At 37.9% G+C, this 144,179-nt stretch overlaps 9 protein-coding genes and 1 long non-coding RNA gene across 17 annotated transcripts in view; 3 read left to right on the forward strand and 7 right to left on the reverse strand.

Annotated features, from left to right (window-relative positions):
• Positions 1-1,372: 1,372 nt before the first annotated feature.
• On the reverse strand, positions 1,373-5,722 carry LOC121729736. Its single transcript, XM_042118343.1, has 5 exons — positions 4,129-5,722; positions 3,973-4,033; positions 3,643-3,767; positions 2,223-2,437; positions 1,373-1,526 (listed from the first exon to the last, which is right to left on the reverse strand). The coding sequence occupies exons 1-5, from the start codon at positions 5,583-5,585 to the stop codon at positions 1,450-1,452; spliced, it is 1,935 nt and encodes a 644-aa protein (XP_041974277.1). The 5' UTR covers positions 5,586-5,722; the 3' UTR covers positions 1,373-1,449.
• Positions 5,723-6,119: 397 nt separating this feature from the next.
• On the reverse strand, positions 6,120-20,503 carry LOC121729464. The gene is made up of 3 exons (XR_006035974.1): positions 20,385-20,503; positions 19,348-19,355; positions 6,120-6,130 (listed from the first exon to the last, which is right to left on the reverse strand). It is a non-coding gene; the product is annotated as an uncharacterized LOC121729464 (long non-coding RNA).
• Positions 7,861-8,741, forward strand: LOC121729462 (39S ribosomal protein L30, mitochondrial). The gene is made up of 3 exons (XM_042117986.1): positions 7,861-8,084; positions 8,211-8,340; positions 8,415-8,741. Exons 1-3 carry the CDS (start codon positions 7,972-7,974, stop codon positions 8,709-8,711), a joined length of 540 nt encoding a protein of 179 aa, XP_041973920.1. The 5' UTR covers positions 7,861-7,971; the 3' UTR covers positions 8,712-8,741.
• On the reverse strand, positions 9,239-10,101 carry LOC121729460. The gene has a single exon (XM_042117983.1). The coding sequence runs from the start codon at positions 9,934-9,936 to the stop codon at positions 9,292-9,294; it is 645 nt and encodes a 214-aa protein (XP_041973917.1). The 5' UTR covers positions 9,937-10,101; the 3' UTR covers positions 9,239-9,291.
• LOC121729459 lies at positions 10,608-13,225 on the forward strand. 2 transcript variants are annotated; one of them, XM_042117981.1, is made up of 2 exons: positions 10,608-11,876; positions 12,358-13,225. In XM_042117981.1, the coding sequence occupies exons 1-2, from the start codon at positions 10,689-10,691 to the stop codon at positions 12,382-12,384; spliced, it is 1,215 nt and encodes a 404-aa protein (XP_041973915.1). In that variant the 5' UTR covers positions 10,608-10,688; the 3' UTR covers positions 12,385-13,225. The 2 variants fall into 2 exon arrangements, with proteins under 2 accessions (XP_041973915.1, XP_041973916.1); XM_042117982.1 differs by having other exon boundaries at positions 12,373-13,225.
• A 1,100-nt stretch (positions 20,504-21,603) lies between the features above and the next one.
• Positions 21,604-28,600, reverse strand: LOC121729458 (cyclic AMP-dependent transcription factor ATF-6 beta). Its single transcript, XM_042117979.1, has 13 exons — positions 28,471-28,600; positions 27,640-27,835; positions 26,998-27,116; positions 26,451-26,536; positions 26,256-26,313; positions 25,829-26,058; positions 25,450-25,625; positions 25,090-25,240; positions 24,783-24,880; positions 24,275-24,372; positions 23,855-24,058; positions 23,391-23,771; positions 21,604-22,348 (listed from the first exon to the last, which is right to left on the reverse strand). Exons 1-13 carry the CDS (start codon positions 28,511-28,513, stop codon positions 21,990-21,992), a joined length of 2,199 nt encoding a protein of 732 aa, XP_041973913.1. The 5' UTR covers positions 28,514-28,600; the 3' UTR covers positions 21,604-21,989.
• Positions 28,601-28,985: 385 nt separating this feature from the next.
• On the forward strand, positions 28,986-89,050 carry LOC121729456 (probable E3 ubiquitin-protein ligase HERC2). The gene is made up of 90 exons (XM_042117973.1): positions 28,986-29,431; positions 30,354-30,528; positions 30,841-30,985; positions 31,093-31,260; positions 31,926-32,195; positions 32,761-32,916; positions 34,359-34,487; positions 34,785-34,905; positions 35,818-35,986; positions 36,174-36,384; positions 37,125-37,273; positions 37,534-37,693; positions 37,920-38,017; positions 38,092-38,247; positions 38,423-38,528; positions 38,701-38,806; positions 38,955-39,162; positions 39,840-39,984; positions 40,571-40,653; positions 41,097-41,173; positions 41,345-41,487; positions 41,723-41,919; positions 42,121-42,337; positions 43,913-44,150; positions 44,239-44,409; positions 44,674-44,883; positions 45,540-45,702; positions 46,044-46,162; positions 46,850-47,022; positions 47,222-47,784; positions 48,108-48,232; positions 48,465-48,832; positions 49,161-49,327; positions 49,982-50,121; positions 50,616-50,799; positions 51,121-51,357; positions 51,527-51,645; positions 51,990-52,188; positions 52,422-52,573; positions 52,709-52,802; positions 53,071-53,222; positions 53,666-53,807; positions 54,597-54,722; positions 55,032-55,193; positions 55,593-55,694; positions 56,201-56,302; positions 57,334-57,463; positions 57,621-57,720; positions 61,464-61,532; positions 62,605-62,776; positions 62,996-63,091; positions 63,307-63,461; positions 63,778-64,002; positions 64,239-64,358; positions 64,440-64,541; positions 64,683-64,838; positions 65,118-65,279; positions 65,553-65,783; positions 66,080-66,203; positions 66,443-66,561; positions 66,848-67,003; positions 67,335-67,560; positions 67,820-67,959; positions 68,355-68,504; positions 68,867-68,986; positions 69,297-69,432; positions 70,556-70,708; positions 70,913-71,080; positions 71,248-71,345; positions 71,610-71,766; positions 72,124-72,332; positions 72,587-72,873; positions 73,104-73,324; positions 73,613-73,707; positions 73,902-74,008; positions 74,325-74,502; positions 75,162-75,285; positions 76,041-76,170; positions 76,351-76,457; positions 76,935-77,062; positions 77,466-77,615; positions 78,714-78,836; positions 80,049-80,259; positions 80,590-80,784; positions 81,187-81,359; positions 82,532-82,662; positions 83,590-83,753; positions 84,084-84,238; positions 86,529-86,641; positions 88,021-89,050. Exons 1-90 carry the CDS (start codon positions 29,108-29,110, stop codon positions 88,187-88,189), a joined length of 14,556 nt encoding a protein of 4,851 aa, XP_041973907.1. The 5' UTR covers positions 28,986-29,107; the 3' UTR covers positions 88,190-89,050.
• Positions 89,051-92,530: 3,480 nt separating this feature from the next.
• Positions 92,531-94,551, reverse strand: LOC121729463 (ATP synthase membrane subunit K, mitochondrial). The gene is made up of 4 exons (XM_042117987.1): positions 94,452-94,551; positions 93,624-93,633; positions 93,096-93,183; positions 92,531-92,696 (listed from the first exon to the last, which is right to left on the reverse strand). The coding sequence occupies exons 1-4, from the start codon at positions 94,534-94,536 to the stop codon at positions 92,625-92,627; spliced, it is 255 nt and encodes an 84-aa protein (XP_041973921.1). The 5' UTR covers positions 94,537-94,551; the 3' UTR covers positions 92,531-92,624.
• A 6,719-nt stretch (positions 94,552-101,270) lies between these two features.
• Positions 101,271-115,481, reverse strand: LOC121729461 (leucine-rich repeat-containing protein 57). 2 transcript variants are annotated; one of them, XM_042117984.1, is made up of 4 exons: positions 115,181-115,481; positions 102,216-102,359; positions 101,748-101,915; positions 101,271-101,488 (listed from the first exon to the last, which is right to left on the reverse strand). In XM_042117984.1, exons 1-4 carry the CDS (start codon positions 115,338-115,340, stop codon positions 101,325-101,327), a joined length of 636 nt encoding a protein of 211 aa, XP_041973918.1. In that variant the 5' UTR covers positions 115,341-115,481; the 3' UTR covers positions 101,271-101,324. The 2 variants fall into 2 exon arrangements, with proteins under 2 accessions (XP_041973918.1, XP_041973919.1); XM_042117985.1 differs by lacking the exon at positions 115,181-115,481 and adding an exon at positions 102,697-102,776.
• Positions 115,482-118,260: 2,779 nt separating this feature from the next.
• LOC121729457 (PDZ domain-containing protein 8) overlaps positions 118,261-144,179 on the reverse strand; it is a 42,593-nt gene continuing 16,674 nt past the window's right edge. For 2 of the 6 annotated variants that reach the window (XM_042117974.1, XM_042117975.1), the window contains 11 exons: positions 143,751-143,961; positions 140,356-140,521; positions 139,846-140,046; positions 139,222-139,419; positions 138,152-138,786; positions 137,571-137,790; positions 135,463-135,571; positions 126,685-126,810; positions 124,231-124,354; positions 120,932-121,121; positions 118,261-118,451 (listed from right to left, as the gene is read on the reverse strand). In XM_042117974.1, coding sequence (XP_041973908.1) covers positions 118,311-118,451; positions 120,932-121,121; positions 124,231-124,354; positions 126,685-126,810; positions 135,463-135,571; positions 137,571-137,790; positions 138,152-138,786; positions 139,222-139,419; positions 139,846-140,046; positions 140,356-140,521; positions 143,751-143,961 — 2,321 coding nt within the window. In that variant the 3' untranslated portion in view covers positions 118,261-118,310. Of the gene's footprint in view, positions 118,452-120,931; positions 121,138-124,230; positions 124,363-125,932; positions 126,057-126,684; positions 126,811-135,462; positions 135,572-137,570; positions 137,791-138,151; positions 138,787-139,221; positions 139,420-139,845; positions 140,047-140,355; positions 140,522-143,750; positions 143,962-144,179 lie in introns of those variants that run through there. The other 4 variants (XM_042117976.1, XM_042117977.1, XR_006035973.1 and 1 more) reach the window with 4 other exon arrangements.

Below are 144,179 nucleotides of genomic sequence, written 5' to 3' on the forward strand. Positions count from 1 at the left end.
CAAAGAGGAAGGGGCATTTCGTACCCACTAATGTAGCATGTTGAGACATATACTAAATGAAAGGGCTTGAAAAGTTGAACATTTTATTGTATAAGGAAAAATCTCTAAACCATGGGAGAAAAAAGTTAATGAGGGTAGAAGGTAAGAAAAGATCACAAAAAAACAGCCTGTATTATTGCATCAATTTAGTGTTGCTGGTAAGGAATAATTTCTAGAAAGTAATCGTATATGACAAACTTAAGAAAAGTGTTATATTTTAGTATATAATAATATATTGTTTCATATTTTGAAGAAATGTATGGGAAAACAATAAAACCTTAAAAATCTAACTCTTCCTGGATTTTACCGTACATTGTTACTTTGGAAAAAATATTTATAATAAGCAATACTAGCGAATGTTGCAATAAAACAGGGTGTTTTATTTTTTCCTAAGAAATAAAAAAACATCCTTTATTATTGCACCATGCGAAGGTATTGCTAATTATAAACAATTTATCCAGAGTGATAATTAACGAAAAAATCAGGCAAAGATTCGACATTCAGCATTTCATTGTTTTCTCATACACTTCTTTGAAATATGAAGCAATTTATTGAAATACAGTACTTTCCTTGAGATTACTTTTGAGAAATTATTCCTCACTAGCAACACTACAAATTAATTCAATAATACAGAATGCTATTTTTTCATTTTCGGAAAAAATAAAACATCCTGTATTATTGCGCCATTCGCTAGTATTGCTAATTATAAAACATTTCTCCAAAGTGATTATATACGATAAAATCCAGGAAAGGTTAGATTTTCAAGGTTTTATTCTTTCTCATACATTTCTTTAAATTATGAAAGAATATACTAAAATATAACACTTTTCTTAAGTTTGTCATATACGATTACTTTCTAGAAATGATTCCTTACCAGCAACACTATAAATTGATGCAATATTAATACAGGGTGTTTTTTTGTGATTTTTTCTTACATTCTACCCTCATTAACTTTTTTCTCCCATGGTTTAGAGATTTTTCGTCATACAATAAAATGTTCAACTTTTCAAGCCCTTTCCTTTGATATATGTCTCAACGTGCCACAGCTTGGGTATGGGTCCCATACAAAAATGCCCCTTCTTCTTTGGCACAATTGTGTCCGTAGTACAAATACAATAGGTCCCTGATATAATATTACTTTAAGGGCCTGTTTCGCCACTTTCTGATAAAGTGAAGAATAGGCTATTCATAGCTTTTTTGACAGATTCTCCATACTTCATCTGTCAAGTTAAGTGGTGGATAGCCTATTCGGCACTTATCAGTAATCATTAAGTGGTGAAACAGGCCCAGGCAGTACAAATAATGAGCATGGATTAATAAATAAAAAATTATGTACTTAATAGCAATATATTATCTAAATCTAAAACAAATTCATTTAAAAATGAAATACAAATAAATATCAGTCATTGATCATACCAACTTCGGTTGCTGCTTTAAAGCTGTGATGTCTAGGAATTTCGGTAGCTCTGGTTTATAAGCTTGAGGACCTGAAAAGATTAGGAAAAAATTAACTTGCATATCCTTAAGTAAATACTGATGAAAAAACTAAGTGCAACAAATAAATGTTTATTTAGCCTCCAAAACTGTTAATTGAGCTGATCGCACATTTGTCATTGCCGTACGCGTCGAACGCACCGCATAGTACACGAAATGCGGCGCGTACGTTGCGGACGAATGTGGTAGGTTTCACATAATTTCATATATTATAACGAATTCTTAAAGGGGTGACAGACGTGCGAGTAAGTACGCGGACTTATCGCTCGACGATCTTAATCGCCTGTGTGTCACCTAAAAACCGCGTACTTAAAGATTGCCGCGCAAGTTCGCTGTCTTGGATTTTTACTCGTAGCTCGTCTCAGCTCGTACGTCTGGCAAGAAGTCATGGTAATCCAGCGTGAGCCATTCTCGTGTGTCACCGACGTCGAGCCAAGTAAGTTCGCGAATTTAAGACCAGCGTGCTTAAATTTCGTACGTCTATCACCGACGCGAGCCGAGTAAGTTCGCGAACTTAAAACCCGCGTGCTTTAAATTCGTACGTCTATCAGGCCTTTAAAATGCGACGCGTGCTGTGAGTACGGCGCGTGCTGATAAATGTGCAATCACCTTTAGATTATTTTATTTTAGTGGTTTAGAATTAAAAAAAAACCTATCAGAATATTACAAATAATTAGTTAACTTATTACCTTGCAAAAGCTTATGTTTCTCCATATAATTTCTCGTGGCATATGACATTTCATTTGGACCATTCGTCAAAGGTTTTGGAGAAGGTGACTTCGTAAAAACTGGCCGGCTCTTCAAATATTTGGCAGCAAGTTGGTTCATTTTCATACTCGTATCTGTTAGAGCGGCATTCAGGTTCTGTTGTTGCATCCCAAGAGGATCATCACCAAATGTAACCCTGGAATTGGAATTGTAAATATAAAGGTACCCTATTCAGTAAGTAACTTGTGTAAAGTAATATTTTAGTCCATAATTGTTGTCACGGTGTGTCGGTGAACCGCCAAGTAAACTACAACCTACAACCGCCAAGTCGCTGATTACCTATCTCGATTCAGATTGCTGTGAATTGATCCTTAATCTTGTTATGCGAAATCAAACATCTACATTAGCGGTCCCCCGACACACCTTGACAACAATTATGGACTAAAATATTACTTAACTTACTTAACAAGTTAGGAATTATTTGAACTTAAAGATAGTAAATATTATTTCATTACTTTTTAAAGTTGTTTTGGCGGGGTTTTTTTAAATTTCTTAATTTAATTTTATTTTATACTTTTTAAACTTGTGTTGGTTACAGTGCCTTTCATGAACCAGATAAACCCTGATTGTCCAGCACTGAGCAGGCTCATGATGATGAATTATAGCTAAGGACACTCTCGATCATGTCAGCTTTCAAACAAAAAAAACTAGATCAAAATCGGTCCACCCGTTTGGATGCTACAATGCCACGGACAGATACACACACAGACAAACAGACAGACAGACAGACAGACACGTCAAACTTATGACACCCCTCTTTTTTGTCGGGGGTTAAAAACTAACAGATTCCTTGCCATAAACTAATTTCCACGTAGACGAAAATGTGGGTGGACAATAATATACTTATTAATAACAAGCAATAAAAAAATCTCCATTTTTTACTACCTATCAAATCATTCAGTATTTATGTAGTCACAGTATTTATGTGCTTTCATTATATTATTAACAAGCTTTTGCCCACAACTTCGCTCGCGTTAAGGAGTATGATTATATATACAAATTTTCATCCCCTATTTTAACCCTTTGGGGTTGGAATTTATCAAAATCCTTTCTTTGCGGTTGCCTATGTCATAATATCTACCTGCATGCAAAATTTCAGCCTGATCCGTCCAGTGGTTTGGGCACTTTGAGTTTTATATATATACTATAGATTATCCCCTTACTAATAAAAATACATAGTTACATAATGCATGCATGAGTTTTATCATTGCCTGTTGGAAAAGACTCTTGATAGAACAAAAACAAAACATTGTACAGGATATACTTTGTATTTACTATTTTTATTACTTAGGGGGGTTAATCTTTAATGCATGCACCATGCTAAAAGACAATTGCTCATACCTCTTAGCAACACTAACATTTGTCTTGTCAATCTGCATTTGCAGACACTTCTGTCTTGTGTTTCTGAACAATGCACTCGCCGAAGACGGCATGTCAGATTCATGTAGTAAGCCATTGACATGAGTCTAAAAATTTAAAAAAGAAAGATTAGAATATCTTGTTAAATCTTGTTTACAAGCAATTAAAATTTAAGATTGTGAAGTAGTAACATCTTGAATACCATTGTGTTAATTTAAATATTACTTTAACAACAGAAATGAGAAAAAATACTTCTCTTTTTTGTTGGGGGTTAAAAACTTATGTCGCTATTATGTATCTTGTATGCCTTACCATGACTTGGTTATAATATGTCCAACCAACATTTGAATGTTCGTCGCTGCCTGAATCTGAGCTGAAAAATAATTTTATAAGTACCATATAAAATTAATAATATAATTGGCAATGAAAATGATCTTAAGTGAAATCTTGAACATAAAAAAAACTTACTCGCTATAGTCCCTAACATCTAAATAGAGGCTTTGTTCTGGTGACATGTTGGGAGTAGTCGCATTGTCTACTTGTACATTGTACAAACTTAATTCATTATATGTTTTATTGTCATCACACACACCACATTCTGTATCCTTCGTCGCATTTTTACTACCCTCTTCAACATCTACACCTTTTGCCTTCATTTCGTTTCTAGTTGGTATACCATCCAAAAAATTCATATCCTTTGGTTGAGTTTTCGATACAACTTCTTTGATGCTTATTTGAGATCTGTTGCATTGGATTTGTGCTTCATTTTGTACTATTTCCTTGTTAATGATTGTAGATGTACGGACCATTTCGAAACTAGTCATTACACCAATTGACATCTTTTGTTCCTCCACAGCTTGTAGTGCCACATGAGATGTTATGTACTGAGTGACAGGTTTCGTTTCTTGTTTTTCAGTAATTAACTTATCAACTTTTTGCTGCAACATTTGTAGTTGCTCATTCTGCATTTTGATGATTTTAAACAAATCTGATACTGTCGGCTCTCTTTTGACGTTGTCATCAAGACTGTTGATTGAGGAGCACTCTTTGTTTGCTTGGTCTAATTTCTCTACAGCCCAATTTCGTTTGTCTACAAAGTTATCTTTTGATGGTGACTTTGGTGGAATTTGGCTACAGCAAGTTTGTTTCTGACAAAGACATGGTGGGCTGTGGTATTTAACCATGTTTGGTGGACAACATGGACTAACATTTTGAACACATTGATTTCTATACAACCTCGGTGGAGTTGAAGACTGCCTACAACTTTGATGTTGCAATTGGCAACAGTTCACTATTTGGTTTTGATTATATGAAAGAGCCTTTTTCTCGCGAGGAATCTGAGATTCATGCCTTAATTTATTAATTAACTCCATTTTCTTGGTCTGTGGTGAATTCTCCTTATTCAAACTGAGCTTATTAAGATGGCTATAAAAATTGTCTTGGGAATTAATTTTGTTTAAATTTTCTTTCCTCAAAAAGAAGTCATCAGTCTTATTTAAAACATTGGGAATAAATCCTTCATTAGTATTATCACTAAATTGTTTATTTACTTCACTAAGTGGCTTTCTAGAACTCATTTTTTGCTGCACTAGATGTGGTGTATGCGACATGTTATGATTCCTTGAGTTTGAAGCATCAAGGATGCTAAGTTCTAAGTCACTGGTGGGTGCTATACTACTTTTTAATTCGGTAACATTATCCACTTGCATTTTGCACACATTAGGAAACGGTGAGGAGTTTCCATACTCATACCTGTGAACTGGATCAGAGTTGTATGGCACAACTCGAAAGTTCTCACACGCAGGTAAACTCGGCGCAGAGCTTACTTGCCTTTCAATGAAGGGCCGAGGAAAATGACACTCGGTTTCATTCATTTCCAAAATTTTATACGACTTTAAAGGAGACTCGAAGCGTACTTTCTTCATGTGAAATACGAAAGTATTTTTGTAGGTGTAAATCACCAATCGCAAAACTCATGTGTTATGCACATTACAACATTAACAATCATCTAGTATAAAGACACAAAATAGTAAATACCAACGAATATGAAAAATACCACTAAAATTCGTTATAAAACTTTGTTTCAAATTTTTGAAATTAAAATGGTTTGACCTTTTGGTTTTGACAGATGTTTTGACAACTGACAGCTTTTTTTTCTTATAATGGCACTTCGGCTATATCATAACCATGGCCAGTGTCGAGTTTAATATATTATAGCGGGAAAACAATTATATTCTTTATTAATACAATTTTTTCTTTATCATCAGATCAGTCAGGTCTAAAGTCTAGTCAATGTCCTAACAGTCAAGAAATTAAGTCGGTCGTTTCGGTGGTGGTACGGTGGTGGCTTTACTGAAACTTTCGATGGAGTTTTGGAGGAAACACAAAAGAGCATGTTTCTGGATATTACATCACTTTCTTACACTTGTGCACGATAACGAATACCTATCTAATAGTTAATAATAATATCCTACCAATATTACACATTAAAAACCCATATACAATTTTAGGAAAATAATACAAAATCACAACATCACTCTTTCACATTCCCGGCAAAACTCCAAATAACAGCTTAAAAAAATATTGACATTTTCTTTTTTTTTAACATAAAAAAATATTTTTATAACGGCTCAGCCGCACCTGCGTCTATCATCCGAAGCTCGCAGATCGTCCAATAGTATCGGTTTTACCGCGAAGCACTACGCATATGCGGCCGCGGCATACGTTATTATTTATTAACCAAGTCCCTACATTGAAAAACATGTTCAACCTTTGTATAATATATTTTGTGCCTACATATTATTGTTTAATTTAAATTAAGTTATAAATTATAATATAGTTAACAAATTATTATTTGTCACTCATGGTTGCAACTTGCATCATCTAGGTCTCATCATCTAGGATTCTAGGCCGCGGCACCATTCCCAATTTGTACAGGAATGACTAAACATCAACTTTATATAAATAGTCACCTTTTTGTAATTAGGAATACACTTCGCTGACCCAATTTCACCAACCTCTGCTTGTTAAATCCTAACAAGGCATTACTTAACGGACCTTAGAAAATTAAACAGACTGTTAATACGACATGTTTGCTGCAATGTGTCACTTTCTTCCATAGTAGTATAATCATAGTATAATAGTAGATAATGCGACCAAATTAAAATATCACTGATCGCGTACATTTGTTACGCTATAATAGTTCTTCTTAATTTACCAGGTTAATAATTGTTATCTGTCAAAGCTGAAAACATGAATCATAATACAAACTTTTATTTACTTATTTCGGTTTGGTAATTTTGGTACAAGTTAGTATATTTGCAATGTCAAGGAAAATCCGAAGGCTGAATTTTTGACAAAGTGAAAATAAGTAATTATTCATAACTATGAAAATAATTAATAATAAGGACGTAGCGGAAACATGACGGAAAGACTCAAAAGTCAAAACAGATTCTTTTATTGATATTGCATATTATTGTCTTTGAAAGTTGTTATTTTGACTCATATAACAGCCTTTTAAATATTTAACGGACCTCCATAGCAGGAATTAAATTTAACACCGTGTTAGGTGATTTAACATGACATTAGGGCATGGTGGAACGCTCGATAGCTCTAACAGGTCGTTAACTGATTTAACAAACCATTATTTATTTAACATTGCTTGATGAAACTGGGTCTTAAAGCTCGCAAAATTGTAACTCACCTACAATAAACGGTCACGGTAAGTCAGTCTTTAAATAATTCCTATTACCTCCACACTGGTAGGTAAATATTATATTCTCAGACTGAATAGTTTGAGATCTGCATAGTATGCAGATCATCAGTAATCAGTCTATGCAATGCATCGTGAGTGCACGATCTGATATTATAAACCACTACGAATAATAAAACTAAGGAAGAGTAACTCCGTCAAAAAAAGTGCACCAAAAGGCTACAAAATGCATAAACTTATAATATACTGATGAAAATTAGGTACAGTCTGTCAAAAAAGTCATGAAAATAATAAGTGGCAACATCGTAGTGTCATCTCTTTCAAATCAATCTAAGAAAAAAGGGATGACACTACGATGTTGCCACTTTTTAATTTAATGACTTTTTTGACTACTTTGTATGTGGCAAACATAAAGTACACCCCCGGTGTCAATGCCAAATGCCAACAAAAAAATATGTCAAAGTCAAAATAGGATCAATTTGAAATTTCAGAATTCTCAGATTATTTTGATTTTAATATATAATTTACTTTTATCGATACAATTATATTATAAAACACATTTCAATAACAAGAGTTAATCCCCACATTCGTTTTATAAAATGAACAAGGAACTGCTTAAAACATTTAAAACTTTATCTATATCCTGTAGATTTAAAGGTTATAGACATCCAGGTGCAGTTATTTATCCCGGAGGCATCAAATACTACCCCAGGTAATAAATATTATTACAGTATTCTCTCCTTGACGGTCTCGTACGCAAACAAAGAAAGAGGTTTTATAATTATTATTAGTAGTATCTCCTGGAAATCTTGTTTCACTTGTAAAAAAAAAATTTCAGGTTTCCAAATGAGAAAGAACAAGAAATAACGAATCCCTCGAAACTTTTTAGAGTAGAACGAATAAAACCAGTAAAGGGCACACCTTGGTTTTACACCAAAATATTAAGACACCTTAAAATTGATGAAGATGTAAGTATTTTTCACTTTTACCATGTCATTGTGTGTTCCTTTTTAATTGAATTAAAATTTTATTACCATTTTAGGCTCGCGTAACTATTGTTAAAAATACACCAGACACCAATGCAAAATTATGGAAGATAAAACACTTGATAAAAATTACACCAATTACATTCCCTTATGGGGAACCAACTGCAGAAGACATCAATCATACAATTCTTAAAGAGAATGGGACATGTTTAGTGACTAAAACTTTACAACCACACCCAGAGCAAGTTAAAGCCTTGGAGGCATTTGAATCTGATCCCAAAAAAATGGATTCAACAACAATTAAAAAGGACTCCAGGCGGAAGTGGGATGTTCCATTTGGTGGAGGATTCTAATTTAACGATTGTTGTAGTTTTTAGTTTAATTAAATAAACAATGTAATATAAAGATTTATTCTTTTTAAAAGTAATTTTCCCATTTTGTTATTAACTTTATGATTCTATTAATCCTTCGATCGTGGTTTCTAGGAAATCTGTTATTCTATTGTGTCTCGCTCACTGGTGATGGGTTAATAAAACCCAACAAAATTTATGATAAACCCAAAAAATACCTTTGAGTGGAGAGGATTCATTGCTTGGAGTTTGTGTTTTGTAGGGTTCCATACCCAAAGGGTAAAAACGGGACCCTATTACTGAAACTTCAATGTCTGTCCGTCTGTCTCCAGGCTGTAACTCAAGAACCGCTATAGCCAAACTTCTAAAATTTTCATAGATTGTGTATTTCTATTGCCACTATAACAACAAATACTAAAAATAAAATAAATATTTAAGGGGGGCTCCCATACAACAAACTCGCACTTGGCCGATTTCTTTTTATAAACTTTGACTAGACTATTCAGATAATTTTTAATGAAACATAATAATGTAAAAGTAATTATTTTATTATATTATGTAAGTATCTATAAAATAAATAAGATTATTCATCTTCTGGATCAGTTTTCCTTTTGTACAGTAAGATGTTTAAATATTCAGGTGTTTTGAAATAGTTGTCTAACAATATTCCATGTTTTTTACCAAGGCCGTATCTTGCATCTCCCCAAGTTACAACATAAGTGGGGTTCAACTTTTCAAACTCGTTAAGATGAAATTTGTGTTTTTTAATTTGATTATGCCAATGACCATTGAATATGGCAACATAATTATCACCATCCTTGTACATTCTTACTACATATTTGGATAATAATACTTTGATGGCAGTATGAAATAAAAAGAAGGCTCCTAAATATATTCCTGCTTCTGTTATGTCACTGACTATCACAACGTTATCACCGACCACTACAGGATCGTTCATAGTCAGCGGGTCAAACATAAATGCGGCATAATAAAGCGAACCCAAAGCAACTGACACTGTTGAGAAGGTTAGATAAGATGATGTATATTTCAGTGTGCCTTCCATTGGCGCTTTATATATTAAATTCCAGCGACGTGACATCCCATCTCGTTGTCTATATCTTTCTTCGACTTCTGAAAATCTCTGTGTGTGGTGCGATATTAGTCTTATGTCGCGAAAATTTAGAAAATACTGATATTGAAGCGGTCTTAATATTCTAATCATGTACATATTGTAATGCTATTTTGTTTCACTTTAGAACTGATTGGATAAATTTTCAATCCTTGTAGTCTTAAATTTCATCCATTTATTAAGATTTTTCGCGGCTTATGCATTTATGTAATGCTAAAAAACCATTAACAATTTTTTTGAGGTTATAAATTTTGAAATAACCATCGAACATTTGACAATTGATAGAACTTGACAGAAGGAACAGCTGACTTGCTTTTTTTAATATTTTTTGTATGTACATACGTCAAAGATATTTTACTACTAGATAGTGAATGAGATAGTGTGATAGCGTGGCCCATAGACATAATATATACTGGCGTGGCCACTACAGTGCTTCTCGCTTCAACACTACTGTGTTGCTACTGTAAAGTATAGACAACTAGTGTCAAACTTAAAAAGTTAGATTGTCAAGTCTCTAGTCTGTAGTTGTCCTTCTATTGCAATGACATTTGGTATGTACAGAATATAGTTTTTCATCTTGCCTAACCGCTTACTTATTTTCCTATTAACTATTATACTACTTAACATGGTGTCAGAATAAGTATATAACGTGAAAAAAAAAAAAGGAATATATGTGAGAAAGTTGTAAAATGGCTACGAACGATACCGTATCCGGAATAAAGCCGCCTGCTAGCCTACAAATTGACTCGGACAAGTCGACGCCATGGAAAAAGTGGTTACAACAGTTCGAATGGTATGCAATTGCTATTCAACTCGATAAAAAACCAGCCGAAGTCCAGGCAGCTACATTTATGGCAGTAATAGGCCCAGACGCGATCGAAATCTACAACAGCTTCAATCTTAGCGACGCAAATAAAAATAACCTCAAAATTATAAAAGAAAGGTTTGGGGAATATTTCACACCTAAAACAAATATATCATTCGAGAGGTACATATTTTTCAAGATCGAACAAAACGAAGATGAACACTTTAACGAATTTTTAACCAGAATAAAAACTCAAGCAAGCAAATGTGAGTTTGACAATTTACTTGACGAAATGCTAAAAGACAAAATAGTATTTGGAATTAGATCAAATCAGATAAGAGAGAAATTGTTGACAGAAGACAAACTAAACTTGACAAAAGCTATAGCAATATGTAAAACTTGTGAAGAAGCCACAAAACAACTGGACGAGTTCGAAGGTAAAAATAAAGTCTTATCACTGAAAAACAAAAGTCTCAGAAATAAGCAAAATGAATATTTTGACTGCAAAAGATGCGGTACAAACCATAAAAGCAGAGAATGCCCAGCTTTTAATAAACCATGTGCAAAATGCAATAAAAATGGACATTTTGCCAAGATGTGCCATACACAAAAAAAATATCAGATTAAACAGAAAAATAGAGTGAATGCAGTAGAAGAAAGCTCAATTAGTTCTGAAGATGAGGTATACATATCAGCTATAAATGCTGGCGGAAATAAAGACTGGACAGAAAAGATACAAGTTGGTAATGTGCAATTTACAGCCAAACTAGATACAGGAGCACAATGCAATGTGTTACCGAGACACTTGATAGACAAAATAAAGGCAAAGCTAAAACCAAGCCGCACTAAAAATTTAATAAGCTACACTGAAGATAGACTGGCAGTTTTGGGTGAAGTGGAGCTATTGTGTACAATCAAAAATGAAGAAAGTAACATTACATTCAAAGTAGTACAAGAAAAAGTTATACCAATTCTAGGACTAGATACCTGTGAAAAATTGGAATTAATCGCTAGAGTCAAAACATTGAAGGAAAGTGAATGCGAAGATGATGTGTTCAACGGTTTAGGCTGTTATAAAGATTATGAGTATGATATTGATCTTATAGAGAACCCAAAACTCGAAATCATACCACCAAGACGTATTCCACATGCCATAAGAGATGAGGTGAAGCAAGAACTCGACAGAATGGTGAAGTTAGATGTCATAAAGCCACAGAAGGAGCCTACTCCTGCGGTGAGTCCTATTGTAATTGTCAGACAAAAAGGCAAATTAAGAATCTGTATAGACCCATCTGATATAAACAAAAACATTCTGAGACGTCACTTCCCACTTACTACTATAGAAGAAATTTCAGCTGATATTAAAGGTTCTAAGTTCTTTGCATTATTAGATTGTACAAAAGGATTCTGGCAAATAAAACTTTCCGAAAGAACACAAAAAATACTAACTTTTGCTACCCCATGGGGAAGATATTCTTACAAAAGACTCCCTTTTGGAGTGTCGTCAGCACCTGAAATATTTCAAGAAATATTAACTAATTTGCTCAGTAAATTCAAAAATGTCAGAGTGTCCATCGATGATATATTTATTCATTCAAAATCCAGAGAAGAACTCAACAAAACTGTTTGTGAAGTCATAAAAACATTGAAAGCAGCCGGTTTCAAACTGAATAAAGATAAGTGCATTTTTGAATCACAAAGAATTAAATTTTTAGGGCACATTGTTTCAGAAAATGGACTAGAAGCAGACCCTGAAAAAGTAAAAGCCATTCAAGAAATAAAAACACCAACAAATAAAACTGAGCTACAGAGACTACTAGGGATGATTACGTATCTAAACAAATTTATTCAAAACATGTCAGAATTGACAGATCCATTAAGAGATTTGCTACACAAGAATACAATCTTCACATGGGAAGCCCATCAAGAAGAAGCTCTGAACAAAATAAAACATGTTTTACAGAGTCCTCCAGTATTGAAACTATATGATGTTAACAAACCAGTAACACTAACTGTAGATGCAAGTTCAAGAAACCTTGGAGCAGCACTTCTTCAAGAAGGACAACCAATAGCCTATGGTGCAAGAGCGCTGACTAAAACAGAACAGAATTATCCACAGATTGAGAAAGAAGCACTTGCTATACTGTTCGGATGTAAGAAGTTTCATGAATATGTATATGGCAAAGAACTGACAGTGGAATCAGACCATAAGCCACTTGAGACAATCTTTAAAAAAAATATACAATCTGCTCCAGCGAGACTGCAACGCATAATATTCAATCTTGCACCATACTCGCCAAAGGTTATATTTAAAAAAGGAACAGAAATACCCTTAGCAGATCTCCTCAGTCGAGATTGCGATACATCTAATCTGAAATATGAACAAGAAGACAATTTGAAAATTGCAGTTATACTACCTATGTCATTAAACGCTAAAGAAGAGTTAATTACAGCTACTAAGGAAGATCCACACTTACAGTTACTTCTAAAAACAATAATACAAGGATTCCCAGAAAAAGTCAATGATCTGCCTACCGAACTACGACATTATTTTAACTTTAAAGAAGACTTAAGCTATCTCAACGGAATAATATTCAAAGGAAATAAAATAATAGTACCAAAATCACAGATTGCTAAAATGTTAAAGAATATTCATCAAGGACATCTAGGTATAAATAGCTGTTTAAGAAGAGCACGGCAATTTCTTTACTGGAAAGGACAATATGACGATGTCATAAGACTAGTTAAAACCTGCTCTGTCTGTGAACAAACTCAGAGAGATAACATTAAAGATATAGTACTAATTAAAAAGATCCCTACACTTCCATGGCAAATAGTTGCATCAGATTTATTTGAGTTAAAAGGAAAAACTTACCTAGTAATCTGTGACAGTTACTCTGGATTCTTAGATTTTCATCAGCTAAAAGGTCAGTCATCATATGAAGTAATTGAACAACTAAAAAGATGGTTTGCTGTGCATGGAGTGCCAGAAGAGCTGCAAACTGATAATGGAACACAATACTTGTCTCAAGAGTTCAAGATCTTTCAAAGAGAATGGAGATTTAATCATGTCACATCCAGTCCACATCACCATCAAGGCAATGGGCTCGCTGAAAAGGCAGTTCAAACAGCCAAGAATATGCTAAGAAAATGCAGCATTGACAAGTCGGATGTTCAACTAGCTTTGTTAAACTGGAGAAACACACCAAGAAATGATATTTTAGGTTCACCAAACCAACGATTATACAGCAGAATTACTAGATCTCCAATACCCACCCTTGACAAAAATTTAAAACCAAAAATAATACAAGGAGTTACAGCCGAACTGAAACGACTAAGAGAGGAACAAACCCGATACAGTAATAAGCATACCAAACAGCCAGATACTATAGAAGTTAATGACAAAGTCCGACATAAAGTCTCTCATCGTCACTGGGAAGGGGCCACTGTGGTGAGTAAGCCTGAAGGTCTACCAAGATCTGTAATCATTGAAACAGACAAAGGACAAATACTAAGAAGAAATTTAAGCCACCTGCATAAGACACAAGCAGACATACCCAGCAACAGAGTAGTAATACCTGAAACCGTCCATGCTGATGAACCAGCTTTACAACAGGCCCCAGCACAAGAACAATTACCACCAATCACTAGCTCACCCCCAGCATCAACAAGTTCTATAATGAATAACCCTGATCATACAAATAATTCAAATTTGCCTCAACCAGTGATTGCACCAAGAATGTCAAGATTTGGTAGAATCATCAAGCCAATAAATAAACTTAATATTTAATTATAATCATAGCACCTAAGTTTATAATTACTAGTTCATTATGTAAGATACATATGGTATCTAGTTGGGCTGTGCAATTTATTCTATTATTACTGTTACTATGTTAGTAAACTAATTATAATTTTTGTCTGCATAGAAAGGGAGATGTAAAGTATAGACAACTAGTGTCAAACTTAAAAAGTTAGATTGTCAAGTCTCTAGTCTGTAGTTGTCCTTCTATTGCAATGACATTTGGTATGTACAGAATATAGTTTTTCATCTTGCCTAACCGCTTACTTATTTTCCTAATAACTATTATACTACTTAACAGCTACCTTAAAAATATTTCCCTAAGTCTCGGGTAAATTCTGCCGATAATTCAAAATAATTCATGAAATTTTTATTCAATTAAATGTTCGAAAAAGATTTAAAATATTGCATGTCTCGTGATGGTCGAGACTCGAGACGTTTTTAGTTAGAGTTGACTAACTAAAAAGTATATGTGATACTGAATGTACTGTAACTTCTTGTTGAAAATTCATGTTTCACAGTAATAATATACACTTTTTATGCACTTATTCCATCATCATCATAAGCCATCAGGTGATGATTTTATCGATCACTTTTGTGTGTGTTTGGCAAAGTCCGACTTGCACTTGACCGATTATTTCTTAGATTGATTTGAAAGGGATGACACTACGATGTTGCCACTTTTTAATTTCTTCACTTTCTTGACAGAGACAGACTATGACATATACAAAGATTGTAATAGGTAGGTACTTTACATAGATTAGATTGTTTCTTGTAATGTCGTAAATTAAACACACAATATAACTACATCATAATCATTTCAAATTTTCTAAACTACATAATATATATAAATCATAATATTTACAAAGTGTTTTTAAACTGTATTTAATATAAAGTATCAAAATCTTTTATAGTGACTGGATACAGTGTGACCATAAGAGGCCACACCGGAAACAAGTGGCGACTCTATTAATGTCGTGACTTTTTTGATGGGCTATACAGCTGCTTACTTACAGTGTCATCGATACTATCGCCGGAAAATGACCTACGATCTAAATCACTTGCCCGTGGTTCTAGGGACTTCTTTAATTCAGCGACTTCCTTAACTAATTTTTCTAACATACGATTATGATAACGTTTTGTCAGGACGGGAACAACGACGTCAATGAGTCAAGCCCGTGCGCAAGCAATCTTGCTGCTGCCGGTGGTGGTGGGGGGAGAGGCGGGTTCCAGAGAGGAGAATCGACGCGATTGGACGAAGTAACGTACGAGAAAGGGACGGAACAGTGGCATCTCTCTCTCATTTATATATTATATATTAGGCTTCAAATTTACGGTCAAGTTATTTAATAACTCTTTTAAATGCTCCTTTTTCACTTTAACACAAAAAACAATTAAAAATCACAGGAACACAGTTGCCAAACAAAAAACCCGGCCATACCGAAGGGACAAAAAAAAGTCATGCGTCTCTTTTATACAGTAGTTAATTTGTATTGAGCTATCACTTTCTAACAATTCGTGACGTCATCGCTATTCATCTAGAAGTAAAATATCTTTGATGTACGTTGTCTCACTAAAAAGGCCCATTCACGGCAGGACTGCACGGCAGTCCTGCCGTGAATGGGCCTGATGATTTCCGGCCGGCAACACCGAGTGTGAACCAATCAGTGAGGCCCATTCACTGCAGGACTGCCGTGCAGTCCTGCCGTGAATGGGCCCTTTAACATAAATCTTCCCTTACTGCCGATCCACACTCGCGCGCGACAGTGCGCCGCGAATCGCGGCGCGCATCGCGCCGCGGATCGCGCATTCTGCCAAATTTACTGATCCACACTCGCAAAGTTCGCGACATGTTCGCAATGTTGCCACTTTTTAATTTCTTCACTTTCTTGACGCACTATAGTTTGCGCCCTTGAGCCAAATTTATCTTACTTTATATTATAAACTAGATGTCCCATGCGGCTTCGCTCGCGTAAATTATTAGGAATTTTACGGAAATCGTACATTTTTTCGCAACAAAATAGCTTATCTCTCTTCACGTAGTTTACTCTATATCTGTGCCAAATAACATACAAAATTGCTTTAGTTGTTCGTGAGATAAACCCTTGCTAATAATTTTCCGTTTTAACCACATTTCCTCTGTTTCTTCTATCCTAATAGTTTGCGTGATAAAATAGCCTATAGCCTTCTTTGATAAATGAGCTATCTAACACTAAAATATTTTTTTATCGGACCAGTAATTCCTATGATTAACGTGTTCAATCAAACAAATAAATATTTTTTAAATCGCTTGACAAAATCGAATATTGATCTAAATGACTATGAAAAGTACCAATGGGTCTTAATAGGCTCATAATCATGGGATGCATATAACTTATGCATCCCATGATTATGAGCCTATTAAGACCCATTGGTACATATAGGGTAGTGATGATGAATGTAATTTGCATAGTAGCATATGCTTTCCGTTCTTAAAGCAATGCAAAGGAGTTCTCTCAGCACCTTCCCAATCTAATCATGGTATACCTTGGTGCAAAATCTTACTTGTTGATTGCATATGCTTAGACTACTTCCCACGAAACCGAAGTCACCACAAATGTTTCCATATAAATTTTAAGGAGTTCCCTCGATTAGTCATGGCTCCCAGCATCAGATCACCACTTTTGTGAATATAATACCAAATTGGGATGATACCCTATATACCAAAAGAAAAATTTTGAAAATCGGTTAACAAACGGCGGAGTTATCGTTGAACATAAGAAAACGAACATAACACCTCCCCATTTTGAAAGTCGGTTAAAATTATAGCCTATGTGTTATTCTGATGTATAAGCTATATTATTGTAAAGTTTTATTAAAATCCATTCAGTAGTTTTTGCGTGAAAGAGTAACAAACATCCATACATCCATACATCCACACATCCACATATCCATACATCCATACATCTATATATCGAAACAAACTTTCGCCTTTATAATATTAGTAGGAAGTAGGATAAAGTATATAAAGTAATAAAGTATAAAGTAGGATTAATTATATTCTATTCACTAAACAATGCTGGCATATCTTGTATGGCAAAAGCCCTTATTAAAATAAAGATTTAAAAAAAATCTCTTTGTCGCGGGACAGAAAACCGACAACAATCGGGGAACGGGCCGCAAAGTGCGAAACATATGCGAATCGGATCTCTCACTCATGCTTCGCAGGTATTTCGCGGCGTCGCGCACGGTTCGCGCGCGAGGGGCAAAGAGAATGTCATATACTACGTAACACGCGAGTGGGGATGCGGTCGGGGAACCAGCCGCGAAGTGCGAAAAGTATGCGAACCGGATCCACACTCACGTTTCGCAGAAATTCCGCGTCGTCGCGCTCGATTCGCGCGCGAGTGGGGATGGGGCCTTACGCCTCTAGTCCACAGACGCAGTTCGCCACGAAATCGCGACGAAACAAATGCGAAACGATTTCTGTCTCATCTGCCACACGACAATGCGTTAAATTGCATCTCGCTCTATCCCTGTTTCGCATTGGTTTCGCAGACCGCAGTTCGCAGCGTCGTCGCGTCGGTACTCGCCCGTCGGTAGCTCCTTGTGAGTATATTATTCGTTGGTCGGTGGACTAGACAAGTTGCACCGTTGGCCGTGCTCGTATTAAAAAGACTTTATGGTCCAGTCAACATGGGTAAGAATCTCGGAATTCGAGATACCCAGCTGCAAGTCTTTTTCAAATTATCGGTTTCGGTTTTGAAAAAAATGCATTGCATAATTTCAATCTACTTTTTACCAAATTAAATAGAAGTCTTTGTTATTTACAGTCTACTTTGCTGTATAATAAATTATTTTAATCGACAATGGGTTTTTTGGGCATAGTCCTTTAAAGAGTTGCGTACACCCACCGTACACCCTACCATAATATGTAGGTCTTGAGACATTTAGGGTGTTAATATACAAATATTTACAGACTTAGGTACAGCTGGGTATCTCGAATTCCGAGATTCTTACCTAATTTAAGCCTAAGTTGACTGGACCATGGGTTTTGAGACATTTAGGATGTCAAATTATACAGACTTATTATAAGTCTGTCAACAAAGTGAAGAAATTAAAAAGTGGCAACATCGTAGTGTCATCCCTTTCAAATCAATCTAAGAAGAAAAGGGTACCTATCTCGAATTCCGAGGTGAACTTACTATACTGATTGGACTATTAGTTTACTTGGAATCTCTATTTAAAAATATTGGATGATCGTTTGATGGCATTGGATAAGCGCTTGCGCTAGATCAGCGGTATAGTCTGTTAAAAAGTGAAGAAATTAAAAAGTGGGAACATCGTAGTTAGTGTCATCCCTTTTTTCTTAGATTGATTTGAAAGGGATGACACTACGATGTTGCCACTTTTTAATTTCTTCACTTTTTTGACAGTCTATTTAGGTTTCAAAATGACAACGACGGTATTAGGTGCGAAAACATACTCGAAAAACTTTGGAGCATTTTATCGAATAGTTATCGCTGCCGACTGTCGCATATTGTGAAAATACTGTAGTAGTAAGCGTTTTATTAGTGAATTACTATAATTTCGTTTCTGAGTTTGTTAAATATTAATTGGTCAATGAAATAAAATTTTTGTATATTTTATAAAGTTTACTAAAACAATTAAGTGTTTGTGATACGTAAAATACACTATGTTTTCGCTTTTCATACAACTCATAGAAAATACAATATTATAATAATAGAGATCATACATCTACAGGGTGTAACAAAAATAAGTGATAATACTTTGTGGTGTGTACGTGTTCCTTGTAGAGAATTCACTGTGAAAGTAGCAGCGCTGAAAGACTAAATTATTTTTCACTTTTGTATGAGAAAAGTATTATATTATTATCACTTATTTTTGTTACACTCTGTAGAAGCACATAACAGTCTTAGGTTGGGTTGCACCAACTAACTTTAACTATAACTTTAACTACAATGCAAAATGTCAAATCTTTGATTAAAGTTAAAAATGGACGCCATCAAGACGCCATATTTAACCAACACGATAGAGCTCGACAAGGTTTTAAATGCACGTGGCGAAAAAAAGGAACTAACGCTGTCATCATACAAAAACGCCACTTTTGACAGTTCTCCCTTACCAGCAGCGCCCCCGCCCACGTTCATTTATAACCTATTTGGACCAGTTGCCATCTGTCGATTTCTCCGGTCAAAGTTAAGGTTAAGGGAGTGCTTCTGCTGCCGGCGCCGGTTACCGAAATGACTGCCGACGGCGAGGCGCCGTTTTCCGAAGTCTCGCGATGTTTTCCGAATAGGCTTCCGGCGCCTATTCGGCAAACATCGCTTGTCAAATGACAGAATAATGATCAAAGACATTAGTCTTTAGCTAAAGGACTTAAGTTCAAATGTGAGGATGCATATTTTAATGATAGTGATGATAATGATGATAAATGTGATCTGCATAGTAGCATAATATTGCTTCTTTAAACAACGCTGAAACTCTCTAAAATGTATAAGGAGTTCTATTCAGTACTTTCGGAAGTATATTTACTACGGGGTATACTGTGGCGCAAAATCTTACTTTTTGGTAGCTGAAAAAAGGTAGTAAGGCTAAGGCAGGTAGATGAAAATGAATCACAAAAACTGAATTAACCACAGCCGAATATACAACCTTCACCTTTGGAAGTCGGTTAAGAAGTCGAATATTTGAGATTATAATTATTTCTTTTTAAAATTTGTTTACGGGCACTGGAACCTAGCCGTTTACGCATTTTCACCGGTTCCCATTTTGAGTGCCAGCGCCGGCAGCAGTTGTTTTATATCTCGGCTGCCGGCAGTATACCGCCGGTTCCCATTACTGATATTTTTGGGAGGCTACGCCGGCAGCGGAGGCACTCCCTAAGGTTATAGTTAAATTTAGCCTTAACTAACTTTAACCACGCCTCTGGTGCAACCCAACCTTAAAAGATAAAACAAACATTATATAACGAATTAAAACCATCTCTGTCGAGACAAATCCGAAAGTTGCAAATTAAATTTATTAAGTAATACAACAAGAAATAAAACTTTTTATTTAAGATTTGGATAATATACCTATTACAAAATATACAACATAGTTACTTAAATACTTTGCAAATAACATTGAAAATAAAAGCTTTCTTTGCGATAAAAATGTGATTACTATGAATTTTTTAATTTTAATCACCCCTAAGTTCCTAAGCCTCTTACACAACTTTGAATTATTGGCACAATGTTTGATTATTCTATGTTCAACAATTATATAATATTGTTTTTTTTGTTTACATGAATATTATCATGTTATTTTTAAAACTCCTATGGATTGTGCTACGGCCTACAGAGTACTTTTGCTTACTCGAGATGTTAGATCGGTTTCCCGACTGGAAACGAGGTTAATGTCATAGTAAAAGGAGGGGAAGTAAGTTATCTTCATACAAAGCTGCAAAGGCATCGCCGCGGCTTTTATGTGTGCGCCACGTATGGCACACAACAAAATCTCGGCGGTACCAGCCTAGGAAAATTGGCCGAGATTTTGTTGTGTGCCGTACATGGCGACGTATTGATACTATGGCGCACACATATAAGCCGCGCGCGGTGCCTTTGTATGAAGATAACTTACTTCCCCTCCTTTTACTATGTTTATGTCATCGGTATAAGTGTAATTCATATATTAATCCACTACTGATATCGGTTATCGCGCTATATTAAAACATCTTATCTCTTTATCAATGGGAAAGATTTTATGACCAAAGGCGCTATCTATATTTAATATTATAAAGCGGAAGAGTTTGTTTGTTTTTTGTTTGAACGCGCTAATCTCAGGAACGACTGGTTCGATTTGAAAAATTATTTCAGTGTTAGATAGCCCATTTATTGAGGAAGGCTATAGGCTATATTTTATCATAATAGACTATATTTTAGACTAATAGGGGCGAAGACATAGAGGAAAATGTGAAAAAAAACGGGGGAAATTATTTGAAATTGCTTATTATCTTAAGAACTACTGGAGCAATTTTTATGTTATTTGGCAGTTGGCACACGTGAAGGGACATGGGCGATTTTTTTTCGGAAAAATGTACGGTTTCCGTGAAATTCCTAAATTACGCGGGCGAAGCCGCGCGGAACATCTAGTTTATGATATGATCCTTTAAATAGCCAATAAAATGTTATTACGCCAAAAAAAAAACCAATCACAAGAGGAACATAGTAATCGCGACACCTAGCGGAATAATTTGGAAAAAATCTTGTTCGTTGATATCGTTGCAATATGCAGTATCGTATCGTTTTAAATATGTGAAAAAGCTTCTAAAATTTCACTTTTTATAAAATAAATGTATATTTTCATGTCAAAATCCTTCTCCTTCCTGCTGTTCTTATTGCAATGGAATTTTCGAATAGTAACATTAATATACCCGAATCTGGCTTTAGATTTTAGCGCAAACGCTTTAAGTCAAGCAAAGTGCTATAAATAATTATCTAATCTCATCATAAATACATACTTATATTCCTAAATCCTAGCCAATAACTAATATTTGCAAACTTACATCTAAGGTTTGTTTACCGCTAACTTTTTAAGGGCTCGACCTTGCTTTTCTTTTTTCACGTCGGATTTGGAAAACAGGTATTGCGTGAAGGAATCGACTTTCAAATCTTCACTGGGTTCTAAATTCAATTTCTTGTCTATCAAAATACCTTCTTTGTTTATGGTTTGTAATAGACTAGACTTGTTTATGTTCTTGAGTTTCATGTCTGTAATGTTGTCTGCTCTATGCGGCTGTACGGGCTGATATTCGTTGGTTTTTCTGATGCTCTCAGGCAACATTTCCGATTTTAATTTGACGAGCGTCGTGTTCACGACCGAACAGTCTATCTGCATCAGTGTTACATGGTCCTTCATAAGGGAATCTGAAATAGATGTTTCGATAAAAAACATGTTTGAGGGCGTGGCAGTGACGTGGCTCAGTACTACCAACATAGCATTGCGCACTTAATTTGAGTTACATTTTCTAAAGCTTAGGCTTTCCTTATAAGTCATAATGTCCAAAGCAATACTGAAGAACTTGCGAAAGCTGAAACAGCTAAACTGTTTTTTTTCATTTTATCGGGCTTTGGCCCACCACACATTATTCCCACCACTGTATCTCCTGTGTCGCCTGGATCGACAGCGGTATCGCACCACGAAAACCCTTCGATATGATCTCAGTGAGCCCGAGGGACATGCTAAAACTGTCTTGGGACCCGCAACGAAATTAATCAGAAGAAAATAGGAGGAGTAGGAAGATTCCAGTTTCCCTCCCCATAAAAGCGGGAGACAGCACAAATGCATTGACCGAAAGTCAAAGAACTTAAGGGGGAGCACCACGGAAATAAGGTTAATAATTGTGACTCCTAAGCTAAAGCTAAGTTAATATTGGAGTTTATTATGTTTGACTGTTGCCAATAATAATTGTGACAAAAAGGCTTGAAGGTACGGAAGTTCCTAGCGCTGTCCACGAGATCACCGTAGTATGCTTCGGCACGAATGGGCCGCCTCGACCGGAGAAATAACACGTTCTCACAGAAAACCGGCGTGAAACAGCACTTGCGCTGTGTTTCGCCGAGTGAGTGAGTTTACCGGAGGCCCAATCCCCTATCCTATTCCCTTCCTTTCCCTACCCTCCCCTATTCCCTTCCCTTCCCATCCCTACCCTCCCCTATTATCCTATTCCCTCTTAAAAGGCCGGCAACGCACCATCAGCTCTTCTGATGCTGCCAGTGTCCATGGGCGACGGAAGTTGCTTTCCATCATGTGACCCGTTTGCTCGTTGGCCTCCTTATTTCATTAAAAAAAAAAAAGTATGCGACTCCAGCTAAACTGTTTACTGTTTTGGTGGATGTTTTGATGGTATTCATCACATTGAACAATATTTCGCGTTACTATTCAATAGCAAATTTTCCATTAACTTACCATTGCCTAATCTTGCCGGTAAAATCAGCGCCATTTTTGGCGGCCTAGTTGTATTATGGGACACCGCTGGCAACAACAAATGCTCTCCTTTGCCCACTCCGACCACATAAAAAGTATCGTCCCTTCTATCAAGCGCTCGTAGGAATGTATTCCATTCGGCAAATCGATCCATGTCTAAATCATCAATAGCTTTTCTTATCGGCTTGTGATACAGACGGTCGTAGTAGTGTTCTCTTAGATCCATTTCTTTAGCAAATGAGCTACGCTTGAATCGACGGATCTTCGTTTTCTCTCGAATACTCCTGGCGTTTCTGTTTGATGTGTCGAATACGTTTTTAATTTTTAATTTCCTAAACGGTCTGTAGGAATCAAGTAGAGCATCTGAGAAGATAAATAGTTTTTATAATTTTTTGTTACAATGGTAAAATATGAAGGTTACAATTGATGAGTAAAATTATAAATACCTTCAAGATTATCTTCATCTAAATAGTAATTTTTCTCCTTTGAAGAGCCAGTCCAGTTCAAAGTTTTTCCGTTACCAATCCACCGCTTCAACTCCCCAGCTATCCTTATACTCTCAGTTTGGTTTATATTTACATCATTAGTTTTATTTTGGCAGTTGACTCCATTGTAACTTTGATTCATAAACTCGCCGCTTTGGTCGTAATCTAAAATACATTTAGGTTTTAACTAATAAAGTTTATATGATATTGTGTAATGTTTTCAGCACTTAAAATTAACGTGTAACGTTAAAATTAACGAGTGTTAATTTTAACGTTACACACTCGCACGCAAACAGCAAAGTAGGATTTATATTCTTTTTTTCTATTCAGTCTTGTGTGTGTGTGTTTATTGTATGATATACATAATATTATCATACATACCAACAGACACATTATTTTCATTATCCTCAGACCAAAGAAGATGTCTTGACCCCACATGTGGTGTATCTCCAGGCCCGACAAATGGTTTTGTAGACCAGCTGTAACAAAAAAAGGTAAAAAAAAATTTAAATTAATTACAGACATGAAAAAGAAAGAAGAATAGTTATATTGATAAAAGGAGAATAGAGATAATCATATAAAAAGTCGGACCACATATTATTATTATCGAAATGAAGGCGGCTTTCCGATCCTTGCCGCAATCGACAGCGACCGACAAAAATAAAAGTAAAATGCCACTTTTTGACCTAGGGTTAATAGGTTTCACTTTCTACCGACATTGGTCTAGCGATTCCACTACTTTGTAGTGACGTAGAGCAAAATGAAACCTACAGAATAGGATAAAGTGGATTTTTTTTTGTCGATCGCGGTCGCTTGTCGCTCTGATAGGAACGGTACCTTTAGGGTAATTGATATGTAGAGATACATAACGTCTTCCTTGTCAACTTACCCAATAACATTCCAATTCATTGACACCATAAACACCATCGCAAAAATCACAGCAATATTCTTTTTAGGTACCAAAATTGACGAATCAATTCGAGGTATCTAAAACAAGCAAGCAAATTATTAAGTTAGGTTTTATGGTCTTTCCGTCGTCTCTTCACATGTAAACCGCTGGTGTTTGGACCCATTTTGAGGAAATTTGGTATGGAGATAGTCCCGGGAAAGGACATAGGATACTTTTGATTCCGAAAAAATGTACGGTTCTTGCGCGATAAACGATTTTGTGCAACTGTATTAAAAATGGTTCTTACTTTTCGTTTGTGACCACTAGACTCAAGTTGATCTCTTAGCAGCTTATTTTCTAGCCTGAGTCTTCCAATTTCTTGGTGTGCTTCTAGTAGCTGCTGTTCCAGTGCTGACACATATTCTTTCTTTTTCTGTCTGGACTGACAAGCTGATTCACTGGCAAAATAAAGAAAAGATAAAGACAATTTTTTTAAAGAGAGAGAGAGGCCTGTCCATATAAATCTATACATTGGAACGCACCGCCGCCGCTCCCGCCCCGCTTTCGCTGAATTTGAGACTGAAGCCTTAAGGTAGAAGGGTGCAAAATTTTATTATAATAACTTTAATGGGAATAATTTCGGTGGAATTATTAGCTAAAGTATTACCGATTTTTGATCATCCTCTGCTGTTTCTTGAGTGCTTTGATCTCTGCATCTGTTAGCCTAGACAAATCTATCATCGGTAAATTGGCTTCCTCCTTTATTACCGTTGCATTGACATCTATGCTTGTTCTGTGAACTTCTGGCTTTAAGTTTAACACTATATTGTTCTTAGATTTCGTCTACAAAGATAAATAAAAAAATATAGTTACAAAACGATTTAAATGTTTTTTTTTTTATTGTAACCTATTTAATTTTATTAAGACTCCAATGATGTAAAAGTCATAATTATTGTTTTGGTCTTAGCGAAAGACAAACTAATATGCACTATTTATGGGATTATACTGCGTTCACAAATAGTATGTAACAACTTAAAAAAAATTACCTCAATAACATACGCATTTGGACTGAACTGGCTTTCTTTTTGAGGTAGGGGTGACAACGATATTGTGCCGTTTTTTGTACTATCGGTGGGCACCACTATGGGTGATGGTTTGGCAACGTTCACAGCTCTCTTCAGTATACAAGGTACCTTCCTCTCTATAGGAACTTGGTTGATCTCTCTTTTCATAGAGTTTTCATTTATGACGTTAAATGAGGCATTATTTACTGTATCTGTAAAAAATATGTACATGTTTTTTTTTATTTAGAATTCACTCTACACTAGTCAAGTACTCAAGTAGTATTCGATCGATTTTAAATCGACTATCAAAATCGAAAAGTAAGAAGATATGTTAGGACCCTTTTGTTTACAAATATGATAAATTATGGATTGTTTGAAGATAAATAAAATATAATAATTAATAACTCACCCTTACTATTAACATTTGCATAATAATTGTCATGGACATAAGTATCTTTTTTCACAACCTGAAAGGGATAATAACAAGTTAGATTTGTAATGCGATAAAATTTGAAATAGAAAAAATACTAGAAATTTTATTGTTAAAACTTTGTTATCTACTTATAGTAAGTATATCAAAAGCAAACAAATTATATCAATTTACCTGTATAATACCATTTTCAATAGCCATGACAGGTCCATGTTTTTTATTTTGCAAGGAATTTGGAATGACATGGTTCTGACGAGGTGCTGAAAATTATTACACATTTATCCGTGTGACGTCCGTATTATATATTATAACATAGTAACTGTAGTGTATGCGCAGTGTATCTACGTAGTAGATAATTAACATTGTCTTATAAACACCAGTAGTAGGGATGCAGTCTATATAAATCATCTGTCAAGTAGTCAATATCTCTCAGTTGCATAGTGACAGTGACGGTGGATAGACGTGCGCTCCGCAGTGGTACTGGGTGTGTTAGTGAGCCAGTGTCCCTAGAATACTACAGTAACCATGCATTATTCAATGTTAAAAACTATTATATTATGTTCATAGAATATATCTAAAACATTTTTGAAGCTGAAGCATGAAAATGTTACAGACTAAAGACAGATACATTTTTAAAACTGTTTTAATATTATTAAATATATAATAAAAATAACACACAACAAACTAATAACAAGAATAACTGTCTAAAGTATTTTGCTACCTGTCTTATGAAGAAATAATTCAACATCCTCTGGCTTCAGTTCATTTGTCGGTTCACTGTCTAGGGCTGCCCAGTCAATAGGCGATTGGGAGGTCTGCCATTTAGTGGTCCGAACAGAGCTAAAAATAAAAAATATTGCCTACGTGACATCCCTTAAAAGAAATAATTAAAAAAAGGTAAATTGTGCCAGTGAAATTCTTATCCATCTTCAAAGTTCCACTAATTGAAAGTTGTATTATATTTTAATTTCTTTTCCATTAGTTGTAGTTAACCACAAACACGATTCTTTAATACCAATCATGACAATAATTAATTTTATATTGAACTACCGTAATATTTTAATTTCGCCATAATTTTTAAACCATATGTCTGATTTTAATCATTCAAAGACCAAATATTATCTAAATTAACTGTACTTAGTGAAATAAATTATTTTGATAAGGATTAATAGCATAAGTAAGAAAAACGCGTTTAAATGTAGTAGTACAAAAAAAATGTTTTCAAATCGGTCCAGTAGTTTCAGAGCCTATTCATTTCAAACAAACAAACAAAAAATCAAATCTTTCCTCTTTATAATATTAGTGTAGATATGTAACTAATCGATGTATTAGATACAGTTTTGTTTATTTATGTGCAACTTACTTTTTGGAATCATCATCACTACTGGAGTCAGAATTGCCACTCTCATTGGAGGAGGATTTTGTGCTTAAGCCTGGTGATAAAGATGGCACCAACAGTGGTACGGCATCTGCTAAGATTTCACTTGGAGAAGCATCTGCAGCATCCAGTAACGACCAGTTGTACTCTTGTGTTAACTGGTCTAAGAGATAATCTTCGTCTAAAATAAAATGATGATTTAAATAAGCTTTTAAAATAATATTGTAAAGTTGATGTTTAATCTCTTATGAGACTTGTGGTAGTCTATTACCACTTGGTAATATTATATTGACAAAATTTGATTGAATCAATTATTTTTCTTTGTAAGAATTAGCATAAAGAACTTTCCTTAACATAATATAAGTAATCTTGCAACTGCAAATCGTTCTGTATTTTTGCACTATCATAGCATACAGTATTAAAAATTAAATGTAATTTAGGGTTGCTAATATAATGCATAAAGTTTTACTTCTGTAATATTATGTCAAGGTGATCCACCTTTCTGATTAATATTTATTTACAAAACTTATTTCGAGCTTTTATGTAATAGACGAGTTCAACATTGTATTGGTTAATTCGATTATGAAGTATGATGATGAATTTACATATGAGGTCGAAACATGGTCGAAATTTTGTTATCCTCTTTATTAATGAAACCGAAAGTAATTTCAAGGTTTACGAGGCAAGATGTTGCTGCATAAGTTACAAAACCGGAAGGTTAACGACATTAATTGGTAGTGAATTCACAAGACATTGCACTTTTGTTTTCATAACTCGCCGGAGTTTTATTGCGCGAAAAGGATGTGAACTATTTACCGTACAAATAATCCTTGTTCCCACTAAAGATATCTGCATCCATTGGAAACGGTCTTGAACTCAGTTTTGGCTTCTAAAATATTATCCGGGAGCACAATAAAATTATTAAATAAATAAAAACACCACTTCATTCATTCTACGTTTCAATGTGAGTTTTTCTTCTTCGTCTTCTTAGTTTTTCATATTTAATTAGACAGAATATTTTAGAGATGTACTGTGTAGTGACTTGTGTGTAAAGTGTGTACATATATTTATTTTCGAAAAAACGCGTTAATTTATAAGTTTGCACTTTGCTATAGCCATTAACCAGGTCACGGCCTGTGAAATGGGTCTCATCTACAGTAGTACAGTCTACACTCTACAGTCTACACTAAATATTACTTTATAAGAATTCTATCTTTCAAGTTTTACTTTCGCAAGTAAAATTATTATTGTAAAAAAGTTACATGTCATTATTGATTTGACAAATGACAGTGACAATTGACTGTTTTCATTTATCCCCAATTTTATGAATTTATCTTTTAAAATTTACTAAGTAATTCTAATTACATTTTGTTAAGTTGCTGCTGTTTTTAAAACTTTTCACAATGCTATGCTCACAACCGCAAAGATATGATAGATTAATCGCCGAAGTACAATGTTGCCATTGAATCCTAGAGAATGCTTTCAGATTTTAGATAATTTATGTGCAATTCCAAGTGGTTTGAAGTCACCGGCGGCGACAATGTCCGGCCCAGATGAACAGGAAGACTTTATATTTCGTCCGCAACATCATTTAGATGCTAAATGGCTAAATCCTGATTTGCAAGAAGTCCTACACGACCCCAAATCGCTTTGCGCCACATTCAACAGCCTGCTATTGGATAGAGAAATATATTTCGACGCTGGTAATGGTCTTGTGAACGGAGCCGGAATAACTGCGAAGCTGGGAGACAGTGGGAAATATTACTGTGGCCTTAGAGTAAGTAGATGCCTTAGTTATACACTTGTGGGTAATTTGATATTTCTTGTATGTTACAGGCGCGGTCCGTAAGGGGGGATCACAGGGGACATGACCCCCTCCAAAATCTTAGGTCAAATTGAAATATCTCAATATCTATCTCAAAATCTTGCCAAATAATAAAAGGAAATTTCTAGCTACAGTGTAAACTCCATGTAATGTCACTCTATTTAACGACAAACTCTCTAAAGCGTCGAAATCAATTGACTTTGGTTGGTGTAACTTGTCTACCATACAATGATATACTCTACATAGCATCACACCCACTCTCAATAACGTCAGCATTACAACAATTGAACAATAAAAAGTACCTTTTAAATTAGTAAAAACTGCACATCTGTGTTCAGTTTTTTGTCGCATTGTTATCCTAGACCGCAATAAACTCGACTTTCGGCATCATGCATACAGAACTTTCTAAGATATTAGTCCTTTTGTTTACATATTGAGATTGATTTGCACGTGTATGCTGTTTTAGACCCTAGTCCCCAATTACTAATAATAGGGAGTCATGGATTATTATTAATATTTATTCGTTATCATAATATTCTCAGTTATACATAAATTTTCGACTGTAAATATGGTTAAAGTAAAGAAAAAGGAAATCAATGTATAATGACGAAAAAGTATTGATTTTTCTTCTCTCCGTTTAACAACAACTCCATATAACGTCATAAAATGCACGGTCCCTTCAGTGTAGTGTTATATAGAGTTTACACTGTATCTCCTAATGACCACTGCGTCCGACCTTAGACAGCTGTCAACCCAGAACTGTCCGAGGGCGCAGATAAAAAAATATGTTAGTCTAGTGAGTGAGCCCCCCCCCCCATTTCAAGCTGCGACCGCGCCTGCTCTGTTATGTTAACTTATGTATATATTTCTGTAGATTTTGACTTGCACTTGCTGTGATGGTCTGTGCGGCCCACACTCGGGCTGTGCCTGTGCACCGTGCTCTGCTCTGTCAGCAGAGGAGGAGCTGCGATTGGCTATCCAGTCCAAAATAGTTGCACCTCCACCATCTCTTCAAGTAATTGATGAAATTAAATGGAAGTTGGATCCAGGTGAATGTATACTTTGTTATGCACAGGTTTATTCTCTTGTCTAAGGATTATAGGTTTTCCTGGGACAGACACAATATAATTTCTGTTGTCTCGGTCACCGGTGACCGTATGGGGCTTGATGAATTAATGTAAATAATCTTCAAAGCAGTTTATTTTTCGATAATGTCTGTTTTGTTTTCCAGTTTGTTTGTTTCCATTAGTGCTCAGTAAAAATTTTTTCTTTGAAAGTCATGTCAGTCTAGTCAAGTAAATACTACTTAATTTTATATTTAAATTGACTATAAATAAATGTTTTTTAATGTTAATAAACAGGACCAGAATGTATACAAAGCCTGATTGACTCTTTGGTATGGGAACAAAGGATTCGTGCTATCAACACTGCTGTTAGTTGTCTATTTGTTTCACAAATTCGTAGATTGATAGTCATATGTCATAGACACCTTGTAGCTGTGATAAGGTAAGAACAAATTGTTTTGGCTATAATAAATAAAAAAAGGTTTTGATATTAAAAAAAAAGGTTTTGTTTTTAGGTATTTTATCTCTAATGGTGTTTTTGTTTTTTAGAGATCAAAATCATAATAGAGATGGAAAGAAAGTGAAATTAGAAAAGAAGCCCGTACATGGAGCAAGTAACAGGGCCCTTAGTAGTGTTGTGAGCACACTGAAGAAGTCTGTGGAATTAAGCACTGATAGCCAAGAGGATATTGAGGAACATACTGATGATGCTGAGGGGTAAGACTTTTTTTTTTAATGTGATCTTCTTTGGGTATGGCAATATTTTGAATAAAAAAAAAATATACAGGTGCAATTAAACTTTCCGGCCATATTAATCCTTGTTAAAATAAAAATACACATATTTTTTCTTTTATTCACTTATTCACTCAGAGCTGGAATGTTGAGAAATGGCATCCGAAAGCTATCCTAAAAACACCACAATTAATGGACACTTCGCGTCGCAGGCTCGTGACGTGCCCCCGCCCCCCGTGCGCGCGTTTTCCTGATCATCCATCGCGTCACTTCGCGGCGGTGGGTAGAGCACCCCAAGTGGGATAAAATATGTTATTGTAAAAAATTAAAAAATAGCACCCTATTTTTTGGTTATATGGACTCTCTAATGATACCTAAGCCCTAAAAAAAATTTGGCCGGTAGGTTTAATTGCACCCTGTATAAATTAAAATAAATTGGTTGCGCCACTAACAGCAATTTCTCTGTTATTTGAAACTTCTGTCAGATCCTAGAGAAGTGTTTTTTCTATGTTGTAATTATTTTGTAGTTTTTGTCTGAATCATGTTATATTTTTTCCAAATTACTTTCAGACTTTCTTTCAGAGTTAGTGACCTACATTATGCCACCATAAATAAATAGTATATTACCTGTTTTTTTTTTTTAATTTTAGTGCCATAGGACTAGCCCGTGTGGGAGCAAGAGCGGCGCTGCGACTCGCCCTGTCCCTCGTTCGTCGCGCGTGGCGATGCGGCGAGGACGCGGACGTCTGCTCTGCATTGCTACGTGACGCCCTCGACGCCGTGCGAGCGTTGCCCGATGCGGCGTTGTACGCTGGCACAGGACAGTGTAACGTACCAGCATACCAGGCTCCCAGGTCGCAGAAGATATGGGCTGAAGTTGTCGACAGCGCTGCGAAGTTTCTACACCAAGTTGTTGCAGGGTATGTTGATTGAATATAACAGGGTTTCAGAACTTTGCATAATGTATATTTACAATGTCTATTTACAGTTTATTTTTAGACGAAACAGATTAGAAAACTGTAAGGCTGCAGTGATGGGAATCATCCATAAAGTTAATATACCTAGCGGAATAGAGAAACAAAGAGCTGAACAAGTGAGATGCCACTATCAGTAGCACTGGGTGGTAAAAAGAGACATGTGCTACATGACAGCAGAACCCTATTTTCTTATGTGACTACCATCGTGTGTACTTTTGAAGCTGTTGCGATGACGCGACGCAATAGGGCAATGGAGCGTGTTCTCTAACCGCGAGTTCGAAATTCGAATTGTGAATAACCCCTACGACGTAGGTTACACGCTCAATCTGGCATCAGTTCAGTCCATCAATCTGAATTGACGCCAGATTGATGGTTAAAAAGTACATAATAAAAAAATGATTACCCCATCAATCCGTGAGTTTGACGTTCAGTTTCGCGTCAATCTTTACCAGATTGATGGATTGATGAACGTGTAAGCTCCGACTTTGACATGATCTTATGTTCACAGTGAAGTGGGCTGTAATGTGCCGCAAGGCGACTGGCGCACGTCCCTCTGTGTGTGGGTGGAGCTGTGCGCGCGCCGCGCCGAGCTCCCCGCCCTGCTGAAAGCCGCCGACGTGCTCGTTAATCTACCGCCGAAACAGAAACGACAGCCGGATAACAGGTTTGTATATGGTTTCTATAAGAGTATGGTGTTAGTATACAAGCATGACAAATTATACTTTTTAAACTTTCGCGTTGCATTATAATTAAACTTTTTAATCGGGACTTAACGCGACTTATTTAAGTAGTAATGCTACTACGAGTACATACTGGTGGTGTAGGCTACTCACCTACTACACATAGCACAGATAGTTAGCTCGAACCTTTTATTATAAATAATAAATAATAACTAATATATTATAAAAACTTAATACTAACCTAAACTTATAACTAGTAAATAATAATAAATATTATATTTACACGTTTTACATTACACATACACAAACACGTATGTCGATATGATATTATATCGATACAATGTTCCTTTGTTTGCGTACGCGCAGAACGACTACTCGAGCCGGCCCTGGCAGTCGAGTCGGAATCGCTCCCCGCGCCACGCCTGTTACGTGCGCCGCTAACCGTATCGCTGACCGCTTACTTTTGCGCTATAGACTTTCTATTTTCTATGTATTTTCTCTTTCCACTGTTTCTTTGTGCTGTGCGCTATTGACTATCTTTGTGAACTTCCTTTGTGCCTTCTGTGTTTGAACTATATACTGTGTATGTGGAATAAAAACTATTTCAACGTGAGTTATCTTTTTCTTCACATACATACTGGAACTGTTACTATACTGGTGAGCCCCTTTCCTATAAAGGTGACGCATTTACCACACTATGTACTCGTAGTAGCATTACTACTTAAATAAGTCGCGTTAAGTCCCGATTAAAAAGTTAAATTATACTTTTATTTGCTTAAAATCTCTTGAAGTAATGAACTGTCAGACTGATGTATTTTTATGTGAAGTCCAAACCAAGTCACAACATTGTGAGTAAACATTTTTACAATGTTCTTTGGCTAGCATCATGGCTTGTCCTTCTCATATTATATACTTATATATTAACAATTCGCTTATATTGTAAATCGAAATGATTTGTTTGCTCGCATTGAATAAACTCGAATACCACTAGGCCCATATTTAAGTAATTAAGCACAAAAATAATATAAACCGCTATAGAAGCACAGGCTACTTTCAATGACGCCAAATTTACGGTTCAAGCTACCTTTTGGGCCCAAAAAACCCCACTAAGAGCCGGGACACATAAGCTCGATACGACGTCGTGTCGTACCACATTTCACGATGCGACGTCGTGTCATGGGAATCTACGACGAACATCGTAAAAAACTACGACGCGACATCGTGAAGTGCCACGATATACGGCACGACGTCGCGTCGTAGAAACTTACGTAGAAATTCAAAGATGACGCATCGTGAGTTTCTGCTCGTCGTGGATTCCCACGACACGACGTCGCATCGTGAAACGACGCCGCGTCGTGGTACGACACGACGTCGTATCGTGTTTTTGTGTCCCGGCCCTAACTAACTACTGTTTTATTTGTTTTAGAATAATCCTGGAAGAATGCACAGCACCGTTGGGACCTTTTCTCCGGCGGATGGCGAAAGTGTCGGCGCCCAGTCCGATCATCAACTCCGAACCCAACACAGAATCTAACCCCACAGAAACATTTCTGAAGTAAGTGTATTTAAATAATAGACATTTGGTATACCTAATACGAAACATGGCCATTTATATCTCGAGACTCTGTTCTAATTACCAAACAAATAGTATGCTTAATTATATTTATCACGAAATAACGAATGCAACGCATACCCAATCATAATTTAAAAAATGTGTAACTTTTCCAAAACTTTATTATATAATCTAATATATAATATAATATAGTTTTTGGAGCATGCAAAGTCATATCGTAATTGAACAATTTCTCCGGGGAACAGCATAGGCTTTAGCTAAAATTTTTCTACTAATCAGGGAGCTGACGATACCAAGTGGAGATGGGTTGATGAGCGTGCGGAAGGCCGGTATCGCGCTGCTCTGCCACTTGGACAGGCTAGGGGCTCCGTTACTGCCGCCTCTCAAGGGATTTGTCACTGTAAGTAATAATGTTGACTCTTATAAAGGTTTTTTAACTTTACCGTAGAGTGTAGGTTTTGGAAGTAACTTAAAATGACGTAATATGTCTTAAATCTTAATGTATTTAAATAAAATTATTAATTCTTAATGTATTCGTCATTTGTCGCATGTCCGAATATTAAAATGGAATTAAGAATGAATTCACTAACATGTCATCCTTTTCATTTCACCAAGCAGTGGCACCGACAGCAATGTGTGTAAATTACATGGCTGTAGGATGCTCTAGTTTAAAAAACAAACTGAGCCGAGCCTCAAACTTCATAGTGCGACTGCCTCTGGCGACTGCGTTTCTGTATTCAGCCTCTTATTTTGCTACATAATTGTGTGGTTAAATTCGTTGAATAAAGGCTTTATTTATAATTTAATTATTTATTACTAGCGACCGGCCCCGGCTTCGCATCGGGTATAAAATATATAGCCACTGAAAAAATTATTAAAATCGATTTTGCAGTTTTGACTTGTATTCATTAATATTACAACCCGTGGCCCGCATTGGTCGGTACCACCGCAAAATTATGAAATCTGTAATATCTTCGAAAATATTCATTTAAATTGTATGCTGTAAAGGGCCATGTAGATCTACAATAAATCAACAATGTATTTAAGTTATTTAATTGGATAAGGATTAATGCTGTATTTATTAAAATTGCTTCGAAAGTTAGCCATTATTTGTCGTAAAAAGAAAATGACAAAGAAATGTTATTGTGGGATATCCATAAGTTGAATCACCCTCTCTATTAAAGAAAACCGCATCAAAATCCGTTGCGTAGTTTTAAAGATTAAAGGGAACAAATGGGACATGAGGGAAAAAGCGACTTTGTTTTATAATATGTATAGATTTAGTATTCGACATATTTTTTCTATAACACAGTGCACAGAATCAGCACAGGAAGTAATCTGCATCGACTCTGGGCCGGTGCAGCTCGGCAGTCTGCGTATACAGCAGATCGCGTGCGCGGAGAAACTAGCGCTGCTGCTGACGCAAGATGGCGCTGTCTACACCCTGCCTTATGATACGATGACGCCTCATCTTATACCCGGTAAGTTGGAAGGCAAAATACATCTTTGATCAAGCGTCGAAAATGGTATCAACCAAGTGTCAAAAATGTCAGTTTTAGAACGATTGACGATGTGTGTGCAATACCTCAACTTGCTTCGATGTGGATCAGACACGTAAGGACCAAAACTTCCACGTGAATAGGAACTATACTGTCTGTTTATTTTCAGGTTTGGAAAGTAAAACAATAACTCAAGTGTCGTGTCACCCGCTCGGACGTCACTACCTGTGCCGCGGTGCGTGCGGAGGGGCGTGGTCTTGGGGGGCGGGGGATGACGGACGCTTAGGACACGGTGACACGGCGCCGCGCGACGCGCCGCAGCCACTACACCATTTAGCGCACCATGACGTGGTGCGAGTCGCCGCCGGCGTGGCGTGCAGGTGAGTGAGATAGACGTATAAGTATGAGGGAGAGGAGTGAGTATGGTGGAGCGTAGACGATAATGGCTGCCTGGGTCGCTACACCATTTAGCGCATCATGACGTGGTGCAAGTCGCCGCCGGCGTGGCGTGCAGGTGTGAGGGATAGATGTATATGTGCGAGTGAGTAAGAAGAAATTTATACGTGGGAGAGCCATGCTTCGGCACGAATGGGCCAGCTCGACCGGAGAAATACCACGTTCTCACATAAACCGGCGTGAAACAGCGCTTGCGCTGTGTTTCGCCGAGTGAGTGAGTTTACCGGAGGCCCGATCCCCTATTCCCTTCCCTACCCTCCCCTATTCCCTTCCCTGCCCTACCCTCCCCTATTACCCTATTCCCTCTTAAAAGGCCGGCAACGCACCTGCAGCTCTTCTGATGCTGTGAGTGTCCATGGGCGACGGAAGTTGCTTTCCATCAGGTGACCCGTTTGCTCGTTTGCCCCCTTATTTCATTAAAAAAAAAAAAAAGAAGATGAAGATGTTATCAGACGGTAAGCAGGGAGTCACGTGACGCGGATAAGGCGTTGTGGTGTATAGAGATGCAGACATAAGATACAACTTGTATATTTACATACTTTTAACGTTAACTAATGTTATCCGCATCAGAGGTATGAGGTAAATAGGTACTAAATAGATGTAACACAAGACACTACAAATACTAACTGTGTTGCCTTGATTATAACCCATGTTATTTTTTCAGTGCGGCCATCACGACTCGCGGTGCGTTATACACTTGGGGGCGGGGCGCTCACGGCAAGCTCGGTCACGGAACCATCGAGAACTGTCTCACGCCACAACCTGTGTCATTCAACGCACACAATATAGAACGAATCATTGACGTCGCTCTTGGTAAATGTGTACTTTTGTTGGTGATACTTTTTTCGTAACTGTAATAATTTGTGAGAATTTACTTATGTCATTATAAATTATATAGGTTCAAATACTTTCGATTGATACTTCCCTAGGCCCTAAGTAATCAAAAGCTAAGGAGCACACGACTACAGGGTCAATCTTAACCATCGTATAATATCATTCACTATTACCCCAACGTTTCTTATATTTCCTTGAAGCTCGCGCGCTGATTACACTTAGTTTTCCTCCGTACACAGGTTGGGGTGAAGCACAAACACTGTGTTGTACGTGGGAGGGGGCGGTGCAAGTGTTCGGGGAGGGCGATGCGGGCACGCCCCGCGCTCTGACGTCGCTCGCCACTATACGAGTCACGCGCGTATACACCGGGGAACACTTTCACGCCGCGCTTACTGACAGGTGAGAGATTGTGTGTGTGAGAGAGAGAGAGAGAGAGAGAGAGAGAGATGCAGAGTATCATGTTACAGAGAACTATTGGAAAATTGGACTTCACTATCCGTTTAACCGAAGACATGACAGCGCTTTAGTGATCTCCCGGTGCTTTAAATTCATGCTGTCACGTCTTGCATATTTTCTACATTTTCAAAATCTCGTAAAGTATCATTAAAATGTATTATATTTGTAGTGGCCAAGTGTACACGTGGGGCAAAGGCGACGGATACAGACTTGGCCATGGCACAACTGAAAGTATCAAGACTCCGAAATTAGTTGAAGCGCTCCAGGGTAATTAACTTTTTTCATATTATAACCGTTGACAGTACTCACATTCTAATTTTTTTCTTTTCTATCGCATTTAGACATTAAAGTGGTGGAGGTCTCGCTCGGCGCCTCGCACGGGTTTGCGGTATCGGCTGACGGGCTCGTGTACGCATGGGGGACGCACGAGCGTGCGCAGCTGTCGCGCCCCGCCCCCCAGCCGCTCAATGTCTTCAACCCGCCTTTCAAAGCTAATGGTAAACAAATAATTTATTTATTCGTTTATAGCGAATTATAACCAATATCTAGTAATTACATTGTGCATAATGTATTGTATACAGGTGTTTTAGTCAGTGCTTAAGCTTTAAAAAATACTGTGTAATTTTTATATGGGGTGGTTCAACAATTCAACACAATTATTTTTTTCTCTAGGTGTTGCTAGCGGACCAACACAAATATTTGCCTGGAGTGAAGAGAATCCAAGAGACTTGCCTTCTTCGATGCCTTTTGTGATAGATTTATCAGAGAGTACATTCAAGTTAGTATTGCTTTTTTATTTTTTTTAGCTTTGAGTAAAGTTTATTTTATTGTAGTTTTATTGTAGGTTTATTGGATTGTAGTTTTTTTTTTACTTTGTATTAGTTTGTGTTGTTTTTATGCATACATTTATGGATCCATTCTAAAGTTTATGACCATAAATTTGTTTGCAGGTTTCTAGAAAGACTGCTTAGAATTGTAGTGGAACAGTGCAATACGGCGAATGTTAAAGAAAACGAATGCATTGCGATATCCTGCTTGAATCTTCTAAGATTACAAGTAAGTAACCGCTACGATAATTACTTCATGCAAATATATGAATACGTGCTTCGCGTTCGGAGTAAAATTAAAATTAATACGATCTAAAACATAGTTATTTCTGAATAATTGTATAACTGAAGTGAGGCTAACGTATTCAACTTTACAGGTTCACGCTTGGCAATGCACGCAAGACTCAGGCGATGTGGAGGGGGCGTTATGGGGCGGGGTTCACTCCGCGCTCGCAGCGCTCGCGGAAGGCCGTGCGGGCGCGTCCGCTGCGGCCGCCGCACGACGCGCGCTCGCCGCCGCATGGCCGCTGCTGCTGCCGACTCCGCATCTGCGCGCGTTGCATCTTATTGCGTTGTTGCCGCAAGGTATAACTTGAGAGTTGAGACTGACAGTATAATAAAAATAATTATTTTAGTTCGTCTGTTATTTCAGATATATATCATTCATTCATAGTGATAATAATATAATATCTTAGCTCTTAGCTATACTCTGTTAACAAACTATATTAAGTAACTGCCAATTTCTTATGTAGCTAGTTATGTTATGTTATAATGTAATAAGTAATAACATTACCCCATAACTGTTTATTTAAATTATAAATTATTTGGTGCTAACTTGTTATATCATCTTAATAAACCTTTGTGGTTTCTCGATGATGTTTTAAATGGTAAATAAAAAAAAACATAAGTAATAACTAATAAGATACAATAGGTGTATTTTTATTGTATCTTATTTCACACATTTGGTGTATTTTTATACAGGATCATCTTCTAATCATGGTCAGTATAATAACCGTTTTCTGTCTGTGCTGTCACTTCTGTGAAAAAACATAGATTGTCGAACACAATTTTGAAATACATAGTTTGAACACACTGCCAGAAGGCTGGTGATGGTCATATGAACACAGTATGCGACAGAGTAGAAATATTGACAGATTTAAGAGACTTTATGATTGGTCTTCTGTTGAGAGGATCTCTCATTAGATAATTACTATGGTGTATAATATGTCTTATCTATGTTACTATCAAAACTTTTCATATAGGATCGGCGCCGGCGAGCGCGGGCGCACGATTCATGACGGAGCTTCTGGTGTGGTCGTTACTCGGCGGCGGCGGGCTGCGGGACGCGCTCAACAACGCACTTCGAGCGGACTCCGCAGATCCCTACAGTCATCTACAGCTGGACGAGTTAGTGCTTTCTCACTCTAACATATCTTCTCACTCTGTCATACTAAATTCTTGCATCGGCGAGTGGGGCGTGGATTATGATGTCGTGTTCAACAACGCGCTGCGGGCGGAATCCGCAGATCCCTACAGCCATCTACCAGCCAGCCAGCTGGACGAGTTAGTGCTCTCTCACTCTATCGTACCCTCTTCTCTCTATTATGTCGCTTTGGCAAGTGGGGGCGTGGTTTAGGACGGAACCGCTGACGGTTTGGACGCGCTTAACAATGCGCTGCGAGCGGACGCGATAGTGCACTCTCTTACTCTTTCATATGCTCTCACTCTTTCATGTCAACCTCTTGGGCCTAGGGCGAGTGGGGGCGTGATTTATGACAGAGCTGCTGGGCAGTTTGCGGGATGCGCTTAACAACTCGCTTGCGGGTGGACGACATAGTTCTCTGTCTCTCTCTATCATTCCTTACACATTGTCATTTCGAACTCTTGCCATGTTATAGTTGTAAATATTGATAATAAGTTGTCTTTTTGTTTACCGGAATCTTTTCGCCATGTTATCATTGTTATTCTGAATGCTAAGGTTGTCTGTTTACAGTGAATACGATCAGATTGACATAGTAACTGGGCAGCGAGGTACTCCCACAACGACCATGTCCGAAGACTCTGAAGCTGTTCCAGGTAAGTTTGAAGTGACTTAAGAGCTAATATCACGATAATTAACCAACGATGACTGACAATTATATGACAATGTAAACCCCGCATATGGCCTGTATTCACTTTGATTAGTGATAAGTGCAGGTGATTAGTAATCAGGAAAAAGTAAGTGTGGACAGCGACTGATTAGTGCAAGTCCTTTATATTCTCCTAATCACTAATCACCTGCACTAATCACTAGCACTCGCACTAATAAAAGTGAATACAGGCTCGAATCATTAGTCATAGCGCTGATAAGTTACTTAATAATTAGCGAAAATAGACTGACATTCAATTGTCATTTTACACTATGCAAACACCTGTACACCTGGATATTTGTACACTTCAATTTACGATCCATAATTTATCATCATCAACTGACTGCAGAAAAATTTAAATGGGTTTTTAAGATGCAATGTCTTTTCAAGCTACATGTCCTGAAGAGTATGAAATAAGCAATGCTGGGCCGTCAGAAAATAGCGCTTCCGTTCCTTTGATGCATCTGGTATGTATTTATTTTGTAACTCCTCAATTAAATTTGCTTTGTCTTAAAATATAGTCTTGGTGCTCATATTAATAATAATATTATGCTGGTGATATTATATCAATGAAAGTCAGGGCTTATTTAAAAACTTAGTAAGATGCGTTTTAAATGTTTATATGGTTTATATTTTAGGTGAAACATTTAATAAGCAACACAACGTCACAAACTCAACTACACATCAACTCAATAATGAATGGCGACACAAACAAGGCTGATGAGCTGAGAGGCCACGATACTGTCAGTCCCAGTTGCGATCTACTGATAAGATTTCAAAGGTAAATTATAACCTGCACCAAATTAATCCTTTTCCAACTGAAAAGTGTCGGTGTAAGTGAATAGTTATGTTGAGAAGCATGTAGAAATGTAAAACGAATTTATTCCGTGTAGTGTATAGTCCGCGCGATACAAATATTTGATGAAATACATGTTTTACAACAGCTAACCTTTAATGTATACAATTTCAATAATCCAGACATGAAGTCTTATGACTTATTTTTTTTTTTTCTCTAGACTGCTATTCACGGAGGCAATGTGGTGTCGCGGGGGCCGCAACACGCGCGGCGGCGTGCGTTCGCTCATCACGCAGTACGTCACACTTCTGTCCGAGCACACGTACACCACACTCGCGTGCTTCGTGCGCGCCGTTTTCCGAGCGGACAATGCACAGCTCGTCTCGCTATGTGACGTCATTACTCAGGATATCATCGGTGAGTATTTTTAAAATACCATGATGAAATTTAAATAATGGATACTATTCATGAGGTGTATCAAAAGCTATTGAATAGATACAATTATAAATGTATGATATTTCATATTTAAATAAAAATATAAATATTAAAACATCCGAAATGAAGTTTTTCGTTCACGATGCTATGTTTAAAAAAGTAAGTTTTACTTTTTCTCAATAGGGCGTGTAATAAGTGAGCTGTGCGTGTGGATATGCGCGTGCGGCGCTCGCAGCGGCCTTGTTTTAGGCGATTGCGGCGCGGCGGCGCTCCGCCTCTTGCGTGCGTGCGACGACGCGGCGCGCTCGCTGCCCGCTGCCGCCAAGTTGGACGCGGACTTGCTCGGCTGGCCTGGCCTAGTATCGCGTAGACACCAACTCAACTCGACTATTGTTAGAAAGTGGGTATTATTTAATTAGACACAAAATCTTGAGCACATTTTCTTTTATATTGGTTATTAGTTACCGTCTCTTCAGTATTTAGAGGATTCGCTCCTCGCTGTATAGTCCAGCCTTTCCCAAAGACTTCGCACTTACTACAGAATTAAGAAGTTGTGGGCGCTCAAGGTCTAAAGGGTGTGGACCCATAAAAAAAATGGGGGCGCTGTGTAAAGGCTTGGGGGGTAATTAATTTCATCTGGATGCATTTTATGCCGGCACTTCATATGGGCGAACGCGTTGGCACTTAGCAGACGCGTTGGCCCAATGTGTAGAATGGGCGTTCGCGCGTTGGCCGTAGGTATTTAGGCGTTGGCCGACGCATGGAGTCGGAAATGTCGGCAAAGATCAAAGGACATTTGTCGCAAGCTTCGCGCTCCATCCACACATAGGCCGCGCAATCAATTTGCCCGGAGCGGCGATGAAGAGTGCACGATTCCCTCTTGTGGCGAATTAACATCTAACTTGACAAAATGGCGAACAATAGTAGTAGAAAATATTTAAATTTTTTGAGCTCTATTATAGTAAAAACTGTCTGGAATCAAAAAATCATATCAAGAGTGCTAAAATATAAGGTTCTTGGACATGCTAGATTTCTCACTATGTTTTTAGGGTTCCGTACCCAAAGGGTAAAAACGGGAACCTATTACTAAGACATTAATGTCTGTCTGCATTCCTGTGTGTCCGTCTGTCTATCTGTCTGTCCGTCTGTCTGTCTCCAGGCTGCTGGCTGTATCTCAAAAACCGCTGTAGCTAGATTTCTGAAATTTTCACAGATTGTGTACATATCTATTGTCGCTATAACAAATACTTACTAAAAACAAAATAAATTAAATATTTAATAAATAATAAATATATATAAATCATGATAAATATAATAATAAGTAATTCTTTTATATATACTTAATAAATACTTAATAAGAAATAAAATAATTATATTATTTTAATATTATAAAATATGTAAAAGTGAGTTTATTTCTTTGTTTGTTACGTTTTCTCGCCTTTTACTTATTAATTTCGAGAATAGCCTTTAAAAACTTTTTCTTGTCCACATTTACTTTTTAAATGTGGACAAGAAAGTAATTATAAGCTGTGAATAAATAAAAAATACAGCTGCAGCTGTTAGCGACTCAACATCCATTTTGAATCCGTACGCACATTGGCGCGATCCAAAGCGTTCTGAAATCTGAACGACCTTCCTATGTGTGGATTACTCATAGACGCCGTTGCAAGCGCACTGCCAACGCGTCGGCCAACGCGTTCGCCTATATGGGGAGGCGGCTTTAAATTGAAACAAAGGGGGCGTTAAAACATAATTTGTTCTCAAAGTGGGCAGCAGACAAAATAAGTTTGGGAACCCTTGAATGTAAATCTATCTAATAGTTCCATTCAAAATTGTTATTATTGCCCAACACAATACGTTATATTTTAAATACCATAAAATGCTGTTTCCGAAATATCGAAAATTTAGAATTCGTATCGTGCGTTCGATTAAAATGGGGCGTTGAGAAGTTTTAGCAACGTCATATTTATTTTAGGTACGATCTCAAAAATCATACCAAAGAGGGCGGTTCCTGGATAGTGGTGGCCGGCTACGTATACGACGTACACAAGTTCGACTGCGACAACGCGAGTACTGTGGAGCTCGTACGCAAATTGCGTGGGTGCGACGCCACAGCGGCGCTTAGCGTGGAACCGCACGCTGCGTATTTGTCACGCATTACCGAGAAATGTGTTGGCATGTACACCAATCAGATATACTCGCATAAGTGTCAGGTAAGTTAGTAGCAATGATGTGTACTTTTTTGGTAGACTATGTGGTGGCTTTTATATATTTTTATATACATACGTACTTTTTTCACAGGAAAGCACATCTACTCTCAGAGCCCATCACATCCTTTCGTCTTGCGCGTTTAACCTAGCTCTCGGTCTTACTCAGTGCGGTCTGCGACTCTCGCGCTCGATACCGGTACAGCAGGTGGAAAAAGAGGCGGCGCCGTACGCTACTGCTATATTCCTTAGAGGCGGCCTGCAGGTAAATATCTAAATTGTTATTTCAGGTTATGAACAGACCTCATAATATGAAATGTTTTATTCCACATATCCTCGCAGATACTCTTTGATATTGTGACATGGCGATTTCAAAATAAACATAATACTACGAATTACGATGCAGAAGTAAGCTACACAGAAATTGTTACAATGCTAATGGAATTAAATTATTATTGTTATAATATTATGCGGCGGTATGCAAATACTTCAAATTGTTTATTGAAATGCTGATATTTATTTCAAACAGATATCGCACCCAACAAACCCATTTGAAGAGGAGAAAGCGGAAGCTCGTAGTGGTTCGTCAACCGGTGGCAACAGTCCGGCTTGCGACGCGCCGCTTGCGCACACGCCCAACGTACGGCCCGCACGCACGCCCCGGCTCAACGTCCCAGTTACGGTCACGCCCATGCGGGCTGATGCGCTACTGTTTGCGCTCGCTGAACCTAAGTTACATGTAAGATTTTGATAATTTGCAAAATATTAAATTAAGTATTTATTTATGAGAAAAGATGCATTGCAAATTAAGAGTTATCGGAAGTGTTATGGTCATAATTTTTATTTGTTATCTTTATATATAAAACTCAAAGGTGACTGACTGACATGGTGATCTATCAACGCACAGCCCAAACCACGGGACGGATCGGGCTGAAATTTGGCATGCAGGTAGATGTTATGACGTATGCATCCGCTTAGAAAGGATTTTGATAAATTCCAGCCCCAAGGGGTTAAAATAGGGGATGAAACTTTGTATATAATAATACTTCTTAACGCGAGCGAAGCCGGGGGCAAAAGCTCGTTGTTAGATATATTATGTAATGTATAGAATTTTTCGGAAATATCATACATGGTCGGAAATATCATACATCCTCTCGCCGGGTTATTTTGGGAACCAGTGGTACTTGCGTGAGAAACAGTGGTCACAAATAATAACGATGTAAAATATTATAATTTAGTTTTTGATTCTCTCTAAGGGCAAAATGTTAAAGCAAAAATTGTATGCCGTTTTATGTCAATTATCACGTTGTCTAAAATTCGTAAGAATGACCGGTTAACAAAGGATATATAATTTTCGTGGTTCGGTAAAAGTTTATAACTTTTAAATATTCGTAGGATCCGCTAGCGCTGCACCTATGGTGGGCGTGCGAGCGGCGCGAGGGCTGCGCCCCGCATTTCCCGCCCGAACATCCGCTGGAGGAGCTCCGCAGGGCCCTGCTAGCTGTCTTGCTTTATCATGCCGGACTGAAAGAGCACGCGCTAGCGACTGCTACTGCTGGTAAGTCGCTATATCATTATGGTATTTTTTTAGGCTTTTGTGCCAGACCAATTTTAATATATTTTAGATTTTTAATTAATTTATTATAAATTTGTTGAGCTCATCATGAATTTTAGTCGTGAAAAATGACAATATAGGCAATTAAAGCATTATTATTGCATCAAAAGATAAATTTATTCATTGGTTGATGGTGGACCACTGGATAGGCATTATTTGTCGTCTAGGTTAATATTACATAATCCGACTAAATAACGTGGGTGTCGTCATTTGCCTGTAAATAAAAAATATTGAAAACACATACATTTTGTATGCTTCCTTACGCAATATAATATTCTACATAGAAATGGAGAAAGGAGAGGTGAAACTGTCGCCGGCGATGTCTGAAATAGTGAAGGCGGTGCAGCAAAGCAAGTGGACCCTCATGAGGACAAGACAGCAGATGTCGCGCGGTTATAAAGAGGTCAGAGTCACAAGTTACTTGTATTTTATGAACTTTAATTAAAACAAGAACAATAACTCCCATACCGGTTTCGGTGACGGTGGCTGGTTTCATTGAAACCAGGCCAGTTACGCAGGAGTAATTTTATAGTGCCCAAGTGTGTGCGTAGTACGCAAGAGCACTCTTTTACTTTTACTCTCATAACAAGTGGGATGGACGACCGATATGACTGGCGAGAGATTAGGTGCAGTACCGACTTTTTACATGCCCATCCGACGCATTATTTAATACTTGTCAGACACTCAGGTGATCAGTGCATTTTCCTTACCAAACTTGGAAATAACATATTTCCGACGCGGGAATTGAACCCACGACCTCGAGTCAAGAGCCACGCTCTAAACCACTGGACCCCGTGGTCGCCTCCGTAGGCGATAATAAATAAAACAAGAATGAAATCACATAATACATACTGCAGTACTGCTACGGACACAAAACGTCAATACTGACGTTTTGTGTCGCGTACATCGCGCTTCACTGTCGCGTAGTGCAGCTTACCTCAAACGATTTCATACAAATAATATTTCGCCATAACATCCGTTGTCATCTTCAATATTTACTTGAACATTGACAAAACTTAATAAAAATCCGCAAATAACCAGTGCTTAAAATACCTACTCTACCTTTATTTTTTTACGAAATCTACAACAGGTGTGTGCGGCCCCGCTAGAGAAAGCCCGATTTCTGCTACACGAAGTCCGCGCCGCCATTTCCCCGGCGGTGTCGGCGCTCAAAACGCGCCCACCCACGCGTCGCAGACCCACCGCCGCCAGAATGTTCCAGAAGGTCATGAAGATGGCTAAATCGCCTACGTTTAATAAGTGGTAAGTGAAATAGCCATATTTTATTTGAGAAGGTAATTTAACATGTGGGCATATATTTTATCCAAATAGAATCAAAATGAGTACATGTGACGTGGTCAATGATTAATGTAGTATATTACAAACATATGTAATAAAAATGTAGACATCCATTGTAAACGTATCTCCTTTTAACTCTCTTTTAACTCCTTACGCTTTTTAGCTTTGAAACAACCAAAGATCTTCGCAACAGACAAAATAGTCTCAGTAAAAGTATGCTGAAAGCGACCGGCAGCTTACTACAGGGTGATGCTCTACTCATAAAATCGACTATCGGCAATCAAATAATAAACAAACTCGAGGAACACCCTGTAGTAGTCGAACCACTAAAGAGTCAAAGCGATACACTATCAGACACCGCCAAAGATTACTTCCAGACTAAAATGAAATTGAAACTCAAAGAGAAACCATTAGAAAAAGATTTGAAGAACGCTTCAAATTACGGCGATATGAGAAACGACGGGCGCGATTCGAAAGCAGACAAAGATGATTATGATAAAGACGACGACAAAACTCCAACAAATGAAGTATCTATGAGTTCAATGAATGATATAACAGATAATTCTGTACTTAAAGAATCTCTAGAGAGTGAGAAACAAGTGATGTTGCTGGCTGATGATCTGAAAAATGAGTTGATTGTTGCCGATGAGGAGAAGGATGATGATAACTCGGAGAGGAATAAATTTGTTAACGCTTGGGTTAGCCGACTGGCTTGTGAGGAGAAAGGTAAGTAATATTGCGATTTTGGAGACTCAAGGTTTACTATAAAAAAAATTATACAGCGGTTACACTATGGATCCTTCAAAAGATAAAGACATTGTGAAGTTTATTTATTGTGTAACTTCCATTATTTTAAGGTGGTATCTTATGATATAGCGTAGACATTTTCTAGCAGACGATAGCCATATTAATTTTTTGCATATAGAAAATAGAGTCCACTGGAGATAATAATGTACTTATATTAAATAATAATCATATATCATGATTTTGTAATACATTAATTAACAATAGATCAAGGAGAAAGTATTCACATTTATTTAACATTTTAGACTTGTATTGGATGTTGGAGGAAGTATCTCCGGAGCAACAGAGCTTGACTTCAGCCATCATTGACTTCGTGATCACCGAAGCGCCCTGTGATATTGATACGCTTAGGAGAGCTCTGTATTGTCAGGTATTGTTATTTAAAACTTAGTCGCATTATTTGTACACAAGGTAAGGTATTTGCTCAAAATACGTTGGTTGTAACTGTAACTCGATTGCAATCGCTCCAAGCTTAGCAAAAAAAATTAAGTTGGTGAGAGAACTATAAACTTTTTCAACTTATCATCTATCGTCCATAATAACATCTTGCTTAGTAAACAGGCTATTTTATTTATGGTATTAATTTTGATCTTACATTTCAGATACAAAGAGCTGAGATAAGACTGAACGGGTATTTCATTATAAATAGCGTACTAAACTCTGCGCAAACGATGTCGGAAAGTATAAAGTATGCTGCACTAAGCGGGCTACTTGGAGCGTCCATGGCTGACTCCGTACCACATTCTCCTCTAAAACCCACAATCCCATTTACTCCACCATTAAGAGGCATAGAATCTGTGATACCACATACAAAATACATGGTCCTTCTAGAAAGGTCTAAGTTAATGGAGTATGTTTTGATTGAGTTGAAAGCGAAGGTCCAAGAAGGGGAACAAAGCCAACCGCTGCCTTTGAAATTGAGCGCGAATTATGGAGCACACGCGTTGCTAAATAAACCGTCCAGAGCAAGGTATAGCTAAAATCAAATTTACTTAAACTTTTGATAGCATTCTATTGCAAATCATAGTAATAGAATGTAATTTCATTTGTCAGTACCGCACGCGTCGAACGCACCGCATAGTACACGAAATGCGGTGTGTTCGGCGCGTACGGGCTGATAAAATATGTGCGATCCCCACGCCAATAAAAATTTTTTGTTAGCAACTAATTGTTTTAACGACCAGCAGATGGCGTTATTAAGTAACACGAAGTCAATGAGTGTTTGCTATACCGAGCTTTGCTATCGAGTCATCCAGGTACTGACCTTGAATCTTGCTAAATAAGATAAACCATTTCAGATTCCTCATCACACTTCTATCATTGCTACTCGAAGGCTGTCAAGGTCCAGAGTTAGAGCAGCTAATAAACTGTGGAGCGTTGAGCACCTGTCTCACTCTGTTGAAGCAGATCGGTGGAGACACGTCACTACATACTTCTCTAATCTGCAACAGTTTGAAAACGAAATGTAGGTAGTTCCAATACAATATGTGCCAATTTGCCGTGAAAATTAATTCTAACTAGATTATAAATGTTGTTTTAAGTAAAAAATTAGGCAAGTGAATAAAAAGGTAGTCCAATAAGTTGAAGAATCTTTTTGTAAAATGACTAGCACGTCAAGTTAAACATTTGCACAGTTGGTAACTGAAACATCGTGGCTATCTAAGTCTTATGTCACTTAATAGACATAAATATAATGATAATATTTTTAACACGCTTTTATTAGCATGGGCTGTATGTATGTAACGGAATCTTTAAGCACGATTTTTACCTATCTCCAGTAGTTTAATTAAAGCCGCCAACCCACCGCGGCGCACGCTGTGCACGGCCACGCGCACCCATAGACGTGCATTGGTTTATTTCTTTGACTTGACACAATTCGTGCGTAGCGTGTGCGTGGGTTGCAGTGGACACAGTCACATATATTTTCTTACAAAGCGAAGCTTGACGCACGTGCGTAGCCTCTCCGTGCGCCGCGGTGGGTTGGCGCCTTTATACGTATTAAAAGCCAATGACAATGCAATAATTTGTTAAAATGTCATAAAAAAGTGTTTTTGTCGTTTTTTACTATATTGTTACAATATTTTATTATAAGCAACGTCGTTGTGTCTTATATTTGCAGCTGAATGCCTAATCATATACGAGGATGAGAGGCTGGGCGCAAGAGCGCGAGGCGCTTCCTTGTCCGGTCCCGAGTTGGCATCGCTCATGAAAATTGGCACCAGAGTCGTCCGCGGTAAAGATTGGAAGTGGGGAGACCAGGTAAGGAAATGTAACGAAAATATAATGATAATATAGGACTTAAAATACTAAATATAATATCTTCTAAATACAAAACAATAAACATAATATCATGTGAAATATTATGTGTGTTAAAAATAGTAGTAAGCAAACTTTGACTAGAGGTACTTACTGGTTGATGGTTTTTATAATTTTAAAAACGAAACTTAAAACGTTCAAATGTTAACATTCTTCATAAAATATAATTTCTTTTAATTGATTTGAAGTGTCAAAATAAAACCATTTCAACCCGCCGCTTAATACCAGTAGGTGAAAGTTCTTAATAGCTGGCAGCAGCTGTAAGATTGCTTATCACTCCTAAAATTACGTTAAAGAGTATTAGTAGTAGAACCATTTAACCAACACGCCAACTGGCGGTTCAACTAACAGTTTGTAATGGCGACATAAGATTACTTATCAAGTAATCACGCCTAAAGAAAATCAATAACCACGACATTTCTCCACAATCCACGTAGGACGGTGTCCCCGGCGGTGAAGGGCGCGTTATCGGCGAGCTCGGCGAGGACGGCTGGGTGCGGGTCGCCTGGGATGCCGGCGGGACCAACTCGTACCGTATGGGCAAAGAGGGAAAGTACGATCTCAAGCTAGCACGCTCGCCCTCCCCACCGCCGTCTGTAGACGAAACCGTACAGGCTAATGGTTAGAGTATACTTATTATCTGTTAAAAAACTTAACTGGTGTAGAAAAATATTTTTGAAGAATATTAGTCGATGACGCGGTAGTCTTCGATATTTATTTTGCCGCTAGGAAGGATACTCGATTCAAACTAAGTACCGCCAGGTGGCTACGTGGCTTATAAAAAATAAAAATGTTTATGAGAATTTTCCGACATTCTAGTTACCTGCTGCCGGAGCTCTGTATCAATCAGCCATCATGCTATGAACTTAAATACCCTCGTTCCATTAACGAAACCTAGGCGTGAGAAAAATTAATCATGTTATATATTTAAATCCTTAATAGGAGAGAACAGTGTGGAATGGTGGCCGGTGAACGAAGTTCGTGCGGCGTGCACGTGTTGCGTACGTGCTATCTGTGCGGGGGCGGGGCGGCTAACGGGAGCGTCGCGGGCGGCGGCGGCGGCGCGGCGTAACGTCGCGGCGTTGCAAAGGAGATTATTAGCGCTTGCGCACGCACACATGTCCCCGCCCCCCACAGCGTTTGCGTCGCAAACTCACACCGCTTTGGCGTTGCTGAGAGGTAACAATTTTATATGGCACTTACATAACCTAAAAAAGTTGTAAAATCCTGTGCTATTTGAAAATGTTATTGTTAAATTTATCGGAGAATTTTCTAAAGCATGAATAAGATTTAGTGATTTTTCGTTATACATCAATTTAATGATATTTGTGATATATTTTGTTTTTAGCAAGCGCTCAATCACCGGAGATGCGAAGTGCTCTCTGCACGGATTCGTGGTTCGAGCTGTGTTACAGTATTATTTCGTCAAGCGATAAGCCTATCTCCCAAGATCTCATATATCTACAGGTATTAAATTTGTTAATACTTTTTATTTGGTCTCCAGCAATTATGGTTTTTGATAGATAGATAGATAAACACTTTATTGCTCACATATAAATGGGTATACAAACAGACTACAGGTTTTTGATAGATTTTTCTTCATGATATAATTATTATAATACTTTGAATGGATTTTTAATTAAAAACTAGGGCCATTTACAACCCACATATTTTGTTACAATATACGTGACAGTACATTTACAAGATTACAGGGTTTTTGAAATGCGTAACTTATAGTCGGAGGGGTTCAAAATTTTAAAATTGTATATGACGCAATATGTGTCCAGCTCTGACGTACCAATATTGTACAGATACAAGCGCTATGGCTGTTACGTCGTGTGCTATGCGAACACAACGGTCCCTCGGACTGGCGGCGCACGGTCGCGGCGCAGCTGATCGCGCTCGCCGGCCGCCTGTGGCTCGAGACGCATGCGTACGACCCCGCGTTACGTGCGCACGCGCATACGATCACCACTACGGTCATAAATAACGGCGATGAAGAGGAAGTTGGTATGTTTTATTTGTAATATGTACTGTATAATAATAATAAGTGACTTTACTGCTTTACCCATCTCGTGAAAAGATCGGTTACAAAAGTGGACTTGTAGACTATCACTAAACATAGTGTTACTTTAACGTCTGTGTGCACAATTTGTAGTGTAAGTTATCTAGTTTTTAAAATGGTCAATCAATAATGTTTTTAGATAATAAATAGCTTACATTTAATAAATATCTTTTTACAGACGTGCGATGGCGCGCGCCCGCCACCGCCAGCTACACGGGCGCAACGTGCGCGGCGCTCATGGAGCTCGTACGCAGTTTGCACACTGCGCCGCAATGGCACGCCCCCCTTACGGCCTTATTGCTTGATAAACTGCAACTGGCCGCTCAGACGGTATTTTTCCGTTGCATTATTTCTATTTTATTTATATTTTTTACTCGGCGGATAAACCTTTTGATATTTTTATTGTTGTTTAAGATGTCATTGTTATTGTAAGAGTAATTTGTACTTATTACCATTATTTTTTAGATAACAAGCGACTGGCATTGGTGGCCACACGCCAGTCAAGATTTGACGCAGACCATGAAACCCTCGCCGCCATCATTAAACGCATGTTTGATAGGTATACATTTTTAAACTATTTTGTTATTATGTTTTTAAACTATTTATACGAAATTGGATATTAGTTATTTACCTATGTTTTGAATCTAGTTACATACCTTGAGTGAACTACCCCATCGTTTAAACTCATCCTATTGTTGGAACCTTAGATTATTGTTTGAAAATTTGAACTATTTCCAATAATAGCTACTAATATGATTATCTGTTGTAAATCAAGTTACAATTACATATTATCACGTCCTTTTACCTAACGTGTTATTTATATCTAGCTGGAGCCCTAGGTGTAGTCGGTGGGTTGGAATGGCGGATCCGGCTCGGCCAACGCGTATTAACTGGCTCGCCAACTCGACAAGCCATCGTCACACAGCTCTCCTCGCGAGCTAAGCTAACCCTCATACACGAAGATAATACGACTACAAAGGTGCGTTTTAATAGAACATTATTATAACACCATCTTCTTACACTAACTGTAGATTTCGACCTTTTTGTATATCTTCGAAAACCCTGAATAGATGTTGCCTACTACTTTGTTACCCAGCGAGCGTGATTTTGCTATAATAAAAACTATTATTTTTCCTTTCACAAGGCTAAAATAATCTTCATATTTTTTTCTATATTAGTGCAGTGGTTTTAGGGTGAAGAACAAACTAGCGAATGTGACGTGAAAAAAAAAGGTCGAGAGAGTGAAAAGTGACAGATACACACATTTCCATATTTCCAATATTTATATGGATGAAAACAAAACCTGACGTTAAGAAATATTCTAAATATTCTTCATGTCATTCTTCCTTACTCATAGTTTAAGCTTTTTTCATTTAAAAATTATTTACGTTTATTTTATAAATAAATATTTATCCACCTCAGAGTGATCTAAGCGGCGTACAGAGCGCGGAGTGCGGGCGGTTGTCGCTCGCGCTAGGGGGCGGGGAGAGCGCGCTGCGTGTGTGCGCCGCACTGCTCGGCGCCGCGCCGCAGGCTTCGCCCGTACATCCACATCATTTACCTGGTATGACCTAAAAGAGAGATGGATTAAGTCTATATTTCATCATCTATCAGATTTTATATATGAGACATGCAGTAATGTTAGTAGAGTACTTTTTTTTTTTTTTTTTTTTTATGAAATAAGGGGGCAAACGAGCAAACGGGTCACCTGATGGAAAGCAACTTCCGTCGCCCATGGACACTCGCAGCTTCAGAAGAGCTGCAGGTGCGTTGCCGGCCTTTTAAGAGGGAATAGGGTAATAGGGGAGGGTAGGGCAGGGAAGGGAATAGGGGAGGGTAGGGAAGGGAATACGGGATCGGGCCTCCGGTAAACTCACTCACTCGGCGAAACACAGCGCAAGCGCTGTTTCACGCCGGTTTTCTGTGAGAACGTGGTATTTCTCCGGTCGAGCCGGCCCATTCGTGCCGAAGCATGGCTCTCCCACGTTAAAAACGTACTAAAATTAAAATCTTCAAATCAGGATGAGTTGTGCTGTGTATTGTCGAAAAAGAATGGTAATATCGTGTTAAAGTTTTGCAATGTCCTCGTTTGTAAAGTCAAAAACAGTAAAGCAAAGCATTTTACTATAATCCCGTTTTATTACTATAATATCTTTAACGTTGTTAGTGGCGGCCGAAAAGGAAGATCTTCCGACCGAGAGAGATAGCATGCTCGGTCAGGCCGAAGCCCGCTGACGTCATTTCAGACGTTGTATATATCTTGCCGTTCTCCGAAACTTCGATAGCGCGATACAGGAATGTTAGGCAAATTGTGGTTGCCGCCACATATCTAACGTTATATTATACCTTACAGCCGAGATAGACGTTTACGGTCTAAGGAGACAGCAGATGGAATTGCTTACTCTATGTGCGGTGCGAGGCTTATTGACGACTAGGACACGACTACGCAAAGTGCTATTACAACCGCCTGATAGCGGAGGTAAGTATAAAGACCTGTTTCCCGCTTTTTATGTATTCACAGTCAAAGAAATTACTCAAAATGAAATGTAGAGAAAGCTATCTCTTTAGACTTATGATTATTACTACTTTATATTGATTAATAAATTTTTACTCAATCAACTCGCAGTGAAAATGTATGTATCAATGTGATCAAAATCGTCACTTACTACAAACATGGCCTAAATGTCATCAGATCAGGGTCAGGTCAGAGGTCTGCTCTAATGAAAATTCACTTCCGAACGAATAGTTTGCAATGAATATATTTAATAGTCATAAATATATTCATCAGGATCACTAGACAGATCGTCGTCCACCAGTGCGGACGGTACGCTGCTGCGGCGACTGCTGGCGCTCGCGACACGGCCGAGCCCGCTCGCGGCGGCGCACACGCCCGCCGAGCTCGCCGCCGCCGCGCTCACTATAGTGCAGCAGCTGGCCGCTCATGTCGCAGGTATTCCCAACTATTAATATAAATGTGAAAATTAAATAAATGTTTGTTACTTTATCATCCAAAAAACTATTGAGTGGATTTTGGTACATTTTGCGGATTTTGATTAATAATTTTGATAAAAGTCACATTATACCAAAATAGTATAGTGTTTCCGTAGGTTAGTCTGTTTATACTGGCACAGCCCCGGGTACAGCTGCGGACAAAAGCTAGTCTGTAAGATGTATACTTAAATATTAAGGTGCGATATTAGGTTCACAAGGCAAAACACACGGAAGACAGTATCAGGAATCAGGATGTCTAAAAGCGTCTGCTTGACGAAGCCTTAACGACAGAACCTTGAACTAGTTCAAGACCGATCGTCTATGCCTAAAAGATTTTCATAACATTTGATATTCACAGGTGAAGATAAGGAGTACGAAACTCCGCCGGAGATACCGATCATAGACAAGAGTAACGTGATGCAAGTGTCCATGGGTCCGTCTACGAGCACTGCGTCACTGTGTATGTATAATTATGTTATTAATAACGCCTCCCTGGTCTAGTGGTATAGAGCACGGTTTTTGACTCGGACGGAGGTCGTGGGTTCGATTCGCGCGTTGGAAACATGTTATTTCTAAGTTTGGTTAAGACAGTGCAGGCTGATCACCTGATTGTCTGACAAGTAAGATGATCCATGCGTCGGATGGGCATGTAAAAAGTCGGTCCTACGCCTGATCTCTCGCCGGTCGTGTCAGTCTTCCGTCCCACTAGGTTATGAGAGTAAAGGAATAGAGAGTGCTCTTGTGTCCTGCGCACACACTTGGGCACTTTAAAATTACTCCTGCGTAGCTGGCCTGGTTTCAATGAAACTGGCCACCGTCACCGAAACCGGTGTGGGAGCTATTATTATTATAATTATGTTTTTAATTAATATGCATATTCATTTTTTCGTACAGTGTAGTCGCCTTCGTTTGTTTTAAATTAAAGAAAAATCTATATAAATAATACTTTTTTTTATTTTATTTTAGCTCGCAAAGATCTAAATACATGGGCAAACTCGTCACAAGTGCAGCAAGTTATCGAGATGGGATTCTCCAGACACGCTGTTTATGGCGCTATTCAGACGCTTGGTAAATTATATAAGATCTCCTTCATAATTGTATTGTTATTTTTTATTAACTGGCCTTACACTTTCTTATCAACAAACTTTAAGGCAAAATTAGCTTATATTCACGTTGCTACCTTTGTCTTTTGCGTTAAAAAAGCCATCTTACCGACAATCAGCCACGGTTTGTGGCAATCTTAATTTATTTTAATGGCTTTTAAGCTCGTCTAATAGTCTAAGGGTCAATTTAGACAACAACGGGACGCATCAAGCATTTCTAAATTGCAGATGTATATGGATTTTGCAGAATTCAATTGTGTGATTCAATGCAAATCTGTCAATTCAGTACAAATTTAGAAATGCATCAACGCGTCGCGTTGCGGCCTGAATTGACCATTGACACGTATGTCTACATGTCGTCTATTTTTGCATTATAATATGTGATTTAAGGTCACAGCACAAATATACGACGATACGATCAGCAAACCTTCAAAAAAAGAGCGTATTCCCTCTTAAAAGGCCGGCAACGCACCTGCAGCTCTTCTGATGTTGCGAGTGTCCATGGGCGACGGTAGTTGCTTACCATCAGGTGACCCGTTTGCTCGTTTGCCCCCTTATTTAATAAAAAAAAAAAATATCAACGCGGAAAGGGAGAGACACCGTAACGCCTCGAGCCGTTCAATATTGTTTGTATGAAACTCCCTACTGCAACGCACACTAAGCGGAACCGTAACGTAATCGTCTCGCTTCGGAACAGGCTCCGAACCGGGATGCGACGCGTGGTCAACTAGCAGTCCCCCCGCATACGGCTCGGCTTTCCCGAGCCGTAAGCAAGACGTCGCCTACTCGTAGCCGAGTTGACGTACAGGCGCTACTGATACGCTTTGTTACGTGCATACGTTAGGTTGATGCCTGGTTGACGGCGAGGCGAAAGGCGATACGGTGACGATCCCTTTCCGAGTTGATATGTGTGCTGTGACCTTTATGCGTATTTTTTACAATATTTTAGCAATAAAACGTCCACAAGTAGAATAATAATAAAAAAAAATATCTCAGGTGGCACTAGCCTGCCGTCAGTGGAGGCGTTAGTGGCGTACCTACTGGAGCTGCCGCAGCAGGGCATGGACGACACAGTGTTCGACGTCAAACCCGTCGTCAAACAAGACAAGAAGCCTACACCCTTCAGGTAAACTTTGGTTTGTGCGAGAAGAAAGTGAGTCTGTCTATCAATCTCTCTGATACCTCTTGTTCCCACGCGATAAATGAATTTTGGCGCAGCGAAGTTGCGGGTGTCCTCTTGTATTGTATAAGTTTGAATTAAATAAATATATATAAAATAATAGGTGGCGCAGCTGCTTTGCGTCAGAAGACGAATACGCTCAGTATCTCAGTGACGTCATCGCACCGGGTATGACCGTGCGGTGCTGTAAGGCGTTTGAGAATGTAAGTTTTTTATACTAATTTCCCTGATATAATTAAAATATTTACCCTGTGCATAATTTCAATGTTTGTTATTCGTAAGAAAAGTCTCTCGACAAAAACATTGTATACAAAATATGTTGATGTTAAGCCATTACACAATTCACGATGGCCCACGCCATTGCGCGCCAAGCCTGTAAATCGTCCTCCATCATACACCATTACCCCGTCTACGCAATGGCGATGGCTTGTAGTGGGCCAGGTCCATTATGAAGAGGCACCTTTACAGTGTTCTTATAACTGTCATTTGATGTCAGTATTTTGTCGGAGCCACTTGGAGTCTTAGGCAATATTTATAAAGCCCGTCACAGAATTAGCTAATATATATTATATTAATATTTTTATAGCTAGGCATATTACTATTGTGAGGATGGGCCCTGATAGGTGAAATGAAACACTCGACGACTTGGTTAAGACTAACTTTATTGTAGTGTAATTCACTTACTTATACTAGGTACATACTTACTATACTACACCTTCCCCGTGGGGAGAAAAAAAATTGAACATAAACAATTTTTTTTATCAACTAAAGACAAATAAAAATTTCTATGTGATACTTACATGATAATAATACATTTAAAATATTTTAAGAAAAAAAAATACCTTTTGTTAAACAATAGAATGTAATCTTAAATCATAATAAATGAAAAATTAATTTCTAAATAGCTTAGTCCTATTCTTATGAACTATATCTATCTTTCCGTTTTTTAATATCTTAACGTTTGGCTCAATGTCTTCTATGACCTCATATGGTCCATTATAAATACTCTGCAATTTATTACCTGTCTCGTTTTTAATTAAAATTAAGTCATTTTTCTTATAGGTAATAGGGTTACAATTTTTATCATATTTTTCTTTTCTAGTTATTTTATTTTGTAATAAATTTTCATAAGCTTCTTTTTGTGTAGTCTGTAGTCTAAATTTTAATTCTGAAATGTAATTATCACTGTATAGAGGATCGACAGAATTTTGTGTAAAATTAGAAGGAATTTTACATTTTTTACCAAAAACTAACTCAAATGGTGTAAAATTAGTAGATGTGTGAACAGAAGTATTATAGGAAAAACACCAAAATGGTAACCATGGGCTCCATAGACGTGAATGATTTTGTGTTTGTATCCTTAAATAATTTCCTAAACTCTTATGAGTATTTTCTAGCGATCCTATACTTTGATGATGGTAAGCTGTGGAATTTAATCGATTTATCTGTAATAACTTACAAGTTTCCTGAAAAATTGATGATAAAAATTCAGTACCCCTATCAGTAGCGACATTTTCCGGTATACCAAAACGTAATATAAAATTATTGACAAAGTTCCTAGCTATTTCCTCTGAACTTTTAGTATACATAGGATATGCCTCAACGTATTTACTCAATTCGCATTGAATTGTCAAAATATACGAATAATTATAATCGTCCTTCTCCAGAGGTCCTACAACGTCAAGAAAAACTTTTTCCATAGCAGAATTAGCTGTAGTCGTAATTACCATTGGCTCCTTAACACGATGAGAGCTATGTTTTTGTTTTTGACATTTATCGCACTTACTAATAAATTTTTTAACGTCATTCCCTAGACCAGGCCAAAAGTAATATTTTTTTATATTTTTATACATTCGTCTTATTCCAGCGTGGCCACTCGTTGGAAGAAGATGAAAATCATTCAATATTACCTTCTGGTCGTCTTTATCGTCAATTATTTCTACGTCATTTAAAATACACAATCGCGGACCGGTCCAATCTTTTTGTATCTTTATCTCGTTAGCTAACTTTTCTATAAACTCGTCATATATTTTACTTTTACATCGTATAAAAATTAATTCGTGCACATTTATTTTTTCACAAAAACTTCTCAGTTCCCTCACAAAAGTGGCTGGCCTCAGTTGTGATCGGGCTACTGGATTTATATATAAACACATTCTTTTTGACGAGTAACAAAATATATCATTTTCAATATCTATATCTTTTAACTTGCGTAAGTTCCTCAATTTACAATAGTCAATAAATTTAAGTTCAACAGATATTCCCGGTTTACTATAAATTTCTACGACTCTCGGTTGCGCAGGCCGATCGTCAGTAGGTACCATAGCACTCGGAGAACTCTGAGTCTGAGTTTGAGCAGCTTTCCTATACTGAGCTCGCGTCATAACCGTGATGATGCTCTCGTGCATCGCTTTTAAGTCATTCGACGCAATTGGTAAACGTGACATCGCATCGGCTGCAATATTCTCAGAACCCTTAACATATTCTACTGTGAAATTATAATCCTCGAGTAAAAGTCTAAATTTTGTAAGTCGACTGGACGGATCTTTCATCCCAAATAAATATATTAACGGCTTGTGATCCGTTTGTATTATAAACGGCCTACCATACAAATATGGGCGAAAATGCTTAACTGCCCACACTATCGCCAAAAGCTCCTTCTCTATCGTGGGATAGTTAAGTTCAGATTTATTTAAATTTCTACTTGCGAAAGCAATCGGTTTACTATTGGAATTACACAAAACGGCACCTAGTGAATGTTGAGAGGCATCTGTCTGCCTAAACTCTTAAGTACATAATTTCTAAAAATACTTTTGCCACTCACTTTTAATGTTCACAAACCATTCTTCACTATTTCTTCATTCCTGGCCCCTGGGTTGGATTCTCTCCGCACAGTCGGCACACCTGGCTCCTTCGATGCTCCTTGGAGTGTTGTCACGCCGGGCAAAGGATCTTCTCAATGTTTGGCCAATAATTCGGTTGTCAATCCAGTTGAGATGACATCTTTGATACCACTTGAGGGCGAAGTAAATTACTAGCACTATCAGCAGGCCCAGGATTATCATCATTATTATGCTGATGCTCGATAAGTGATATTGCAACTGTTCTGTAGTCGCACTAAGAGCAGATCCAATCCCATTTTGGTTGATTATTACCTCTTCTTTCTTAGGATATTTCGAATTGCACATAGTCACTAATTTATAAGTCCTTCAACAGCCATAAATTTTATTTTATGCAAAAATTATTGAGTGCAAGTGCACTGGATAATCACGAACAGTCACATTGCACAAAGCAAAGTTTCCAGAAATTGCACATTCACACGCGCACCGGCAACTTGACGCCTGAACCTGAGACCGGCAGGGTCGCCATGTGAGGATGGGCCCTGATAGGTGAAATGAAACACTCGACGACTTGGTTAAGACTAACTTTATTGTAGTGTAATTCACTTACTTATACTAGGTACATACTTACTATACTACACTATATATTTTCTATACTAATTATATATATATATATATATATATATATATATATATATATATATATATATATATATATATATATATATATATATATATATATATATATATATATATATATATATATATATATATATATATATATATATATATATATATATATATATATATATATATATATATATATATATATATATATATATATATATATAGCTGAGTGTGCGGTCACGCGAAAATTAGTATAGAAAATATATAGTAATATGCCTAGCTATAAAAATATTAATATAATATATATATATATATATATATATATATATTATAGCTAAGTATGTGATGGGCTTTATTGTTGTTAACAGATTCCTCCACCATCACACAATAGTAGTGTATCCAGTCTCGTGTTTTTCAATATTCTGTGTATGTTCACTTTAATTGACAGCTCCATATAACTTGTCATGTGCTCACTCTAGATTGCTCTGGGAGATGTCGGCCAAGTCCAAAAAGTTGAACGCGACATCAAACAAAATGTATTCCTGCATGTAAGTGTAAAATTTGTTCACTTCTATGTGATACCCGATAGTAAACAAAATCAACGTGTTACGTTTATTATTATACGTGTACACATTGTATAATTTTTTTAATTAAAAATGAGTAGTGGATTTCGTAATAATTAAATATTTACATGGGAATTCTCATATTTTATTTTGCAATAATGTGATACCTCAATAGCAAAGTGTAGTGTAATACAATATCGGTTAATAATTATTATTGTGAACCAGGCGCGGTCCGAAGGGGGGGGGGGGCGGGGGTCACAGGGGACATGCCCCCCCCCCCCTCCCAAATCTAAGGCCAAATTGAAAAATCTCAAAATCTTGCCAATTTCTAGCTATCCCCTAACCACCACTTCGTCCGACCCTAGACAGCTGTCAACCCAGAATCGTCCGCGGGCGCAGATAAAAAAATATATATATTAGTGTAGTGACTAGTGAGTGACCCCCCCCCCCCCAAATTTAAGGCTGCGACCGCGCCTGTTGTGAACGGAAATTGATGACCGCTCAAGGTCGGCTACTTCAGCCAGTTTGTTATGAGCACGGCCTTTTGCCAATCCATACTAATATTATAAAATATGCGAAAGTGTCTCTCTTTTACCTCTTTACGCTGAACCGATTTGATATGGAGATACTTAGTTGAAGTGAAATCAGCGCCCCCAATGCGGTGGAAGAGAACTAAATCTGACGTTACCATGACGTAACTTGCAAATGGCCGCGTGATCGTTATTGGTTGTACATCACTAGTCCAATCCAAGTACTCCCACTACTGCTATCAGCGCCAATATGGCGACTTTCAAACGTCATGGTTACGTCAGATTTAGTTCTCTTCTACCGCATTGGGGGCGCTGATTCCGCTTCAAATAGGCACAAAAAACAGCTGGGTATCATAAGTCCATTATAAGTCAGTGCGTATACCTCATCTATATGTATAGTTGATACAAGTATTAAATACATTACAATAGTTCGCAGTCCGACATTCTACCTTTCGCGGTCCGCATATGGACCGCGGTCCGCCTGTTGCTGATCGCTGCTCTAGGCACTAACAACAACTCATTACCAGGTGGAATGGCGCGGCGTGGGTCGAGTAGCGGGCGTACGCGCCGTGCACGCTGAAGTAGTGTCGGGTGCGCCGCCATTCGCGCCCGGAGACCGCGTCCGCGTACGCGCCGCCGTCACGCAGCCGCGGTACAAATGGGGATGTATAGACCATACGAGTGTTGGGACTGTTACTGGTAAGATGATGTAACTCTTCCTGAACAATTATTTTATTTGGAAAATTTACATCTTTTGAATATCTTACATTTTTATGACAACATATTAATCAGCAATATGTCAATTACAAGTTTTAGCCCACACCATTAAAAAATATGTGTTTTAGTTGAAAAAAAAAAAACGATAATAAGCCCTGTTAATTTATTCTGTGTATTTCTTATGATAAAATATTGTTTTAGCAATATCAAACAACGGGCGCGATTTGACAGTCGATTTCCCGCAACAACCCGGCTGGACCGGTCAAGTCAGCGAAATGGAACTGGTCACGGATCAGTGTAAGTTTACCCAGATCAAGCTTATTTTATTTTATTCTTGTGCTCAAAATAAACAAAAGCCGTTATTTAATCTCCGAGAGATTTCTTCCAGTGAATCCTTATAACTTGTAAGTTTTGAGTGTGAAAATAAGGCTATATATTTAGCTTAAATATGGAAAAAAATACATGTCTGCTGTGTACGTCTTGTAATATTTGCATTTACGTTTTTTTTTTAGCGGAATGGTGCTGCGCGGCGGGCGGGTCGGGTGTGGGCTGGCGCGGCGCAGTGCGTTGCGTACGCGTATCGTCCTGCCGGCCCGCTGCGGGCGCGCGCCGCCTACTTGACTCGCAGCCGCATACGTACTGGCAGAGCTCGACGGGTACTGGACAGGTAAAATAGAATATAATATTTTAAAGATCGTTTAATGTTTCCTAGAAAATGTTTTTTTTATGTGACATCTAAAACTATCGTGCTGAGAAGTAAAACATTAAGTTAAATAAGATGAGCGCGTGCACGGCTAGTATGATTAAATAAGTAATGATATTAGTAGATCTATAATCTACAGCATGTTTTCAAAAATCTTCGTATTTTATACGTCTGTCATTTTTATAGGATAGCAAAGATCTTCGAAAACTATAACCATTGGTTTTACTCCTCGAGCTCGAAATTTTAACTATCCATTAAAAATATTTAACATTTTCATCAGCACTGGATCCGCGTTGAAATGCGTATGGGTGTGCGCGTACGCAGACTCGGGTTAGGCGTGGCGGGCGGTACGCACGGGCCCGCAGCTCTATCCGTGCGTGCGGGTGCAAGCTTCGACGACGCCGCGCTCGCGCCGCTAGCGGCCGTGCCGTGCGCCGCCGCGCCCAAACGGCCCGCGCCGCCCAACCACCTAGCACAGATACAACTGTTGGCTGATTGTAAACAGGTAATATTAAAATAATTAACAAAAAAAAAATGAAAGTAAAAGTTATTTTAAACATTTTGTATACTCGTATGTATGTTCAAGATTGTAACATAGCTAAAATTTGCAATAAAAAGAAAAAAAAACTTGTATTTTATTACACGTTAACCTAGACAGGATTGTGTTAATTATATAGTGAACTTTACAGGCTTTGAATATTAGCACCAACAGAGTTTTACGATACTATATTTCTTTTACAGTATTATCCATGCATAGAAATTGGAATAAAGCAAAATAGGAACGTGAACGCCGATGTTCGTGTGCACGGACTGTATATCACTGGTTTTCGACCGAACCCAATGTATACTGAAATTTTGTCGGTAAGTTTCCAAAGATTTTAAAAATACCTAATACTATAAATAGTTTTGGCTTTGATTGATTTTAATATTATAATGTTTTAGAGCATGAACTTTGTGGCGGAAGACTGGATGGAAAAGGACAGTCCTACAGGTGCTGCATCATCTGAAAATAACCCACCAACACTACCGAATGACTGTCCAAAGGTAAAACCTTTTTTTATCTTTACTACTCAATGTCACCTATTACTTATAATATATTCGAAACCATATTATATATTGCTTGTTACTATTAAATACTTGTAGTTCTCAACCTTGTATTTGAAATAATAGAATTTGAAATTCCAGGTATACGTATGGGGTCTAAATGACAAGGATCAATTGGGAGGTGTGAAGGGATCCAAAGTGAAAGTGCCTGTATTTTCCTCGACTCTCAGTTCCTTGCGGCCCGTACATATTGCGGGTGGCTCGAAAACATTGTTTGTCGTGTCTCACGATGGCAAGGTATGTTCTATTCTGTCATTTCATATTCTTCAAAAGAATAGATCCCCGTGTTAATGTTTTAAGCTCATGTGTCATAATGCCTACTCCATGTTCGAGTCTGAGGAATTGGGTGCTAAGGTTCATGGATCTATCCATTGAAAATACTTCTTATAATTCCTTAAGGCTTTACTTCTTATCCATAGTTACCACAAGTTTAAATATTTAAACCGACACGACGATAATAATTATAACTTAATTTTGTTAAGAACCGATTCTAAAACTGGATCATCCCATCACTAGCTGTACGCGTGCGGTGAAGGCACGAACGGGCGGCTGGGGCTGGGCCACAGCAACAACGTGTCGACGCCGCGCGCCAACCCGTACCTCTCGCACGTACTCGTGCGTCGCGTCGCCGTGCACTCCGGCGGGAAACATGCGCTCGCGCTTACCGCTGATGGCAAGGTAACTTGTAAATTATTCAGAATTTTTATTTAGGATCAGGATATTATTTTGTCAACAATATCTAGTTATTCATTGCTAATAAAAGTTATACAAAAATATATACAGACTTTGTGTAATTGATTGAAAACTGAAGTGTACAAGAAGTTTTGTGTTATTAAAATATAATATGTTCAAATTTATGACACACAACTTTAGGACAGTACCAAATAAGTCACCATTAATTAATTTGTCATTAAACTGCGTAATTTTTATATCCCTAATATCCGTCTACAGGTCTACTCGTGGGGTGAAGGCGAGGACGGTAAGCTAGGCCACGGGAACCGCCAAACGCTTGAAGTGCCGCGACTAATCGAGACGTTATCTGACGAGCGCGTCGTGGGCATTGCGTGCGGCTCCGCCCACAGTGCGTGCGTGACCGCTCGCGGACATCTCTACACGTGGGGGCTGGGGGAATACGGGCGGCTCGGACACGGCGATGACGTCACGCAGCTCGTGCCTAGAATGGTAGGTGTAGTATTGTGATATTGAAATGCGGACAATGAAGTTTGATACGTGCGTTTTTGATACAATACATCCAAGATTCAACTGAGGTTTCATTATGTAGATATAAAACATGTAAACCCTCTAAGTAATAAAAAATATATACAATGGAAACGCTATGCAATGTTTTGTCTTTGTCTATTAGAAACTTGAACATACTCAGATAGGGTTAAACATTGTAGAGTTTATTCTTTATAAATAAAGTTATAAGCGAGGTATAGAGTAGATAAATAGGCTTTTTAAACTGCGTTTTTAAACAGGTGGAGGCGTTGGCGAATTTCCGTGTGATACAAGTGGCGTGCGGGTCGCGGGACGCCCAGACGCTCGCTCTCACCGCGTGCGGCAAAGTGTTCTCGTGGGGTGATGGGGATTTTGGGAAATTAGGTAAGCATGAGTGTTTAAAACAGCCTTATGATTGTATGTGGGATGAAGAGACAAGACCCTAAAGTTTAAAAACCTAAGGTACCCAACATAACGTTGGAATTTAAGTTAGCTCCACCTTCTTCTATAAAATGTTGAATGACTTTTAACACATTTTGATTTAAATAACAAGTTCTTATTAAAGTTATGACTGCTTTTTATATGTGATAACTGATAATGTAAAACGTAAAATTTTGACGTAGGTCGTGGTGGATCGGATGGCTGTGAAATTCCAATGAATATAGAAAGACTCAACACGTTGGGCGTAATACAAGTAGAGTGCGGCGCACAGTTCAGCCTGGCGCTGACAAGAGATGGCGAGGTACGTTTTATAACATTTAAAATTTCAGTTTTTATTCTGTACTCTTTTACCGACGAAATGTTATAAGAGCTTTAAAAAGTTATGGAAAATGACATTAAAATAAGTGATTACATTTCGATAAAGTTTCTACTTGACCAATTATAAAACTTTTAATAAATACAGATGAAGTTAGACTAATAACACGCATTTCACATACTTATATGGACACGGCTGCGATTTTCATGGTTTGCCTAGTCGGGCATCAACTTTATTTAAATATTTTACTTTTTTAATAAAACAAATATAGGTATGGACGTGGGGCAAAGGCGACTACTTCCGTCTCGGTCACGGGTGCGACGCGCACGTGCGACGGCCGACCATCGTGGAGGCGCTGCGCGGTCACCGCGTCATACATGTTGCGGTCGGTGCGCTACACTGTCTAGCTGTTACGGCGGAGAACCAGGTTAGTTCTTTCTATAGCTGTCGTAATAATTTATCTATATCTATAAATATGTTTGTCATTGTTGGGTACAATGACAAACATATTTATTTTATCATAACAAACTCTTACATAAATATTGACTAACTACCTAACGTTATGAATTTATGTAAGGAGTTAGTTCAAATTAACATCGATCATTTATTTTTAAGCTTATTTGTATGATTCAGATAAACGAAAGCCACGTCTTAAAATTTACAACTATCTGTAGTATTTCTTTAGATCTAACTTTCTATTCCTCCTTTTCCAGTCTGTTATAAAATATTAAAATTACTATATTTACATACTTACATAGGTGTGGGCGTGGGGCGACAACGACCACGGTCAGCAGGGCAATGGTACCACGTGCGTGAACCGGCGGCCGGCGTTAGTGGCGGGCGTAGAGGGCGTGGTGCGCGCCGCCGCCGGCTCCTCCCACTCGGCTGCGTGGGCGACCCGCGCGACGCGTCCTGACCCGCCCGCTGCGCCCGCGCCGCTGCCTTTCCCGGCGCTGAGGGATCCGTTAGGCGCTCATAGTTTAGGTTGTTTTTAACTTGCACACAACACTGTAAACGTATGCATACTAATTATTTCTTGCCAGATTATGAAGTAGATTATGGGATTAGAAGGGGAAAGATTACGATTTGGAATGTAAATTTTGGTTAGTTGTCAAAATATACAAACATACGTCAAAAGTAACGTCTCGATTTTGATAAATGAAATGCCAATAGTTTGGCTATAAGTTATAACACAATAAAGTTTTATGACAATACATATCTAATTGTAAATGTTGTTCCATAGGCCTATACTCGGAAGAGACTGTAGTGGGAGAGCCGCAAGGAACTCGGCCGTCACTAGCGAGCGCGGCGCTGGCGTTAGAGCCGCCAGTGGCGGTGCAACATGCGCTGTCTCTTATACTACTGACATTACACATCACTCAGGTAAGTAGAAGACACTTAACAATAACTGGGATTATTAAAATCAAAAATGTATATAGAATTTATAGATAAATGTTGTTTTTCTTTCGAGCAACTATATCAATCACTGGATTTTGCTGTACTTGGTTAAAACTTTGAAATATATATTTTAGCTGAGTCTGCTCGAGAAACCTGTCTCTGTCACTTGCGCACCATTACACACTATGAAATATTGCTATCTCATTTATGCAAGTACGCAAGAGTATATCGCTCAGTCGGAAGATCTTCCTATTCAGCGCTGCGCACATCGCAAAAATTATATTCATTACAGAGTTCAAAAGACAAGTAGTAATGGGTTAATGTACGCAATTTTAAGCCCTTCCCTCTGACATATTTCTTACTAATATTTAACTTTACAGGCTCGCACGCTATTGGTCGAGGCGTTGCGTGCGCACGAGGCGTGCACGACAGTTCCAGTGACTACGGGGTTGGACTCTGAGGACGACGATACGGAGGCTGACGCACGCACCGGCGGCGGAGAGGCGCCGGCAGATAGAGCTACTTTGCCGGTAAATTTTTTAGTACCTGTTTAATAGTCTAGGTTTTTAAATCGTGGATTTAAAATATGACGAGTTTATGAAAGAGAAATGTCCTGATATAATATATTGATAGACGTTTAGCAACAACCCAGACTAACGCTTGTAACCCTACTTGATGCATTTCGTGTCCTTAAGGTCTGCTCTTTTGACGCCTGATATTTTATACCGATTAAGTACAGTTTTTTTTCGCTATATGGATTTAATACAGGAGAAGATATTATTAAGTTATATTGCTTCTTGATGACAACAACCCATTGACACCGCAAAAAGTGCGTGTTATATTTGGTAGGTATAAGCTCATAAAGTGAATATCTAAATGACAATCTGTATAGAGCGGAGCCAGCAGTCCTCTCAGCGGGTCTATATCGTCCCGCCACTCGGCCGTCATGTCGTCTAGCGCGGTGTCGGTTGCCGCTGCCACCATGACAGTGCAACAAGCTGACGCACCTAAGGTACTGTGCCTGTTACATAATTCTTGTCGCGGGATTTTTAAACATTGTCTATTTTATATAGAATCAAATGATATAAAAACTCAATAGGAAAATGTAATTTATAATCAGCTTGAGTGTAATGAATTGCGCTTAAAGTCAAACGTCAAGCGAGCTTCTTAATTTATTATTATCATTAAACGAACAAGACGAACATCAACTCTTTTAGATTTATAGAGAGTGTAAATTAAAGTGAGATCATGATAAGTTGAAATAATTCATGACTAATTGCACACAAAGTGCTCTTCACGTAAGTTTTTTCTTGTTTCAATAGCTGGCATTAGACGATTTCACGTCTCAACTTGGCGAGTCGGACGCTCGGGCGCTCGTAGACCTTCTGAAACTAGCGGCGGCAGGACGCGTACCCAACGCGGCCAACGCTGTTAAAGTCATAACAGACGTTCTAATGGGTAATTATAATTATTTGATAACTAAAAAGAAAAGTAGAAAGCTTACAATATACACCCAAAATACTTTACCTACTTATTTATTCACTATCCCCCTAATATAAAAAAAAGGATTTATACAGCCGATAATAGGCATGATGACTATTTTTTTTTCTTATCGGTAATTGAAGGACACTTAAAAAATAGAAACATCGTTGAAAGAATGACTCTGATAGCTTGAAAATTCACCAAGATATGACAATTCAAATATCCCATAAAAAAGACCTGCCCGGAACGCTCCATACAAAGTGCTACGAAAGACTGACGTCAGTCTTTCGTAGTTTGTACGCATCAGGAGACAACTTTGTTCGACAGGTATATTAAATAATAATAATATAATACTCCCCACACCGGTTTCGGTGACGGTGGCCGGTTTCATTGAAACCAGACCAGGTACGCAGGAGTAATTTTATAGTGCCCAAGTGTGTGCGCAGTACACAAGAGCACTCTCTATTCCTTTACTCTCATAACCCAGTGGGACGGAAGACCGACACGACTGGCGAGAGATCAGGCGCAGGACCGACTTTTTACATGCCCATCCGACGCATGGATCATCTTACTTGTCAGACAATCAGGTGATCAGCCTGCATTGTCCTAACCAAACTTGGAAATAACATGTTTCCAACGCGGGATTCGAACCCACGACCTCCGGAGTCGAGAGCGACGCTCTAACCACTAGACCACGGAGGCGTTAGGTATATTAAATATTGCGTTTATGAAAGTGGTTTCATAACAAAAGTTGTTTTAAATTGCATAAGTAATCGAATTGTATACAAATATTAAGAAATTTAATTGAAAAAAAATTCGGCTTGAATTTCCAACTTTAAAGGCGTATAACAAAAAAAATACAAATGCTATCAAGCTGAAATTTTGGGAACACTTATTTTTTACCGTGATTTCTTTATTTTATTAACAAAATTAGCTAATCTTTGACCTTGTCATCATCCCTATTTGTTCTCAGACATCGTTGATACTATTGAAATTTCACTTGCCAGAAAACTACAGTGACTTTGAATAAGGTATCCGTTGTGTTTTAATAATTATTTATGAATAAGTAAATATTTAAAGATTTGTGTTGCCTATACAGCGTTGTGCGCCAGCAAACCAGGCGTGGCTGAAATGGTTGCGGAGGTGTGCGTTAGTGAGCTAGAGGAGGCGGCGGGGGGCGGGGCCCGCGCGCCGCCGCGCCCCGTCACTGTCGACAGCCCGCATCCGTACGCTGATGACACTGATATATCCGGTGAGTATTTAAAACAGCTTGTCACTCGCAAAGTTCGTATAAACGTTTGTATATTTTTAAGGTATTGCATAGCGCGGTATTAAAGCGCGGGCCGGCGATCGAATCAAGAAATTCTGTAATGAAAAGAACACACGTATTATTTTGTTAGTAAATCCCTTTATATCTAATGATGACCCTTTTACGAACATAGTAACACTTTCCCAGGCGTGGTTAAGATCCCTGGTGCATGCAGTCTGCGAGTGACGTTCGAGCAAGGCTGCTCAACCGAGCGGCGCAACGACCCGCTAACGATATCGGACAGCGCGGGCCGCGTGTTGGCCACCCGGTCCGGCCGCGAGCCCGCTGATTGGGCGCAGGAGATACTCGTCAATGGTACGTATGCGTGACGTAGAGTTACTAGACGTAATCTAAAGAATCAAAGAAATCAGTTTCTTTAGATGTGTGACAATAATGCGTTATGATGAATCTAAAAAATAATGCCGCGTCCCATGGCGCCTGAAGCAATTCCATCAAGTCAATAGATTATGGTCTTTTTATAGGTGACGAGCTGCGTTGGCGGTTCACGAGTGATGGCTCGGTGAATGGGTGGGGATGGCGATTCACAGTACATCCTATTCTCCCCTCGAATTCATCGGCGGTAAGTACTTGCATACTTTCCCAAGATATACACAGATTACTGATGAATTTAGCTAATATTGCTTGCGGTGACTATAGTGTAGTTGTGATGAATAAATTACTTTTAACTTTCACTTGAAATAATGCGGTTCAAGAAAATCTGCTCTTTCATTGATTTTCTGAATTTGATTCGACTATTCATCATAAACACTGCAAATAAATGTAGTACTCACATATGACATCTCCAATTTCGCTCATACTAAAAAAAACAATGTAACATATTTAGGAGAGTGGGACGGATAGATACGTGCTATCTTGTCCATCCGTGGAGCTGGCTTGGCGGCTTCTAGACGGTCCTCTACTGAAGGCGGTCTCCAAAGATCATCATTTGGCGCCGAGGCTGGCTCAAGCGCTCGCTATCTGCGCACAAATGCCTACTTTGTGTAAGTTTATGTTTCTTATGTATTTTAAATCTACGGTCTACTTAGAAATTACATTGTTGTCAGTGTAGTTTTACTTCAGTTAAGGTAGCTATTGTGGAATATATACTCAGTTTTTTGTTTAAAAGAGATTATTAACTAATTTAATTTATAAATAAGTAACCCTCGACTATATAATAAATATACCGTATACATAAAATTTTTTTCTACCTTCGAGACTTTACAGGAGGAATTTAATATGTATAAATATTAAATATACTTACATATAAAACCTTATCTATGGCAGAAAGTTTCCTTTTAAAAAAAGTATCTGCGGTTCCATACAAGCCATCCTATAAAAGCTCAATATTTTGTTACTAGCATGGCGTGCACGTGTGTGGTGCGTGCGTCGTCTGCGGGGCGTGGTGTGCGCGGTGGCGGGTGGTGCGGGCGGCGGGGCGGAGGGCGAGCAGGTCGCCGCCAGCCCGCCCGCGCTGGCACAGCTATCACAGCTGCTGCAGGCGCAGTACGAGCACGAGGAACCCGCGCTGCGTACCGGGACGCACCTTATGCACACACATTATTTGAAGGTACGCGTAACGAATGTTGAATATTATGTGACGTATATTTTGTTGTGCAGGAACTTGAAAAAGGCTTTAAAACTATACTTTGGGATACTAAAAAAATACTTATATTGTAATTTAACTTATTTATCGCCACAAAAGTAACTTTACAAATATACTTACCATACATCGCGACACTATAGAACGATCAAATTTACCTCACTAAGCCTTTTGAACAAGGTGTGTGGTGATGATGACAATATGTATCTGGTTTGTTACAGGAGCTAGCGTGGTTAGCGTGCGGCCTACGTATCGACTCGCGCGTCTGCAACGGGCCGGACGCAGCGCGGTGGGCGTGGTTCAAACGCTACTGTCTATGTATGCGGAGTGCACACGCCCTCATACGGCGCCAACCCATGCCGCCGCCTTTTATATCGGAAGTACGGAAAAGATTGGCGGACTTGGGAGTATACAATGCGGATGAAAGCTTAGACGCTAAGAATCCGTGGGAGGACAACGTTAAGTTTACCAGACAACACGACGAACAACTGCTTCATTGGGTTAGCAAGTAAGTTATAAACTTGCATCATTATGTTTGTAACATTTTTTATAACTTTGACTTTCTATAAAGAATAAAAAAATATTTTTGAAACGTAGGTGGAGCAACGACTTTTGATGGATGCTGGATCAATATAATATGTAAAAAAACATAACATGGAATGAAAAGATTCAATGTCGAGATTTTGATAAAGACGTAATAATATGTGAACGTCCTAGTTACCAGTGTCCACTTTACAGGCGTCCGGAGGAGTGGTCTGGCTGGTGGGGCGGGGGCTCGCGCGGCTGTGCGGTGTACGGGTGGGGCCATAACCATCGCGGGCAGCTGGGTGGCGTAGAGGGCGCCAAGGTGCGGTCGCCGGTGCCGTGCCGCGAGCTCGCCGCGCTCGACCCCGTGCAGCTAGTTGGCGGGGAGCAGACGCTGTTCGCTGTCACGCCCGACGGCAAGGTGTACGCCACGGGTGAGAGAGAGATGAATTGTGTAGCTATGTGATAAACACAGCGGGTATTGTTAAAACTTTACATACATCGTAGTTTTACAACACTTCTTATACAAATAATTATCTATTTATCTATTGTATAATTATAACGTCTGTATAGTTATATATTATACTTTTGTAAAATAAAATTGTCATAGCTTATAATTACTTTGAAAATAATATTACCTTATCATTTGGCGGTAATTTATCGAAGATAACTTTTTCTTTGTATTTATTACGTTACATTAGGTACTCTTCTTTCTACTTTAGGATATGGTGCCGGCGGTCGCCTCGGGATCGGTGGAATAGACTCAGTGTCACTACCTACCTTGTTGGCGTCTATTCAACATGTCTTTATTACCAAGGTATTATTGTTTTAATTAACATACTGTTTACAGTTTTACAGCTTACTATGTTGCAACTGCTGCCAGAATATTTTCTTCAAAAATTCTTTACAATAACATAATAGTATTGTACCATTTTGTCCTACAGTTTTCAACAATTATTTTTACCGGTTGCCAGTACTTTAACAACATAAACATACTTTTAAAATGTTTAGGTGGCGTGTAACTCGGGCGGCAAGCACTGTCTAGCGCTCTCCGCTGACGGTGACGTGTACAGCTGGGGTGAGGGGGAGGATGGGAAACTTGGACATGGGAACAGAGTGTGAGTTTTACGAGTTCACTTAACTAACGAACTGCTTGCCATTTAGTAATTGTTCTCTTTGACCATCATATTTATCCAACAGTGAAATAATAATATTCCACTATAATGTATGTAAACCTTACAAGGATCTTTTTGGATTTTTAACAATAAATATGCGTTTGGCGTCAGTTTGTTATTGAAAAGGTTTACGTTATTGTAAATATTGAATCTGTTATGGGGAACAAAATACTAAAGACACTGGGTCAGAATCTGAGTATCAGATACTATAATATTTTGTTGTTGTACTTTTAAGACATTTTACCTATTTCTTTTCCAGAAACTACGACCGTCCGAAGCTAATAACGGCGTTATCAGGTCTCGAGGTGGTGGCTATAGCGTGCGGCGGCGCGCACTCCGCGTGTCTTACCGCGCGCGGCCGCATCTACACCTGGGGGAAGGGCCGCTACGGACGACTAGGACACGGGGATTCGGAGGACCAACTTGTGCCTAAAATGGTAAGTATAAGCCCGGCCGCACATTGTCCGAAATTTCTGATCAGAAACAGTTGAACGTCCGCGCTGTCTCTTACATTTCGTACTGAGCCGAGTGAGCTCGAACTCGCCGGAAGGATATTTCGGATAGTGTGCGGGGTGGCGGTCCGGCGAAATTCAACTGTTTCTGATCAGAATTCGGAATGTGTGGCCGGGCTATTCTACTACGGAAATTTGATGGCGCTGACAGTTCTTGAGGTGGTAGCTATTCTATCTGGTGGTTATACAGCTTACTAAGGTATATTTTATATAGCTAAGGTATCGTTAGTTATGTAAAAATTTGTGTATTGCGCTGGAATTGTACCATCGAGAAAATTGATTCCTAGGCAGTTGACGGATCTATGTCATGTGGTCGGCTTACGTCAATTCAATGTTAGCTGCGATCGGTCGGATTGGTTTGACTTAACGCGACCAAATTACTTAGGTCCGCCTTTTGCCTAGGAATCAACTTCTCTGATAGTACATTTTTTCGCTAAGCGTTACTGTAATTGAATCATTCAGCGTTGAGAATTACGCGGCATACCACATAATGCGGTCTAGTACTGAAATTGGAGAACATGAATTGAAAACATTTAAAATTTAAACTTGCACCAAGTTACATAATAATTTTGTAATTTCACCAGGTGGAGGCGCTAGCATCGTACCGCGTGATCGATGTGGCTTGCGGGTCGGGAGACGCGCAGACGCTGTGCATCACCGATGACGACAACGTCTGGTCGTGGGGTGACGGCGATTACGGCAAACTAGGTAATGTATTGGATATCTACTTTCAAAATAACAACACAGAATTTCATATCATAAGTTTTGTCATTTTACATGAAGTTTTGAGCCTTGATACGGCGTTTGGATTTTAGTTAGTCTAGGCTTGTTTGTGAGGTAAGGTGCCGGATAACACACACTCGTACGTAAAACTCACGCGCAAGATAAGATACCTCTAATAATGAAAAATCTATATATATAAAACTCAAAGGTGACTGACTGATTGACATAGTGATCTATCAACGCACAGCCCAAACCACTGGACGGATCGGGCTGAAATTTGGCATGCAGGTAGATGTTATGACGTAGGCATCCGCTAAGAAAGGATTTTGATAAATTCCAATCCCAAGAGGTTCAATTAGGGGATGAAAGTTTGTATATAATAATACTTCTTAACGCGAGCGAAGCCGCGGGCAAAAGCTCGTATTAGTATGTGGTTGATGGTACCCACTAAACCCAATCAGTCGCTGATCATATCTTTTGTGTTCATTGCCAAGCCACTATAATAATAAAAATAAAGAAAACTATTAATACAATCATTGAATGTTGATTCAAAATTACAAAATAAGTTAAAGGCTTGGCTTGAATGTGATCTGAAAACTTTTTGCCCTAGAAAGATTGCCTGGTTAGGCTTGGCTCTCCTTTCTTCATCTTATGTTTTTGGTGGAATTTATCTTACTCTGATAAAGACCCCTTAATAAATAAACTACCAATCGTTTCTAACAGTTGCTTTCTATTGTTAGGTCGAGGAGGTTCCGAAGGCTGCAAGCTACCGACTAAAATAGATTGTCTGAAAGGACTGAGAGTTATAAAAGTGGAGTGCGGCTCACAGTTCTCCGTAGCGCTGTGTCAGTGTGGCAGTGTTTATACATGGTAAGCTATGTCTAATTATAGTATCATTTCACATAGGTTTTATTTGATTTTATGGTCCCGTTATTTATTATGTGATTGGCATATTTTTCAATGCTATCTTCAATGTCGTAAATAATTTGTCTTTAGAATGCTTTTTCACTTTATAAGTCATTATGTCATTAGTCATTGTATTATGTACAGGGGCAAAGGCGACTACCACCGTCTAGGTCACGGCACATACGAACACGTGCGACGGCCAATGCGCGTCACCGGCATGCAGGGAAAGATGATCGTATCTATTGCCACAGGTATACTGTGATACTATACTTTCCTTATGCTATCTGTCTCCATTTAATAAATGGAAAGTTAAAAATAGATACGCTTTTCAGACTTTAATTTTCACTATATACACGAAAGTGTATGAAAGAACTGTAGCTCTACCATGAGTTTAAAGCTATAGTATTTATCGATACTCGATACCGAGAATCTTAGTTCCACAAGTAACCGCTAGGTGCGATGTAAAATTTTCCATACTAAAAATTTACGTAGTCGGTATCGAGTTTCGATAAATACTATAGCTTTAAACTCATGGTAGAGTTACTGGTCTAATGTTTTCTATGGTAATTTATTGGCATACTATTGACCCATTTACTTGAATACTATTCGGCCTCTTTAATAGTTTTTAAATTTCACTAGGATTTTTCATTGTATTATTATTGAAGAATAAATGTCGGTCCTGATAATTAAACAATATACGTTATATTAATGATCTGAGTTTATTACAGGTAGTCTCCACTGTGTTGCGTGTACGGACACCGGCGAGGTCTATACGTGGGGCGACAACGATGAAGGGCAACTAGGCGATGGTACGACGCTCGCGGCGCAACGTCCGCGTCTGCTCGTTGCGTTACAGGTGCGTATACATACGTACACATGCATGAATGTCCACGCAAAGATGCACGCACATTCTTATTATATTTTTCAAATATTTATTTGCGATAAACATGTGTTGCGATCTACTTTCTGCAAAATTGATACTTTAATGTTTATGTAAATTAAAAAATTAAATTAAAACATTTATCCATAAAAACCCCCTAGTGTGAGTTTCGGTAAAAGTTAATTGTGGAAAGTAATCAATGATGTCATAATATTTTCTTTATTGTTCTTCGTATTTTTGGCTGTTAATTTTGCTAAAATGGTAGTAGTATCCCGTGAAGATATTATTATTTAACAAACGTAACTAGCAATAACCTAGACTGGTCTCTAATCTAGTCTTGAAGTTATATTTACGACTATTTACCAATTCTTCTTGACAGGGCAAGCGTGTGAGTCGCGTTGCGTGCGGCAGTGCGCATACAGTCGCGTTGTGCGTGGAGAGTGCGCGCGCGCCACGCCCCCCGCCCCCTCCGCCGCTCGAGTGTCACTTGCTGCGTGATATGCCGCCGGATATACTCGCTAATAGACTCGTGAGTTGCGTAGATTGAAAGCATTTTATTGCAATTTATAAATCTAAAGCACAGAAATGGATATAGTTAAAACCGCCATGTCGCTCCAATTTGTATGAACACGAGCGTGTCACTTTTTTCATACCTACTGTGACGTCACAAGAGCGCTTTAGTGATGGGAATACCCGTACGCGCGGAATCGATTCGAAGGCATCGCCGCGCCCCGTCTCTTTTGCCACTTTAATAGGTATATCGATTTTTTTATCGATTATTATTCGAGTTAATATACAGAGGAATGATAAATCTAAAGATACGTGCTTGCCAGGACAGCTAGTAATATATTATATTATTCTAAACTTAATCACTAAACAGGAACATAAATACATATTACATAAAATATAATTATCGAGTCACAAAATATTCCAAAGATAACTCCTCTGTTTCATGTCTGTTTCGAAAATCGATTAATTAGAATCGAGAATATGTACAACACTATTTGCTTCATTTGACAGAAAAATGTGAATATTAACTGTACCTCGAAACTAAGCGATGAGTGAAAGTATCGATTGTTTTATTTCCATTGCGCGCTCAATAGCGGACAAACAGAACAGGCTCTATAATTTTCTAACTAAAGCGGCAATGTATTATGAATCATGCGGTACACACACAGTTACGTAGATTCCATGGTAAAAACTACAACCACCCACGATTAACATTAAATAATTGATTTTAAAATAAAGGACACATGATTTGATAATAAAATTACTTACTGATGAAAAGAAACGTATCCACTATTTAAACCAACGTTTCTAGTCGAATTTCCACAGCCCAATACGGTACAACTAGACATTTTTAGAATTCCGATTGACGTCCGATTCCGATAACGAAAATTTGACATTGTACAACGTTTGGGAACGCGATGGCACGCGAAGTACATACACATGGCAGTTCTAACTAGATCTATTTCTGTGATCTAAAGAGTTTACGCCGTTGCTGTACTCGCAATATGGCAATTTTTAGGAGTACAGTAATTGTTCTTCCGTTCAGCTAATGTTCTGGACATTTGTGTATAATTTGTATGTATTCAAAATGTTAATGTTATTGTCATAATGGTTTTAGGTTCTGCTTCATCAATTTTCGGAACTAGTTTGTCCAAACTTGGCGCTACTGATACTGGAAGAACCATTCGATCAGCTGAGAACACTACTGTTCTATAGTGTCAAAGAGGCGGCATTTAGAAGAGTAAGTATTTCGTTAAATCTTTAAAAATATTGTTGGTTTCATACCTTACAGTCTACTATTGAATATCGTTACTTTTTATCCATACTAATATTATAAATGCGAAAGTATCTCTGTCTGTCTCGCTTTCACGCCAAAACTACTGAACCGATTGCAATGAAATTTTGTACACAGTTATTCTAGAGTCTGAGAAAGGACATAGGCTACATTTTGATGTGGGAAAATACCTTATTTCCATGAAAATATCGATGAAAATGAATTCGCATTGCGCGTGGCCAGCGCTCATCCCGGGGGTCCTGGGTTCGAGTCCCGCAGGCGGAACAAAAAGTTTTCAATGTTCCTGAGTCTTGGATGTGTATTAAGTAAAATTTCAAAAATCCATACTAATATTATAAATGCGAAAGTATCTCTGTCTGTCTGTCTGTCTGTCTCGCTTTCACGCCAAAACTACTGAACCGATTGCAATGAAATTTTGTACACAGTTATTCTAAAGCCTGAGAAAGGACATAGGCTACTTTTTTACTGGAAAAAAGGGTTGTAAGGGGGTGAAAATGCGTAAATTTGTTCAAATTAAGTTAGTTCCAACAATTCATAATAGATGGCGCCGTGCGTCTTCTACATCGCGCTGACGCTTGCTCAAAAGTCTTCCTATAAGACGTGGTATCATCTTACATTTAAGTTTCGATTTTTTTCGATTGTTATATCTATTCTACGGTATTAAATAACTCAGTACTTTATCTGTGCAGTGACGTAACCTTAAATCTATCAATGATAAATAGTTTATGGGTAAAGTTGTGTAATTGGAGGGCTAAATAAGTTTTAAAATTTGGCATAAAATATAAAGTTTAATATAAAAAAATGAAATACTTACTGTGTGCACACTGTACAGCTGTATTGATTTAAGGGGTACCAGGCTTTTTTTATAAAAGCTTTTGACACCAATTTTGTTGACATCGCGCGCTATAATCTGAAGTCCACGCGGACGAAGTCGCGGGCAACAGCTAGTATCTTATATCCACGTCTTAACAGCTCTAGGCCGTGATATTGTTTGCAACGAGATAAATCGAGGCATTAGCATACACCTATGATAAAATAATCTTCACTAACAAGTTAGCAAACAATGATGAATGTAATGTTTTTTAAGAAAAAAAAAATCTCGAGACCTAACCTTATAAGTGATAAAGTAATTAACATGTTAACTATCAATTTATTCAGGCAATAACAGCGACAATGGTACGCGAGCGTCAACACGGGCCCGTAGTCGAGCTATCCCGCGTGGCGGCGCGACGCGCACGCCGCGGCGGGTCCGGGCTGGCGGGCGCGGGCGGCATGCGCAGCGTGTTTGGACAGATGGTAGCACGCCTGCCCGCGCTTACGCCCGACGCGCTAGCGCTGCCGCATCGAGTGTGGAAAGTCAAGTTTGTTGGTTAGTATTGCATAATATTAGCTAGAAATTAACTAACCAATCAACATTGAACACCGCCGAAAGAAAAATTATGAAAGTGAATTATAAGCTACACAAACTTTATAGCCTTTGTTTGTTAGTTCTTTATAATTCCCCTGAATTATCAGCAACGCTTGACGTCTAATTCTTTAAATTAATATGATTATAGTTAAGCGATATTATGCAAAAACTGAAAAATTTAAAATACCTATTGTCTGTGACGTCAATGATACAAATTACAACCAATATACGTCAAACACGGTAACAGATCTAGACTATCTTTATGGCTTAATTTGTAATCGTTTATTTCAGGCGAAAGTGTGGACGATTGCGGCGGCGGGTACAGCGAGAGTATAGCGGAGATGTGCGAGGAGCTACAGAACGGTTCGTTACCGCTGCTCATGGCCACGCCCAATGGGCGGGGCGACGCCGGCGCCTCCCGCGACGCCTTCCTGCTCAATCCGACTGCGAATACGCCACTGCATCTTAACTGCTTCCGGTTTCTTGGTATGTATTTCTTGATTTTTATTTGTCTTTTAAAATTATCGGTTAAGATAATAATAAAAAAGTTTTTGTTCACTATCTATCTGATAAATAAAATAAAATCTACGGTTTTGATTAAGGTGCTTTGTGTGTACGCATTATGCACGCTAGCATATACGTAAATAAGCGTATTAGGCTGCGTTTTCACCAGAGATGTGTTGCGAGAATGTATTTTTGAGAACCAATAAAATCGCTTCATTGACGTGAGCTTGCCATGACATCGTTCCGCGCGGCGATGCTATTGGATCTTAAAAATACATTCCTCGCAACACTGGTCGAATCTCTGGTGGAAATCTCTGGTGGAAACGCAGCCTTGACGCAGCGTTTACGTGTGTTCGTCTAATACATAACATTACTTCTTGACAGGTGTACTAATGGGTATCGCGATACGTACCGGCTCTCCTCTATCTCTTTCACTCGCGGAGGGCGTGTGGAGACAGCTAGCTGGTCTGCCGCTTCGTCCTCAAGACCTGGCTGAAGTAGATAAGGATTTCTTACCGGCGTTGCTGTGTATACGAGATATGGCGCCTAATAACAAGGTAAAAGGACAACATCTTACTTTTTAGATTAAGAGGAATTATAAACTTGGTACATGAACAAATTTGAAATTATATGAAAAAGCGACATACAAAGGATATAGGCGAAAAACCTATAGATGGCCCAAGTCACAGAATATATATTAGTAGTATCAACAGATTTCCCACTCGTGCAACCCGTTTAAAAAATAACAACTCATGCTACGATACTATAAAGTTCAAATTCCGACCGCGCAGTGCTAGGCGCCTACAATTATATTTGCCTACATGTACGCTCTCTTTCTATTGCGTAAGAGGCTCCCTTTCTGACGAAATCAAGATTGTCACCTTTTAGAAAATAAAATAATCTTCTTTTAATTACTATAGCTACTAATAACAAACTTTTTTATAGTAATAATCAAATAGTAACCCAACGTATATTTTATAATAGTTTTATATTCGATTATAGTGTAGGAGCTGGTCAGGAATTTTTTACAACTTAAACATAGTAACTTGTGTTTATTTATGTGTAGTATGCTGTATGCGGTTTGTTTGTAACAAATTAATTTATTTGTTATGTTCGTGTATTTTTAAATCTTTTTTTTGTATTTTAAAGTCTTAAATTACTTTATTGAAATATTTCTTTGACTTGTTTTAATTGTTCATATTTATCAGATTAATTACGATTATGTCACAGCGGTTAAATCAGTAAGGTACGTAGATATATGCGACGAAAAAATCTTGCGCGCGCGTCACCGCTCGCTTGTGAGTCCCTTGTAATCTGCCCCTTTAAAGGGGTACTTACAGTTCGATACCTAAACACGCGAGTGGGACAGGCCTGCCCAAGTTATATGTATACTAGCTGTCCTGGCAAACGTTTCTTTGCCATATAAAGTATTTCGCGCGTATTATTTTATTGAAGTGACTAAATAAGTATGTCACTGTCCTGTCCATCGCTATCCCGTCGCACAAACAATGGTCGCCGTCAGTTTGGAGTTGTAATAATGTACTATTATTTATTCAACAAATGCACTTATCAATATAATAAGTACCCAGTAGCCGACTCTCAGACCCACTGAATATGCATATAAAATTTGGTTAAAATCAGTAAAGCCGTTTCGGAGGAGTACGGCCTAACATTGTGACACGAGAATTTTATATATAAGAAAGATGTAAAAAAAACTTATTTGTCTTAGGAGTTACAAAATCTAGAGCTACCGTTTTCGATACCGTCGGCGGCTGGGCACGAGGTGTCGCTGTCGACGCGGTACAAGAGAGTCACGCCAGACAACAAAGATGAATACGTCCAACTCGCCTTACACTACCGGTAAGTATTCCTAAAAGAAAAATATTATGTCCTGTTTTAAGTAATTAATTATAGTTTGTGCGTTTTATGATGATATGCGTGACACATTATAATTGACAATAGTAGGGAAGTTACCTAACAAAAATTAATCGATAGTTTAAAAATATCGAATCACTTCGTAAAGGAATTGCAATCGAAATTATCAATTTCGTACTGACATTTCAGTGGTGCCGGCGATTTAAGATGGCCGCCTTTTTTTATCGATTTGATTTCGATTCAACAGAGTCAATCTCTATTGATATAAGTTCCGTTTCATGCATATGACATTTTTCAAATGTTTTCGTAACAATAATTTTATACTCCTATTTTACAGTTAATATTTATAATTTTTATTAATAAGTTAGCATTTAGCATCTTTTTATTCTTATTCATTTACAATTAAAGGAAACATTTGTTTTTGTAGATGGAATATAATTTATTACATTTTGATTCTTTTTGTTTTCTTGTAAAAAAACCCGTAGCAAGGAACATGAAAACTGTCACCCATATCATCTTAGAACGCACAAACTGTAGCACCTAAAATAGTAGTTTTTTTTTAAATATAAAATAAGGTGCAAAAGACCAAACAGGTCACCTGATAGAAATCAACTAACGTCGCCCATGGACACTCGCAACATTAGAAGAGCTGCAGGAGCGTTGCCGGCCTTTTAAGAGGGAATACGCTCACTTCTTGAAGTTGTTTGTAAGATTAAGATTTATGCCTGAGACTTTTCAACGTGTTTTTTTAGTATAAGCCTAAATACTAGTCACTACCCACGCTGTTTCGCTCAATTGTCAATATAAAATTATATTATAGATAGCTGATGTCTCGCATGATTCCTGCGCCGTTACTCATGCTGTCTCGCTCACTCATACGCACATGTCTATAGCTTTATCTCGCTCCCACAGACTGCACGAGTTCGACGAGCAAGTCCGCGCGGTGCGTGACGGTATGTCACGCGTGATCCCCGCGCCGCTGTTAGCGCTGTTCGCGGCGTCGGAGCTCGAGGCGCTAGTGTGCGGCTCGCCTGACATACCCGTGCAGGCTCTGCGCGCTTCTGCTACGTATAAAGGTGTGATTTTGGATAATTTTTGCGTGTTATAGTTTAAGTTAAAATTGATATAATATGGGAATATAATATGAAGGTGGCAGAGACGATTGAGTTCAATAAGTGGGAACTAAACACACAATGAAACGTGATGCTATTTGAGTATGCTATTGTGCATAGCTTCTACTTTGCAGCAATGCGATAAACAAGAACGACGGAAAAACAATGTTTTTATAACCTTCTATTTAGCGATAGATAGTTTTGAAGTCCCATCCATAGTTATACTTCTATTACACTACTCATTTTATTTCACAGTTTCATTTCTATTTCTTTAACCATGTCATATCTCTGCAGGCATAGAACCTCATGCGCCGCTGGTGCAGTGGTTCTGGGAGGTGATGGAGGAGCTATCGGGCAGCGAGCGCGCGCTGTTCCTGCGGTTCGTGTGGGGCCGCACGCGGCTGCCGCGCGCGCCGCAGGACCCCAGACAGCGGGACTTCGTGCTGCAGGTAGCTGGAGTGTTGTAGTAGCGGTGGTTCTGGGAGGTGATGGAGGAGCTATCGGGCAGCGAGCGCGCGCTGTTCCTGCGGTTCGTATGGGGCCGCACGCGGCTGCCGCGCGCGCCGCAGGACCCCAGACAGCGGGACTTCGTGCTGCAGGTAGCTGGAGTGTTGTAGTAGCGGTGGTTCTGGGAAGTGATGGAGGAGCTGTCGGGCAGCGAGCGCGCGCTGTTCCTGCGGTTCCTGTGGGGCCGCACGCGGCTACCGCGCGCGCCGCAGGACCCCAGACAGCGGGACTTCGTGCTACAGGTAGCTGGAGTGTTGTAGTAGCGGTGGTTCTGGGAGGTGATGGAGGAGCTATCGGGCAGCGAGCGCGCGCTGTTCCTGCGGTTCGTGTGGGGCCGCACGCGGCTGCCGCGCGCGCCGCATGACCCCAGACAGCGGGACTTCGTGCTGCAGGTAGCTGGAGTGTTGTAGTAGCGGTGGTTCTGGGAGGTGATGGAGGAGCTATCGGGCAGCGAGCGCGCGCTGTTCCTGCGGTTCGTATGGGGCCGCACGCGGCTGCCGCGCGCGCCGCAGGACCCCAGACAGCGGGACTTCGTGCTGCAGGTAGCTGGAGTGTTGTAGTAGCGGTGGTTCTGGGAGGTGATGGAGGAGCTATCGGGCAGCGAGCGCGCGCTGTTCCTGCGGTTCGTATGGGGCCGCACGCGGCTGCCGCGCGCGCCGCAGGACCCCAGACAGCGGGACTTCGTGCTGCAGGTAGCTGGAGTGTTGTAGTAGCGGTGGTTCTGGGAAGTGATGGAGGAGCTGTCGGGCAGCGAGCGCGCGCTGTTCCTGCGGTTCCTGTGGGGCCGCACGCGGCTGCCGCGCGCGCCGCAGGACCCCAGACAGCGGGACTTCGTGCTACAGGTAGCTGGAGTGTTGTAGTAGCGGTGGTTCTGGGAGGTGATGGAGGAGCTATCGGGCAGCGAGCGCGCGCTGTTCCTGCGGTTCGTGTGGGGCCGCACGCGGCTGCCGCGCGCGCCGCAGGACCCCAGACAGCGGGACTTCGTGCTGCAGGTAGCTGGAGTGTTGTAGTAGCGGTGGTTCTGGGAAGTGATGGAGGAGCTGTCGGGCAGCGAGCGCGCGCTGTTCCTGCGGTTCCTGTGGGGCCGCACGCGGCTGCCGCGCGCGCCGCAGGACCCCAGACAGCGGGACTTCGTGCTACAGGTAGCTGGAGTGTTGTAGTAGCGGTGGTTCTGGGAGGTGATGGACTTCGTACTTCAGTTGCTGACAAGTTCTACAGTCTAGAGTGAACGTGTTATAAAAGTACTGCTACAAGAATAATAAGCTCTCTAATAAAAACATCTTCACTGTAATAATAATATGAATAACTCCTCCTCCTCTCCTCTCCTCCACACCGGTTTCGGTGATAGTGGCCGGTTTTATTGAAACCAGGCCAGTTACGCAGGAGTAATTTTTATAGTGCCCAAGTGTGTGCGCACTACACAAGAGCACTCTCTATTCCTTTTACTCGCATAACCCAGTGGGGCGGAAGACCGAAACGACTGGCGAGAGACCAGGCGCAGGACCTACTTTTTACATGCCCATCCGACGCATCGATCATCTTAATAGGGATGATGACAAGGTCAAAGATTAGCGAATTTTGTTAATAAAATAAAGAAATCACCACAATCAATCAAAAAATAAGTGTTCCCAAAATTTCAGCTTGATAGCATTTGTATTTTTTTTGTTATGCGCCTTTAAAGTTGGATATTCAAGTCGAATTTTTTTTCAATTAAATTTCATAATATTTGTATACAATTCGATAACTTATGCAATTAAAAGCAACTTTTGTTATGAAACCACTTTCATAAACGCAATATTTAATATACCTGTCGAACAAAGTTGTCTCCCGACGCATACAAACTACGAAAGACTGACGTCAGTCTTTCGTAGCACTTTGTATGGAGCGTTTCGGGCAGGTCTTTTTTTATGAGATATTTGAATTGTCATATCTTGGTGAATTTTTAAGCTATCAGAGTCATTCTTTCAACGATGTTTCTATTTTTAAGGGTCTTTCAATTACCGATAAGAAAAAAAAATTTCATCATGCCTATTGTCAGACAATCAGGTGATCAGCCTGCATTGTCCTAACCAAACTTGTAAATAACATGTTTCCAACGCGGGAATCGAACCCACGACCTCCGAGTCAAGAGCCACGCTCTAAACCACTGGAACACGGAGGCGTTAACCTTCACTGTATATTTTAGTCAGTATACTGGTTTACTGGTTTTTATCTGTCGTTATGTAATTCCAGGTGTTAGACAAGTATCAGCCGCCCGATCACTTCCTGCCAGAGAGCTACACCTGCTTCTTCCTGCTCAAAATGCCGCGGTACTCGTGCAAAGCTGTTCTAAGAGAGAAACTGAGGTAAAATTATTGAGTTTTTTAATTAATAACAGCATTTTACCCTGCAATAAAACGCTTATTAACTACTAGATGTCCCGCACGGCTTCGCCCGCGTAAATTAGGAATTTTACAGAAACCGTACATTTTCCCATAAAAAATAGCTTAGATACTCCCGTCACGTGGTCTACTCTATATCTGTGCCAAATGTTGCCATAAAAATTGTTCGTGAGATAAACCCTTTCTAATATTTTCCCCGTTTTTCCCACATTTTCCTGAGTTTCTTCGGTCGTATTAGTCTTAGCGTGATAATATATAGTACTAGCTGTCCCGGTAAACTTCGTGTCACTTTAAAACCTTCCCTGGACTTCTACGAATATTTTAAGACTAAAATCAGCCCAATCCGTCCAGCCGTTTTCGAGTTTTAGCGCGACTAACACATTTGAGAATCCATTTATATATATATAGAAGATATAATCATAAGACGATGCATGGTATAATATTATGGTAGTGATGATGATGATGATGAATGAAATTTGCATAGTAGCATATGCTTTCCATTCTTAAAACGGTTTAAGACTTTATTTCTCACAAAATAATTTACAAATTATTATACACGGCGAGAAACACGTGTTACAAAAATAAATTGAGTGAAACAATTGGCAAACACTTCCTAAGTATAGACAATTACATTTTTTGTCTTTACATGTTCTCACAAAACATTACATTTATCATCACTATTTCAAGATTATACATCATACATTCTCTGGAAAACAAACATTACAAATTTTATCATTCATCATTATTTCAAAATTATACATCATACAAAACAACGCCGAAACTCCCAAACTTGTATCTATAAGAATCAGGAGTTCTCTCAGCACCTTCCGAACCACGGTATACCAGGTATACCTTTATGCAAAATCTTACTTGTTTTAGCATATGCTTAGAATACTTCTCACGAAACCGAAGTCACCACATGTTTCCCCATACATTTTGAGGAGTTCCCTCGATTACTTATGTGAATATTTGTGAATATAATACCAAATTGGGATGATACCCTAAATACCAAAAGAAAAATTTTGAAAATCGGTTAACAAACGGCGGAGCGTTGAACATAAGAAAACGAACATAACACCTCCCCCATTTTGAAAGTCGGGTAAAGTTGTAGCCTATGTGTTATTCTGATGTATAAGCTATAATATTGTAAAGTTTCATTAAAATCCGTTCAGTAGTTTTTGCGTGAAAGAGTAACAAACATCCATACATCCACACATCCATACATCCAAACAAACTTTCGCCTTTATAATATTAGTAGGATACTTACCTAATTCAAAGCCATAATTAGAGTGGCAACACTCAGTTGTAAAACAGGCCCTTACTGACTTTAATGTTTTTTACAGGTACGCGATCCACTTCTGTAAGAGTATAGACACGGACGAGTACGCGCGCGTCGCTCTGAGCGCCGCCGAGCGCGTGTCCTCCGAGGAGTCCGACACCGACGACCCCGCCCCGCCTCACGCCCCGCCCCCCGCACTGTACTCCGTCACGAGACCGCCCACGTGGCTGTAAGAGCCAGAAGTTTACACTATACCCGCCTAAGGAAAATTACGTTACTGCCGCCTGTCCGACGACCCCGCCTAGCCACTCTGCCCTATGCTTCGTTACAAGATCGTGGCTGTAAAAGATGTACCTTTAACTACACGCCTTTGGCGTTAACGTATATGTAGTTTGTTGCCGCCTACTAATGGTCGGTGACCCCACCTTGTCACAAGCCCCGCCCCCTGCTCCATACCCGTCACGGGAGCATCAAACCGCAGTTTATTACATATGCAGCCCGCGATCTTACCTCTTTCTCCGTCATAAATACTATTCTAACATAATGGACAAGGATAGACTATAACGTCACATCATATATTAGGATATATGTTTATTGTTTAACCTACAGTAATATTTGTTAGTGTTATAATCAAATATTGTTTAAACGTGCTTCAAACATAATATCCAATATTCATGTATTTGTCAAACATTATTCTGTCAATTTAAAATGTCAAACACAAAGCTATAGTTGGGCACATATCAGTTTAAAATCTGTATTCTCGTATAAATACTACTACAATAAGAAATACAACAATTCTATATTTTTAATAGAAGTGTAACTGAAAATATATTTTATCGATTTAATGGTAAAAGTAGCTATTTTAAAACCTTATTATGATCAAACGTGTAAACGATCATTCAAACCAGGTAATAATAAAAGTACCGCATGTCATTATGTATAAAATATTTCTGACTATTCTCAACTCATAAGTTTAGGATAACTTTTTCTTCCAGCAGATAGATCCAGCCTGTCAAGAATGTGAAGAACAAGAAAAAGTGGCAATATCGTAGTGTCATCCCTTTCAAATCAATCTAAGAAAAAAGGGATGACACTACGACGTTTCCACTTTTTAATTTATTTACTTTCTTGACAGACTATAGCTTTAAGTTTGTTTACGTCATTAATGGATTGTACCATCGAAGAAATTGATTCATATGCAAAATGGCGGACTATAACCATTAATAATTGGTTGGGTTATGTCAATTCAATGTTAGGCGTGAATCGTGATCTGTCGGCTGAGTTTGACATAAACAGACCAAATTACGTTGGTCCGTCATTGTCTATGAATCAACTTCTCTGACAGTACAAAATAATCTTCAATGTTTTATCACTTTTGCTCCAGAATGAAAGAGCACTAGGCCCGTTTACGCCAGAAACTAAATTGTATAAACCTGATGTTATTAGCCCTGCTAAGCCCCAATTTCTGTTGTCACACCAACGTCTGTTAGTGTTAAGAGCTTGTTAAAATGTAATGTCTTCTCTTTCATTCATATGAAAATCGAAAGAGGTAACGTCATACTAATTCCGGCGTTAACTTTAACAGTCGTTGGTGAAATTGGGGCTAAGTCTGCATTTCACGAACGCCAATGTTAGTCATTTACAAATCATGCCTTTCATGCCTTCTCTTTCATTAATACGGACAACGAGAGAGATAATATTATGATATTATTATTATTATGAGACGTCGTAGAGAAATGGCTGGTTGTTACCAGCTTATTGAAAATAGTTTTGCTTGTAATAAATTGTAGAAATAATCAGCAAATTAAATGCATATTAAATAAGCATCAATACTGCCTATTATCCGTTATAGGTATCAAAATAGTTTTTAACCTTAGTCATGTTGTAACGATTTTAAAATAGGATGTCAAAAACATTCCATCCATGTTAAACAGCTATTTCCTGTTTTTATAATTAGTTATTAATTTTGTTTACCGCTTTAAAATCTTTTAATATCATGTTTTGTAGACGCTTGGATTGTGTTTTTGGTTGTATGAATGAATTCAAAAATATTTGTAAGGTTGATGATTTAGGAGAATTGAGAAACTATTCAAAATACGTACATTAAATTGGCGCTAACCGATTGAAAAGTATATTACAGTAATCCATTAATAGGGGTATTAAAATGGATATAGGCTGTCCAAAGTATAAGTATAAAATGCTATATTAAAATTCGGGATTGAAGACTTGTCATATTATACAAGTTGGTGTAGAATAGTGGCCACCACCTTAAATGTTCACTTGCTGTGGACAGGTATTTTATAAAAGAATTGTCTTAACTCCTAAATATAGATGTATGCTACTGAACGCAGAAAGCAAAATGGAAGAGCATTAAACATTTAAGCATAAGGGTCAGCGCAGACAGAACGGTGCGCAGCAGAGAGGATTTCATTAACGCACTTGAAACTAAACTTTAAAATTATTATACTAAAGTGCGTTATGGGATTCCCGCGTTACGAGGATACGCAAGCTATTTTGTAAGGTTCAAGCATTTATGAACTTTAGTTCAATATTTTTAAAGTTTATTTTCAAGTGTGTTAATAAAATCCTCTCCACTGCGCTCCATTCTGTCTGTGCTGACGCTAAGTGGTATATTATGGTCGACGGTAAAGAGTAACATCCTTACTTAATATACGGGTGTCAAGGACTTGAATGTAAGACTGGGTTCGTGCTTAGTTCCTTAAAAACTAACACCAGGAGAGCATAGGTTCTTAAGTAGCAGTTTAAAATTGTAAATATACGAAAAGGTACTAGATTTTAACACGGTGGGTTCCAATTTTTTAATGAAAAAAGTGAATACCTAAGTTGGTGGTACATTGTATAAGGCCTATACGTTAGGCCATGATGGACAAAACATGATTGCAGTAAGCACAATCAATATCGATCATGGGCAGTGCAATAGACGAATATGCCCTTCTATTCTTTATTTTATTTCTCATATGTACCTTTATTTGCCCATCACGTGCCAACGCGTAGAGGCCGTCTTATGTTAAAACGGTGTGGATATAGTAACTATACATAATTTGAGTAGACAAAATTATTATAATATTATGTTGTCTTTGTTCCTCATTGTATGACGACAAAGATAGTAAAACGTCGAATCTCACAACTACTCTATAAATTATAGTCTGTCAAAAAAGTGAAGAAATTAAAAAGTGGCAACATCGTAGTGTCATCCCTTTTTTCTTAGATTGATTTGAAAGGGATGACACTACGATGTTGCCACTTTTTAATTTATTCACTTTCTTGACAGACTTTATGTTATTTATCCATATAATATGTATAATGCATGCACTCGCTTTTTTGGTAATGAGAATGCTAGTCATATTGAGAATAAGAGATGATTAGTGGAACAGTATTTATTTATAATTTTAAGCACTGTTGAAGTATATTCGATTTTATTTAAGTAGGTAACAAATTTATTTAATATTACATAGTTATAAGTACAGTTAGTTCTTATCTTACTTTATATAAATTGGGAACTCCTAAATGTTCTTGGGAAATGGTTTTGGTGCTTTTTGCATTTTAAACTAAAAAGCACAAATAGCCTTATACAGAATTTTGTACTATAAGTGTGTTTTATTTGTTGTATAAAAGTGATTATTAGTTTATGCCAAAGAAGTTTTGGAAAGAAAATATTCTCAAATCATCAGCTATCAGAAATAAGCAAAGTATACGAGTATGGCTCAAAATTTATTTTGGAAACATGCTGTTAACAAAGCCAGGATTTATTAAAAACTAGTATATTTGTATATCTACTGTTTATCCAAATATTAGATGAACTAAAGTTAAATATTTCAAGCAAGCTATGTGAGTTGCATCATGCATGACTAAATTGCCAGGCTTTTATATATTATGTCTGGACAATAAACATGTTTTCAAATGAAAACATGTTTATTGTTCAGACATATTTTATTCTTCTAGATTAATTATTTATTTAGACTTTATAGTCTAGTCAACTTAGCTATTTTGTTTAGTCAACCAAAATATCAATTGAAAGGTGTACTATTATTACATTAGTTTTAAATAATATATGTCTAAAATTCAATATGTTCTAATGCTAAGTACTCACATACGGTTTTGCTCGATCAAACAATAACGTCGAGCAAAATCCACGGCTCGAGCTTTCGTCCACACATTCAGTATTGCTCGATAGTTTTACTCTAAATCAATATATTTAATTCCATCGAGCCAGCTCCATGCGAGCCTTCGAGCTGTGTGTTTTGCGGTTCACACAGTAATTATTACTCCAATTGGAGTAATACTATCGAGCAAAATTGTATGTGAGTATTTATTATTATATTAAATAATGGTGTTTGAAGATAAAAATAATATTCTTTTAAAAATGTTAATAGAAGGCAATGTGTTTTTTATTCCACAACATATTTTGTGATCATGATTGCACTTTGCAGGTTAGCTAGGTTATTCAAATTTAAGAATTTTGTTAAATGCATCATATTTTAGCTGAATGCTTTAAACCTGTATGCGCTGCTTGTTTTGTATATTCTGTGTAATAAATAAAAGACACTACATAAACTGATGGATTTTTTATTACATTAAATTATGGTTGACATGATTAACTAAATAATTCATTGCCCTTACGAAAATCACTAAAAGCTATGAGACAGGTTACTTCTTCTTGGGTTTGAGGGTGAAATATAAAATAATTGCTCCAAATACTGCATAGGTCGCTTTTGCCGTCTGAAAAATATAAACAAGATTGGTTCAGTAATTTACTTTGACATGAGGGTAAAAATGGTGAAAAGTTTTTAGCTTTATGGACAATTTAAATTTATTATATAAGGGTTAATAAATGTTCCTCATATCTACTATCTACTTAAGAAATGTAGGTACATACATGCTTCAGAAATATTTATACAAAATCCCCCTTACTAATAAACGCTGTATAAGCTTTGAATAGTTATACGGTGTTTTGTCTTCTTCAATCCAATTAAAAAAGTCACTTGTGTGACAGGAACAAAACACTGTATAACTATTCAAAGCTTATACAACGTTTATTAATAAGGGGGTATATAGAAAGTAGTTTTGTAGAAAGGTTTTAAACATAATATCTTGGCTACTTTACTTGGCAAGACTTACATTGGCTCTTCCTTTATTTGTAGCACTGTTGAAATATTTGGAAAGACCCTTGAGTTGGGACTCATCTACTGAATCACCACCGGCCATTCTAAAAACACCACAAACGTTCACACGTAAGTCAGAGTATAATTAGATAGATTCGAATTAAATTACGGGTCGTTTTATATATATTTTATACTATGAAAGCGAAATTGCGTACCTGATAGTTATTTTACTAAGACCTTATGTAATTATAACCTCAAAAAGTCGATGGAAAAAAAGACAATTGACAAGTGACAACTTGACTAGTGTCAAGTGCTAAACATGACAGTTGGAAGTTTTGACATTGATGTTATCAGCACGTCTGACATTTTCTTTACATATTCAAAAAATATTTGTGTCGCTGATCTAAAAATTTCCGTTCAAAAATGGCCATTTTTGAATTTTGTATAGGAACTAAAAACAAAATAAACTAAAAAGTAAAAACAAAATTATATAAATGTTTAAACATTTATATAATTTTGTTTTCCTTTTTGTGGCGGTACCCACAATAATTCGCCTAACATTCCTGCATCGCGCTATCAAAGTTTTCTGAGCGCGTCGGTATATTAAACGACAGCTGAAATGTATCACTTGGGCTTCGGCCTGACCGGTCACCGGGCATAACACCTCGCTCGGTCAAAAGATCTACCTTTGCTGCTACCACGCATTATCCCACATTGGCGACCCTCGACAGAACACGCCTCTCTCATCATTATCACGACATGACAGACACTAGACAGTGAAGTCTTAATAATAGCATAGGATCCCGTTTTTATTATCCTTTGGGTAGGGAACTCTAAGAAGTTTAATAATATTATTATTTATTATACTAGATAACAATAGGACTTATAACAATGTAGTAGTATAAAACATTATACTACTACATTGTTATAAGTCCTATAGGTCAATGGTTGAAGTCACAGATTTTCGAAGTACTCTCCCTTCAGCGATGGAATCTCCGACCTCGGTTTACCTACCATAACGACGCACTTTTAATTTATCTTCGATTCCTTTTTAAATAGTTTATAGTAAACATAACATAATGCCACAAATCCAAGTGTAAATTTTGAAACCTGCAAGAAAATGATTGAATATTTAATGAGCTTGGCTATATTATCTCTTTTATTACTTAGTATTATATATATTTTTTTCTTTTTTTTTCTTTTTTATAGTGTTTAAAAATTTGAGTAAAACAAGCTGTGAGCTCTGATGAATGACGATAAGAAACAACAGCAGTCAGCAGCAATGATATTAAGTATAAAAAAAGGGTCAGCAGACTGTAAATCTATATACAGGTTCCAGAGTTCTCGAATTCTGAATTAGTTAGAGTGTAACTTACATTAGCTCGTCCACGGTTCGTTTCGCTATTAAAATATCGCTTTAGTCCTTTTAAATTTGGATCATCCTCTACTCCAGCCATTCTGTTTTTTTATTCAAAACTTGATCAAAACCTTATCAAAACATGAAAAATACTTGAATAATTATTTTCCTGTCTATACAAAATGACATTGCATGATAATGATGGCACACCTTATTTTTCTCTATGGCCATACCTTAACAATATTATTATCACCAAAGAGTCTCTAGTACATTATCTGGGAAATAAAATTAATTATACACGAATCAAATATTATACAATTTAATACAATTAAAAATAAAACAATAAGATAATTTTAATTAAAACAAACTAAGTAACAACTTAATATAAAACTAACATTATCTTATATCTTTATACGAGTAATTCTTGTTTATATATATATACAAGAATTACTTGTATAAAGATATAAGATAATGTACTAGAGGGACTCTTTGGTGATAATAATATTGTTAAGGCCATAGAGAAAAATAAGGTGTGCCATCATTATCATGCAATGTCATTTTGTATAGACAGGAAAATCTTACTCTTAACTCTTTAATTTAGTATATAGGGGGTTTTCGGGGGCGATAAATCGATCTAGCTAGGAATCATTTTTAGAAAATGTCATTTTATTCGTGTTTTATCGAATACCGAGCAAAGCTCGGTCAAATAGCTAGTTGTATTGATAATAAAAAATCAATATAAAATTAAAAGGCACTAATAATATATTTTTAAAAGTTAATGTTTTAGGAATAATAAAAGTATTTTAAATTATAAAGCCTTTAATATTTTTGCAAAGATCACAATTTCATCATTATGAAACCAAAAAACATTATTGACAATTCAGTAGGTATTGCTAGTCAAAAGAACATAAAACAAGACTTGGCAACACAAAAACATTTTTAGTGTTCTAAGGTCAAAAAACCAATTTTTCCAAGGATTTTAAGTTTCGCAGAGTATTTTTACACTTGAGTATATTATGATAAGCAACAAAAACTGATTTACAGACAACTTACTAAATTATAATATTATAACTATATAATATATGCTTACCCTATAAACACATTTATAGTTTTATAGTTATTTTTTCATGAACACAATTTCTTAATTTGGTTTCTTTACGCATTTTACATTTTTAATATTCTATGTTAATTTGGTGTTGCCTACTGGCAGAACTTTACTATTGTATCAAAACAATCCTCGAAGTTGCTTACTTTGAATGTCTAAATATCATCTTTTTTGTTAACATAATTTATATTAATGTGACATTATTTTAAATAAAAATATTTGGAAATTGAAAGTACATTTCTTATCACACCCTTATTAATCATATTAAAAAACTGTTCCAAACTCGAAGCCTATTTATATATATATATTATGAGATAGCGTGTTTGTTTTTGTAATCCGAGGCGGTTTCTCTATTTCTATCTCTTTTCCCTTAAACGTCATACGACTTTTTACACCTGTCAGTTGCTCTTGACATCTAGATGTCAAACTTAAAAAGTATAAATGTCGGATGTCGAGAGCAGCGCGCTCATTGGCGGTTTGTTTTTTGATCCGTGCGGTTCTCTAGTATTTTAAAAATTTTAAACGGTGTTACCGTTCGCTTTTTAGATATTTTGTTAAGATTTTTATATTATAAATAATAATTATGGATAAACGCAATAATTCAGAAGAATTATTTTCGGTTTCGGCAAAACGTCCACGTCATAACAGTGAAGTTATAGACAATTTAATTTTACAGGTTAATAACATTCAGAATTATTTAAGTAACTTTTTACCCAGTGAAAATGCCGTGCAGGACAATAGTCCAGATGCAGACATACTGGACGCTAACATCAGCGGTGAGTTATTTGAAAACTTTAATTTGGAAGATGAAAATGTGCATGAAATACCTGGCTCTGCCGAATTAAATCAGCCTCAGTTAACACCTGTATCTGAGCCTTCGTTTTCTATGCCGGTTTCTACTATAGTTAAGGAACCAAATATACAAAGAGCTTCGCTAAGTCATATTGAAAAGCTAAAATCATTGCAACATTTTGAAACCGATAATTGGTCGGAAGTACGATATTCAGACGTACAAAAATTGTATTGTGCAAATCCTGGTTTTGTAGAATTGGATTGTAATGACGAGTTAAAACCGTATGAGTCGTCTTTAAATTTATCGTATACAGAACGTGGTTTCGCAGCCATTTCATTAGCCATCCTCAAACAAAATGAGGCATTGGAACAAGTAATTAAAGATTTTGTTTCGTGGTTAAGTTCAGTGCAAGTTACTGACGCGAAGTCAATAGAATCTAAAATTTGCGAACTTTTTACGCAAGGGGAGTTTAGTAAAATCTCAAACGATCTTTTGCAAATGGCATGTGGCCATCGAGCCGATATTATACAGCAGCGCAGAGACGCTTTATTGAAATCGGTTAAAAATAAATTTGTTAAATCTACCCTCCGAAAAATACCCCCAACTTGTGAAAGTTTATTTAATAAAACCGATTTTTCGGCTGTTATTGATAAAAATGGAGGTAGTAGTAAAGTTTTTTGGCCTCAAAAATCTGATAAAATCCAAGCTAGAAAATCTTTTTCCGAAAATTTTTACAACACTGTACCTGCGCAAGGTCAGAACCTACTCCCACTGCCGCACAGTGGAATAAATTTTGGATACAATCATAATTATATACCGTCACAAAATATTGCACCCTTTAATTCTATTATGCAACCTGCGCAAGGTGTGCCAAACCAACCGATTTTTAATAATTTTCCACGTCTTCCTTCGCAAGGAAGGAATTTTCGTCCCAGAGGTCCTCGTCCCTCAGGGAGCGGGCTACAAGCTAATAAAACATATCATACCGCCTCTCGTCGAGACGGAAACTTTAAAAAGAAATACTGACTAATTCATAGCCCGTCAACTACAACTATTCCCAAACAGATGGGTAAAGTTAGGAGCGGATTCATACAGTTTATTAATCATGGGCTACAGAATTCGGTTCAAAATAAAACCTCTCCTTCATTTTACCAACATATAAAATTTTTTAGACCATCCGCTCCAAACTATTTCTTTCAAAAACATGGGGACCATAATTTACCAAGGCAACCTGTTTCAAATAATAATATACCTGCCATAAAGTCTGGCGACAGATTCCAAGGTATTCGCGTCTTTAACAAATTGGCTAGCTCAGATATTACGAGAGCAGGGAATACACCTAATCGTGTACTTGGAAAATTTTTTACTTGTTCGCCAGTTATACGTAAAGATGTTGCGCAAACATATAAATCTAACTTCGACTTTGTTAATTTACCTAGGTTAGACAGTAACCTGGTTAAAATCTGCCCTAGATCCTCAGCAAACCTTACTGGTTTTGGGCAGAATGTGGGACCCGATCCGCAATCTAGAATGGTTACCAACAGACAAAACTCTGCGCATAAAATAGATATGTTTAGAAATATGTCAATTAAAGATGGCCAATTTAAAAACAATACAATTTTCAAGTCATCTCAATTTCGTGAGTCCTTGTGTCACGAGACTCACGAGAGGTCGCCTAGACTATTGAAATCTTTTAGACTTTTGTCAAAAGATACGGGACATGCCTCCAAAGAAATTATTCCCTGTGCCGATGCCGGCGTTTCTGGAAATTCAATAGTGGGTTCGAAACCTACATATTTAATCTCCGATTCATCTCAATCCGGTGTCTCATTACTTAGCCACCAGTACATTGGGTTCGGATTGGGGAACTCAAATAGACAACCTGCGCATGACAGTAACTTGGTGGACTCACGAGCAATCCTTGCATTCAAACCACAAAGAGATGATGGCGAATCTCAAAATTTTTCAAAATTTAATTTCACATCGAGTAAAAACCTCTATGTCAGTGCAGTCGGACAACATAACAACTTTTGCGTTTCTAAAAAACGAAGACTTTCAATTCCAATCTCTGTTAAGTCTGTCACGTCAAATATTTGCTATCCTGGATCGACACAATGTCAATCTATCATTTCACCATCTGTCCAGCCGGTACAATATGGAAGCAGATCGGTTGTCGAGACAAAAATTGACCCCATAAATATGGCATCCTCTGCCTCCGATCACCGAGATAATTTTCAGAAAAACGGTACTGCCGGTGATAGACCTATTTGCCCCTCAGTCAGCCCATGTAGTCCCCTTGTATCCAAACCTAGATTTAATGGGCTATCAGGCGGAAATTCACGACCCAAGTCGTCTTTGGAACTATCCCCTGGACTGGCTATTCTCACCCCCTTTTCTCATGCCTCGGGTACTTTCGCATTTGAACAACGCACAGATAAGCTATCTAATTATAGCACCAAGATGGGTGAAGGCCAGCCACCTTCTAGCCAGCCGAACTCTAGAAGCTCCGTTCACGATCCTAAATCTAGACAAAGTCCTTGTCGATATAACGATCAATCAACTGTCTCCACGAGTACAGAACAGGGTAATGGAAGTTTGGAAATGTGGGGGTGGACCCAGGCACTAAAAGACTGGACACCCGATCAAATAAACCTTTTAAAGTCTAGTTGGCGTGAGTCTACTAGGAGGTCTTATGAGTGTGCATGGCGAAGGTGGTGTATTTGGGCCCATCAGAATAATATACCTATAGGCACTCCTACAGGGTCAGATCTTGCTAGGTATTTATCAGACCTTTTTCAAGTACATAAGCTTTCTAGAAATACTATTATGCTTCATAAATCTGTGGTCTCAACTTTATGTGACCCTAACGAATGTAGACAACTTAGTTCCCATCCACTTGTACAGCACATTTTAAAGTCAATTTCTAATAAATGCCCGAAAAATGAGAAACCTCCTATATGGGACATTGATTTTCTATCTACCTGGCTTTGTAATACTTTTAGTACAGATTTAAATTTATATGAGTGTTCTAGGCGTACAGCGTGTATTTTATTACTGTGTTCTGGAAGACGTATACATGATCTCACTTTATTGTCAATCGATCCTGATAACTGTTTAATATCAAACGATAGTGTCATTTTCTGGCCTAAATACGGTTCAAAGACCGATAATGCCGATTATAGGCAATCTGGATGGAAGCTGGTTCAGAATAATGAATCTCGGGCTCTAGATCCCACCTTTTGGATAAAATATCTAATTAGACTATCTAGAGCAAGGCGAGATAAATGTAAATTAAATAACTTATTTCTGACAGTTTGTGGTCCACCCAAAGTGGCGTCAAAAACAACTATTTCAAACTGGCTAAAATCACTACTATCCGAAGCAGGTATAAAAGCCACACCAGGTAGTTTTCGCCCAGCTGTTGCATCTAAAAATTGGGTGCAAAATTTTCCTATTGACGAGATTTTACAAAGAGGAAACTGGCGTTCGCAAAATGTATTTTTAAAATATTATAAAAGAATAATAAAACCTAATCAAGAGGTTAAGTCAATAACAAAATTATTTACACCTATTTAGATTTTGTTTTTGAGTTTTATTTTAATAATTGAATTTTACTTTTGTCTTTACAAATTATTGTTTAGTTAATTTTCTCAAATTATATATAATGGACTGACATGATTTAATTATTATATCCTTTATTTTTGTATCATTGAACTGTAAATAAACTAATTTTACTTGTACTGTCTTTTCCAATTTTATTTAAATTAATGTTTAAAACTTTTCACACCAGGCGATATCAAACACATCTCATAATATATATATATAAATAGGCTTCGAGTTTGGAACAGTTTTTTAATAGCAGCGTTTTACCTACCAATAAAACGCTTATTAAAACACTTTCCAAACTCGAAGCCTATAGTTTGTTTATCTGCCTGGTATATAATATAATATATATATATTATGTAAAACCAATGAGCGCGCTGCTCTCGACATCCGACATTTATACTTTTTAAGTTTGACATCTAGATGTCAAGAGCAACTGACAGGTGTAAAAAGTCGTATGACGTTTAAGGGAAAAGAGATAGAAATAGAGAAACCGCCTCGGATTACAAAAACAAACACGCTATCTCATAATATATATATATAAATAGGCTTCGAGTTTGGAAAGTGTTTTAATAAGCGTTTTATTGGTAGGTAAAACGCTGCTATTCTAAAACTGTTAAAAATATAGACTAGTTACATTAATGTCCATTCCTAAATAGCAATAGGTACATATTAGTATTAATATAAACAACACATTTAAAACAATATCATTAATTTTATAAAAAAGCTTTGCCTCAATCCATTACTTATTATTTAATTATAAAATCGCTTTTCAAGTGTATAAGAGAGCTATCAATACATTATACTTGTAAAAATATTTATTTACGGAAGACTGCTTGAGTGCATAACAATATGTAACATGTTGTGCAGAATGTCCGGCAACAAGTTCAATTACATCTGAGCAATGTGTCACACTACAGTACATATTACCGCACAACATCTATGCAACATGTTGCATGTTTGTCGTCTAGTGGATACGCTGATTAGCTTTAAATAATCTTTAGTCAGTCGTTCACTTATGTTTGGGTTCACTTACATTATTAAGTACATATAAAACAGCACAACTGGCCGTATATCTATATACAAATCAACAATTCCCCAAATATTAGGAAATTGAATACTGCAATCTTATCACACCATAAATGAATAAATCACAGCTGATATAGGACCGTTAGGACCATACACACAACCTCAGCATTAACCAACTTCAGTCCTAGTAAGCCAGTAAAAAATGTACCACAAAAATATTCTGCTATCAACACCCCGTGCTTACTAGACAGGTTAAATTGTGTGTGATGATCTTCATCTGTATCTTAGGGGTAATATTGCACCAGTCCCTAACTATACATTGGTCCTGAATGCTACAATGAGATCCTTATACATCTGCTTAGTAAAAGTCCTCCTCCCAGTCTTCTTTCTCTCTTTCTGAGAGTGATACGGAAGGCCGTGTCAGTTTTTTCAGTTCTTCGTGTGCTCTGGGCGGTATGGGGTTGTCAGATAGGTCGACATACTCCAGGGCTCGTGATCTTGCTATTCTATCCACATCAACTTCTGAAAATGTGAAATGATAAATATTAATATTTCATTCTAACATCTTCATGAAAAATTGCTATACTATGACAAAGTAAAGGTGCCCCTACAAAATGTTTATAGAAACACCAAGCAATGCATGGAACGCAAAATATTTCGAAAAAACATTGAAAATAGCTTTAGTACAATTAATTTTTTTTAATAGTAGAATTTTACACAGAATAACAACTTTTTTAGAAGAACTATTACCATTACGAAAAAAATAAGATAAATCAAGTACCAATAATTTGATTGTGATGAGCAATGAAAGTGTGTAGACTGGGGCACTGGCAGGCAATGTGAGGTAGCGCTACAAATGTGTTGTGTGAGATGTCCAACCGCTGCAGACAAGCCAGGGTGCACAGCTCATCGGGCAGTTTGGCCATTTGGTTGTTGGACAAGTTTAAGTCTGAAAAATAAAACAGGAATATAGATTGATGGTGATGATATAATACTTGGTGAAGCTATTATATTTATTAGCAAAATAGTGTAGGAATATTCAACAATGTATTGAAAGTATTGTATATTCATTGATTCTTCTGTTACTAGAATTGTTGATTGACAATGCAAGTATAACTTTTATTTGTAAATGGTAATGATAAAGTTATACAAAAGAAAGTAAGTCAAGTTATAAAATTAATGACAATAAATACAATAAACTTATCTTGCAACTTAATTTTTTAAAAAAAGGAAACAGCTAATGTATTACCTGTTATTAAACTGAATTTAACAGTGAATTTGGGAGGTATTTTGGTTATGACATTTCCACTAAGATCACAGCTCTTCAGTTCTGTATGCCTCATGAGGTGGTAGACTGCGTCAGGTACTTGCATAAGCTGGCATTCCGAGAGATCTGTAACAAACAGAAAAACAAATTTAATTATTTATTCTAACATAAAGTAGCTTTCAAATTCAGGTAATTATTTTGGCTATATAACTGCCATGCCACTACCCAAAGGTGATGCACGAGAATCATACGCAAGTAGTAAGTTTTCAGATTTGTAAAAATATTAACCAAAGAACTTTGTTCACTTGTAAAATGTTATGCCTAAGAATTTGTGCAACACAAAATATAAGAAAAGTAAAAAGTCTGGCCAGAAATTTCAAAGGCTATTTAATATATTAACAATAAGGAAGGGGTTGACTTTAGAAATCATTGCAATGTATGAATTATAATAATTTACAAGTACCTAGTGTCTGAGTTTCCTGGGCATCTTCACACCTGAGTATTACGCGTGTTACAGCAGCAGCCATTTTCTAACAATTTAGCGACCGAACCGAACCGACCGAAAAGCAACCGAATCAGATGATGAGGTTAGTGTGTCAAGTTTCAAAGATATTTTATTTATAGAAACCAAGTCATGAGATCTCTAGACTTTCTATTTATAAACATATTATTTGTGTTTGATGTTGTGAAATATTGATTTCATAGTTGAGTGGCATATTGTGCACGCAAACTTTAGATAGTAAAAATAAATAAATAAAAAAACATAATTTTCTTCCAATTTTGTGAGATTTTCCCTTGGGATTAACCAAGATTTTGTTTTGGTTTGGTTTCAAATGTCAAAAATTGACATTTGACATTCTAATTTTGACAGCTGTCACTTTTGACAACTTATTTTTTTATCATTGCTAAATCGGCATTGACGTTAAACTATAATCCCGGACCTTTGGAAGACATGCGTGGGCCGAAGCCAACACGTATAGGCTCGTTACACAGTTCTAATCTGGATGTGATACCGGCCGGCGACTCTCCCTGTCCGCACTATAGAAGTACGACCAAGGAGAGCCAGCGGCCAGTGCAGTGTAGGACTATAACAAAGAGAATGTCATATTACATAATATATAATTGAAATTTGCAGGGAATGGAATTACAATGATATCGGGCTATGGGGGTGCGGTGCTAGCAGGCCCGGATCTAGGGGGTGCACGTGCCCCGGGCGGCAAAGATTGGGGAGCGGCCAGAAGCCACCTCCCAATCTTTTGCCGCTTTCTTTACCGCCGCGTGCGCCACCGCTGTCAACGCTGTTTCGCAGAATTATATATTCTGTTGTTAAAAGACTTGGAGGCGTCCCTTGTCACCAGGGACCTCGGCCTGACTTCTCATCACCGCCACTTCAATTCAGCAAAGTTCCGTAGAACTCGTTCTGCGGTTAAAGCCTATGTGACCATGAAAATTATTACCTATTTTTGCTTGGAGGGCGGCAAATTGGGATTTTGCTCCCCCCTTTTTAAAACGTAGATCCGGGCCTGGGTGCTAGTGGACTGGGTAAATGAGACTATGGAAGGACTATGACGTCTGCCGATACAACGTATTATTATTATCATTTTTGGCCTACTGGGCTGGGCTGGGCAAAGGCCTTCCCCTCTTTTATTCCATAATTCGCTATCTTGTGATATTTATACTGGCCACTCTTTGTCGAACGCATCCAGTTCGTCGCGCCACCTTTTTTTGGGTCAGCCTCTATTACGCCGATCAGTCGGTAGCCACTCCAAAACTAGACGTGCCCCATGAATACATACGGGATACGTGCACAGCCCAGTTCCACTTTAGGCTAGCCTTCCTTCCTACGTCAACGAGCGTCGTTTGGGAACGCAGAGTGGTATTTCGGTTAAATACAAAACATTTTCGATAGGTACTTCATAAATTTTATTTTTAAATGTAAAGTCCTTATTTTAATATACTAACTGTTTGACCGAGCTTTGCTCGATATCCGTATATATATATATATATATATATATATATATACAGGGTGTAACAAAAACAAGTGATTATACTTTAGGGTGTGTACGTGTTCTCACTCATTTTTTGGGTTCCGTACCCAAAGGGTAAAAACGGGACCCTATTACTAAGACTTCATGTGTCCGTCTGTCTATCTGTCTGTCTCCAACTCTCCAGGCTAACTAAGAACGGTAATAGCTAGAGAGTTGAAATTTTCAGAGGTTATGTATATCTGTTGCCAGTTGCCACTATAACAACAAATACTAAAAACAAAATAAAATTAATATTTAAGGGGGGCTCCCAAGCAACAAACGTGATTTTTTGGGTTCCATACCCAAAGGGTAAAAACGGGACCCTATTACTAAGACTTCGTTGTCCGTCTGTCTGTATGTCTGTCTGTCTGTCAGTCTCCTGGCTGTAACTCAAGATCGGTAATAGCTAGAGAGTTGAAATTTTCACAGATTATGTATAACTGTTGCCGCTATAATAATAAATACTAAAAACAAAATTAAATGAATATTTAAGGGGGCTCCCATACAACAAACGTGATTTTTTTCCTTTTTTGCTCTATATCAAAAATGGCAATAGGTAGGTAGGTACTTGAATTTTTCTCAAAGTCCTTAGTTATATTATGTGTTCTTTAGTATTTAATTTTAATACTAAAATAAAATAAAAAATGAAGGGGGCTCCCATACAAAAAACACAATTTTTTGCCTAATTTTGCTCTATAATGATACGAAACCCTCCGTGCGCGAGTCCGATTCGCACTTGGCCGATTATTTTGGCCTATTTTGCTCTATATCAAAAATGGCAACAGGATGTAGGTAAGTGAACTTTTCTCAAAGTCCTTAGTGTATGTGTACTTCCTTTAATATTTAATTTTAATAATTAATAATACTAAAATAAAATAAAAAATTAAGGGGGGCTCCCATACAAAAACACAATTTTTGGCCTAATTTTGCTCTATAATGGTATGCAACCCTTCGTGCGCGAGTCTGACTCGCACTTGGCCAATTGGCCAATTATTATTATTAATAAGAATATTACATAATAATATAATATTTATTTCTTGTTAATCTGAATATAGTTTAATCACACAGAGAAGTTTCATACATAATAAATAATAATAATAATTACTATGAATCATCGATCACAAAACGGAAGAGATAGGGATCAATGACCTCTGCAGTGCCTCTGCACCAATAATTCCGTATTGGTAGGTTGTCTGAGGAAGGCAAACTGCTATCCTTATTAAGATTAAAGATTATCACGACATAATATAATAATAATAATAATTACTGTGTTCGGTGTACACTTCACAGTAAATAGTAGAAATTATTCGATAGGAATCTATTTTTAATTTAGTTTTTTATCTCCGGTATTCCGTATTCCGTATAGAAAGAAGTTATTAATATCATCGTTCAGAGAATCCTAAAAGCAGGAATAATATAATAAAATGTAGCAAATATTATTAAAAAATATACTTAGGTCTGAAAGAGCCAGATTTTTTACATAACTTTGATTAAAATCAATAAGTTAATTATTTGACGTGGGAGAGCCATGCTTCGGCACGAATGGGCCGGCTCGACCGGAGAAATACCACGTCCTCACAGAAAACCGGCGTGAAACAGCGCTTGCGCTGTGTTTCGCCGAGTGAGTGAGTTTACCGGAGGCCCAATCCCCTACCCTATTCCCTTCCCTACCCTCCCCTATTCCCTTCCCTTCCCATCCCTACCCTCCCCTTACCTATTCCCTCTTAAAAGGCCGGCAACGCACCTGCAGCTCTTCTGATGCTGCGAGTGTCCATGGGCGACGGAAGTTGCTTTCCATCAGGTGACCCGTTTGCTCGTTTGCCCCCTTCTTTCATAAAAAAAAAAAAAAATATTGTGTTCTATTTGATATAATTATATCTGTGGTTCTATTGCTGAAATTTTAATGATCACGCGAGGCGAGCGACGACGCGCGTCACCTTCCGTGGTTGCTTAGCACATCCATTGTATGGAAGTCTTCCGTGTTGTATATGGACAGTAATTGGAATGAATGAGGAACATAAAAAAATGTTTAAATTGGCGAATGACTGCTTTCTATTTAATAATCTATAGACCAAGACGTAGTTCTATGATACCTTAATAAAATAATAACAAAATGTTGTCTTTGAAATAGGGCTCTGTTTTTGCAACAAAAATGTGCGAAAGCTTGGACATATTTTCTAAAAAATTAAGCGCTGGTAATGTTAATTGCTAAAACCGACACTGTTCAGATTGAAAACGATATAATTTCGGCGTGACCTGCTTTACTTAGCACGCAAAAACATCGTGACCAAATCGCACGCACTGCGCATATTCCCTAAAATAAATAAAGGCATGTACCTAGTCGTTCCTTACTGAAGAGTAATAACTCGATGTTTAGTGCCAAGAAAATTTATACACAAAATACGAGAACACCACAAAGGTAAACGGGTAGACTGTAGAGTAAAACAGATTTTCTAATCAGTGCCGAATTTATATTTTTAAGGCGACGCCTTTATAATTTGGCTATAGCGATATCAATTTTTCTCAGCAATGACTATAAGCTAAGAAATTAAAGTTTAATGTCAGTATTAATCATATTGTCTTTGTCTTTGAATTACCCATAGAATAACACGATTGGTCAACTTTTATAACACAGAATAATCAATCAAAAATACCTCTGTAAAAAGGGCTTCCTATTTTGCCATCAGAGGATTGCAATCCGGCGTCATTTTTAATCCGGACCGGATTTGACCGGATTAATGTCAATCCAGCCGGATCCGGTCGGATCCAGCCGGATTGATGAAATTGAACTAAAAACCGAAAATCATCGTTTGTTTTCTAATTCAAAAATAAGGCATATATGCATCACTTGTAGCTGATTAATGCAATATTTTCAAAGCGAGATAACCACTCTTTAAAAACTAGAGCATGGAATAATATTTTAAATGTCCGTATGGTTGCTCAAGCACATTACGGCATTATCGCAACCTAGTCGGCCTAGCCTAGAGGAATGAGCAGGTAAATTGTACCCTCCCCACCATCATACGTAGCTGTTGTCAATGGCGAGTTGATATTTAACGATATACATCCATTTGTTGCTCATCATTTAAAAGCGTCACTTAGCAAATAACTTCTAATAGAGCTGCTGCGGTTCCGTAGTAGCGCTAGTTTTTGACAATTTTTGTATAGTCAATGAATAAACATTTATGACATATTTTACACTACTAACAAATCATCTCAGTCACGTTCAAAGGAATTTGAACGAAAAGTTCCTTTATACTTCGTCGAATACATTTTTTTAGTTGATCGAGTATTACTTAATAACTTTGAAGTCGTCCTACTCCCGTGATTTTTTCACATTTCTAGAAGCAACCGTTTAGCTGGTAGAGGGGGGGGGGGGGGGGGGCCCGGGCTCTAATTATTTTTTCCAGTTTATAACTTTATATTACACAAATGGATCCCTGAATCGGAAAATGATCTAAGAATACTCGTAATATTTTTTAAAACCTATTATCCAACGGGCACCTCACACGGTGGGGTGGACGCGAATAAAAATCATCTCCGCTTCATGTGCATGGGAGGTAAATAAAATCTTAAAAAAAATATTTTTAAGATTTTATATACCATTTTGTTGGAATCATTAATATGTATATTCATGCCAATTTACAGCTTTGTAGGTCCTATATATAGTCTCTGAGCAAAACCACGGACAGACAGACGGACAGACAGACCGAAACATAACGATTCATTGTTCACTACAGAACCCTAAAAAAGTGAGAATTATTTTTAGCAAACATGAGTGAGTGTACGCATAGGCACGCGCAGCACGGCATACACTCACTCATTTACTTACAGGTTGATGTTTATTTCGCGGATTTTGCTAAAATATTAATATACAAAATTTTAAGCTATGGATTTTCGCAAAGAAACGCCTGATTCTATTAACTATTGCCACAAATCGCTAACACCGGATCCGGTCTCCGGATCCGGTATATTGGGACCGGATCCGGTAACCGAAAAATGACGCCGGATCCGGCAAATTTCCGGATCCGGTTTTCCGGATTGCAATCCCTAATCAGAGGGGAGTGATTTAAGCTTTCAAAATTTGTGCATAGATTGGTTCAAGCATACAGTTTAATTTGCCTATGGCTTATATGAAATGTATTCATGGTTTTTAAATAACGCGACAAAAACCTTTTTGTCGCTACGCCCTTTCCATTTTTTGCTGTTCCATTGCTTGTTTTCTCTCATAGAATTTAAAATATATCCAACACGGTTTTTTACTTTAACGCGGCGTCACCTTAATGAGAGTAGGCCACTTTATTCCCGCCACCCCATGTATCTACGAAATCTGTAGGGCCTCTATGGACGCTGCCGCACCCCTAGGACGCCCGACGCTGCCGCCCTTAGGCCGTGGCCTACGGCCTATTTATAAATCCGGGGCTGTTTCTAATGGTTCTCGGCAGTCTTCGTTAAATTTGTGGAAAAGAAAGACAAAGTAAAAATTATAGATTCTTCACTTTTATACTGAAATAGCGAACTCTATTGTAATAACTTTATAGTCTGTTCACTTCACAGTCTGTAATGACTTTGTAGTACTCATTGTAATGATCAAAAATGTAGTTTTTACAAATAAAGCGGAAACTTTACATTTTCTAAGATAAAAAAAAGTTAAGTCCCTAAAAAATAAAAATATACCTAGCTGCTATGTTTTATCATAATAAAGTCCTCTGCACCTATTCAAGCTATAGATCCTTTATATCAGTGTAACATTGTTAAAATTATAATTATCAGTTATCACACAAAACTTATTAAAACTATCCATATTTCCATACTATGCTAATATTATAAATTGGAAATATGTGTCTGTCTGTCTGTCTGCTACCTCTTCACGCTAAACCGATTTTGTTGAAGTTTGGTATGGAGATACTTTGAGTCCCGGTAAAAATGTACGGTTCCCAATAAACGAATTTTGGCGATCGGAGTTGCGGGCGTCATCTAGTCGAGTAATAAAACACTGCACGTGTTACCCAGTGCATTGTGCAGTGAGAAAACCACAAGTTGTTCATAATCAACATGTTGCCATTATGCAACAGGTGTGTGGGCAGATCAATACAATATGTCTATGTGGAGTACAATGAGAAGAACAGAACACGCTTTGTAGCTAGTACCTACTATTAATTTACAATACAAAGCAGTGAGGCGCCTATTTTTCATTTAATTAGCGTCTGCTAAAGTTAATGTTTGACTAAATATATTGTTATCTCTAAAGATTTTCGAAACAATTACAAAAAGGCTAAAAAACCTATAATCCGACTTGGCTGTGGTGTCAATAGGGTCTGCTAAAGACAAAAGTTAATGTATGACTAAATATCTGATTATCTCTAACGATTTTGGAAACAATTACAAAAAGGCATAAAAAACCTATAATCTGACTTGGCTGTGGTGTCTTAAAAGTGAAGGAGAAAATATTCATTAATCAGTAAAATATGCAAAGGTAAAAATATATTGGATAACGACTAAGGTAGAGTCTTAGTCGTACCAAATATTTCCACTCTTTAAATCTTTGTTAGGTTTGTTTTAAACTTTTTTTTACTTCGGAGAACATAGTTTTTTGACTTCGAAGTCTTCAGCATTCTTTGTCTAATGAAAAATGTAGCAAAAAAAGAAAGATTTGCAATTAATACTCTACAATCATAGTAGTTTTATAATACTTTTTGTACTATTCATCGCTCACCTACCTTATAATAATTGAAGTCTTTAACCTTATAATTTTAAAGTTACCATTGTGTAATTATTAAGCAAGGTGTGTGATAGAGGAAATGGAGTTAGTTTCACAATTTCACACCACATCATCTTTACGACAGGCGTGTGCAATTCCACCATTGCGTCATAGTGCTAATTCTTCTGTTCGTTCTTGAAATGTACGGTCAACGCTAGTTTACATTATACCAATCCAGTGGTTAATTTTTTTTTTATGAAATAAGGGGGCAAACGAGCAAACGGGTCACCTGATGGAAAGCAACTTCCGTCGCCCATGGACACACGCGACATCGGAAGAGCTCCAGGTGCGTTGAGAGCCTTTTAAGTGGGAATAGGATTACAGGGTAGGGGAGGTAAGGAAAGGAAAAAGGGAAGGGAAGGGTAGGGAATCAGGCCTCCGGTAAACTCTCTCACTCGGCGAAACACAGTGCAAGCGCTGTTTCACGCCGGTTTTCTGTGAGAACGTGATATTTCTCCGGTCGAGCCGGCCCATTCATGCTGAAGCATGGCTCTAGTACGTAAAAAAGCGCTGAATTGCTACTTGAATAATGTAAACGGGCACTGGAATGCACTATTTTATATTTAGTGCGGTGTTAACATGATGAGTGATGAGTCGCCATGGTAATAGTTAAGTACATAATATGATGGCAATAAGTAATTATTTGTATTATAGACTGCTTGAAATTTATATGCACACCTGCCAGCATAAATATTATTCCTCTTTGCATAATGCAAATATACATAGGTACTAACATATTTTTATTAATGCGAAAGTGTGTCTGTCTGTCTATCTGTCTGTCTGTTACCTCTTCATGCTTAATCCGCTGGACCCATTTTGATGACATTTGGTATGGTGATACTTTGAGTCCCGGGAAAGGACATAGGATACTTTTTATCCCGGAAAAATGTACGGTTCCCGCGCTATAAACGAATTGCGGTACTACGGTGTTGCGAGCATAATATCTAGTTCGTCAATAATTATAGGTCTACCAGGATCTGATGACAAATTTTGATGGCAGATTTTCAAGAAATATCCTTGGTCATTGTATATTTTTTTATATTTGCATGTTTCACACACAGAATCAGCCTCTACAAGGAAAAAAAAATCGGCCAAGTGCGAGTCGGTCTCGCGCACGAAGGGTTCCGTACTGTTAGTGAGCGAAAGTTGGCAGAAAATTGTGTTTTTGTATGGGAGCCCCCCTTAAATATTTATTTTATTTTGTTTTTCGTATTTGTTGTTACAGCGGCACCAGAAATACACAATCTGTGAAAATTTCAGAAGTCTAGTCTAGCTATAGCGGTTCTTGAGTTACAGCCTGGAGACAGATGGACAGACTGACAGATGGATAGACGGACCTTTTGGGTATGGAACCCTAAAAAGGATCAAACCCCGGTATTGCTAGAATCAATTTCTTTTCTCACTTTGCGATCAGATCCTGACCTTTACTAACTGTACTCATGAACCAAGTCGGTTATGCTTACTGTAGTCCACTACAAATATGTTGGCTAGCACTTGGCAATGAATAATCATAGGTTACCCATCATTAGCTCTACGCGAAGCAAGAGATTTTTAGAGAAAGGCTATAAGAAAGTAAAGGCTTCAGTTACTTCAAAGTAAGAGTTTCCATATTCGATTACAACTATTTGTATGGTTAAGTTATGATTTTTGAAGAAGGAAGTTTTTTGTTTAAGACGTGATTTGTTTCATTATATTCGGAACATTTTTTTTTTATGAAATAAGGGGGCAAACGAGCAAACGGGTCACCTGATGGAAAGCAACTTCCGTCGCCCATGGACACTCGCAGCATCAGAAGAGCTGCAAGTGCGTTGCCGACCTTTTAAGAGGGAATAGGGTAATAGGGGAGGGTAGGGAAGGGAAGGGAAGGGAATAGTTGAGTGTAGGGAAGGGAATAGGGTAGGGGTTAGGGGATTGGGCCTCCGGTAAACTCACTCACTCGGCGAAACACAGCGCAAGCGCTGTTTCACGCCGGTTTTCTGTGAGAACGTGGTATTTATCCGGCCGAGCCGGCCCATTCGTGCCGAAGCATGGCTCTCCACGTATAAAAAACATTAAGGAAATAAATGAATGATAACAACTAATAACAATAAAATAATAATATGTTTATTATCAAAACCATTGTTTCGCTTATCAGTGACTTGGGACGACACACAAGTCACTGATAAGTCACAATAAGTGACGATAGTAATCGGAAGTAAGAAGATAAACTTCCTAAGTTTTCTATACATGTCATTCGCATATATTTTCTTACAACGTTATTAGGTTTTGTGCCCGGTCTTGTGCTTTGAATCCATTAAAAAATAAATCTTGAATCATGATTAAGTAGTTTATAGGTTCATAATCGCCCAGATACAGTAGGTATTCGATTGACCGGACTAATTATTGTCGTTAGACATTCAGAAATTCGAAAATCCGGATAATGGAATGCATGAAAAAAAGCTTCGGTGCATAATAGTTATACGTATAGTTTTTATTATTCGTAGACCGTAGTGCAATGTACTATCAGAGAAGTTGATTCATAGGCAGATGGCGAATCTCATTTTGCCCAACCAAGCCGACAGAACGGAATTACATTGAATTGACATAATCCGATCAAATGACGTAGGTCTGTCAACTGCCTATAGGAATCAATTTTTTCGATGGTACATAAAATTATGCATTTTATGCTATTTATTAAGAAATAATATTTAAGAGGTACTTTTCTAAGAGTAGTCCGGATATTCGCGAACCCGTATAACCGAGGGCCGGATAAATGAGTTTGGACGGGCTTATGGGCGGAAGTGAATAAGCCACATAACGTACGATAACAAGTGAATAGTGATTGACATAATTAGACATGTCTTACGTAACACAAATAGGTCAATGACCCATGACTGATAAGTCTAAACAATCTGTCTAACGGGGGCACGCAAGTGTGCAACGTTGATAATAGTCAAATAGGCTAATCCTAGCCTAGAAAAGATATTAGACATAAAATACCTAGAAAATTAGGTTAAGTAGTCTGGCCTGAAGAAGTCTTAACTATACTTCTAAAATTGAAATCTGCGTAGCTTTGCAGTCTATACTCAGTTTTAATTAATTTTGATCTACACGTAAGAAAACCTCAGTATGAGAATTGAGAGGCTATAAGAGGAGCACAATTTAAATATCACGTAATTACGGTGTATAGAGAATCTATATATTAATACGTGAGCCAAAAACTTTGTATCCCTTTTGACGAAAAACGGGGAAACGTAGGTGAATGAAATTTTGCACAGTTATATGTAGTTTATATGGTGAAGGAGTGCATCGAGCTAATAATTTTTTGAAATTATGCTTTTATCATAAAAAAATTAACAAATAAAACATAACACACACCATAGTATATATTAAGTCTATGACACACACTACAACACACACACTTGGAAAAATGACAGATTTTTGAGTGAGAAGTCTATACATACGAATTAAACTCTTTTTTTGGCTGAAGTCTGTTGACAACAAGGTGACAAATTGAAAATGGATTATAGTTTTTTTATTGAATCTTAGATACTATTAGACAATGCTTACACGGCCAGTCTGAGATCAGCTGAGTCCCAGACACAAGAGTTGAAAAAAATATTATGAACTCAATATTTTTAGTCCTAATGTTGAATTTCGACCATTGGGCGATCACTAGTTAATGTTAAAAGTTTAAATTAATTTGGTTGGAATTATACTTTGTTTACTTTTAAATTAATACATGTAGTGTACCATGTATATTGCATTTTTCAAGCTAGATAGCCATAAATCCGAAGAAAAAGTTCTCTTTATGTCTGATACCTCTTTACGCTCAAACTGTTAAACCGATTTGGATGAAATTTGGCAAGTATAGAGCTCCGAGAAATCGAACGAGGGAAGTTGCGTGCAGATTCTAGTAAGAGCAGCTAACGTTTTACATATCGCAATGTATTGCATGTGCGTCGTAATAGTAGATAATATTATAATAGAGCGAAAATAGGTTTACCGGTTTCTTAGATTGCAGAGATAACTTGATAATGATAATGACTGTTGGTAAACAACCTACTTATTATTGTTAGTTATGTGTAGTGCAATTAAAACTGCGCCTTACTTTTAGAACATACTATAGCTGATACACATAGAGCAGTGGCCCCAACCTTTTTTTCATGCGGGCCACAAACATGTTTTGGTCTTGGTGTCGCGGGCCGCAACAAACATATTTTTGGGTTAAAAATGACATTCTTCAAAATTAACGATTTAAAAGTGGAAAAAACTAAACGACTATCACGTAGACTTTAAGTTATTTTGTCAGTGGGCGTGAATTTCAAAATTGTTTAACATCACGCGGGCCGCAAATAAAGTCAATGCAGGCCGCGGGTTGGGGATAGCGGACATAGAGTGTATACAGTATTTATAGGAGACTCTACCTTTGAAGTGAAGAGTAGTAATAAAGAGCTTTGCCTGTGCCAGGAGGAATGTTATGTTTTGATATCGGAGTTTCTTTGCGATAAGTATTAAGAGGATACAACAGGGGCTAGAGAAATGAAAAAAAAGTACGTGTAATATCTATAGCTGTCTCCCTTACCTCAAGCCTATACCGCAGAACGCGATAGAGACAACTGCAGAAAATCCAGAAAATCAACGATTCGTTGTCCCCTGATTCCTTCTCCAAAACTTAACCGATTTAAGTACTTTTTTCATTAAAGATTAAAAAAAGGCTTGAGCTGTGTTCCTATGTTTTGCTTTTTTTGTATAATCTAGCCAAATCTGTTTTCTGGACGTTTGAACACAGTAGAAAATCTGGCCATTTTTTTGGGTTTTTGAACGTTCAAATCTTATTTAATAATTAAATTATGAAAAAAAAGAAAACATAGGGACATTGTATTAGTGGCCGTAGATATTCAGGAAAAAAATTATAACTCTACTAGCATTATCCAGGGAGGAAACAGGGGACAACGTTTGTATGGAAAAAAGGGCGGTGTGGAATCCTCTACTTATTAGTTGGATAAAGCATAAAAGCATGTCCAAGGTAAAATATCTTTAGCACTGAATGAACTATACTATAGAGCCAATTTTATCTCTAGTTTTAAAGTTGCGTTACTTATTTCGGCAGATAAGATCTTCCTTTGTTAAATAGGATTTCTATATGTCCACTTATTTACTATTCACGAAGTACTTACCCAGTTGACTGTTTTCCTGGGCATCCTCACAGCGTCCCACGACCCGTATGATGGCGCGGCCGGCCAGCCTGGCGCAGATCATCATAGCTGGACCCCTGGGATCCCTTTCCTCCGCCTCAGCGGGCATCCTGGTAGGATCGTACTCCGTGGGCGGCCTCATCACTGCACTAGCACACTGCACTCCTCAGTTAAAAAAAAAGTTTTCGAAAAAAGAACAAAAAAGTTTTCGAATAAAGAACACTTTATGAAACCGTGTCGAAACGCTCGGCGCCTGGTTCAACGGCAGCACAGATAAATTCGCGCAATACGTCGCTGCCCGCCTTTATATCGTCGCCAAAACAAAGGAGCGTGGTGGTAGAGCGAAAGGGCGATAATAACAAACGGCCGTCTCGCTCGCTGTGACGCACAACGCTTTTCCTCGCGGAAGCACGTGGAGCGTTGACGGTGATACTTTTCTTTCATCACTCTCATTTTCTTCAATACTTATTATATTTGTCATTGATGAATGTTGAATGTTGATGAATATTGACGAATTTTGTCGAATATTGACGAAGTATGTTGTCGATTAGTCGTCGTGAAAGGACGGGCTTGGCCGTCGTTTCCAGCCCAATTCACAGTGTGCCATCATGTGCATAGCGACTATTCTATTGCAAATTGTTGCGGAACTCTATTACGCTATTGTAACCATTTTATAAACCCGTTCCAGGGATTCATTTGATCTAGATTCTTAGCGATGTATTTCAGGTGTACTTAGCTAGTATTACAATTCCTAATAAGACTAATCCGCGATAAATACTGCTGCCACCGTACATATTGCCGCTCTGAAAATTATCATATTTTATTATTTACCTACTTCTCCTTGGGCTTTGGCTATCTATTTTATATATATTTGGCTATATAACCTCAACTTAATTTCATCAATATCAGCCCAGTAGTTTCGGAGCCCATTTAATGATAATGTTAAATAATATAATATTATTTTCTTTATAGTAAGTATTTAATTGATGGTGATTAAGGGCTGGTTTACACATATTAGGTAGATAAGTAGTAACTAAATTCTAATTGTCAACTAGTTTAGTACTTACTAAATTTTAACTTGCTACAAAATTTTGTGTTTACATGCAATTAACAACTTAAAATTAAGTTCAAATTTAGTTACCTAACTACTTATCAACTAAATACGTGTAAATCAGCCATATGTCATTTTAGTTTAATTTTGATACAAATAAATCCATACAAAATCGAACAAAGTTCCATCTTTGCGTCACATAAATTGACGTCTCGTACGGTTTAACGCACTGTTTTTCGTATGTTGGCCAAACAGAGACGCAGATTTTCAAATAAAGAACCTTGAAGTGGTGCCAACTACCAACTGGTCCCGTGCTACGATTATTTATTTAACTACGGTAACAGTTTATAAACAGGAAAGCGTGTTAGTTATTACTTATTAATCATAATCATTTATTTGCTAATTAATTTTTAAAATTATTAACTGTTAAATTAATGGACATTCGCATCCAGTCACTTTCTACGAAATATATTGAATGTTTTAATAATTAGCTACTAAAGATAGGTAAAATAATAATAAACAACAAAAGTTATGATTTAAAAAAAATGGGTGTGTTTCAAAATCGGAATTTTGTTACATTAGTAAAAATGTAGAGTTTAGGATACTCAAGTCACTTTGTAACCTGGACTGGTTTATTCTAAGCAAATAAAAACTTTATAAACATCCATTTATTTTTAGTAAGCGTTCTTTAATTTTCATTTTAAATAGTATATCTAGGATAAATAAGTAAAGAGTTTTTGTTTCCGTATTTTCGAACGTAAATGAAAACACATATTTTACCGAAAATTAAGACATTTAAATGTAACCTATTTGGCTAGGTATGTCCTTGTGTGCAAATTCTGGTACGTGACCTCAATTGAGAACAAGTTCGTTTTTCCCGCGTGTGTTTTAAGATAATTATGTCTTGCTGTAAATATTTACCCGGCATTTTAAAGTAACCTCAAAATAAAGTTGTTTATGGTATGGTAGAAATTGATTGTGAACAGGTGAATTTTGCTTTTGTTTATCCTCACAAAAACAGAGCAAGAATGTACCGTTTCTGTTTATTGTTACCGTTGAAATAATTCATTTCACTTCAATTAGAAATTTATATATTGATTATTCTTAAAGCTTTTAATTATACTGTTGAAATGTTTGTAGAATTCTTCTGTGCTCTTTTGAAAACAACAAAGACATTTTATTGTGAAACCTGGATACATTGACTCAGTAAATTTTCCAAACGTACGTCGACATTTCGCAGAAGTTTTTCATCATGAACTCTGAAGTCAATCCTTTGTGCTATTTCAGGGAAATCTGGAGCGAAGCCAATTCTCCATACCGACGCAATTCTGTAAATGTGTGCAAATGCGCGGGTCTTTGATCCGAATTCGATTTTCGAATTAAGAACAAACAATAAAGAGTTTTTTGAATTTGGAATAAGCTATAAGTATTTTTTATTTTTACTTGCAATACGCAAAGAGTTTAAATTATTGGAATTAATTATTTCGTATACAATTTTGTCTGTAATATATTGTATCAATCTGTTACGTTCTTAATTATTATTGCATTTCTTTGTAGTTATCAGAAGCAGTCGTATGTTATTCTTAAAAGCATGTCCCTCGTTTGAAGGGCATTCATTCATTTAATACCTTTTAATACAAATATATTCTGCAAATTAACGCCAGTTTACTAAAATGATTTATATAGAAAATATCATTATATAGTCTATTGAAATATAACTATCGGTACCTACGTACAAACACTAGAATTTTACGAGCATCAGATGACTCTGCTGCAATTAGAAGAGTGTATTAAAATTTAAAGCTGATAATGGGCCATAATCATAGAATGATAATACAGCATAGAAGCACTTTCCAACGATGGGTGTATAGACTATAGAGGGTGGCATACAGTGATGTAAAACAGACCTCTCTTTCATTTTCATACCTTCTTTTTACCGATAGATACTAATTATCGAAAATGGGTAAAAAAAAAGTTTTATATTACTCTGAGTTTTTATTAATAGCCCTTATCTGTTACCCTTAATAAAAAAAACCACATTCGATAATGTACGCGTATAATTCAGGTAGGTTCAGCTCTCTGAGCGAGCTGTGCGGCCGCGCAGCAGTGCAGCATGAGCGCGGTGAGCGCGCACGCGCGGCCCTCGCCTCCGTCGTCGCCGTGCGCGTCCAACGCCGACAGCTCCTCGCGGACAGCTTGCAGCTGGAACAATAGCAAGTTTATGAACTCATAAAGGAAACGTGTAATTCTTTTAGTATATTTTTAGTCCACAGTTGATAGCTACTCGCGGACAGCTTGCAGCTGGATAAAAATTAGCTAGTTTAGAACTCGTAGAGGGAACACGCAGTTTTTTAGAGTATTTTGAGTCCACAGTCATATATACCTATAGTCCACCTCACGGACAGCTTGGAGCTGAAATAGCAGCAAGTTTAACTCGTAAAGGGAACGTGTAGTTTTTTTAGCGTATTTTAAATCCACAGTTGACAGCTCCTCGTGAACAGCTTGAAGCTGGAACAATAGCTTATGAACTCGTAAAGATATTATGAATTGTGGAAATAATGATGTATAGGTCTACCAGGATCTGATGGCAAATTTTGATGGCAGATTTTCAAAAAATATCCTTGATCATTAGATAAACGTTTTATATTTACATGTTTCACACACAAAATCAGTCGCTATAAGGAAAAAAATTATCAAAATGTTTTATTTCAATTAGGTACCCCGGACCCCGGTATTGCTAGAGTTAATTTCTTTTCTCACTTTTTGCCATCAGATTCTGGTAGACCTATAACAACAAGCGGTTAGAGAAACGACGACGAAGATTTTCTACGTTCGTAAATATTTACTCAAAACATGTTTCAAATGAAAACACCCTTAAATAAAACAGACTACCTACATAAATAAAATTATCCAAACAATGTTTATAATTATCACCGACCAAATACTACGCATTAGCCACGTGGGCTCTACTATCTTCTACCGTCTACGCCACCCTACGGCGCGCTACGGTGCGCTACGATGCGTCAATCCGCGCTACGTTACGTAGCTCGGGCAGCGGCATTCGACATTTTGCCACGCATCGAGATTCCGCGTTATTTTTGACAGATTAAAATTATGTTTATCATATAACACGTGCTCTACATTTATTTATTCAACGATCACGAGATTTCATCTGGAAGTTTGCGGCGCAAAATTTCTATTTTGACGTATTGAGGTTCGCGCGGGAGAAGTATAATTTTTCGTGATAAAAACAACTTGTATGTTCTTTCCCGGGACTGAAAGTATTTCTATAGCAAAGATAAAAATCAGTTCAGCGGTTAAGGGCCTGCTTTAAAATTTTTATTTTTATTGTGACTTTTTTAAACTGTAATAAAAAAACTATGTAAGAATAAAGTACAATATTATTCTCCTTTACGTTTCACCTTGACTTTTTAGATTTCTTTCAAAGCATTCCAAATCTTGCGTTTGCAATAATTTGAATCGGCCTTCTGTCTTCTCACTTTCAATTTTAATCGCGGCTTAACTCTTAACCCGTCGACTGCATTTCATCATTGTCCTTGATTGTAGACTTTTATTTTCATCGCTTCGTTGGCTCGCCCTTGTTAACGACTTCATTAAAATTCGTGCAAGATACAATTTAGAAAAATATTACAAATTGTTTTAATTAAGACGATTTAATTAATAAGCCATTATTTGCAAACACGGGTATTGCGATAAGGATACGTAATGTAGTAAGTACAATGTAATTGATAAATTAGGTCTACCTTTATTCAAGGGCTGTATAATTTTAACTCTACGACTCTTGACATTTAAACCTTTCTTTATTATTAATTATATTTTACTACATGTTATCATACGAAAAATTACAAAACGAAAGTTTGTGTGTACATTTGGTATTTTTTTCAAGCAGAAACGACGAGCAAGGGCATAGTACCATTTTGATTTTTTTTCCAAAGCCCATTTAAATACCAAAAAAGCAGTGATTCTACAGGATATTTTAATAACAAGTCAGACTATTGTATTTTACAACAGTTAGTTTTTTTTCTATATTAAGTAGGCAAGGACGGTAAGGTTTAACGTGGTTTAGCCTCGAGACTCGGTTAAAGTCAGTAATAGCTATTTCTTACATCCTCATACAATACAACTAATCCATAATAGTCGTAACTCATTGAAATACCAGCATAGTTATATGTTTTACGCCACAAAGAATGTAATACGGTCTTCCTGTAGACCTTGTAGCTTTTATAGTGTAATGCTTATATAAAACCGTTGATTTGAGATAAAACAGCTAAGTATATTTATTGATATTTCGTAAACAAATAAATTGCGAGTTATTTTTATTGCTCTGCTAAATCGTAACAGTAGGAAGTTTATTTGCAATCCGCTTACACTAATTGGCACACTAGCCAATTAAACAATAATTAAAAAAGTGGCCTGTATTATGGCGCCTATACACCTCGACATATTATGTTCGACGAACATAATATATTTTGACGTGGACTTACCATTTCACGTATCTGGCTCGCTACCTATGAGTTAAGCGGCCAAGTCAGGGGCGGAGTTGCGCGTAGCTGCTATACATCGAGGCCGTGTATATAAAACAGGCCGTGCGCAGCGAAAGGCTGGACACGGCCTGTTTTATGGCGCCAATTGCTTGACAAACATATTTGACGTGGACTTACCATTTCATGTATCTGGCTCGCCGTGAGTTTAGCGGCCAAGTCAGGGGCGGAGTCGCGCGCAGCAGCCAGCAGGGCGTCGGGGGGTAACGCGCTGCGCAGCGCGGGCTGTATCATGGCGCTGACGCCCGCGCGCGCCGCCCACGCCGCGCCGCAGCCCGCAAACGGGTTGCCAGCCTCAAGCGACTGTTTCCTTGATAATGTACAGACTATATATACTTTATATCTTATTAGTTGGTTACTGTTATAAGATCTATAATCTAAAGGGTGCAATTAAACCTTCCTGCCAAATATTGATTCTTGTTAAAAATAAAAATACAAGTATTTCTTCTTTTATAATCACTCAGTACTAAAATGTTGAGAAATAGCATCCGAAAATTATCCTAAAAACCACTACAATTAATGGACACTCACTACGCATCGCCCGCGCGTCACCCCCGCTCAAACTCACCGCCGCAAGGGACCGTTCTGCAACGATTTCAAATGGGATACATAAATTTACATTAAAAAATTATCACACCCAATTTTTTTGGTTAAATGGACTCTCCTAATGAAATTTAAGCCCTGGAAAAACTTTGACAGTAAGGTTTAATTGCACCCTGTATATGCTAGGCAAACTTATTGGTAAACAAACAAATACATGTGGCGTTGCCCTCTTGACTCTGCATTTGACAAGCTTGATTTGCGTGTGAAGGCACCATAAAGTAAAATATTATGGTAACAATCAGAACAAAACGTACTTATACCTAATTTTAACAAACAAAATAAGACATGAAATAATGAAGGCATGGAAAATAATGATTTATAGAAGCATCTGTAAATGTATCCAGTTAGTAAGGTTTATGACATATTATGGTAGCTATACCCGCAGTATAAGTCGGCCTATAAGGATAAATTCTTAACAAAGGTGGTCTTTAAAAACTCTGTGCAGTTTCCGAGATGTCGATGAGTCATCGGAGACGATGTTTTCCTTGATAACTGTGAAAGTCACAACCGCTTCTACACAGTGCTTTCTTATGAGTCACTAGCAGCAATCATTTATTTAATAATTTGGATATTGGTTCAATGTTTGACGTTATCAGCTGATTGCTGTAACCTGACCAAATTACGTAATGTGCATATTGTTATCGTCCATATTAATTAGTTCTTTTCTATGGATATTTGATAAATTTTTTTTTATGAGATAAGGGGGCAAACGAGCAAACGGGTTACCTGATGGAAAGCAACTTCCGTCGCCCATGGACACTCGCAGCATCAGAAGAGCTGCAGGTGCGTTGCCGGCCTTTTAAGAGGGAATAGGGAAGGGTAGGGATGGGAAGGGAAGGGAATAGGGTAGGGTAGGGAATAGGGGATTGGGCCTCCGGTAAACTCACTCACTCGGCGAAACACAGCGCAAGCGCTGTTTCACGCCGGTTTTCTGTGAGAACGTGGTATTTCTCCGGTCGAGCCGGCCCATTCGTGCCGAAGCATGGCTCTCCCACGTATAAATTGTTTTCATCGTTAAAGTTTAAAACTAACACATAAACTACAAACTATTTAAAGTACTGAGTTTCTAATGTCTTTATTTATTCAGAAATTGGCGACAATTTTGCTGAACTCAATCCTTGTACTATTATCTATTCTGTACTCAATCTCAGATGCGTACGAAAGTCGACTCTCTACCGGACTCGATCGACATCGATTCGAATATTCTAAAATCGAAGTAAAATTTAATAACCGCTCGCGATTGTATAATTTGAATGTGAAGTGGGTAAGTTTCCACGGCGATTACTGCCGAGAAAGCGTGTATGGAAAGCGCTATGGTGTTTCTGTTTTCTATACTCACCTTAGTTTGTTTATTGTATTCATGGTTCCGTGGACCGTGACATAATCGTGATCTACTTCAACATGAGCGTGTTGTTGTTGGTTCTGCGTGCATTTTATTGGTGCATTTAAATTTTTAGGGTTCCGTACCCAAAGGGTAAAAACGGGAACCTATTACTAAGACTTCGTTATCTGTCCGTCGTCTGTCTGTCTCCAGGCTGTAACTCAAGAACGGTAGTAGCTAGGGAGTTGAAATTTTCGCAGATTATATATACCTGTTGCCGCTATAATAACAAGTACTGAAAACAAAATAAATTAAATATTTAAGGGGGGAACCCATACAACAAAGGTGATTTTTTCGCCTTTTTTGCTCTATATCAATAATGGCAACAAGTAGGTGCTTGAATTTTTCACAAAGTCTTTAGTTATATTATGTGTTCTTTAATATTTAATAATAATATTAGAATAAAATAAAAAATTAAGGCCAATTATTAAACACAATTTTTGGCCTAACTCGCGCACGAAGGGTTCCGTACCATTATAGAGCAATATAATGGTACGGAACCCTTCGTGCGCGAGTCCGACTCGCACTTAGCCGATTATTATTATACTAACTAGGTGTTGTTAAAAGAAACTCGCCGCCATTGTAAAATAATTAGTTATTAACTTGATTTTATTATACACAAATGCAGGTGTTTATTATTTTAAAGCACAACTGTTGTATTTTTGTTATCATGGTGTAAGTATGTGATATAGATCTTGCAATCTACGAGCGCGCGGCGCCCTTAGTTGTGTAAGTGACCATATCTACACACGCGTACATGGCTCGCTCGCTACTGACTGCTCCGTCAGGTACGCACACTAACGAAAATGTCTATATTACAATTACAACTACAAATAAAGGCTACGCGCACTCGTAGATTGCAAGAACTATAATTATATTGAAGAAACGTGACTAGTGCGTGCGTAATAATATTACCCACAGACTACAGTTATTGCACAACTTGTGATGTCTATGCAGCTCTACTCTACATTACCAAGCTGTTATAATACTTATTTCTTGTGCCACTTGGGGACACTCCTGCAGACTTGTACAAAGTGCCATAACATGCTTCGGCAGAACTATGAATCGATTAAGTTTCATAATAAATTCGAAAATTTTAAAAAAAAATTGCGAACGTCAAATGCCACGAATCACGATCTTAAAAACTCTTGGAAGACACATGCAGGGTATACCAAGGAACTTAGAGTCAAACTAACTTTGACGTTTAACTCTAAGTTCCTTGGAGTATTACATTACATATTATATTACTCTATAACATCCCCAACATTGCCCGATTAGAATGTCACACGTGTGACTTTAGGGGAGGGGGCCAGGCCCCCTCATTGCTTATCTCAAAACCAACTAGCAACAGACTAGTTATAGCCACGATTAAACTATCATGGTCTTAACCAGACTAGTAGCTTAGACCCTTTCAAAAAAAATCTATAACATTTACCTGGGTGTATGGCTAGGCGAGGGCGGCAGGGAACGCGAGGAGGCGTTGCTCTTGGGCGCGTAGAGGGAGTGCGCCGAGCCTGCGCGCCGCAGCCCCGCCACCAGCGCGCTCATGGCACCGCCACCTGCCGCACTACTTGATATATTGTTCTAGAATATGCTGGAATGTGGGGAGCATCCCACTGACATTATAGGGCGGAAAAAGAGGATGGGACCTGGAGTTGAACTTACTAGAACATGTTGGTTTGATCGGGGAGCAAGCATCCACAGGCATTGATAGACTTAAAGATAAAAATGGTGCCCCAATTTCTGGTACATAATGTTTTGGTGGTTGCAGACTTCTTGACTCGATAAGGGAGCATTCCGTCGGTCTTGGTATGTTATTTTCTGGGTTTATCAGGCAGATGTAGAAATGTAGAGTTTAGGGCCGGACGCCACTAGCGGTCATAGCATAAATTATCATTGTTAAATCTATACATAATATTATAAAACAAAGTCGTTTTTTTCCCCTCATGTCCCTTTGTCCCTTATTAATCTTTAAAACTTCGCAACGGATTTTTTGAGGAAGGCTATAGGCTATATTTTATCACGCTAAGACTAATAGGAGAATGTGGAAAAAACGGGGGAAATTTTTGAAAGGGCTTATCTCGCGAACTACTGAAGCAATTTTTATGTTATTTGGCACAGATAAGAAGTAGACCACGTGAACGATCATAGTCTATCGATTTTAATCATTTTTTCAGTGCCTTTATATTTTATACCCGTACGACGCCGGGGCGGGTCGCCAGTGATTTATAATCTTATGTTGGCATGATCATTGCTCTGGATATAATAGTTTTTTTTATCGCATATTGTGGATTTATCGGCCAAAATACCTTCAAAATATTTTGTTTACGTAAGATATAATAAAAGCACAGTTTCTATTATTTCTTGTATTTTGTCAATACAATAAATAATAAAAACAAAAAGTAACAACAGAATGTAGAGCAATTAACATTATTAACAAATATTTACGAAAGAATGAAAAAATAAAATGAAATTGCTCGTGTCCATTGCTACAGTAGTATATTGCGCAGGATGGCACTGCAGATATTGAGATAATACTTACTGTGTAACGGTTGCCCAATGGTGATTCACCGACCTTGAGCATGTAAACTAGACTGGCCATCTTAGACCAAATAAAAAAGTTAATAATTATATTTTTTAATTTCCGATTTTTATTATTCAGCGGAGTGATTCAAAAAGTTCGAAATGTGAAACATTTATTTATTTTCCACGAACGCGATTATTCGTCATTGTTATATAACTCGAACAATAATAATAAGTTTAACCACGTAATAATGTTTCGAAAACGGCAATAATTGTTAATACTACCGCTGATGTTTTAATCAATTTTTATCGCCAAAAGGAAGTTATCGTTTGCGAAGACATTTTATACGTAGGACTAGAAATAACTTAAATGACAACTTACAATTTAATTTAAAACATTGGCCTTTACTACCAATGTATTAAATGGTAGAGTCAAAGATTCGACATGCATTTAAAAACATAACTCTATCTTAGACTTCATATTGTTTGATAACAAACATACTTCGATTTGAAAAAAAATTAAATAAGTTGAATGAGCTTCCACAAATCACGTAAAAAATAAAATATTCGTTTCTGCTGACAAGTTCATTAAAAATGCTGGGATAACTAATTTGTTTTGGAGATGATGCACATTCCTGGAGGGGTTTGTATGTCATAGGGCATTTATAAACCTGAGTATACTGTGATGTGTTGGGTGAGTCCTCGGTATAAATATCTCCAGTCAGTCAAGAAGATCGTCTGCGTAAAAACCAGTAATAAATTATTCAAACTATTTTATGTGTACTAAACGTCTAAATAAATTAAAAGTGAAAGACGGAGTCCTGCGAAAGAGTAAAAGCAAGGGGCCTTTACTCTTTCACGTTGACCATGATGGATTACCATGATAGTCATCACGTTGGTGAAGCTGATTGAAGCCACTGGACTTGCTTAATCCATTCCTTTGAGGTTGCCTTTGTTTCACATTGATTTTCTATTTTTTATCTGATATCCACAAAGCCTAAACGTCAATTCAGACGGCAACGCGACGCGTAGATGCATTTATAAATTTGTATGAATTTGACAGACTTTAATTGCGTGAGACGACATTCAAGTCTGTCAATTCAATACACATTTTAAATATACCGTGTTTATACAATGCTTGCTTAGCAATTGATAATTCAGACTTGTTGGTTTATCCACAATAAAGTTATAGGGGGTCAAAAAGAGCCTGAATTGGTTCGAGAAAAGGATGGTACGGCCGTGCCGCTTTTTTGCTCGACTTGGCGGGGGCACTACCGTGCCCCCAGATTTAGAAAAGCATCTATCGCGTTGCCGTCTGAATTGACTCTTACTCGAGCCAAGGTTAACTCTTATAAGGTATATTTACCTTCTTCCTGAACGTCCAAGGAGTCTTTTCTCTCTGATTTCTCGTCGTCATCGGAGTCGGGGTCTATGATGATGTCGGGTTCCGTCATGATCAGCTCTGGAGGCTGGCAGGTGGAACTTGAGGAGTCTGAAACAATATAGAGTTATGAGTAAAGTATACAATATGCATAGAGTGCGAAAGAGAAAGTTACACTTGTACCACGGCTTGTACAGCCATTTTCTGTCATTCAATTATTTATTTCGTATTGCTGTTATTTCAGCGGGGCTAAAATGGTCACATTTTGCAATTCTCTCAATCAATTCACAAAACTGTCAAACTCACGAATCTCAAATAAGTACGAATTTAGACATCTGAATTGCGAATAGAGTGTCAGTTTTGCGATTTTTAAAAAATGAATCATATTGTGATTCATAATAATATATGATTCTCCAAAGCAACCATTTTAGCCCCGCAGAGCTACACATGCCAATAATATTAAGAAGATTCATAATACAGTCACACAATCAAATCCGTCGTTTTTCTAGTCTATAAATCAGGCATTTAGTAGATTAAAAAAAAATATATAGTCAGTCGATAAAACACATAAATACAAGTCGATAATACGTTCATATTATAGTACTAGATAATGCCCGCAACTCCGTTGCGCCAAAAGTCGTTTATCGCGCGGGAACCGTACATTTTTCCGGGATTCCAAGTATCCCTGTACCAAATTTCAGAAAAACCGGTTCAGTGGTTTGGGCGTGAAGAGGTAATAGACACACAGAAAATATACTACGTCCGTAACATACGGATTAGTCGCAAATCTTAATCATCAATTTGTAGACACATAAACTTGACTCTACAATTCTATTTTTGACCGACTTCGGAAAAGGAGGAGGTAATACGTTCGGTTGTATGAATCTTTTTTTTTAGATTCGTTTTTTGCGGTATAAGGAGTGTTTAAAATATTGCAATGGGTGGACACATTGGTAGTCACTAATTATTATATTAATTAAACCGTTTAGTCGTCGGTTACAATATCCAGTAAGAATGGTTTAATAAGCCGCCTAATTATAACTTCACGCTGGTGATTTTCAGGTCTTTCAACAATGCGTTACAAATTACAATGGACATTAGTGATTATATTATGTACCAGTTTAGGGATAGTTTATTTATTAATTAAATTATTAGGGATAACTTAGTTTAGACTTTAGGTCAAACTAGCGTCAAGCTGCATATACCCTAGTCCCTATGCAAGTTAAGGCTAATTTGAACAATAAGTGTAAAGATGTTGTAAAGATCTATCCCACAAAAACTGTTAAAATATGAGCACTTGCCAAATAATTGTTGGGGTATTTTAGGTTAATTAATTATTTATCAATGCTTTAATATAATATCATTGGTGTATTGGTTATTTTTTGGGATATGAAGTCAAAACGTTATTTCACGATGGTTTTCTGACAGAAACGTACGATTGAAAAATTTAAGTCTGCTTCTAAAATCTTTGTCTAGCGACTATATTCCAACGTAACCGACAAATAAATAAAAATTGCTTTACATCATGTTCTAAATTGTGTATTACCAAATATCCTTTTTTTCTGAAATAAGGGGGCAAACGAGCAAACGGGTCACCTGATGGAAAGCAACTTCCACCGCCTATGGACACTCGCAGCATCAGAAGAGCTGCAGGTGCGTTGCCGGCCTTTTTAGAGGGAATAGGGTAATAGGGGAGGGTAGGGAAGGGAAGAGAATAGGGGAGGGTAGGGAAGGAAATAGGGTAGGGGATTGGGCCTCCGTTAAACTCACTCACTCGGCGAAACACAGCGCAAGCGCTGTTTCACGCCGGTTTTCTGTGAGAACGTGGTATTTCTCCGGTCGAGCCGGCCCATTCGTGCCAGAGCATGGCTCTCCCACGTATAAAATTTTTACAATAGATAGTCTGCGCTGCGCTTATCCGCTCTAGAGTGACGTATGTGTGTATGTGTGTTAGTGTAACACAACTTACAAGGCGGTGATTCCGGGTGTTGCACTACCATTTACCTCATTATGTATTACAACTCATTAATTGCTATGATACATCTTTTTATGAGGCCTACTGAGATTCGTTTTTATTTACAACATATTGTAATAATTTAAGTACTTACCGCCGTACTCAGAGACATAATTATGCAGATTAACCTTAAATTTAATGAAGAGTTTGACAGATAAATTATTATGATAACTAGCTATCTCGGTGAACTTCGTGTCACTTTAAAACCTTCCCTGGACTTCTACGAATATTTTAAGACTAAAAGCAGCCCAATCCGTTCAGCCATTTTCGAGTTTTAGCGCGACTAACACATTTGAAAATCCATTTGTATATATAAGAGATGTATGAAGCTTATGTGAAAATGTTGAATTAATTACATTTAAGTAATTGATGTTCCACTCTAAGTGCGGCGGTTAGTTACTAGATTAAAATAGTAGCCTTTGTGTCAGAAATCAGAATTAAAATTAGAGTCTATTAAAATAATAAGGATTTTTTTTTCAAAAACTTAGAAGCAACGGGTCAATTCAGACCGCAACGCGACACGTAGAGGCATTTCTAAATTTGTATGGATTTGACAGATTTGCAGGACGTCTCAGGCAATTGAAATCTGTCAAATCCATACGAAATTAGAAAAATATGCACTACGCGTTGCATAGCGGTTTGAATTGACCCTAAAATCTAAATACATAGTAGTTTTTCTTCCAATGGTGTAGTCACCGACCTTTTCCATGTGTTTGTTACTGTGTTTGTAATAGCTCAGGAAGAAACTTCAGATTTTATAAAACAGTATAGAGATTAATAGAAGCTATACTTAATATTATACTGTCTTTTCTTTGTTCTATTATAAATATAGCGATAATAATAATATTGTCTATCTACGTATTTCTTATGAAATCTAACATTGGATATAACAAAGCAATATGACGTTAGTAAGACTAACTAAGACTCTTATTACTCAAAACACAACTGAAATATCTTGAAGGTCGCTAAACGCATAAACTCCTAATCCGTCCAAGATTTTTGGCTACATGTCAAACCGAAGATATATTTAACGCTCAACCTGCAAAAACACGTCCATATACAGTGGAAATTTTGAGAACTTGGCTCTGTTTCATTAAACGTAAACAAAGCAATTCTTTTACATTTTTAATTGTTCACTGTTTTCCTCAACGCACCAGACGCAAAAACATTACGAAGGTCTTATAAATCTCTATCTAGACGACATTTTCGTTCAGAAATTCTAAATTCTAAACTCCTGTCGCGATACAGAAAAGTTCGTTAATTTTTAACCGAATTCAAAAAAGGAGGTCATCTATTCGACCCGGTTATGTAATATTTCGTACATGTTAGTCTATATCAGCGTCTAAACATAAGTGCCACATTGCAAAAGTGTATGTATATTTTTATGTTTGTGTTCGCATATCTCCGGAATTACAAGTCCGATTTAAGTTATTCTTTTTTTTTTGTACTCGGTATTGTCCAACTTAATGAATTCTGCAAGATTCATCACAATTCAGTAATTTTCTGGGAATTTTATTTCTCAATTATGTACAATTTTGAAGTCGGTTTTATCATTTTAACCTACTAAAAAAGGAAGTAGTAGTAGGTACTATTATTAATTAAGTAATTTATTAATCCTACAAGATTTATTTAATATATTATTATTTTGTTGTGATGTTAGATTGAAATTAGAGAGTAAGTAGTAAGTAATAGGCGCCTACATCGTACTATCGTAAGAGTCACGAAGCTCTTCTTCCCAAGCGCTGCTGCTGCGTACAAAATAGTCAAAAAGATAGACATCACACACTACACCACACAGATTCTGACTGGACACGGCGGATTCGCCTTCTACTTGAACAGATTCAAGTTGACGGAGGATCCGTCCTGCCTGTGTCAGCCAGGAGTTGAGGAGACGGTTCCTCACCTGTTACTCGACTGCTCAATTTTTGCTAGCAATAGATATGATATTGAACAGAAATTGGCACATCGATGACAGGTGAGAATCTGCCATCCATCCTGGGGGGAAAAAAGCGGGACATATTCCTGGCTTTTTGCAGGAAGATTGTGGTGCAGTATGTAAGAAAAACAGTGATATTCTGTGTGATAAAAGTTAGGTTCTAGTTTAATGGTTAGCTGTGATATTAGGATAGTTTTACATTTGTGCCGTTGTTTTATCTTTGACATTGTTACTGTATAATATTGAAAAATGTGGATTGAAATTTTATTTTTGGTAATTTTTATTTACAATTTGTACTTATCACATTGTATTTTTATTAATCAGAAATTTATTAAATGGAACATATGGAAAATTGTAAGAAACTGATTATTGGAACCATATTGTATGAAGGATAATTTTACATAGGCTATAATATGAAAAATCGAAAAGAAAAAGGAAATTGTATAAGAGTGACAAGAATCACGAAATGATATTTTAATGTAATAGCTATGTAAGAAATCAGTAAAAAAGACTACAATAAATAAATAGAAATAGAAGGAAAAGAAAAAAGAAATAAAAGAATAATAACAAGTCCTAATAATGTTAGGTTAGGTTAGGTGATTTGTTTATAATAAACTAGTAAGTGCCAATTTAACTGAGTAAACTGATATTATATTTTTAATTTTATGAAAGTAATTAAATATTGACAGATTGTTCAATCACGCGACAAGCTTTTATTATCATGCAAATTGTATAATATACTAGATGTCCCGCGCGGCTTCGCCCGCGTAAATTAGAAATTTTACAGAATCCGTAGGTACAAAAATATTTCCCCCGTTTTTCCCACATTTTCCTGAGTTTCTTCTGTCGTATTAGTCTTAGAGTAATAATATAATATAACCTTCTCGATAAATGATGAGTCTTACTCGATAAATGATCTATCTAACACTGAGATAAGTTTTTAAATCGGACCTGTAGTTTCTGAGATTGACGCGTTCAAGCAAACATACTCTTCAGGTTTATAATATTAGGTAGATATAGATTTTTTTTAATTATCGCTTGACAAACTCGAGTCTCGATCTAAAAGACTATGAAATGGTATAATATGGTAGTGATGATGATGATGATGAAAAATGTAATTTGCATAGTAGCATATGCTTTCTGTTCTTAAAACAACGCCGAAACTCCCAAACTTGTATCTATAAAGAATCAGGAATTCTCTCAGCACCTTCCGAACCACGGTATACCAGGTATATCTCGGTGCAAAATCTTACTTGTTGGTAGCATATGCTTAGAATACTTCTCACGAAACCGAAGTCACCACATGTTTCCCTATAAGTTTTGAGGAGTTCCCTCGATTACTTATGGATCCTTCATCAGATCACCACTTTTCTGAATATAATACCAAATTGGGATGATACCCTATATACCAAAAGAAAAATTTTGAAAATCGGTTAACAAACGGCGGAGTAATCGTTGAATATAAGAAAACGAACATAACACCTCCCCCATTTTGAAAGTCGGTTAAAATTGTAGCCTATGTGTTATTTATTTAATATTTTAATCAGCACATGAATTGAATAACAAATTTTTTTTCAAATTAATCGTAGCACCATCTGTCAGGACAAACTAAAATTGAAATAGAATAATATTGAATGCGATGATAGCGCCGTCCGCCGGATCTAATGTAAAACATTCCAAAATCAACAACTCCTTATAAATAAGAAATTAATTGAAAAAACATTTTCCAGTAGACCAAACTGTAAATCTAAACCATTCTCGAATCTCCACGAACACACACAAAAAATTTCATCAAAATTGGTCCAGTCGTTTAGGAGGAGTTCAGTCACATACACACGCACACAAGAAATATATATATTAAGATTGAGGTTATAACTTATTAGTTAGAATTTTTAAGGGGAAATTTATTTTCTTCTTTTTAAAGTATTTAAATAAAAGCTTTTTTTCAAAAAGTTTTTTGCCTATAATTTATTTTTGTTTTTTAGTTAAATCTCTGACTAGATTTCTTAGGTCTTCTTTTCTTTATTAAGTCTTTAAGAAATCGTATTTAATTTTACGACTAAAAAATTAAATATCACTTAACAAAAATGACCGGATTTTTCGACATTTTCGACACGACACGACACGACACGACACGACACGACACGACACGACACGACACGACACGACACGACACGACAGGACACGACATGACTTTTCAATTTACTCTCAATAAGCCTTTTTGTTTGATACCCATATTGCAGAAGTGCTTTAAAAATAACTATATCCCCCTATCTTAGATGAGCCGCCATATTGGATGTAGAATGACATTACATTCGTTTCCGAGTTACTCTCAATGAGCCCTTTCATTTGATACCCATATTGCAGAAGTGCATTAAAAATAACTATATCCCCCTACCTTGAATGAGACGCCATATTGGATGTAGAATGACATTACATTCGTTTCCAAGTTACTCTCAATGAGCCCTTTCATTTGATACCCATATTGCAGAAGTGCATTAAAAATAACTATATCCCCCTACCTTGAATGAGACGCCATATTGGATGTAGAATGACATTACATTCGTTTCCAAGTTACTCTCAATGAGCCCTTTCATTTGATACCCATATTGCAGAAGTGCATTAAAAATAACTATACCTCTATCTTGGATGAGCCGTCATATTGGATGTAGTATGAACATTCGTTTTCGAGTTACTCTCAAAAAGCCCTTTCATTTAAAATCCATATTGTAGAACTGCATAGAAAACAACTATTTCGCCATCTTGGATGGTCGGCCATATTGGATTTAGAGTGATGTCACATACAATATCATGTATTGTCATCCAAACTAAACGTGCCTGCAAAATTTCAGCTCGTTCAGTTAAATATATCTACTTCAAAATTGAGTGCCAAGATTTCACCCGAACATACATACTTACATACATACAGAGCAAGTTAAATAAAAGCTTTTAAAATTGGAACCAACGAATTATATTTTTATCTGTTTCAATTCTTTAATTTTTTTATAGTCGGGGCACATTTGACAGTTCATCAAAATTGAGCCAGATAGCCTTGTAACGGCGGCATAAAAAATAAATATTTTGGAAAATAAGGACAATAATTACTCATTATTAGACATTGGATTATATGCATTTGCGTAATATGCAAATATGCAAATGCATATATTGGCACTTTTTAGGCGATAGTGCATATTTTGGCAATATTTCGTTGATAGTGCATATTTCGGTAGTTTTATGCCCTCGTAGTCTCCAAACTAGCTATCATGACACACACCGAGGCCACAAAACAGAGATACTAATTAGGATAGACCAATAAATACACTTCAAATATGTGGCTCCATCCCCATATAGAGAATGCAATACACACAATATCATCTTTCTAGAAACAAAATTTTTCTTTGTAGTAATCTAATGTTGCCAATTAGTAAAAACCGGCCAAGTGCGAGTTGGACTCGCCCATGAAGGGTTACGAGGTTTATGAATTTAAAAGGTATTTATTTTAATATTATCATATTATATTTTTTTAGATTTATCATGTAACATGTTTATAAGTTTAGAATTAGAAGAAAAAACCCAAATTTAAAAGTTAAAGGGACACACATTTTACCACTTTGGAAGAGTCTCTTCAGGTTAGAAAAAAATGATACTAGGAACCTCTATAATATGATTTTTAAAGACCTATCCATAGATACCCCATACGCGTAGGTTAGATGATTTTTTTTTGTTTCAGTTGTACCTATGGTAATGGAAAAAATATTAAAAATTTTAGGGGTCCCCCTAAAATTTTTAATAATTTTTCCATTTTTGTATCAAAATCTTAATGCGGTTCACAGACTACATCTACTTACCAAGTTTCAATAGTATAGCTCTAACAGTTTCGGAGAAAAGTGGCTGTGACATACGGACAGACAGACATGACGAATCTATAACGGTTCCATTTTTTGCCATTTGGCTACATAACCTTAAAAATTTGAATAAAGTCGTTAACGATTTAATAAACTTCCATGGACATTAAGATTTCAACCGGAAATGCCCCCGCGTCATGAAAAAAAGTTACTCTTTCAGCGAACTCTCTACAAGGGTCAAGGAACACACACACTCTAAAGTATTATTACTTAGTTTTGTTACACCCTGTGTAAAGGTGGCTTTCGGATCTTTGCCGCGAGCGACCGCGACCGGTGAAAATTCAAATAAAATGCTACTTTATGACATAGAATATAAGTGTCATTTTCTACTGACATTTTGGTGGCGACCCACGCTGCCGCCGGCGGCGGCGTAAAAGCTATTTGGTAGAGTAAAATGAAACCTATCGCCTATTTTTTTTTTAAACGGGCTTTGGCCCACCACACATTCCCACCACTGTATCTTCTGTGTCGCCAGGATCGACAGCGGCATCCAACCACGAAAACCCTTTGATATGATCTCAGGGAGCCCGAGGGACATGCTAAAGCTGTCTTGGGACCCGCAACGAAATTAATCAGAAGAAAATAGGAGGAGTAGGAAGCAGAAACCTATCGCCTATGTCATAAAGTGGCATTTCGTTTGAATTTTCGTCGGTCGCGGTCGCTTGCGGCAAAGATCCGAAAGCCACCTTAAGCCTGACAATCCCGCAGACTTACAATTTCAAGTTGGCCGACTATCGTACAAACTACAGAAATAGATCAAGATAGAAGCGCAATGTCGCTTCAATTTGTATGAACACGAGCGTGTCACTTTTTTCATACCTACTTGTATCTTGATCTATTTCTATGGTTTGTACGATAGTCGGCCAACTTAAAGTTGTATATCTGCGGGGAACCTAACACAGCCTTACCTCTATCCTGTCGCGGCACGCAGGGCGAGGTCTCCTGACACTTCGTGACGCACTTCTTGTGACAGCACAGCCCGCAGTTCCGACATTGCATCGCGTCTTTGAGCCATATCTGAAGACAAAAAAAAACTATCATCTGAATACATCACCGACCAGGGTAACATGTTATCCTCAAATCTCAATGTATTTCCTTCCTTGATATGAGGAGCAAATACTAAGTTCTCTACCCTCCTAACCCTCCTAAGGGTAGGGAAGGGAATAGGATAGGGGATTGGGCCTCCGGTAAACTTACTCACTCGGTGAAACATAGCGCAAGCGCTGTTTCACGCCGGTTTTCTGTGAGAACGTGGTATTTCTCCGGTCGAGCCGGAAAACCATTTTACAGTGTTGATATTTTTATTCCTAACGGAACAGTGTGGACCATTTTATCAATAAGTGGACCAATATCGTAAACATAAACAGTTTCCCTTTGATAATCATCAAAGGGAAACTGTTTATGTTTACGATAATCTTTTTCGTAAAAGTTTTCCTCGGTAATTTTATTGTAGGTAACGTAAAAGCACTCGGAATTCAACAAGCCTCTATACCTAGCCTTTGTTGATTATACCAAAGCCTTTGACAGCATTAAGCACCCTGTTATATTAAATTCTCTTTATAATCAAAACATAGATCCAACATAGACATAGAACTCCTCAGAATCATTTACGCCAATAGCACCGCTGATATAAAACTTAATACTACCGGTCCTAAGTTCCTAGTACTCAAGGGTGACCCGCTTTCTTCCAAACTCTTTACTTGTGTGTTGAAGTCTTCAGAAAACTAAAAGATCCTTGGGCGGCGAGGGGCATTGAATTTGGCGGAAAACGGCTAACAAACCTCCGTTTTGCTGACGACATTGTTCGCTTCCACAGCCTCTGAGTTACAAAAAATGCTCCAAGACGCTCAGGGCACGGCAAGCCTCGAGGTGGGACTAACAATGAATAGGTCCAAAACCAAAATAATGACCAAAACCGAAAAACGCGCGAAGCGCAGGGTCGTGGTAGACGAGCAAGAAATGCAATATGTCGACGAGTACTTGGGCCAGTTAGTTTCTTTTCAAAATAGCGTGATGAGCTTTTTTTATGAAATAAGGGGGCAAACGAGCAAACGGGTCACTTGATGGAAAGCAACTTCCGTCGCCCATTAACACTCGCAGCATCAGAAGAGCTACAGGTGCGTTACCGGCCTTTTAAGAGGGAATAGGGTAATAGGGGAGGGTAGGGAAAGGAATAGGTGGGGTAAACTTACTCAATCGGCGAAACACAGCGCAAGCGCTGCTTCACGCCGGTTATCTGTGAGCCCGTGGTATTTCTCAGGTCGAGCCGGCCCATTCGTGTCCATTCGTTTCCACGTCAAGCTGGATGCAAACCAGCCAGGCCGGCCAGCGGTGGCGCAGGAGAGAGAAAGATGGAAGTCTTTTGAGAGGCCTTTGTCCATCAGTGGGACAGTTTAGGCTTATAATAATAATTATAATAATAAAAATAAATAAATTTTCGTGAAATTACGTCGATTTTCATATGGTTACTAATGAAATCATAAATTCATTTTCTTGGCAGACAACCAACGTTGTGCAGACCGGCGAATGGTCAGTTTTTAAGAAATTGTCGATAGATGTGACGCAATTTATTATAGTTCCGCCTTACGGAATGATCTAGCAACTAAACATCGGTCTTACTACAAAAGATTTAAACGCCCGTTGAACAGTGGATTAGAAAAAAACAGTACAAAATGGTCTCAAAACACAACAGATGTTTAATCTTTTGACCGTTCTATTTTTGAGCATCGAAATATAGCGAAATCGAGAACATAGTTTTTTTTAACACTATGATATAATATATAAATAACTATACCGAAAATGAGGGCTGCTCAATGTGGACCACGTGTTTTAACGCACCATTTTAATTTAATTATTTACTTTTCGTGGTCAGTAGAAATGTGTCCATGAAAACGAATTACGAAACAGATTTGGCGTCGCGGGTCGAGCTGTGCGCACGCTGCCTCATGCCTGCATCCTAACTTCCATTGATGTCTTTACTAGACGACTAGATGATGACTAGAAAAACAACCTTTACCTTCTTATTACAAAAGTCGCACTGCGTAGATCTGTGGAAGTGTGTGCGTACGAAGTCGTGTACAGTGCGTGCGGGCTGCGTCCGCGGCGGCGTCGCGCCTCGAGCCGGTCGTGGCGCTGCGCGTGCGCTGCCAGCATCCTCCCACTCCCACCACACTAGCGCGTCCCCAAAACACAGGCACGGCTCGAAACCCGCGTGGGAGGAGAGCTTGTGGCTTTTACTTGAAGAGAATAAAAAGTTTAAGACATGACATACTATTGAATGATTTTGATGGAGACTGATCTAGGAGACACGAAAAAGTTTTGAAAATAGAAAGAAGTTATGATGTCCCTAAGGGCCTGTTTCACCATTTACTGATAAAGTGCCGGATAGGCTATCCACAACTTTTTTGACAGATTCTCCATACTCTATGAGTCAAGTTTAGTGGTGGATAGCCTATGCGGCCTTTATCAGTGAAACAGACCCTAAGTGTCATAATACATTGGTCGCTATGAGATGGCATTTACTTATTAGTTTTTACCACAGTTATCTGGTTAATAATGCACCTCTGGATTTTCATCACTATCATCTAATAAACTCACCTAAACTTAATATCTACGTCTGGAGGTAGAAACTGATATCTCTTCATATGATGCGGGACAGTGGAGTCCTGGCACTCGGAGAGCAGAGCAGCTAGGGGTATATTCAGGTATCCTAGCAATATCTCCTCTTTCTCTCCAGGTACAGTCGCCCACACATTCACGTTCAGGTACTTGTGGTTTTCGTTCAATTTGAACTCCGTCTCCTCATCGAAAGGTATTATGGGTTTGATTTGGACACTCTTAGTCCAAAACATTTGGCAAATTTCCAGGTGCTCCGTCTGCCTTGGGCCTCCAGCTTCGAATTGGGTTTCGTCCTCTTCTAACGTGATTTCTGGTTTCTCCTGGATTTTGTATTCGGAGTCTGTTCGTATTACTGGTATATCTGGGTGTTTGACAGTTTTGTTGATGACTGTAGCCTGTCGGAGAGGAGTGCTGGCTCCGGAGGCAGGTGGGGTGCTTCCGGCCGAGCTATCTGAGGACTTATTTTCTACGGAACACCTTCGCTTGCGGAGGCCGAAGTTAGCTGGTCCCTGTTCGTTTGCTTTGGGCACCTGCCTAAGAGGCTCCGTTTTCTGTTTCACCGGCGTTTCCGATTCGCTTTGTTGATCAGTCACTTTGGCGGAGGAGTCTGAATCCTGTAAGAGAAATATTTTTTTTACGTTACATATTTATTGCGTAGTTACTCGATATGGCTTAAATAGTATATCCAGTAAATAACCAATTTTTGAAGTTTTGATTCAGTATACCTACTACGAAATTGTTTTGAGACTCAAACAATCGGACAAGAATGCTCTGTCCTGCTCTAACAACGTCTTATCTAATAGCGCTTTCGCTGGCGAATCCCTTTTGGATTCCCGTTTCTCGAATTCAGATTTCATTATTTTTATGCTATTCGTGCTAATAATTTAATAAGCACCTTTAGGCCCAATTTCACCAACGTCTATTAGTGTTAACAACTTGTTAAAATGTCATGCCTTCTCTTTCATTCGTTTGAAAAACAAAAGAGGTAACGTGATACTAATTCGAGCATTAACTTTAACAGTCGTTGGTGAAATTGGGTCTTAACCTACCGTCAAACTACTCTTTGAGGCGTTCTTCCCCATGCCCTGCATTCGGACTCCCTCCATCACCTCCGAGACTCTTCTGAAGGAGAAGTTGGTCCTCAGCTTCTTGGGCTCATCCTCTCTTCGCGTGGAGTTCCCGCTGCCTCCTCTGCGTACTCGCACCGTGACCGCTCGCCGTTCTACCATACGTAATAATTTGCCTACCTGGAAGGAAAATACAATTAGGTAAGATTTATTTTGTCTTGCTGTTAGGCTAAAAGGTGGTGAAATTCTTCATGGTAGACTGACCAAAATCTAAGATAGAGTTCATACCACTTGAGAAAGAGTTCATATTGAATAATCGGTGTTATCTTTTACATGCGCCCGTCATCTCTATTTAGTTTCTACACGTACATACGTGTAGAAACAAAATAGAGATGACGTGCGCTTTTCTTTCTTCAAATTCTACTTCCTTCTTTCATACGAAAGAAGGAAGTAGAATTTGTGACCAATTGCTTCTAGTCTCTTACATTTTCTACATGTGCCGTGGCCCGTGACGATGATAGCCAGGCATGTAGATACAAAGTAGATATTTGCAGCAAGCAATTTTTAAGATACATCAACATACATAAACTTCGACATTGTTACTACCTGTGCGACATTATTGACAGGTTTATTATCGATAGCTAGCACCACGTCGTCCCGGCGCAGGTCAGCTCGATACGCGGGGGACATCGGCACGACTGTGTCGACCAGCACCGCACCCACACCCTGGCAGCAGACCAGACCTAGGGGGCCCGTTACTGCTGGTAGCACCACGTCCAGAACTAGAATGCCACGACGGAGTGATACCTAGAAATATTATATTTCATCATTACTCATTCATTAGCAATGCTCTGATTATGAGGGCTTTGGCAGGAGATTATTTATTAGTAAATGCAAAGCAAGTCCCGTGTACGGGACTGCAATATAATTTGCTTCTTTAAATCTGAAATCATATTAAAGCGTGCGCCCAATTCAGGCAGTCCAGCATCACAATTCACAGACAACCGGTGCCGTGGGATTCTTAAAACTCTATTTGTATGGGCTTCGTTTATACCTCATGTTTTGAAGGACGTCACCACAGCAAAGGATCAAAGTAATAAACCAACATAAACTGACCCAAGCATGCGAGTCCACAGCGAGTGCGGCGCGGACGATGCCGTTCCCTCCCCCCCACTGCAGGCGCGTGACCTCCACCAGGCGCACCGTGAGTTTCCCGTGCGGCGTCGGCCCCTCCTCGCCCTCCGCGCTCCCTGGCTCCGACTTCGGGAAGAATGGCTTATACCTGCAACAGTTACATTGTATTTTAGCTGAACCAGTATGTGAGGCAACTGAAAAAATATATTAAGTTTTCGATGGAACTACAGAACAATAACATCAAGTGTGTGGCAAATGGCAATATACACTTTGTGTTATTGGAACGAAGTTCCTTATCGCGCGTTCGGTGTAAAGGAGGCTAGACAGAACGATATTTGACCAGTAGGTCGTAGGTGCTATGGTTAGTCAGTCAGTCAGTACACTCTAGTAGTCACATACGGATTTCCTCGATAGTTTTACTCCAAATCGAGTAATAATTACTGTGTGGACCGCAAAACTGACAGCTCAAAGGCTCGCATCGAGCCCGCTTGATGGAATTAAATATATCGATTTAGAATAAAACTATCGAGCAATGCTGAATGTGTGGACGAAATCCCGAGCCGCGGGTTTTACTCGACGTTATTGCAAAGCAAAACCGTATGTGAGTACTTAGCATTAAAGAGCACACAGTACATCACATTTCATAACACAAATAAAAGACCATCAGTCATACACTTCAGTTCTTTTACACTCAGCCGACCGCATCATCGTGAGAATCACCATTATCTCACATTATGTAAAGTAGAAAGCGTTAGTGACGTAAGCGGTAATCACTGTAACAGTTGTCGTCAGGGTAATAGGGCTTCCCTGTGTTAATGACGACCGCCATTCAGTTTGAGGATTAACGTACTTTTAGTTTTGTAGATGGATTTAGAAGTCGATAAGAGAGATCTAGCTCTCTTGATATATACCACTAGCCTTTCCAAAAGTGGGCGATAACGCCCCCTTGTGGGCGCTAAAGGCAAGGGCGGATCCGGCTTTGGGAGGGGTCACATAGTCGTGGTCAAGACACAAGAACTTAATAATTTAATTTTGATTATAATAGATACAAGTATATTTAAATAACAAAATCAATTTTTCTTTTACGTCTTCTCCCGAAACGCGTTATCACTTCATCTACTTCAATGGGTACGTTTTTATGGACGTGAAGAAGTGTCAGTCCGGTTAGACGTTCTTCAACCATGGAAGCTCTCAGCCACGATTTGATTTTTGGTAACGTATGACCCCAAGACCCCTCCCTGGATCCGCCTTTGGCTGAAGGTCTAAGGTTTTTCTCAAAGAAATAGTAGACAAAATAAGTTTGGGAGCCCCTGGGATATACGAGTAGGTTAGTTAACATTGAAAGGCGGACTCTTACACCCTTATAGGCACTTACAGCTGCACTCAGTGATATTTAAAGATGGCTACTAAAAAAAAACAAACATCGTACTTCTCTCATCACACTCACGCCCGTCTTGTTTGGGCTAGGTTTACCTGGACGACGCAAAATAATAAGGTCTAGAAAAATCAGGTTTCTAGACCTTACAGATTTTGAGATCTAGGTTTAAGTATGTTGTCAAGTTAGGGTCAGATGCTTTCTTAATGATGATTACACTTCAATTTAATGAAGAGTTTGAGTAATTTAAGTAATTAATAATCGTCTCTGAGTGCGGCAGTTAAGGGGATATACCAGGGGCTAGAGAAATGAAAAAAAAGTACGTGTAATATCTATAGCTGTCTCCCTTACCTCAAGCCTATACCGCAGAACGCGATAGAGACAACTGCAGAAAATCCAGAAAATCAACGATTCGTTGTCCCCTGATTCCTTCTCCAAAACTTAACCGATTTAAGTACTTTTTTTCATTAAAGATTATGAAAAGGCTTGAGCTGTGTTCCTATGTTTTGCTTTTTTTTTTTGTATAATCTAGCCAAATCTGTTTTCTGGACGTTTGAACACAGCGGAAAATCTGACCATCTTTTTGGGTTTTCGAACGTTCATATCTTATTTAATAATTAAATTATGAAAAAAAAAGAAAACATAGGGACATTGTATTAGTAGCCGTAGATATTCAGGAAAAAAATTAAAACTCTACTAGCATTATCCAGGGAGGAAACAGGGGACAACGATTGTATGGAAAAAAGAGCGGTGTGGACTCCTCTTAATGTCTTAATTTGTCTGATGTTCGTTTTTAACTAAAGTCTATCTTTTTTTTTATTAGTAAATATTTTAACAGATATTTCGAGTTACAACTTACAATTTATGGAGTTTATGTAAGACCCAATCCCCTACCCTATTCCCTTCCCTACCCTCCCCTATTCCCTTCCCATCCCTACCCTCCCCTATTACCCTATTCCCTCATATAAGGCCGGCAACGCACCTGCAGCTCTTCTGATGCTGCGAGTGTCCATGGGCGACGGAAGTTGCTTTCCATCACATGACCCGTTTGCTCGTTTGCCCCCTTTATTTCATAAAAAAAAAACCTAATGATAATATATAATATAATATTTCCTAAATACGACTGTATTTTCTTTTATCAGAGTAAGTATATACAGGGTGTAACAAAAATAAGTGATAATACTTTAGGGTGTGTACATGTTCCTTGTAGAGAGTTCACTGTGAAAGTAGCAGCGCTGAAATACCAATTTTTTTTTTCACTTTTGTATGGAGAAACTCGTGACGCTCGGGCCCTTGCCCATACAAAAGTGAAAAAAAAAATTGGTCTTTCAGCGCTGCTATTTTCACAGTAAACTCTCTACGAGGAACACGTACACACCCTAAAGTATTATCACTTATTTTTGTTACACACTGTATAGAGTATTCTTCCTAGGAATCTAAGGTTAGGTTTTTACTTTTTACCTATATCTTTATAATTCTTCATAATATTAGCTCTATAATATAAAATACTATCCTAACTCCTTTTATGGTAACCTGCAATTCTATGATTTATGGACATTGCCTTGAAAAGGTTTCTATCAGTAAAATATTATGTATGTTTTTTCTGACATTTTACTATCACGTTAAAACTGCTCTTTTGTTAATGTTAAAATCTATATAAAATAACGAAAACTCCACTATAATTGATCTTTACAGAAATCTAACCTAAATCCAGATTATAGTCTTTATTTTACTACTAAAAACGGGTCAAGGGACTTGTAGAGCTCATGTACAATTTGCAATCTGTATTTTAAAAAAAAAATAGAAATATTTCATAATTTACCCTTTATAGTCTAAGAAGTTTCACCACTTCTTGATACGGTATAGGCTATCCACAACTTATTTAACAGAGTCTCCATGCTCTATCTGTCAAGTTAAGTAGTGGATAGCCTATCAGGCACTTATCAGGAAGTGGTGAAACAGGCCCTAAATCGAATGGTTTAAATTGTCACAAACGTCTCACCTTATCTTATAATTAGGAAGCGTGTGTCTTTGTGCGACCGCTCGCCGTATGTGCGCGGCGACGAGGGCGGCCAGTCTCGGCTTGAGCTGCCTCCCCTGGAAGCGGCCTCGCACTCGGAGCTCAAGCTTCGGTGGTGCCTCGAAGGCCAGAGCCCAGTGCGTGTACGGCGTGCGGCGGAACATCACGCGCACGTTGCCGCTGATATGTTCGACTGGAGGAAAAATTAATAAACTTAGATCTAGGTGGTAGAGAGGATTAAAAGTTTGAAACATAACAACATTTAATTAAAAAAATTAAAACAACCCCCGATTGAAAAAAAGACGGGTTGCACTCCGGGAGTGCCGGCAAAAGTGAAACCCTTACAATCGATTAAATTTTTAACCCATTTTTTATGAAAATCGATTTTAAAAAATCGATTTTTTTATTAAT

This window comes from Aricia agestis, chromosome 8, assembly GCF_905147365.1.
Source record: "Aricia agestis chromosome 8, ilAriAges1.1, whole genome shotgun sequence".
Taxonomy (NCBI): Eukaryota; Metazoa; Arthropoda; class Insecta; order Lepidoptera; family Lycaenidae; genus Aricia; species Aricia agestis.

Coding starts and splice junctions, on each gene's coding strand:
- LOC121729736 (XM_042118343.1), bottom strand. CDS start 5,585: ATGAAGAAAGTACGCTTCGAGTCTCCTTTAAAGTCGTATAAAATTTTG. Junction 3,768..3,972: donor CATATTATAACCAAGTCATG/GTAAGGCATACA, acceptor TTAAATTTTTAG/ACTCATGTCAATGGCTTACT. Junction 2,438..3,642: donor AATGTTAGTGTTGCTAAGAG/GTATGAGCAATT, acceptor TTCCAATTCCAG/GGTTACATTTGGTGATGATC.
- LOC121729462 (XM_042117986.1), top strand. CDS start 7,972: ATGAACAAGGAACTGCTTAAAACATTTAAAACTTTATCTATATCCTGT. Junction 8,085..8,210: donor GGCATCAAATACTACCCCAG/GTAATAAATATT, acceptor AAAAAATTTCAG/GTTTCCAAATGAGAAAGAAC. Junction 8,341..8,414: donor ACCTTAAAATTGATGAAGAT/GTAAGTATTTTT, acceptor TTACCATTTTAG/GCTCGCGTAACTATTGTTAA.
- LOC121729460 (XM_042117983.1), bottom strand. CDS start 9,936: ATGTACATGATTAGAATATTAAGACCGCTTCAATATCAGTATTTTCTA.
- LOC121729459 (XM_042117981.1), top strand. CDS start 10,689: ATGGCAGTAATAGGCCCAGACGCGATCGAAATCTACAACAGCTTCAAT. Junction 11,877..12,357: donor AGAAGGAGCCTACTCCTGCG/GTGAGTCCTATT, acceptor TTAAATTTTTAG/GGCACATTGTTTCAGAAAAT.
- LOC121729458 (XM_042117979.1), bottom strand. CDS start 28,513: ATGGATGCAGATATCTTTAGTGGGAACAAGGATTATTTGTACG. Junction 27,836..28,470: donor GAACAAGGATTATTTGTACG/GTAAATAGTTCA, acceptor ATTTTATTTTAG/ACGAAGATTATCTCTTAGAC. Junction 24,881..25,089: donor CTAGTGGTCACAAACGAAAA/GTAAGAACCATT, acceptor TGCTTGTTTTAG/ATACCTCGAATTGATTCGTC.
- LOC121729456 (XM_042117973.1), top strand. CDS start 29,108: ATGTTGCCATTGAATCCTAGAGAATGCTTTCAGATTTTAGATAATTTA. Junction 38,529..38,700: donor TTATCAGAGAGTACATTCAA/GTTAGTATTGCT, acceptor ATTTGTTTGCAG/GTTTCTAGAAAGACTGCTTA. Junction 52,574..52,708: donor TGCAACTGGCCGCTCAGACG/GTATTTTTCCGT, acceptor ATTATTTTTTAG/ATAACAAGCGACTGGCATTG.
- LOC121729463 (XM_042117987.1), bottom strand. CDS start 94,536: ATGGCTGGAGTAGAGGATGATCCAAATTTAAAAGGACTAAAGCGATAT. Junction 92,697..93,095: donor CAAATAAAGGAAGAGCCAAT/GTAAGTCTTGCC, acceptor TATATTTTTCAG/ACGGCAAAAGCGACCTATGC.
- LOC121729461 (XM_042117984.1), bottom strand. CDS start 115,340: ATGAGGCCGCCCACGGAGTACGATCCTACCAGGATGCCCGCTGAGGCG. Junction 102,360..115,180: donor CCAGGAAAACAGTCAACTGG/GTAAGTACTTCG, acceptor TGTTTGTTACAG/ATCTCTCGGAATGCCAGCTT. Junction 101,489..101,747: donor TCATCACAATCAAATTATTG/GTACTTGATTTA, acceptor TCACATTTTCAG/AAGTTGATGTGGATAGAATA.